Genomic DNA, 144,179 nt, shown 5'->3' with positions numbered 1-144,179 from the left:
AGGAAATATACTAACAATTAATATTGTACATTTCTTTGTTGGATTCTTGAGTTGATCGAAATCAAACTCCTGAGTCAAGGAAAACTAAAGGAAAAGTACTTCAGTATTCTACATTGCATTTTGGATACGTTAGCGAGACAATCCAAGCGAGTACATTTAGTATGCATGTATGTATATGTTACGGTAGTCATAGATGTATGATTGATTTATATATGTATGGTGGTTACATAATAATACTGAGTTTACAAAAAGTTAAGAAGTTCATAATTTGTTTATGAATTTCCGTATGGACACTTTGTGTGCAAAAAGTTAAGAAATTCATAATTTGTTTATGAATTTCAGTATGGGCACTTCGGGTGTAAGAAGTTAAGGAATTCATAATTTGTTTATGAATTTCCGTATAAGAACTTTATGTGCAAAAACTAAGAAATATATGTATTACTTTATTGGTATTGTGGGTGTAACCCACGTAAGTTATAGGAATATTGTGGAATTATTGCATTGGAACTATAGAGATAACCATAGAGTGTATAATGGTTTGAAAGAGTTAATTGATATTATGAATAATTATTATAGTAGAAACTATTCTAAGATAAAAGATTCATGGCCTAGTTGTGTATTTGACAGAAATGTGTCAATTATGTCAGTTAGATGAAAGGTTAAGTGCCTTTGAGGCCTAGCTGTGCATTTGACAGAAAGGTGCCAATTATGCCAGTTCGATCAAAGGCTAAGTGCCTTTGAGGACTAGCTGTGCATTTGACAGAAAGGTTTCAATTATAGCAGTTAGATGAATGGTAAAATGCCTTTGAGTAAAAGACAGGATGTATAACAATACATAACATTGTATAAAAGGCATGAAAGAATTTCATAAATGAAATGTATAATAGTGTATAAAAAGGCATGAAAGGATGTCATAAATAATGTATAATAGTGTATAAAAGGAATGAAAGAATGCCATAAATGAAATGTATAATAGTGTATAAAAGGCATGGAAGGATGCCATAAATAAAATGCATATGGGTGCATTATCGGCATGAAAGGATGCCAGAAATGAAATCCATATGGGTACATTATCGGCATCAAAAGATGCCATAATTGAAATGCCTATGGGTGCATTATCGGTATAAAAGGATACCATAATTGAAATGCACATGGGTGCATTATCGGCATGAAAAGATGTCATAATATAAATGTATATGGGTGCATTATTGGCATGAAAAGATGCCATAATTGAAATGCATATGGGTGCATTATTGGCACGAAATAATGTTATAAATGAAAATGCATAATGGTGCATTATAAGTATGAAGGGATGCTCTCAATGAAAATAAAGAAGAATGACTAAAGAGATAAATAAAAGAAAAGAAAAATATAAAGAATGATAGATATGATAGGCAAACTAAAAATAATTAAGATAATGGTGAATGAAATTCGGTCTAACTGAGGAGGATTATAGGATCCTTAAAGAATATACGATTTAGTACAAACTAAATAAATATGACATACTTATGTATACATAAGTATTTCTTTACAATTTTATATCTCACTAAGTAAATACTAAACGTGTGTTGCTTCCATGTGTAGGTAAAAGAAGAGACAAATCAAATAAGAAGTACAACAGTAGCAACAGATATCATCCATTAAGGTTGACTCATCGGTAACTATAGGACAATCTGGTTTGTTTTGGGGAAAAAATTTAGTTGGCATGTAATTAAAGTATGAAAATGCTCTGAATTGTAATTAAGTAGAACCTCTTATAATATTTCAATTAACGTTTTGTTTTATATTAAAAATGTTATGTTTTAAGAAAATCTAGAAATAAAATATTTTACGGGTTTTTAAACGAGGACAAAAATTTTAAAAGTGATGTGACATCTGTATTTCTTGTACGAAAAGAAATATGAGATATGGGTGTTATATTTATTGGTATCAGAGCTACAGGTTTAACCGATTATCGGCCTAAATCAAATGTATTTTAATGTAAAAAGGATTACATGCCATTAAGATTATCAAAGTTACTGATATGGTATCAATTAGAGGTTGATTGATGCACTCCTTATTAACTTGAGTGTTATTCTTATGTATGTCCTAATAGATGTCGGAAACCAAGGATAAAGGTAAGAAAGTAGATGATATTGGAAAGAAGGTCGAGATTAAAATCGACCCAACAAAATTTGACATGATTTTAGTATCCTGATGAAAAAGGGTAGAAGTTGTTTGGGATTTTCTTCCATTCTGTGGAAGGAATGCTCTAGTGTTTAATGATGATTATGCATTTGAGGAATCTATTAAAAAGTTTGAACGGTTTACAAGAGAACTTGAATTGGATGAGGATTCCGAGAAGATTTATGTATATAGTGATGATTCTGAGATTTCTTCTAGTGAACTTAATTAATGGAGAAATATTTAAGTGAAACATTAAATTGTTCAAAGTGTTATTAATTTGAGTAAGAGGAAAGGAGTAAGCAGTAAATACATCGACCGCTAAAAGCCTATAGAAAGATGAATTTTTAGTGGATCAGGTGATTATGAATTTGTTTAAGAGTAAATTTGGTTAGTAGTGTAATTCTTGCATTAACTGCTATGAGGTTATTGCTACAAAGTTATCAAGTCTTTTTATTTAATGAAGTGGATAATTAGACTTTCATAGTTGAGAAAGAAGATGTTTCCATTGCTCGAAGATAATCTAAATGGGTCTGGAAAGTTACATGGATTTTCTCATGAAGGAAATGAAAGATTTTAAAATAAAAGCATTCTATTTAACTTAATCTCGAGTGAGATGACAATAGTAAACCCTAATGGGTCATTATAGAGATGAGTTGAACAGGTAGTAAACAATTAATAAAGATTCCAGGGGCTATGTTCCCGGTGAACCTGATGAAATTATAATTTGATGAGTTAAAATCATATTGAATATAAGTTGTTTGTCTTTAGAGATGATTATTTCAGAAAGATGCAGGCGTTCTGGAAATTATAGTTTATAGTGAGAAAGTAAAATCATCACTCAAGGTGATATCGATAATGATTGGAGGAATGATGTCAGAAAGGTATATATATATATATATATATAGATTTTATGGTTAATGTGATATATACTCGAATAATTAAAGTAGAATTGTTGGATAATTTCATAAAAATTTGGGAATTTATAGTTGTCTTCTCAGGTAAATTTATTGAATTACCTCTATATCGAAAGGTGGAGTTCAAGGTTAATAGTTATTAAGGTATTGAACAAGTTTCTATGATTTAGTATTAAATGACTTAAGTGAGTCAATAGAATTAGAGACTAAATTATAAGAGTTGATTGATCAAAGTTTTATCAACTCGAGTATTTCATCTTGGGAAGTATGTGTGCTATTAGCGAAAAGAAAGATAAATCTATATGGTTATACATAGATTTTGATAGTTAAATAAGACTCTTTGAGAGAAGAATTGGTTTGCCAAACTATTCAAAGGTGAAACTTTGGTTAGCAGAGATGGTTTTCTTTGACCATGTTGTTTCGACATAAGGTATAAGAGTAGATCTTAAGAAAAACTCGTGTCGTAGTAAATTGGGAACTCCCAAAGAATAATCCTAAAGTTTGGATTTCTTTGGGGCTTGTTGTTTACTATAGAAGGTTAGTGAAAACTTTTCAACGTTAGCTTTACTACTAACCAAGTTTTACGGAAAGATATGTCTTTTTGTATAATGAAAAAGGGTCAAGAGAGTTTTGAAATACTAAAGAGGATTGTAACAGAGATACCAACGTTTATACAACTTAAGTTGGATAAAGATTATGTGGTTTTTGCTAATGCATCTAACAACGATTTAAGAAGTGTGCTTATGCACAAAGGAAAGGTTGTGGTACATGCCTCAATAAAGTTAAAGAATCACAATAACAATTAGCTATGCATGATTTAGAGTCGGTCGTAGTCGAGGACCTTAAAATATTTAATGTTATTAATTTTATAGTGAGCGATACGATAGTTGTGCTAATTACAAAAGTCTTATGATGATCTAAAGAGAAAAGTAGTTGATAGTTTCTTCTTCCATTTTTGGTTGGTTTTTGAAGCATTGACAATTATAGAGGCTTAAGGAAGGATTAAATAGGAGTAAACCTAAAAGATGGATGAAATATGGGAGATTTTAAAAAATGGGTTTTGCAATGATATGTTATGATATGAGTGTTTATTGATGTTTACTAGTAGATTTGACTTGTCAATGAAGTAAATAAGAGATTGGAAGCATTGGATGAGTATAATAAAAAGTTAGAAAATATGGTGTTCTTCTTAGATTGAAGTGAGCTTAAGGGATTTTATATGTTTTAAGAAGCTAAATAAAGGAAAGTTAATAGGGATAAGTAGAAAAAAGTATAATATTTTGTTAAGGGTAAACATAAGGAAATTTGACAAATTTTTGGTAAGTTTTAGGCTGAAAAATGTAAAATCTAGGTCATGGTATCGGTACTAATAGAACAGTACTGATACTATAGGCTTAAAATTAGCAGATTTCACTAAGTAGAATCGATACCAATTCAAGTGGAATCGATACCAAGAGGGGGGTATCGATACTATGAATATGGTATCGATACCATTGCTAAAAGAATGCAGAAATGGTATCGGTACCATAATAGGGTATCGGTACATAGTATAGTAGTATCGATACCATGGTAGGGGTATCGATACTATTGTTCCATAAATGTGAAGATAAGCTAATATTGTTATAGAAAATATAATAATATGTACTCTTGAGAAATGTTTAAGTATAGTTGTTAGGAAATATACTAACAATTAATATTGTACTTGTCTTTGTTGGTGCTTGTATAGATCGAAATCAAACTCCCGAGTCAAGCAAAACTAAAGTCAAAGTACTTAAGTAATCAACGTTGCGTTTTGGATACGTTAGTGAGACAATCCAGGTGAGTACATTTAGTATGTATGTATATTTTACGGTAATGGTGATGTATGATTGATTGATATATGTATGTTGATTACATAATGGTACTAAGTGTACAAAAAGTTAAAAAATTCATAATTTGTTTATGAATTTTTGTATGGCCACTTTGTGTGAAAAAAGTTAAGAAATTCATAATTTGTTTATGAATTTCCGTATGGCCACTTTGTGTACAAAAAGTTAAGAAATTCATAATTTGTTTACGAATTTTCATATGGGCACTTTGGGTGCAAAAAGCTAAGGAATTCATAATTTGTTTATGAATTTTTGTATAAGAACTTTATTTGCAAAAACTAAGAAATTATATGATTTACTTTATTGGTATTGTGGGTGCAACCCACGTAAATTATAGGCACTATAATTGGCACTATAGAGATAAACCACAAAGTGTATAATGGTTTGAAAGAGTTAATTGATATTATGAATAATTACTATAGTATAAACTGTTCTAAAATAAAAGATTGATGGCCTAGCTGTGCATTTGACTGAAAGGTGTCAATTATGACAGTTAGATGAAAGGCTAAGTTCCTTTAAGGCCCAGTTATGCATTTGAAAGAAATGTGCTAATTATGCCAGTTAGATGAAAGTCTAAGTGCCTTTGAGGCCTAGCTGTGCATTTAACAGAAAGGTATCAATTATTCAAGTTAGATGAAAGGATAAATTCCTTTGAGTAAAAGCCTATATGTATAGCAATGCATAACATTGTATAAAAGGCATGAAATTATGCCAGAAAAGAAATCCATATAGGTGGATTATCATCATGAAAGGATGCGATAAATGAAATGCATAAGGGTGCATTATCGTCATGAAAGGATGCCATGATTGAAATGCATATGGGTGCATTATCGGCATGAAATGATACCATAATTGAAATGCATATGGGTGCATTATCGGCATGAAAGCATGCCATTATTGAAATGCATATAGGCTCATTATTGGCATTAAATAATGCCATAAATGAAAATACATAATGGTGCATTATAAGTATGAAGGGATGCTCTCAATGAAAATAAAGAAGAATGACTAAAGAGATAAATAAAATAAAACAAAAATATAAAGAAAGATAGATAAGTTAGAAATACTAAAAATAATTAAGATAATGGTGAACTGAGGAGGATTATAGGATCCTTAAAGAATATACGATTTAGTATGAACTAAATAAATATGACATACTTTTGTATACATAAGGATTTCTTTACAATATTATTTCTCACTAAGTAAATACTTAATGTGTGTTGCTTCCACGTGTAGGTAAAAGAATAGACAAATCAAATAAGCAATGTAATAGTAGCAACAGATATCATCCATTACGGTTGACTCGTCAGTAACTATAGGACAATATGGTTGGTTTTGGGGAAAATTTAGTTGGCATGTAATTAAAGTGTGAAAAATACTCTGAATTGTAATTAAGTAGAACCTATTATTATATTTCAATTAATGTTTGTTTTATATTAAAAATGTTATGTTTTAAGAAAATCTGGAAAAAAAATTACGGGTTTTCAAAAGAGGACAAAAAATTTAAAAATGATGTGACATCTATATTTTGTGTACAGAAAGGTATTCGGGATATGAATATTACATTTATTGGTATCAGAGCTACAGGTTTAGCTGATTTTCGACCTAAATCGAATGTTTTTTATGTAAAAAAGATTACATATCATTAAGATTGACAATGTTACGGATATGGTGTCAATTAGAGGGTGATTGATGTCACTCCTTATTAACTTGAGTGTTATTCGGATATATGTCCTAATAGATGTCGGAAACCAATGATAAAGGTAAGAAAGTAGATGATATTGTAAAGAAGGTCGAGATCAAAGTTGACCCAAGAGAATTTGACATGATTTTAGTATCATGCCGAAAAAGGGTAGAAGTTGTTAGGAAATTCCCCTCATTCTATGGAAGGAATGCCACAGTGTTTAATGATGATTCTGCATTTGAGGAATCTGTTAAAAAGTTTGAATGGTTTACAAGAGAAGTTGAATTGGATGAGGATTCAGAGAAGATTTATGTATATAGAGATGATTCCGAGATTTCTTCTCGTAAGCTTAATTAATGGAGAAGTATTTAAGTGAAACATTAAATTGTTCAAAGTGTTGTTAATTTGAGTGAGAGGAAAGGAGTAAGTGGTAAATACATCGACCGCTAAAAGCCTATAGAAAGATGAATTATTAGTTGATCAAGTGATTATGAATTTGTTTAAGAGTAAATTTGGTTACTAGTGTAATTTTTACACTAACTACTATGAGGTTATTGCTACAAAGTTGTCAAGTCTTTTTTATTTAATGATGTGCATAATTAAACTTTCATAGTTAAGAGAGAAGATGTTTATATTGCTCGAAGATATTTTAAATGGGTCTGGAAAGTTACACGAATTTTCTCAAGAAGGAAATAAAAGATTTTAAAATAAAAGTATTTTATTTAACTTAATCTCGAGTGAGATGATAGCAGTAAACCCTAATAGGTCATGATATAGAGATGAGTTGAACAGGTAGAAAACAATTAATAAAGATTCCAGGGGCTATGTTTCTAGTGAACCTGATGAAATTATCATTTGATGAGATAAAATCATATTGAATATAAGTTGTTTGTATTTAGAGACGATTATTTCAGAAAGATACAGAGGTTCTGGAAATTATAGTTTATAATGAGAAAGTAAAATCATCGCTCAAGGTAATATTGATAATGATTGTGAGGAATGATGTCAGAAAGGTATATATATATATATATAGCTTTTATGGTTAATGTGACATATACTCGAATAATTAAAGTAGAATTGTTGGATAATTTCACAAAAATTTGGGAATTTATAGTTGTCTTCTCAGGTAAATTTATTGAATTACCTCCATATCGAAAGGTGGAGTTCAAGGTTAATAGTTATTAAGGTATTGAACATGTTTCCATGATTTAGTATTAAATGACTTAAGTGAGTCAATAGAATTAGAGACTAAATTATAATAGATGATTGATCAAAGTTTTATCAACTCGAGTATTTCATTTTGGGAAATATGTGTGTTATTAGCGAAAAGAAAGATAAATCTATGTGGTTATACATAGATTTTGATAGTTAAGTAAGACTCTTCGAGAGAAGAACTGGTTTGCCAAACTATTCAAAGGTGAAACTTGGGTTAGTAGAGATGGTTTTCTTTGACCTTGTTGTTTCAGCATAAGGTATAAGAGTGGATCTTAAGAAAAACTCATGTTGTAGTAAATTGGGAACTCCCAAAGAATAATCCTGAAGTTTGGATTTCTTTGGGGCTTGTGTTTACTATAGAAGGTTAGTGAAAAACTTTTCAACGTTAGCTTTGCTACTAACCAAGTTTTAAGGAAAGGTATTCCTTTTTGTGTAATGAAAAAGGGTCAAGAGTGTTTTGGAATACTAAAGAGGATTGTAACAGAGATACCAACGTTTATACAACTTAAGTTGGATAAATATTATGTGGTTTTTACTAATGCATCTATCAACGGTTTAAGAAGTGTGCTCATGCACAAAGGTAAGGTTGTGGCATATGCCTCAATAAAGTCAAAGAATCACAATAAGAATTATCTATGCATGATTTAGAGTCGGCCGTAGTCGAGTACCTTAAAAGATTTAATGTCATTAATTTTATAGTGAGCGATGCGATAGTTGTGCTAATTACAAAAGTCTTATGCTGATCTAAAGAGAAAAGTAGTTGAGTAGCAAGAAAGTGATAAAGTTTTCTGAAAGTTTGTGTTGGAAGGAAATATTGTAGTTTGGACTAAGTTCGAGAATTATTGAACCTTGATAGATTTTATCAGTTAGCTTTTGTCTCCCGGAATGGACAAGACCTATAATGTTTTCATGTGTCACTGCTTATTTATGATCAATCAAATCCACTGCATGTTCTTACTTTGGGAAATGGATATTCGATTAAAATTGAATTATGAAAAAAAAAACAATACAGATTTAGACTAGAGAAATCCAGAAAATGCGTAACAAAATAATTTCTCTAGTTAAAGTATTGTGGTAAAAACATAAAGTCTTTAAATTCGAGGATGAATTTTACTTAAGGGGATAATTGTAATACCCTAATTATTAGGTCAGGGACAGTATTGAACAGATTTGAAATTTAATTGAATAAATGGTAAAAGATGAGGAAATGATTTGGAATAGTGTTATACTAAATTATATCAATAGTGTAATAAAGAGTACATTTTGGTCCTTTAAAGGAAAATAAATTTTTAATTCATTTTCTTTAATAGGGTATTAAAGTAAAGGAAAGGGGAAATAAATATAGCCAAAAAGCTATTTTTCTTTTCTTCTTCTTCCCGTGGAACAAGCTCTTCCCCATAGCAAAGATGAGGTTTTATTTGGATAGTTTATTCTTCCATTTTTGGTTGGTTTTTGAAGCATTGACTATTATGGAGGCTTAAGGAAGGATTAAATAGGAGTAAACCTAAAATATGGATGAAATATGGGAGATTTAAAGAAATGGGTTTTGTAATGATATGTTGTGATGTGAGTGTTTATCGATGTTTACTAGTAGATTTGACTTGTCAATGAAGTAAATAAGAGATTAGAAGCATTGGATTAGTTTAAAAACAAGTTAGAAAATATGGTGTGATTCTTAGATTGAAGTTAGCTTGAGGTATTTTAGATGTTTTAAGAAGCTAAATGAAGGAAAGTTATTAGGGATAAGTCGAGAAGAGTTTAATAGTTTGTTGGGGGTAATCATAAGAAAATTTGACCAATTTTTGGTTAGTTTCAGTCTGAAAAATTTAAAATATGGGTAATGGTATCGGTACTGATAGAACAGTACCGATCTATAGGCTTAAAATTGGTTGAATTCATTAAGTAGTATCGATGCCGATTCAAGTGGAATCGATACCAATAGGGGAGTATCGATACTATGAAGATGATATCGATACCATTGTTAACAGAATGTATAAATGGTATCGGTACCATAATAGGGTATCGGTACCATAGTATAGTAGTATCGATACCATGGTATGGGTATCCATACTATTGAGCCAGAAATGTGAAGATAAGCTAATATTGTTATAGAAAATATAAAAATATAATAATATGTACTCTAGAGAAATGTTTAAGTATAGTTGTTAGGAAATATACTAACAATTAATATTGTACATTTCATTGTTGGATGCTTGAGTAGATCAAAATCAAACTCCCGAGTCAAGTAAAACTAAAGTCAAAGTACTTGAGTAATCAACATTGCGCTTTGGATACATTAGCGAGACAATCCAAGTGTGTACATTTAGTGTGTACGTATATGTTACGGTAATCATAGATGTATGATTGATTGATATATATATATGGTGATTAAATAATGGTACTAAGTGTAGAAAAAGTTAAGAAATTCATAATTTGTTTATGAATTTTTGTATGGGCACTTTGTGTGCAAAAAAGTTAAGAAATTCATATTTTTTATGAATTTACGTGTGGACACTTTGTGTGCAAAAAGTTAAGAAATTCATAATTTGTTTATGAATTTCCATATGGACACTTCAGGTGCAATAAGTAAAGGAATTCATAATTTGTTTATGAATTTGCGTATAAGAACTTTATGTGCAAAAGATAAGAAATTATATGAATTACTTTATTGGTATTGTGGGTGCAACCCACGTGAATTATAGGAATATTGTCGAATTATTGCATTGGCACAATAGAGATAAACCATATAGTGTATAATGGTTTGAAATAGTTAATTGATATTATGAATAATTAATAAAGTATAGAATGTTCTAAAATAAAAGATTGATGGCCTAGCTGTGCATTTGACAGAAAGGTGTCAATTATGCCAGTTAGATGAAAGACTAAGTGCTTTGAGGCCTAGTTGCGCATTTGAAAGAAAGGTGTCAATTATGCCAGTTGATGAAAGCCTAAGTGCCTTTAAGGCCTAGCTGTGCATTTGACAGAAAGGTGTTTATTATGTCAATTTGATGAAAGGTTAAATGCCTTTGAGTAAAAGACTAAATGTATAACAATGCATAACATTGTATAAAAGGCATGAAAGGATGCCATAAATGAAATGTATAATAGTGTATAAAAAAGGCATGAAATGATGCCATAAATAAAATGTATAATTATGTATAAAAATGTATGAAAGAATGACATACATGAAATGTATAATTGTGTATAAAAGGCATGAAAGGCTACGATAAATGAAATGTATATGGGTGCATTATCGGCATGAAAAGATGCCAGAAATAAAATCCATATGGGTGCATTATCGACACGAAATGATGCCATAATTGAAATACATATGGGTGCATTATAGGAATGAAAGGATGCCATAATTGAAATGCATATGGGTGCATTATTGGCATGAAAAATGCCATAAATGAAAAGGCACAATGGTGCATTATAAGTATGGAGGGATGCTGTTAATGAAAATAAAGAATAATGACTAAAGAGACAAATAAAATAAAATAAAAATATAGTGAAAGATAGATATGTTAGTAATACTAAAAATAATTAAGATAATGGTGAATGAAATACGGTGTAACTTAGGAGGATTATAGGATCCTTAAAGAAAATAGACGATTTAGTACGAACTAAATAAATATGGCATACTTATGTATATGTAAGGATTTCTTTACAATATTATGTCTCACTAAGTAAATATTTAACATGTGTTGCTTCCACGTGTTGGTTAAAGAAGAGACAAATCAAATAAGCAGTGCAACAGTAGCAATGGATATCATCCATTAAGGTTAACTCGACCGTAGCTATAGGACAATCTGGTTTGTTTTGGAAAAAAAATTAATTGATATGTAATTAAAAATGAAAAATGCTCTCAATTGTAATTAAGTAGAACCTCTTATCATATTTCAATTAATGGTTTATTTTATATTAAAAATGCTATGTTTTAAGAAAATCTAGAAACAAAATTTTATGGGTTTTTAAAAAAGGACAAAAAATTTAAAACTGATGTGACATCTGTATTTCGTGTATGAAAAAGTATATGGGATATGGGCGTTACACCTTTGGTCGTCAACTCCTACAGATGGGGCCTTTTCTTTTCCCATGGTAAAATTTTTCTTGTCTTTATTGGCTGCACTCTTCGAATCCTCACCCTTGTTTTCTAACGAATGTGAATCTTCTTGCACCTTCGGATCTTCGTGCACAATCTCGAGATCGATCTCTCAGAGTGTCTTCTCCCCAAACTTAGCATCTTTATAGATTTTGGTGTCACTCTTTAAGGTGAATGTACCACAACGCTCCCTGTCTTGAGCCTTAGTGATTTTAGTATCACTAGGTAGATTGTCATGTGGGAAAAAATGTAATGTCATGGCAATTTGGCCAACCTGACCCTCCAAGACCCTCGAAGATGAGATATGTCTTTGAAGGAAAGCTTATTGGCTTTTTATACAAGTCTCATGGTCATGCAGTATGGTATTCGTTGTTGCAATAAAATCTTGCATCGTGGCCTCCAAATAGCATGTGTTAGATAAAGATGGTACTCCCTCATTAGAATTATGCCATGGCATTTTCGTTTGAAAACCCTGGAGTCACTGAAGTTCTGTTGCCTAGTGGGCTGACTAGTATTGGTGGTTCATTGATTTCCCCAAGAGAAGTTTGGATGCTGACACCATCCAAAATTGTAAGACTTAGAGTAGGGGATGTTGTTGCCTCGATTGTAGTTTTTTACATAGTTGATGGACTCCTGATTGGTTGGACAATCGCTCTCTTGGTGATTGCCATGGCATAATAGACATGCCGAGGTAGTTGTCTTTACTTTTTCACCTCACTTGATTATTGCAAATTTTTCAACATATTTGTGATGGTTTATATTATCTCGAATAGATTGGGACCACTTACGAATAGTACTGGGACATTTGAGTTTGATACTATGGATTCCATAATAGATTGCAACAATATAAACCATAATAGATTCCATAGTACTGGGACCGATAATATAATCATGGCATAATAGATTCGATATAAAAACTGATAATCATTCTAAGCCTTGAAGAGTCTATGTATGAGTACTGGGACCACTTGATTGTTTATATTATCTCGAATAGTACGAGGCCTAGCAACAATCCTAGCATTAGAAATTACCTATGTATTTTGATCTTCCTCTTAACCAATTCCTTGATTTATGATCTGATACATGTTTTCTTGAGCACGTTGAGTACGTAAAATAAAAACCTGAAAAAGGCAAGGAAAATAACAAGTAAAACTTTAGAAAAAATGAACAACTAAATAAAAATTCTATGAAAAAAATAATTAACTTCCAGTTGCCAATCCCCGGCAACGGTGCCAAAAACTTGTCCGCGAATTGTGACTACTAAATATGGTCGTGAAATATGTGCAATTATACAAAATCGAACAAGTAATATAGTGATGTGTGAGTATCGTATCCATAATGATTGGAGGAAATTTATAATTTCAGTCAAAGCAATTTACTGTTTCACCTAAGTATAATTAGTAATAGTATGTACAAATGAGAATGTTATGACAAAATGAAATGGATGTTGGTGGGAATGGAATGATAGTGTGATGTGGAAGCAAATGGATACGTCGTGGAAAAATGGATGGAAATGTCGTGACAAATTAAATTGTGTTTATTGCAATCAAATGAAAAATGTAAATGCAAAACAAAATGTAAATACTGGACTTGAATAAAATGACTTGACAATCCTCACACAACAAGCTACTATGGGAATGAATGATAGGAGTCATTTAGGAAACTTACGTCAACTTCTCATGATGGTCTTACTTCTATGCCTTTTTTGCCCGACAGAGTTTAATAATGGTGCCCTATACTATCTCTAGTCTAGGGACTCGACAGGTTCAGGATGCCATGGCAAAACCTATTGGCTTTAGCAAGTGCAGGGATCCTATTGGTTCACATAACAGAATATGTCACGACAATACCACTTAATGGTAGCACTAGCATCTAACCTCTAAAACGAGCACTACTCCTTTTAGTAGAATGAAATCCTAGCCTTATGTCTAAGGCTGGATTAGGTCCAGTTACTATCTAGAATCCCTTGCTTATGTGGATCCTCCCTAGTTTGTCTCGAACACTAATGATATGCTACTTAGTGAACACTAAGCAATCTCCTAAGGAATGACTACTCTCGTAGCTCTGACTACTCTCGTAGCTCCTACAACCTTAAGGCATTAAACATCATAAGCAAAACAAATATCAACATAAAAAAACAACCATCCATTAAAATAAAACTTAAATATTCATAAAGAACTCCCATCAAATAAGACTAGTTCATGGTGGGGTTTGAATATTCCAAGCAACAAGGCATGAAATTAATATGTTCCATACAACCCAAATGAGATAAATGAAAGCAAACAGTAAAGTTATGAAGGAAAAGCCTTTGACGCGTGCTGTCGGAGCTCCCCTCAGCCACCACGAATTACCCTAGCACGCTAGCTCCTCTCGAAAGCCTAGCTCGCCACGCCCTCTAGCTTGCTAATGGAGGAATACCACGGCAAAAGTGATTGACAGAAAAAGGAGGAACATTTTTCTTTCAGTCGCCTCTTCACTCGTTTCTAAAAAACCAAGTCTCTTAATTCGGTGGCTTCATTTCCTATTTATAGTGGGAAGTAAACCTAAAGGCTTGCATCAAAATTCATAAGATACCCTAGGTTGGTTCCCTTCACATGAAGGGTGATACAGAAGTGGCAGTGGTCCCCCTGGGCAGCTTGTAGTGGTCCATCCATGGAGGCTGGCAGCTGGACATATATGCAGATAGGATCAGCCGACCAAGGTGGCAGATGTTCCCTCCTAGGTGTCTGGAAACTAAAGGCACGTGAAGATAAGGACAGATGGATCGTAAAAATATTATCTTTCATCTTTTCCGCTTCCAAAATGTTGTCTGATTTGGCATTTGCATTATGCTCAGTAGTCTCATCATGGCACGATAATTCCTTTTTGCTTATCCTTGCTCTCGAATCCTACACATCATCAAACAAAGCACCTTCCCCATAACGCAATATCGATTTCAAAATTAAATGCCACGATAAAATATATTTCCACCACATTCAACTATATGCTTCTAAATGCATCTAGATGATCCTATATGGGCTTTTAGACAGTCAATAACATAAGTGAAAAAGACCCTAAATATAACATTTTTACAGAGTTATCACACTCCCAAACTTAAGCTATTGCTTTTCCTCAAGAAATGGATAGTATTAAGTAAAATAAAAAAATACCATGGCAAGTTCAGGTTCAAGCTAGTCGTATGAGATGAAATTTCAGCCCTCAGCACAATTAGCTTCAACACGCTATACTAGTTTGAGAAATCAAGTACAGTCCCCTAGGGCAAGATCCTTTGTGTGAGTGTGCGTGTGTTTGTATCAAGTCTACACTTAACAAAACTATAAAATTTCTAAGGAAGCTCTCTTGTTTTGCCACGAAATTTACAAGTTTACTCCCACATTGTTTTCTTTTTTTAACTTCTACGAGGGGAGTCAACCCATCACACATACCATCCCACACTCTATGTGAAAGGGAACATACCTTCCACCCCGAGCTAGTCAGGTAGAGTCATCTCGTGACTACTTTCATTCACTCATATGTCGTGGCTACCATTTATTTAGATGTAGTTTCTAGGCAATGTCGTTGCATAGCGGAGTGTCCCTCTACAGATATACCAAAGCATTTATTCATAATTTTTTATCATTTTCATTTGTTTCAATTCATTTTTTAACATGCGGGGCTTTCATCATTCAAGGAAAATATCAAAGTTTTATTCCAAGACATACAAGAGTTCTCTTATAAAAAATTTCTAAGTTCCTTAAGCATGGAAAACATACAATCATGTATCCAAAGGTTTCAAAGAAGCAAGTCCTAAAATAGGTTCTATCAACCTAAACACTCATGCACATTCAATTCAAGCCATAAAGAGTTCATCATCATTGGGCATCATTAATTTTTTCCAGGAAAACAAACTCGAACACTTAATAATATCATGGCATATTCATTCTACTAATACTATCATGCAATGACTTAGGAACCCTACCTTCCCCAAACTTGAGAGAAGCATTGTCCTCAATACTAAATAAAAACTAAGGTAAAACTAGACTACATGTTATGTAATGCAATACAATGCAAGGTACCTTGACTATTTATGGTGGTGGTGTTATGACTACCGTGCGACTGTACGACGCGGGTACTTGCGTAATGGTGTGGTGCTAGAGTGTTCAGAATCTGATGTTGATGCAGCAGGGGGTCTTAAGGTCTTTCGAGATTGAGGTGAATTGAGGTTCCTCATGTTTAAACACCTTCTTCAAATGGTGTCGACTCATGTAAAAAGGGATTTTTTACATTATTTCTGATTGTCTAGCTTCGTGAGCTGCGATAGTGTTATCAGAGCTGGTAGTTAGGGCTCAGTCTCTTGTCACTCGATTGCAGGCACGATATGGATTTAGTTAACATCTTCTGGCTCATCCTCATTACCTGGCTGTTGAGCATCTTTTGATGTCATGGCATTCGCAGATGTTCATAAAAGTGTATCAGTGAAGACTGAAAGATCAAGATCTACATTTGAAAGAAGCTCCATGAAGGTTGTTGCCACACCCTCATCCCGTTATTTGATATAGGCAAAGAAGGTAGTCAGGTTGCTGGTCAGATTTGCCACTTGGTCCTGGTCTTCTTGGCCAGAAGTGTTGCAATTTACTGTGGCATTTGTGCAAATGTGTGGACTTCATCAGCAATGTCAACATTTGTGCCAACACCAATTGAATCTTCTTTCTAAGAGGGTGTAGCTACTATAGGGGCTTTACCATTGTCCACATGTTTGGGAGTCTATTATTTTTGAAATATCTTAAATTGTTATGGGATTTTTTCGCGTTTGATCGGAGCACCAATATAGACCAAAATGCCCCATACATATAATAGTTCCACCTTTAAAATATTTTACCTTGGCAATTCGTGTCTTTCATATCTGAATTGTAGGACCTTTGCAGTTGTCCTCTTTTCTTCAAAGTGATTTATGTATAAAGATGAATGGTAGTGGAATGAGATCTCTTTTTTCTCATTTTTGCTGTGGCAACTTGTAATCATTTAGGAAGCAAATTCTTTGAAGAGGTAGGGGCCATCCCTTTAATAGTAGCCACCATCGTGTATAACCTTGTTTTTTCATAAGTTATTCAAGTAAGAAAGCAAAACAACACTAACGAGAAAATTGACAATGTTAGCATACCATAAAATTGTTGCGGCAATTAATAATTTCTCATTAGGGAATTTTTCCATAATCTCCATTTCATTACTTAATTCTTTTATAATTTTAAGCCTAGATGGATGAGCAGTTACTTGGGGTTTAGGATGAGTAAATTTAATAGAATCCAAATGTTCAAATTTCATATCTAGTTCAGCCTTGGGTAAACTAGACTGACTCATCTTCTTTGGAATATCCTCGAGCTGCTCTTTGTCTTATTCATCAAGCTTCAAGTGATTATCAGTGCATAAAAATTTGATGTGGAAAAATTCTGTAGCTTTCCTTTTGTCATCAACTCCTACTGATATGGGCTTTTATTTTGCCATGGAAATTTTTTTTCTTATCTTCAATGGCTGCACTCTTCGAACCCTCACCCTTTTTTTCCAGCGAATGTGAATCTTCTTGTACCTTAGATCTTCGTGAACAATCCGATGATCGGGCTCTCCGAGTGTTATCCCCCCCAAACTTAGCATCTTTATAGATTTTGGAGCCACTCCTTAAGGTGAATGTACCACAATGCTCCCTGTCTTGAGCCTTAGTGACTTCTGTATCACTAAGTAGATTGCCATTTGGGAAAAAATGTAATGTCATGGCAATTTGGCCAACCTGACCCTGCAAGGCCCTCAAAGATGAGTTGTAGCTTTGAAGCCAAGCTTCTTGGCTTTTTATACAGGTCGCATGGTCATGTAGCATGGTCTTCGTTGTTGCGATAAAATCTTGCATCTTGGCCTCCAAAGAGCATATGTTAGATGAAGATGGTACTCCATCATTAGAATTATGCCATGGCATATTCATTTGAAAACCTTGGGAGTCACTGAAGTTCTACTGCCTAGCGGGATGACTATCATTGTTGGTTACTTAGTTTCCCCAAGAGAAGTTTGGACGCTGACACCATCCAAGATTGTAAGAGTTATAATAGGGGTTGTTGTTGCCTCGATTGTAGTTCTCTACATAGTTGATGGACTCCTTATTGGTCAGACACTCACTCTAATGGTTATTGCGATGGCAATAGACATGCTAAGTTGGTTTCCTTTACTTCTTTCTCCTCACTTGATTGTTGCAAATTCTTCAACATATTGGTGATGGCAGAAAGTTGGGCAGACATGGAATCCGTAGTATCCAACTCAAATGTTCGAGGTGTTTTTCGCCCGGCTCTAAGCCTTAAAGATGAAAACTGATAATCATTGTTGGCAATCTTATCCAGAATGTCGAAAACCATTGAAGGTAATTTATTGAGCAAAGTCCCTTTTGTCAAGGCATCTAGCATCATCCTTGTGGGTGCATTGACTCCATTGTAGAACATCACAACTTGAGTCCAGTCATGGAATCCATGATTGGGGCACTTACGAAGAAAACATTTATATCGGTACTAGCACTCATACATAGACTCTTCATCACTTTGGTGAAAACATGCTATGATATTCCTAAGATGGTTAGTCGTATTCAGTGGATTATGCCATAGCAAAAAAAATTCACAAGTCTACCCAGGACCTTATCGAGCCAGAAGATACTCCATCAAGCCATGCTCTAGCATGATCTTTCAAAGAATATGGAAATAACTTTAATTTCAACATATCTTCATGCACACCTTGTTGTCGAAAGGAGTCACAAACCTCAAAAAATACTTGAACATGTTGTCTTGCAACCTCATGAAGAGCACCACCAAACTATCCAATCAAGTCCAACATGTCGAACATTATCAGTTTTAGCTCAAAGTGGGTTGCCTAAATCTTTGGTGCCACAATTCAACGATTTAGGTCATCCAGGATAGAGTTTAAATGATCTCAAATAGTACGAGACCTAGCTACATTACCAACATTCAAAATTGTCTCGGCATTCTGATCTTCCTCTTGACCAATTCCTTGGTTTCTGATCTGATACATGTTTTTTTAAGCACATTGAGTACGTAAAGTAAGAACCTGAAAGAGACAAGGAAATTAACAAGTAAAAATATATAAAAATTAACAAGTAAAACAAAAATGCTATGACAAAACTAATTAACTTCTGATAGTGTGATGTGGAAGCAAATAGAGATGTCATGGAAAAATGGATGGAAATGTCGTGACAAATTAAATTATGTTTAGTGCAATCAAATGAAAATGTAAAGGCAAAGTAAAATGTAAATACTGGACTTAAATAAAAAGACTTAACAATCCTCGAACAACATGATACTCTGGGAATAAATTATAGGAGTCACTTAGGAAACTTAATTCTACTTCTTAGGATGGTCTTACTTCTATGACTTATTTTCTCGATAGAGTTTACTAATGATTCCCTATATTATCTCTAGTCAAGGGACTTAACAGATTTATGATACCATGGTAAAACCTATTGGTGTTAGCAAGTGCAGGGATACTATTGGTTTAGATAACATAATATGTCACGACAATACCACTTAGCGGCAGCACTAGCATCTAACCTCTCAAATGAGCACTACTCCTTTTAGTCGATTGACATCCTAGCCTTATGTTTAAGGTTGGATTAGGCCTAGTTACTATCTAGAACCCCTTGCTTATGTGGATCCTCCATAGTTTCTCTCGAACACTAAGGATATGTTACTTATTCATTCTCTCGAACATTAAGCAATCTCCTAGGGAATGGCTACTCTCATAGCTCCTACAACCTTAAGGCATTAAACATCATAAGCAAAACAAATATCAGCATACAAAAACAACCATCCATTAAAATAAAACTTAAATATTCATAAGGAACTCCAATCAAATAAGACTAGTTCATGGTGGGGTTCGATTATTCCAAGCAACAAGGCATGAAATTAATTCGTTCTATACAACCTAAATGAGATAAATAAAAGAAAACAGTAAAGGGATGGAGGAAAAGCATTTGACGCATGCTGTTGGAGCTCCCCTCGGCCACCACGAACTGCCCTAGCTCGCTCACTCCTCTCAGAAGCCTAGCTCGCCACTCCTTCTAGTTTGCTAATGGAGGAATGCCACGACAAAAGCGATTGACGAAAAAAGGGGGAACCTTTTTCTTTCAACCTCCTCTTCACTCATATCTCAAAAATCCAAGTCTCTTAATCATGTGGCTTCATCTCTATTTATAGTGGCGAATAAACCTAAAGGTTTGTTTCAAAATTCCTAAGATACCCTAGGTCGGTTCCCTTTACATAAAGGGTGATATAGATGTGGCAGTGGTCCCCCTAGGCAGCTAGCAGTGGTTCATCTTGGGAGGATGGTAGTTGGGTATATGTGTAGATAGGATCAACCAACCAAGGTGGAAGATGTTCTCTAATAGGTGTCTAGCAGCTGAAGGCACATGAAGACAAGGACAGCTAGCTCTTAAAAATATCATCTTTCATCTTTTCCGCTTCCAAAATGTCATCTGACTTGGCATTTTTATTCTGCTCAGCAGTCTCATCATGTCACAGTAATTCCTTTTTACTTATCCTTGCTCCTAAATCATGCACATCATAAAACAAAACACCTTCCCCATAATGCAACACGGATTCCAAAATAAAATGCCACGACAAAATATATTTCCACCACATGTAACTATATACTCCTAAATTCATCTAGATGATCCTATATGGGCTTTTAGACAGTCAATAACTTAAGTGAAAAGGCCCTAAATATAGCCTTTTTATGGAGTTATCAGGAAGCTGAGTCCGTGATTCATTAGACCTTATGAGATCTTGAAAAGGGTCGAACCCGAAGCTTATCAATTAGCGTAGCCTCCGAAAATGGACAAGATCCACAATGTTTTCCACGTATCGATGCTTAGAAGGTATATATCAGATCCATCCCATATCATCAAGCCTGAAAAGATAGAAATCCGATCAATTTAACTTATAAGGAAGAACCAGTACATATCTTGGCTAAGGAAAACAAAGAATTGTGTAACAAAAGAATTCCGTTAGTTAAAGTGTTTTAGCATAATCATAAGGTAGAAGAAGATACATGGGAAAGAGAGAAGAACATAAAGAACCAGTTTCCACACCTTTTTGTTCCAGGTACTTCATTAAATTCGAGGATGAATTCTCTTAAGGGAAGAATTATAATACCCCAAATATTAGGCCAGTGACTTTATTGAAAAGATTTAAATTTTGAGGATTTAATTAATAAATGATAAAGTATAAGAAAATAAATTAGAAATTATTTGGTTAAGACTAAATTCTAAGCATGAAAGAATTAAAGGGGTATTTTGGTCCTTTAAGGGGGAATGAAATATGGTATTAAAGTAAAGTAAAAGGGAAAATAGGAGAGTGTTAATACCTTGGTTATTTTTCTTCTTCTTTCCCTTTTCTCACGTGGCCTTCTCAATAGATAAGGTAAGCTTCATCAAACTAGTTTCCCTTTAGATTATGGTTTGTTTTTTGCAACCTTAAGTGATATGTAAGCTTAAGGAATAGTTAAATAAGATTAAAACTAGGAGATGGAGGAAATATTTTAGATTTAAGAAAATGGGTTTTTGAATGAGATGTTAGAATATGAGTTTTTATTGATGTCTATGAGTATAGTTGACTTGTCAAATAAGTAAATAAGAGATTAGAAACATTGGATGGGTTTAAAAAGATGTTAGGAAAAGTGGTATGATTCTTAGATGAAAATGTTCTTGGAAGATTTTAGATGTGTTAAGAAGTTAAATGAAGGAAATTTAGTATGGATAAGTAAAGAAGAGTTTAGTATTATGGTTGAGGGTAAACATAAGGAAATTTGACCAAATTTGGGTAAAAATTGGGATGAAAAATGGAAAATATAGATAAGGGTATCGGTACCAATAGAACAATACCGATAATATAGGTTTAAATGGGTAGAAATATGATGAACAGTACTAGTACTAATATAATTAGTATCGATACTGATAGGGTATCAAAACCAAAAAGGAAAGTATCGATACCATGGATTATAGAATGCCAAAATGGTATCGATACTGAAAGGGAGTATCGGTACCACAATATAGAAGTATCAATACCAGGGTAGGGGTACCGATACTATTGAGCCAGAAATTTTAAGATGGGTTGAAATTGTTATAGAAAATTTAATAATAGTACTTTTTAGTATTGTTAATGTATAAATGTTAGAGAATATACTAAAAATTGGTATGGTATGTGTCTTTAATGGATGTTTGAGTATAATGAAATCAAGCACCCAAGTCAAGTAAGAAAAAGGATAAAGACAAAGTTGACGAGTAGATGGATATCACTACAACATATCATATGAGTGTATATAATACAATTACATGAGTTGAGGGAGACTCACAATAAGTCCACCTCAAATGTTTAAATTAATATATGTTTTACTTTATATTATATATGTTCGTAATGTGTATGGAAATGATATTATGAATGATTTTTAGAGTAAGAACTATTTTAAATAAAAGATTAATTGCATACATGTGCATTTGATAGAAAAGTGTCAATTATGCCAATTAGATGAAAAGTTAAATGCCTTTGAGTAAAAGATTAATTGCCTAGTTGTGCATTTGATAGAAATGTATCAATTATCCTAGTTAAATGAAAGGTTAAATGCCTTTGAGTAAAAGATTAATTGCCTAGTTGTGCATTTGACAGAAAGGTGTTGATTATGCCAGTTAGATGAAAGGTTAAATGCCTTTGAGTAAAATATTAATTGCCTAGATGTGCATTTGACAGAAAGGTGTTAATTATGTCAGTTACATGAAAGGCTAAATGCCTTTGAGTTAAAAATTAAATGCCTAGGTGTGCATTTTGACAGAAAGGTGTCAATTATGTCAGTTAGATGAAAGGTTAAATGCCTTTGAGTAAAAGATTAATTGCCTAGTTGTGCATTTGAAAGAAAGGTGTCAATTATGCCAGTTAGATAAAAGTTAAAATGCCTTTGAGTAAAAGATTAATTGCTTAGCTGTGCATTTGAAAAAAATGATGTCAATTATGCCAGTTAGATGAAAGGCTAAATGCCTTTGAGTTAAAGATTAAATGCCCAGCTGTGCATTTTGGTAGAAAGGTGTCAATGATGCAAGTTAGATGAAAGGCTAAATGCCTTTGTGTTAAAGACTAAATGCTTAACAGTGCATTTTGACATAAACGATATCATTTATTGATTTGACTAAAAGGATTGTAAAGGAGTCCCATAAAGTAGACAATTTATCATGGTTTTGATAGTCAGGACATACTTATGAATAAATTGTAATTATTTTACAAGGTTATGCATCACTAAGTAAATACTTAATGTGTGTTGATTTCACGCGTATGTAACAATCAAAGATTTGCTGAGTAATGAGTGCCACCACAACAACTTTAATCCATTAAAGGTTGACTCGTCAGTAAGATTGGGACAATCTTATTCATTTTGAAAACTTAGTTGGCATGTAATTAAACTTAAGAAAAATATTTTGTAATGTATTTTAAGTGATAGTTTTAGTAATATGCTTCTATGAATGTTATACTATTGTGTTGTTTTAAATTTTGAAACAAAATTTTATGGATTTTTAAATGACAAAGGTTTTAAAAAGTGATGTGACGTCTATATCTCGTGTACCGAAAGGTATATGGGAGGTGGGTGTTACAATAGGTCTACCATTGAGGCAGAATAGCAGAGCTTAGCAAACATAGCATCTAATGTAGCAGGTTCTTGATGCCTTTTTAGGGGACACGAGGTAATCGTTCAAGTTATATCTGTTATATAGAGTGATAATACCAGTGCAATAGCCATGAGTACTAACCCGATTTATCATTCCAAAACTAAGCATGTGGAGCTCGATGTCTATTTTTATCAAGAGAAGGTGGCAGCAGACATGCTTAAAGTGAATTACGTCCCCTCTGAGCACCAGGTTGAAGAAGTCTTGACCAAGGCATTAACAAATGATTACTTTGCTCGTTTCAGACAAAAGTTAGGGTGTTGTCATTTAAGGAATTTGAAGAATGAAAGACTAAGTAGAATATTTAAGTATTCTAGAAGATATATGAGTTTTTATATGCAATTAGAAAGTTATGCTAGCTCACCCTAGTCTAGAAGAAAGGTTATGAGTTGGTTATTACTTCTATTTGTGTATAAATATGTACCAGTAGGTTAAGTGATTATTAATTGAATAAAGTATTCTAGTTGTGTTTAAAACATATATATTGTCAATTATTAATTATAAACTATCTTCTAATCACTCGTACTATTAAAACCTCGAACATTATTAATGTCAGATAAAATTATGTTTATCAAAATATTTATTTACTTTAATTGTAAATTCATAAATTACAATATATATTTTTAAATTATAGATTTTATTTTAAATTGATTATGAAATTTATAATCTAGAAGATAATTGTTTGAAATATGTAATTTTTTTATTAATTTGGGTTAATAAAAAGGTAGTGTTTAATATTTTTGTACCTATTTAACCATTAATGTTCAAACATCTTTGCTAGTGTCAGGCTCAAACTTAAAACCTCTAGGAATAACAATCTTCCATCTAACCACTTAGGTAACTTGATTCAAGTGTAATATATAATTTTCTATAGAAACGAAGAAAAGCTTTAAGCATTCATGGAAGCATTTACATCTTCACAACAGATGTCCCAGACATCATCTGGTGGCTCCCATAAAAAGTGAATACCCTTAGACAAGTTCCGGAATAATTAAGCTAAATCGTCAGCAACCAAATCGCTTTCTCGTGGCACATAACAAAATTGCAAGCATCAATCTCTTTGAATCAGATTCTGGTTATGCCATGTCATAGCGGACCTTCCCTCCATTCTAGGCTCCCTTCGAATAACTTAAATGACTTTCTTACTATCTGCCTCCACTATAACCATACACAAGTTCCTTTCCATGTGAGTACATTTAGTATGTACGTATATGTTATGGTAGTCAAAGATGAATGATTGATTGATATATATGTGGTGATTACATAATGGTACTAAGTGTAAAAAAAGTTAAGAAATTCATAATTTGTTTATGAATTTCCATTTGGGCACTTTGTGTGCAAAAAGTTAAGAAATTCATAATTTGTTTATGAATTTCTGTATGGGTACTTTGTGTGCAAAAAGTTAAGAAATTCATAATTTATTTATGAATTTTCGTATGGGCACTTCGGGTGCAAAAAGTAAAGGAATTCATATTTGTTTATGAATTTACGTATAAGAACTTTATATGCAAAATCTAAGGAAATATATGAATTATTTTATTGGTATTATGGGTGCAACCCACGTAAATTATAGGAATATTATGGAATTATTGCATTGGCACTACAGAGATAAACCATAGAGTGTATAATGGTTTGAAAGAGGTAATTGATATTATGAATAATTATTATAGTATAAACTGTTTTAAAATAAAAGATTGGTGGCCTATCTGTGCATTTGACAAAAAGGTATTAATTATGACAGTTAGATGAAAGGCTAAGTCCCTTTGAGGCCTAGTTGTGCGTTTGAAAGAAAGGTGTTAATTATGCCGATTAGATAAAAGGCTAAGTGCCTCTGAGGCCTAGCTGTGCATTTGACAAAAAGGTGTTTATTATGTCAGTTAGATGAAAGGTTAAATGTCTTTGAGTAAAAGACTAAATGTATAACAATGCATAACATTGTATAAAAGGCATGAAAGTATGCCATAAATGAAATGTATAATAGTGTATAAAAAAGGCATGAAAGGATACCATAAATGAAATGTATAATAGTGTATAAAAGGCATGAAAGAATGCCATACATGAAATGTATAATAGTGTATAAAAGGCATGAAAGGATGCCATAAATGAAATTCATATGGGCGTATTATCGGCATGAAAGGATGCTAGAAATGAAATCCATATGGGTGCATTATCGGCATGAAAAGATGCTATAATTGAAATGCATATGGGTGCATTATCGGCATGAAAGGATGCCATAATTGAAATGCATATGGGTGCATTATCGGCATGAAAGGATGCCATAATTGAAATACATATGGGTGCATTATCGTCATGAAAGGATGCCATAATAGAAATGCATATAGGTGCATTATTGGCATTAAAAATGCCATAAATGAAAATGCATAATGGTGCATTATAAGTATTAAGGGATGCTCTCAATGAAAATAAAGAAGAATGACTAAAGAGATAAATAACGAAAGAAAAAATATAAAGAAAGATAAATATGTTAGGAATACTAAAAATAATTAAGATAATGATGAATGAAATACGGTTTAAATGAGGAGGATTATAGGATCCTTAAAGAATATACGATTTAGTACGAACTAAATAAATATGACATATTTATGTATACATAAGGATTTCTTTACAATATTATGTCTCACTAAGTAAATAATTAACGTGTGTTTCTTTCACGTGTAGTTAAAAAAAGAGACAAATCAAATAAGGAGTGCAACAGTAGCAACGGATATCATCCATTAAAGTTAATTTGAGAGTAACTATAGGATAATCTGGTTTGTTTTGGGAAAAAATTAATTAGCATGTAATTAAAGAATGAAAAATGCTCTCAATTGTAATTAAGTAGAACCTCTTATCATATTTCAATTAATGGTTTGTTTTATATTAAAAATGTTATATTTTAAGAAAATCTGGAAACAAAATTTTACGGGTTTTTAAAAAAGGACAAAAATTTTAAAAGTGATGTGATATATGTATTTCGTGCAGGAAAGGTATATGAGATATGGGTGTTACACCTTTGGTCATCAACTCCTACTGATAGGGTCTTTTCTTTTCCTGTGGAAAATTTTTTCTTGTCTTCATTGGCTGCACTCTTCGAACCCTCACCCTTGTTTTTTAGCGAATGTGAATCTTCTTGCACATTCGGATCTTTGTGCACAATCTCGTGATTGGGCTCTCCGAGTGTCTTCCCTCCAAACTTAACATCTTTTTAGATTTTGGTGCCACTCTTTAAGGTGAATGTACTACAATGCTCCCTGTCTTGACCTTAGTGATTTCAGTATCACTAGGTAGATTGTCATGTGGGGAAAAATGAAATGTCATGGCAATTTGGCTAAACTAACCCTTCAATGCCCTCAAAGATGAGTTGTGGCTTTGAAACAAAGCTTATTGTCTTTTTATACATGTTACACGGTCACGCAGCATGGTCTTCGTTGTTACGATAAAATCTTTCATCGTGTCCTCCAAAGAGCTTGTGTTAGAGAAGATGGTACTCCCTCGTTAGAATTATGCCAAGGCATATTCGTTTGAAAACCCTGGGAGTCACTGAAGTTTTACTGCCTAGCAGGCTGAATAGCATTGTTGGTTCCTTGATTTCCCCAAAAGAAGTTTGGACGCTGACACCATCCAAAATTATAAGAGTTAGAGTAGGGGATGTTGTTGCCTCGATTGTAGTTCTCTACATAGTTGATGGACTCTTGACTGGTCGGACACTTGCTCTCATGGTGATTGCCATGTCATAATAGATATAATGAGGTGGTTGCCTTTACTTCTTTCACCTCACTTGATTGTTGAAAATTCTTCAACATAATGGTGATGGTAGAAAGTTGGGCGGACATTGAATCCATAGTATCCAACTCAAATGTCTCAAGTGCTTTTCGCCTGGCTCTAAGCCTTGAAGATGAAAACTGATAATCATTGTTGGCAATCTTATCCAGAATGTCGAATGCCTCTGAAGGTGATTTATCAACCAATGTCTCATTTGTCAAGGCATCTAGCATCATCCTCATGGGTGCATTGACTCCATTATAGAACATCACAACTTGAGTTCGGTCGTGGAATCCATTATTAGGGCATTTGCGAAGCAAACTTTTGTATCAGTCCCAGCACTCATACGTAGACTCTTCATCGCCTTGGTAAAAATATGATATGGCATTCCTAAGATGGTTGTTAATATTCGGTGGATTATGCCATAGCAAAAATTTTGCACAAGTCTACCCAGGACCTTATCAAGCTAGAAGGTACTCCATTAAGCCATGCCCTGGCATGATCTTTCATAGAATATGGAAATAACTTTAATTTCAACACATCTTCATGCATACCCTGTTGTCAAAGGAGTCAGAGACCTCAAAAAATGCTCGAACATGTTGCCTTGCATCCTCATGAGGAGCACCACCAAACTATCAAATAAAGTCCAACATGTCGAACATAATTAGTTTAAGCTCAAAGTGGGTTTCCTGAATCTTTGGTGTCACAATTCAATGATTTAGGTCTTCCAAGATATGGTTTAAATTATCTCGAATAGTACGAGGCCTAGCTACATTCCCATCATTATAAATTACCTCAGAATTCTGATCTTCATCTTAACCAATTCATTAATTTATGATCTGATACATGTTTGGTTGAGCACGTTGAGTACGTAAAACAAAAACCTGAAAAAGACAAGGAAAATAACAAGTAAAACTTTACAAAAAATGAACAACTAAATAAAAATGATATGACAAAACTAATTAACTTCCAGTTGCCAATCCCTGGCAACGGTGCCAAAAACTTATCCGCGAATTGTGACTACTAAATATGGTCGTGAAATATGTGCAAGTATACAAAATCAAACAAGTAATACAATGATGAGTGAGTATCGTATCCACAAGGATTGGAGGAAATTTATAAGTTCAGTCAAAGCAATTTAATATTTCACCTAAGTATAATTAGTAATGGTATGTACAAAAGAGAATATTGTGGTAAAATGAAATGGATGTTGGTGGGAATTGAATGATAGTGTGATGTTGAAGCAAATGGAGATGTCGTGGCAAAACGGATGGAAATATCGTGACAAATTAAATTATGTTTAGTGTAATCAAATGAAAAATGTAAAGGCAAAACAAAATGTAAATACTGGACTTGAATAAAATGACTTGACAATCCTCACACAACAAGCTACTATGGGAATGAATGATATGAGTCACTTAGAAAACTTAAGTCTACTTCTCAGAAAGGTCTTACTTATGTGCCTTATTTCCCCGACAGAGTTTACTAATGGTGCCCTATGCTATCTCTAGTCTAGGGACTCGACAGGTTCAGGATAACATGGCAAAACCTATTAGCATTAGCAGGTGCAGGGATCCTATTGGTTTAGATAACATAATATGTCATGACAATACCACTTAGCGACAGCACTAGAATCTAACCTTTCAAACGAGCACTACTCCTTTTACTCGATTAAAATCCTAGCCTTATGTCTAAGGTTGGATTAGGCCAAGTTATTATCTAGAACCCCTTGCTTATGGGGATCCTTCCTAGTTTCTCTCAAACACTAAGGATATGCTACTTAGTCATTCTCTCAAACACTAAGCAATCTCCTAAGGAACTACTACTCTCATAGCTCATACAACCTTAAGACATTAAACATCATAAGAAAAACAAATATTAGCATACAAAAACAACCATCCATTAAAATAAAACTTAAAAAATCATAAGGAACTCCCACCAAATAAGACTAGTTCATGGTGGGGTTCGAATATTCCAAGCAACAAGGTATGAAATTAATACATTCCATATAACCCAAATGAGATAAATGAAAGCAAACAGCAATGGGATGGTGGAAACGCCTTCGACGCAAGCTGTCGGAGCTCTCCTTGGCCACCACAAACTGCCTTAGCTCGCTAGCTCCTCTAGGAAGCCTAGCACGCCACGCCCTCTAGCCTACTAATGGAGGAATGCTACGGCAAAAGCGATTGACAGAAAAAAGAGGAACATTTTTCTTTCAGCCGCCTCTTCACTATTTTTTAAAAAATCCAAGTCTCTTAATCTGTGGGCTACATTGCCAATTTATACTGGGGAGTAAACCTAAAGGTTTGTGTCAAAATTCCTTAGATACCCTAGGTTGGTTCCCTTCACATGAAGGGTAATGCAGAAGTGGCAAAGGTTCCCCTAGGCAACTTGCAGTGGTCCATCCTGGGAGGCTGGCAGCTGGGCGTATGTGCAGATAGGATCAGCCGACCAAGTTAGCAGATGTTCCCTCCTAGGTTTTTGGTAACTGAAGGCATGTGAATACAAGGACATCTTTCTCTTAAAAATATCATCTTTCATTTTTTCCGCTTCCAAAATGTCGTCTGATTTGGCATTTGCATTCTGCCCAGTAGGCTTATCATGACACAGTAATTTATTTTTGCTTATCCTCTCTCCCAATTCCTTCATATCATCAAACAAAACACCTTCCCCATAATGCAACACTGATTTCAAAATTAAATATCACGGTAAAATATATTTCCACCACATGTAGCTATATGCCCCTAAATGCATCTTGATCAACATATATGAGCTTTTAGACTGTCAATAACTTAAGTGAAAAGGCCATAAATATAGCCTTTTACGGAGTTATTATACCCCCAAACTTATTCTACTATTTATCCTCAAGCAATTGATAGTATTAAGTAAATTAAAAAATACCATGGCAAGTTCAGGTTCAAGCTAGTCGTATAGGACAAAATTTCAGCCCTCAAGCTAGTATGTGAGTGTTTGTATAAAGTGCATGCTTAACAAACCTAGAAAATTTCTAAGCAAGCTCTCTTGTTTTGCCACGAGTTTACTCCCACATTGTTTTTTTTAACTTCTACGAGGGGAGTCAGCTCATCACACCTACCATCCCACACTCTAGGTGAAAGGGAGCATACATTCCACCCCTGACCTAGTTAGGTAGAGTCATCCAGTGACTACATTCATTCACTCATATGTCGTGGTTACCATTATTTAAATGTAGTTTCCATGCAATGTTGTGGAGCGGAGTGTCCCTCTACAGATATGCTGAAACATTTATTCATAATTTTTTATCATTTTCATTTTTTTCAATTCATTTTTTAACATGTGGGGTTTTCATCATTCAAAAACATTGTCAAAGTTTTATGCCAAGACATAGAAGAGTTCTCTTATAAAAAATTTCTAAGTTCCTTGAGCATCGAAAACATACAATTGTGCATCCAAAGGTTTTAAAAAAGAAAGTCCTAAAGTTAGTTCTATCAACCTCAACAGTCATATACATTTAATTCAAGCCATAAAGAGTTCATCATCATTGGGCATCATTATTCTTTCCAGGAAAACTAACTCGAACTCTTACAAATGTCATGGCATATTTATTCTACTAATACTATCATGCAATGACTTGGGAGCCCTACCTCCCCAAACTTGAGAGAAGAATTGTTCTCAATGCTAAATAAAAACTAAGGTAAAACTAGACTACATGCTATACAATGCATTGCAATGCAAGGTACCTTGACTATTTATGGTGGTGGTGTTATGGCTACCGTGCGGCTGTGCGATGCGGGCACTTGGTCCTGGTCTGCTTGGCCAGACGTGTTGTAATTTACCGTGGCATTTGTGCAAATGGGTGGACATCATCAACAATGTCAACGTTTGTGCCAACACCAATTGAGTCTTCTTTCTAAGCGGGTACAGCTACTATAGGGGCTTTACCCTTGTCCACATGTTTGGGAGTTTGTTCTTTCTGAATCATCTTAAATTGTTATGGTAGTTCCAGCTTCACAATATTTTACCCAAGCATTTCGTGTCTTTCACATCTAAATTGTAGAACCTTTGCAGTTGTCCTCTCTCCTTCAAAGTGTTCTCTGTATGAAGTTGAATAGTAATTGAATGAGATCTCTTTTGGCTCATTTTCATTGTGGCAACTTGTAATCATTTGGGCAACAAATTCTTTGAAGAGGTCGGGGTCATCCCTATGACAGTAGCCACCATCTTCTATAACCTTGTTCTTTCATAGGCTATTCGAGTAAGAAAGCAAAAAAACACTAACGATAAAATTGACAATGTTAGCATACCACAAAATTATTACGACAATTAATAATTTCTCATTAGGGAGTTTTTCCTTAATCTCCATTTTATTCCTTAATTCTTTTATAATTTCTAGCCTAGACAGATGGACAATTACTTGGAGTTTAGGATAAGTAAATTTAATTGAATCCAAAGGTTCAAATTTCATACCTGGTCCAGCTTTGGGTAAACTAGATTGACTCATCTTCTTTGAAATATCCTCAAGCTCCTCTTTGTCTTCTTCAGCAAGCTTCAAGTGATTATCAATGCATAAAAATTTGCTGTGGCAAAATTCTGTAGCTTTCCTTTGGTCATCAACTCCTACTGATGGGGACTTTTCTTTTACTGTACAAAAATTTTTCTTCTCTTCAATGGATGCACTCTTCGAACCCTCACCCTTTTTTCCAGAGAATGTGAATCTTCTTGCACCTTCGGATCTTCGTGCACAATCTCATGATTGGGCTCTCCGAGTGTCTTCCCCCAAACATAGCATCTTTTTATATTTTGGTGACATTCCTTAAGGAAAATATACCACAATGCTCCCTGTCATGAGCCTTAGTGACTTCAGTTTCACTTGGTAGATTTCCTTGTGGGCAAAAATGTAATCTCGTGGCAATTTGGCCAACCTGACCCTCCAAGGCCCTCAAAGATCAGTTGTGGCTTTGAAGCAAAGCTTCTTGGCTCTTTATACAGGTCGCATGGTCATACAGCATGGTCTTCGTTATTGTGATAAAATCTTGCATCGTGGCCTCCAAATAGCTTGTGTTAGATGAATATGGTACTCCCTCGTTAGAATTATGCCATGGCATATTCAATTGAGAACCAGGGAGTTACTGAAGTTCTGCTGCCTAGCGGGCTAACTAGCATTGTTGGTTCCTTAATTTCCCCAAGAGAAGTTTGGATGCTGACACCATCCAAGATTGTAAGAGTTAGAATAGGGGTTGTTGTTACCTCGATTACAGTTATCTACATAGTTGATGGACTCCTTATTGGTTGGACACTCGCTCTCATGGTGATTACCATGGCATAATAGACATGCTGAGTTGGTTTCCTTTACTTCTTTCACCTCACTTGATTGTTGTAAATTCTTCAACATATTGGCGATGGAAGAAAGTTGGATGGACATGGAATCCGTAGTATCCAACTCAAATGTCCCAAGTGCTTTTCGCCTGGCTCTAAGCCTTGAAGATGAAAACTGATAATCATTGTTGGCAATCTTATCCAGAATGTCGAATGCCTCCAAAGGTGATTTATCGAGAAATGTCCCTTTTGTCAAGGCATCTAGCATCATCCTTGTGGGTGCATTGACTCCATTGTAGAACATCACAACTTGTGTCCAATCGTGGAATCCATGATTGGGGCATTTATGAAGAAAACATTTGTATAGATCCCAACACTCATACATAGACTCTTCATCTCCTTGGTGAAAATATGCTATGACATTCCTAAGATGGTTATTCATATTCGATGGATTATGCCATAGCAAAAATAATTTGCACAAGTCTACCCAGGACCTTATCGAGCCAGAAGGTACTCCATTAAGCCATGCTATGGCGTGAACTTTCAAAGAATATGAAAATAACTTTAATTTCAACACATCTTCATGCACACCTTGTTGTCGAAAGGAGTCACGGACCTCTAAAAATGCTTGAACATGTTGCCTTGCAACTCATGAGGAGCACCACCAAACTGTCCAATCAAGTCCAACATGTCGAACATAATTGGTTTGAGCTCGAAGTGGGTTTCCTTAATCTTGGGTGCCACAATTCTAGGACTTAGGTCAACGAGGATAGTGTTTAAATGATCTCGAATAGTATAGGTCCTAGCTACATTACCAATATTCAAAATTTTCTCGGTATTTTGATCTTCCTCTTGACCAATTCCTTGGTTTCTGATTTGATACATGTTTGTTTAAGCATGTTGAGTACGTAAAGTAAAAACCTGAAAAAGAAAAGGAAATTAACAAGTAAAACTATACAAAAATGAACAAGTAAAATAAAAATGCTATGAAAAACTAATTAACTTCCAGTTGCCAATCCCTGACAACATCGCCAATAGGTTTTCAGCGAATTGTGACTACTAAATATGGTCACGAAATATGTGAAAGTATACACAATCGAACAAGTAATACAGTGATGTGTAAGTATCATATCCACGTAGATTGGAGGAAATTTATAAGTTCAGTCAAAGCAATTTACTATTTCACCTAAGTATAGTTAGTAACGGTATGTACAAATGAGAATGATGTGGCAAAATGAAATGGATATTGGTGGGATTGGAATGATAATGTGATACAAATTAAATTATGTTGTAAGTATCATATCCACGATTGGAGGATTTATAGTTCAGTCAAAGCAATTTACTATTTCACCTAAGTATAGTTAGTAACGTATGTACAAATGAGATGATGTGGCAAAATGAAATGGATATGGTGGTGGGATTATAATGTGATGGAAGCAAATGGAGATGTCATGGAAAATGGATGGAAATGTCGTGACAAAATTAATTTTTGTACAATCAATGAAATGTAAAGGAAAAACAAAATGTAAATACTGGACTTAAATAAAATGACTTGACAATCCTCACACAACAAGCTACTCTGGGAATGAATTATAGGAGTCACTTAGGAAACTTAATTCTACCTCTCAGGATGGTCTTACTTCTATGCCTTATTTTCTCGACAGAGTTTACTAATGGTGCCCTATGGTATCTCTAGTCAAGGGACTCGACAGGTTTAGGATGCCATGGTAAAACCTATTGGCGTTATCAAGTGTAGTGATCCTATTGGTTTAGATAACAGAATATGTCATGACAATACCACTTAGCGATAGCACTAGCATCTAACCTCTCGAACGAGCACTACTCATTTTAGTCGATTGACATCCTAGCCTTATGTTTAAGGTTAGATTAGGCCTAGTTACTATCTAGAACCCCTTGCTTATGTGGATCCTCTATAGTTTCTCTCAAACACTAAGGATATGCTACTTATTCATTATCTCAAACACTACCACAACCTTATGGCATTAAACATCATAAGCAAAACAAATATCAGCATACAAAACAACCATCCATCAAAATAAAACTTAAATATTCATAAGAAAATCCCACCAAATAAGACTAGTTCATGCAACAAGGCATGAAATTAATCTTTTCCATACAACCCAAATGAGATAAATGAAAGAAAACAACAAAGGGATGAAGGAAAAGCCTTCGACGCGTGCTGTTAGAGCTCCCATCGGCCACCACGAACTGCTGGCTCTGAAAAATATCATCTTTCATCTTTTCCGCTTCCAAAATGCCGTATGATTTGGAATTCGCATTCTACTCAGCAGTATCATCATGCCACGGTAATTCCTTTTTGTTTATCCTTGCTCCCAAATCCTTCACATCATAAAACAAAACACCTTCCCCATAACGCAACACCGATTTCAAAATAAAATGCCACGACAAAATATATTTCCACCACATGCAACTATATGCTGCTAAATGCATTTAGATTATCCTATATGGGCTTTTAGACAGTTAATAACTAAAGTGAAAGGGACCTAAATATAGCCTTTTTACAAAGTTATCAGGAAGCTGAGTCCGAGATTCATTGGACCTTATGAGATATTTAAAAGGGTCGAACCCGTAGCTTATCAATTAGCGTTGCCTCCGGATATGGACAAGATCCACAATGTTTTCAATGTATCGATGCATAGAAGGTATAGATCAGATCCATCCCATATCATCGAGCCTGAAGAGATAGAGATCCAATCAGATTTAACTTATGAAGAAAAACCAGTACGGATCTTGGCTAAGGAAAACAAGGAATTTCATAACAAAAGAATTTCGTTAGTTAAAGTGTTTTGGAAAAATCATAAGGTAGAAGAAGATACATGGGAAAGAGAAGAAAACATGAGAAAGCAGTTTCCATACTTTTTTGTTCCAGGTACTTCATTAAATTCAAGAAAGAATTCTCTTAATGGGAGAATTATAATACCCCAAATGTCAGGCCAATGACTTTATTGAAAAGATTTAAATTTTGAGGATTTAATTAATAAATGGTAAAGTATAAGAAACTAAATTATAAATTATTTGGTTAAGACTAAATTCTAAGCATGAAAAAATGAAAGGGGTATTTTGGTCCTTTAAGGGGGAATGAAATATGGTATTAAAGTAAAGTAAAAGGGGAAAAGGGAGAGTGTTAACACATTGGTTATTTTTCTACTTCTTTCTCGTTTCTCACGTAGCATTCTCCATAGATAAGGTAAGTTTCATCAAACTAGTTTTCCTTTATATTATGGTTTGTTTTTGCAACCTTAAGTGATATGTAAGCTTAAGGAATTGTTAAATAAGATTAAAACTAGGAGATGAAGGAAATATTTTAGATTTAAGAAAATGGATTTTTGAATGAGTTGTTAGAATATGAGTTTTTATTGATGTTTATGAGTATATTTGACTTGTCAAATAAGTAAATAAGAGATTAGAAGCATTGGATGGGTTTAAAAACATGTTAGGAAAATTGGTATGATTCTTAGATGGAAATGTTCTTGGAAGATTTTAAATGTGTTAATAAGTTAAATGAAGGAAATTTAGTAGGGATAAGAAAAGAAGAGTTTAGTAGTATGGTTGAGGGTAAGCATAAGGAAATTTGACCAAATTTGGGTAAGAATTAGGATGAAAAATGGAAAATCTGGATAAGGGTATCGGTTTCGATAGAACAGTACTGATACTATAGGTTTAAATGGGTAGAAATATGATGAACAGTACCGGTACTAATGTAATTAGTATCGATACTGATAGGGTATCGATACCAAAAAAGTAAAGTATCGATACCATGGATTACAGAATGCTAAAATGGTATCGATACAGAAAAGGAGTATCGGTACCACAATATAGAAGTATCGATACCATGGTAGGGGTACCGATACTATTAAACCAGGAATTTTAAGATGGGTTGAAAGTGTTATAGAAAATTTAATAATAGTACTTTTGAGTATTGTTAAAGTATAAATGTTAGAGAATATACTAACAATTGGTATGGTATGTGTCTTTAATGGATGCTTGAGTAGATCGAAATCAAGCACCCAAGTCAAGTAAGAAAAAGGGCAGAGACAAAGATGACGAGTAGTTGGATACCACTACAGCATATCAGGTGAGTGTATACAATATAATTACATGAGTTAAGGGAGACTCGCAATAAGTCCACCTCAAATGTTTAAATTAATGTATGTTTTACTTTATAATATATATGTTCATAATGTGTATGGAAATGATATTATGAATGATTTTTAGAGTAAGAATTGTTTTAAATAAAATATTAATGCCTAGGTGTGCATTTGATAGAAAGGTGTCAATTATGCCAATTAGATGAAAGGTTAAATGCCTTTGAGTAAAAAATTAATTGCCTAGTTGTTCATTTCATAGAAAGGTGTCAATTATGCCAGTAAGATGAAAGGTTAAATGCCTTTGAGTAAAAGATTAATTGCCTAGATGTGCATTTGAGAGAAAGGTGTCGATTATGCCAGTTAGATGAAAGGTTAAATGCCTTTGAATAAAATATTAATTGCCTAGGTGTGCATTTGACAGAAAGGTGTCAATTATGCCAGTTAGATGAAAGGCTAAATGCCTTCGAGTTAAAGATTAAATGCCTAGCTATGCATTTTGACAGAAAGGTCTCAATTATGTCAGTTAGATGAAAGGTTAAATGCCTTTGAGTAAAAGATTAATTATCTAGTTGTGCATTTGACAGAAAGGTATCAATTATGCTAGTTAGATGAAAGGTTAAATGCCTTTGAGTAAAAGATTAATTGCCTAGTTGTGCATTTGACAGAAAGGTGTCAATTATGCCAATTAGATGAAAGGCTAAATGCCTTTGAGTTAAAGATTAAATGCTTAGCTGTGCATTTTGGAAAAAAGGTGTTAATGATGCAAGTTAGATGAAAGGCTAAATGCCTTTGGGTTAAAGACTCCATGCTTAACAGTGCATTTTGACATAAACGATATCATTTATTTATTTAACTAAAAGTATATTAAAGGAATCCCATAAAGTAGACAATTTATCATAGTTTTGATAGTTAGGACATACTTAAATTGTAATTATTTTACAAGGTTATGCATCACTAAGTAAATACTTAACGTGTGTTGATTTCACAGATAGGTAACAATCAAAGATTTACCAAGTAAGGAGTGCAGCCACAACAACTTTCATCAATTAAAGGTTGACTCGTCAATAACATTGGGACAATCTTATTCATTTTGAAATCTTAGTTGGCATGTAATTAAACTTAAGAAAAATATTTTTTAATGTATTTTAAGTGATAGTTTTATTAATATGCTTCTATAAATGTTATACTATTGTGTGGTTACAAAATTTTACGGATTTTTAAATGACAAAAGGTTTTAAAAAGTGATGTGACATCTATATCCCGTGTACGTAAAGGTATACGGTAGGTGGGTGTTACAATAGGTCTACTATTGAGGCAGAATAGCAGAGCTTAGCAAACATAGCGTATAATGTAGCAGGTGCTTGATGCCTTTTTAGGGGACATGAAGGTAATCATTCAAGCTATATATATTATATAGAGAGATAATACCAGTGTAATAGCCATGAGTGCTAACCCAATTTATCATTCCAAAACTAAGCATGTGGAGCTCGATGTCTATTTTTATCAAGAGAAGGTGGCAGCAAACATGCTTAAAGTGAATTACGTGCCCTCTAAGCATCAGGTTGAAGAAGTCTTGACCAAGGCATTAACAAAGGATTACTTTGCTCGTTTCAGACAAAAGTTAGGGTGTTGTCATTTAAGGAATTTGAAGAAGGAAATAGTAAGTAGAATTTTGAAGTATTCTAGAAGATATATGAGTTTTTATATGCAGTTAGCAAGTTATGGCAGCTCACCCTAGTCTAGAAGAAAGGTTATGAGTTGGTTACTACTTCTATTTGTGTATAAATATGTACCAGTAGGTTAAGTGATTATTAATTGAATAAAGTATTCTAGTTGTGTTTGCAACATATGTATTGTCAATTATTAACATATATTATAATCTATCTTCTAATCACTCGTACTATTAAAACCTCAAACATTCTTAATATCAGATAAAATTATGTTTATAAAAATATTTATTTACTTTAATTGTAAATTCATAAATTATAATATATATTTTTAAATTATAGTTTTTATTTTAAATTGATTCTGAAATTTATAATTTAGAAGATAATTGTTTGAAATATGTAAATTTTTTTATTAATTTGGGTTAATCAAAAGGTAGTGTTTAAAATTTTTGTACCTATTTAACCATTAACGTTCAAGCATCTTTGCTAGTGTCATGCTCAAACTTAAAACCTCTAGGAATAACAATCTTCCATCTATCCACTTAGGTAACTTTATTCATGTGTAATATATAATTTTTTATAGAAACGAAGAAAAGCTTTAAGCATTCATGGCAGCATTTACATCTCACAACAGATGAATACCGTCAGGCAAGTTCCGGGATAATTAAGCTAAATCGTCAACAACCAAATTGCTTTCTCGTGGCACATAACGAAATTGCAAGCATCAATCTCTTTGAATCAGATTCTGGATATGCCATGTCATTGCGGACCTTCCCTCCATTCTAGGCTCCCTTCGAATAACATAAATCACTTTCTTACTATCTTTCTCTACTATAACCATACGCAAGTTCCTTTCCCAAGCCAAGCAAAGACCAGTGTATACGCTTCATAATTCAGCGTTGAGTATCCAATAACATCCAATTTTATTCAAGAAGCCCAAAGTTCATTCACCACAGAGATCCTGGATATTGCCCCTATAGGTCGCCAAGCAATTCATTCTCTGTCTAGCACAATCAGTATTTAGCTTAACCCAACCCTCTAGTGGAAGCATCCAACACATATCCCTGTTAACTTCAATTTGTCGACAAGCCCTCTAGTTTATCATCCTGGCCAAAGTAGTCGTGGTCTGTTGTGTGAGACGAGAGCTTTGCTATAGAATACTTTCGTTTGCTACTAAATTCTGGCAAAAATTAACTTATTACGTCGAGCCCATAAACCCCAGATCTTCGAACCAAAAAAGATGTCCTTGAGATGGCAATAGGTCGAGTTTGGGTCAGGTTTTTAGTCAACCCGGCCCGACTCAAAAATCTACATCCTCCACCCGAACCCGACTTGACCCAAGAAATTTATATCCTTTACCCAACCCAACCCAACACGACCCAATAAAATATACTCTCCACCCAGCTCTGACCCGACCCAAATTTTTAGAGTATAAATATGACTCAAACCAACCTGACTTGAAATAAAATAAGGACTTAATTAAAATAAAAAAAATTAAGGAAATTACATTATTTTTCTTGAGTCGGGTTGGGTCGAAGTTTTTTACCCTCTACCCAACCTGACATGAACCTGATTTTTTTTTATAAAAATCTAACTCTATCGAGTCAAGTTAGGTCAGGTCAGAACCCATGGGATTCGAGTTAAATTTCCATCTTTATGATGTGCCAATCCTCCACCACAATAGGAAAATGAGTAGGTAATCAAATATTTAGTTCTATCCAGTGCGCTAGGTCCATCATCAAAAACTCGATCAATTTATCAGGCTTAATTAAGCTCGTCCATGCTGACAAGTCTACTGGGTATTCATGCAATATGTGTAAGCTACTTTCAACCAAATCACCATAAATTGAGTAGCCTGAATCCATAGTCAAATGGCACCTTGTTTGTTCCTCATTAGATAAAAATAGACATTTGCAAATAGTACACAACAACATTTTAACCCTTGTTAATCCATGATACTTTTTTAGGCTAGTCCACGGTGTTGCATCAACTCCCATGTCCAACTCCATCATATTCAAATAAGCACTTGAGATTGCAAATGCCTATTTTTTTATCATTTTTCCAACCCACAACATCATCACCTCTACTTACTAATGGTGGTCGGATAATAGCAATTGTTAACTAAGCCACTATGAGACATTCTCAAATATGTTTCCAATCTCAATCTTTGCTGGAATTAGCCATGGAACAGGCTAGTTCACCCTTTAAAGGCATATATTTGTTAGATGTATAGTAGTCAATAAGTGGACCTAACTCTCCTGCCTATGCTTTATACCAAAAGTCGATAGTAGTACCATTCCCTAGCATCCATACAAGATTATTTTGAACATTATTTCAAACCATACTTATATCGCTCCATGGTGATGAAATATTGCTTTGAAGTTGAAGTAGAGATGCTTGTTTTCCCGATCGAATTAAGGAGACCCGAGTAAATGAGACTTGAATTGGAATTTCAATTGTAATTATGCGAAAGTGGTGGTTTAAGGGATAAGTGTTTGATGGTGGATTGAATTTGAAATGTATGAATTCTTAGGGATGGATTGAGACCCACTAACTATAAAGGTTAGGAACCTTCGATATTATAAGATGGATAGAATATAGAACTTGACCCATTATCTATCAAAGAGATATGAGAAAAAGTTATAAAAATATGGATAAATGCCACACTCAGGAGAGTAATAAGTTCGATAGAAGTAGACGCCACAAGGGAATAACTTGATAAGTCTTGGATAAAATAACTGAGAGACAATCAAATGTATGTTTTGTATTAATCAAAGGATTGAATCAAAGTTGTTTTACAAATAAAATGGAATGACAAATTTATAGGTGAATAACAAGGTAGCTAAATGGACTAAATGGGTAATTAAATGGACAAATCCGACCATTCAATGGTTGGTATATGTTTTGATCAAATTCCATGTATAGGATTATGAAAGATACATGTATTCAATGTTTGGTTCATTTTTAGAAGCTTTCTAAGTCTCCTTGTATGCCATCTATTAAGTTGCTTCATGAATCCCCTCTAATTGCTCCATTAAATATACTTGAGATGTAATACCCCAAATTTTGGTTAGTGACCAAAATATAAGTTTTAAAAGTTTAGTGACCAAAGTATAAAATTGGGAAAAGTATAGGGACCTAAGTGGTAATTTTCCCCCAAAAAAATTTATTCCATAAATAGATATTTTACTTTTGAGAGTAGGGTTTTATTGAAATTGGATTCTTGATCCAGAATTTACGTTGAAAACTAGAAATGGTTAAAGTGCAGTAAGAAATCGATAAATCGGATCGAATAGAAATTTCAAGAAAAATTGAAGGATGATAAATTAGGCTTAAAAATATTATTTCCACATGTTAAAATGATGTAAAATAATATGGATAATTGGATTTGAAGATTTATTTCCATGTTTAATTTGGACCATTGGATCAAAGTGGTAAGATTGTAATTTTTGGAAAGTTCTTGGTAAAATTGGAAAAGGGTAAAATATTTTGTTCATCTTTGACTTTGGAAAGATAATAAGGTTTGTGTGGCTTGGTATTATTGTAAATATCAAGTTTCATTAATGAGAAAATGAATATTTTATTCATTTAAGTTTAAATAATGGTTAAATTAACAAGAAAATTTCATGAAACTTAGGCCATTTTTTAACCCCTTGGTCGTGTACCCCTAGCAAGGTAATAAAAAATTTCTTTCACATTTTTGAGTAATTTCTTTGGATTTTAGATCATGTCGTGAAATAGAAAATTGTTATATTCAAAAAACGCTATCATGTGGTACCTTTATTGCTTGCTAATTTGGTTTATGTTAAAAGATCCCAAATTATAGGGTTAATGTTCACATTAGGGTTTATGGAATTGATGAAGGATTTTCATGTTTTCGAGGTTGTGGAATCAATTCCAATCATGATTTATGATTAAAATCGACTATACATTCCTATATAAGTTATGGGTAATTTCGGCCTAACCTTAATCTTGGAGGAAGTTTATGTTATGATGAAATTTGATTAGGGCTTTGATTGTAGAGATTATATATAAGGTTGAATTGAGGTTTATTTCATGCTTGAATCGAATCAAAATAGAGTAAAATCATGAAAACCTTAGTCTTGGGTACATAAACCATTCAGCCTTGATGGGGGAAATTTTGAAAAATTTTGAAAAATCATGAAAAAAATTTGGGCTAATCTATAATTTTTTGAAAGTTAGGGGACCAAATTAATAATTATGAAAAAGTTTTGGGTTATTATATAACATTGAGAAAGTTGGTGGATTAAATGGTAAATATGACATTGTTGAGGTATTTGGTCTGAAAGTTTAATGCTGGAAATTATTGGTCTTATTTGGGCCTTGAATTGAAGAATTAATGACAAGAACCCAATATGAATAGAAAGGAAAAGTTAAGATGAATTTTAGAAGAATTTGAAAATGATAGTACTTTTGAAGTATTATTATTAAGTATGAAATATTAGTAAGAATACTAATATGTATTTATATTAGTATATGGTTTGTATGGATGCTAGTGTAGATCGTGATCGAACTCGTGATATGAGCAAAGCAAAAGGCAAGGAAAAAGTTAAAAAATAATCAGATTTCGATAGTAAGGCATAATAGTGAGGCAAAGTATGTGAGTGCATCTATTATGCACTTATATGATATGAGGACGACTTGGGATTAGTCGACCTCGAATGTTTTTATAAAACCATGTTTTATCGTATTTTAAAATATTTTCATAAGGTTTATGAAAAAAATTAATGGTGATTTTAGGGTATGAACTTCCCTAAAATAGATGGATGAACTTTTATATTATTGTAATAGTTATCAATATTTCATAATAAATGTTTAATCTGCGAATTTGATTTAAATGCCTATTATATGTGCATTGAGAGTCATAGGTGCATTTTGACATACTTGGAGTATGATGGTTATCGATTGATTTTGTTTAATACATATGTTGCAATTTCGTCTCAGTACCTTTGTGTACTTTCGGCACTATGTGTGCATGCATGGTATTCATAATGAGTTTTTGAATTACCATTTCGAATATATAAGTATAGTGTCGATGTTACTACAGTACATGTACTTTCGTTTAGCACTTATGTGCAACTCATGTACCTTGCATTCTCATTTGACATACATTGGACTATGAAGGAATAATTTTGAATATATTGATTGATAGGTATGTTGGGCATACTAAATATTGTTTCGCATGTTATTTGATGGAAACATAGCTTATCAAGTTAGTTTTTATGCGTTTATGTATATTATAAAATAAATTGTATTTTGATCTTATAATGGTTTACTCATGTTTTTAAAATGTCTTATTTGCTTTATTATGTCTCACTAAGTGAATACTCAGCGAGTGATGATTTTCACATATAGGTTTAATATAGAATCAGAGTGAGGAGTGCAACTGATGTCATATGTCAAGAGTTGCCTCATCAGTAATAGTATGTCATCTCTAGATGTTTATTTTGATATTACTTGTTTCAATGTAGTTACAGATGTTGTGATTCTCTGATAAGATACTTGGTATTTGGTTGTAGTATTATATAACGTTTGAACTTATACTAATGTTTAATGATTTTTAAATGTTACTTTATATATTAGTAGTTGAAGAATGTTTTATAAACTATATTATTAAACCATTTATTTAAAGAACCAATATTTTTATTGGTTTTCAAGGACGAAAATATTTTAAAAGTCATGTGATACCTGTGACTCGTGTACGGGAACGTATGCAGAAAATGGGTGTTACATTTAGTGGTATTAAAGCTACATGTTTAGTCGATTCTCGATTGAAAATGAGTTTATTTTATGTAAAAAGTATGCACATGCCACTAGGATTTCAAAGTTACTGATATGGTGTCAATATTATTTGATTAATGTCACTCCTCACTAACTTAAGTTGTTATTATGTGTGTTGTGTTAGATGTCGGGACCTAAGGATAAAGGTAAGAAGGTTGATAATGTTGAAAAGAAGGTCGAGATTGAAATCTACCCAAAAAGATCCGACATGAATTTAGTATCATGCCTTAAAAGAGTTGGAGCTGTAAGGGATTTTCCTCCATTTTATGGAAGAAATGCCCCAACATTTAATGAATTTACTACATTAGAGGAATCCATTCAAAAGTTTAAATGGATTACAAGAGAAGTTGAATCGAAAGAGGATTCATAGGAGATTATTCAATCTATTAATGACTCTGAGGTTTCTATAGGTAGGCTCAAATTTTTTAGGAATATTTAAGTTAAGCATTAAGTTGCTTAAAGAAATGTTGATTTGAGTTAGAGGAAATAAATAAGCGGTAAGTAAGTTGTCCGTTAAAAATTTAAAGAAAGTTGAGTTATTAATGAATCAGATGATAATTATGTTATCATTATAAAGGTTTCAAAATGAGTTTTAATGATAGTGGATGTTAAGTTTTATGGACTTGATAGAGTTACCTTATGAAGGTAAATGTGTGGAATGGATTGTCTACTCCTTCCATGCTATAAGAAATTATCGCTTAGATTGCGGTTGATTTTCAAGAACTTGAAAAGTATCTAGTTTGTAAAGGTGGGAAAATAGTAAATTTGTTTACTAGTGTGATTTCCGCTTTAACTGCTATGAAATCATTTCTACAAAGTTGTCAAGTCTTCTTATTAAATGATGTGGACATTTAGACTTTCATAGTTTAGATGGAAAATGTTTCAACTGTTCGAGGATATTTTCAATGGATCAGTAAAAGTTATATGGATTACATCAAGAATAAAATTAAGGAATTTTAAAATAGAGGTATTCTATTCGACTTGATCTCAAGTGATACGATAGTGGTAAACCCTATGGGTCATGGTGCAAGTGTGAGTAGGACATGTAGTAAATGTCCGATAAAGATTCAAGCGGCTATGTTCCCGGTGAATCTAATAGAATTCTCATTTAATGAGTTTAAGATCATACTGGGCATGGGTTGGTTGTCTCCATGTTCCCGGTGAATCTAATAGAATTCTCATTTAATGAGTTTAAGATCATACTGGGCATGGGTTGGTTGTCTCCGCACTATAGTTAGGATGATTGTCGCAAGAAGCGATTATTTCAGAAAGATACGGAGGATTTGGAAATTATAATGATTGGTGAAAAAGTAAAATCACCCCCAATGTGATATCGGTAATGATTGTGAAAAAAATGATGTCAGGAGGATGTATATTTTTTCTAACTAATGTGATAGATTCTCAAGTGTCTGAAGTAAGATTGCATGATATTCCTACATTTTGATAATTTCCATATGTCTTTTCAGATGAATTACCTGGGTTACCTCCAGATCGAGAGGTGGAATTCAAGAATGATGGTTATCAAGGTATTGAGCCTATTTCTATGGTTATGTATCGAATGGCTCTGACTGAGTTAAGAGAACTAAAGGCTCAGTTACAAGAGTTGCTTGATCAAGGTTTCATCAGACTGAGTGTTTAACCTTGGGGAGTACTTGTGTTGTTGGCGAGAAGAAAGATGAATCTATGTGATTATTAATAGATTATCGATAGTTAAATAAAGTGAAAATAAGAATAAGTATCCTCTCTAAGGATTAATGATATGTACAGTCAATTAAATGGTGCAGCAGTGTTCTCTAAGATTGATCATAGGTCTGGATACCATTAATTGAAGATTAAAGAGGAGAATGTTCATAAGACAGCTTTTCGGATGCGATATGAACACTACAAGTTGTGGTGATGCCATTCGGTTTGACTAATGTTCTTACATCATATATGGATTTGATTAATCGAGTGTTCTAGCTTTATTTGAATAAAATTTATTGACTCTTTCAGAGAAAAAGTTGTATGCCAAGCTGTCAAAATGTGAATTATGGTTGACATGAGTTGTTTTTCTTGGCCATGTTGTTTCGGTAGATGGCATAAGGGTAGACCCCAAGAAAAGTCATGTTATAGTGGATTGGAAACCCCTAAAGAACATCTTAGAATTTTAAAGTTTCTTGGGACTAGTTAATTACTATCGAAGGTTCGTGAAGAAATTTTCGATGACAGTGTCACCACTAACCAAGTTTCTATGGAAATATGTGCCTTTTTAAAAAAAATGAAGTGCCAAGAGAGTTTTGAAATTCCAAAGAAGATTTTAACAGAGGCACCAGTGCTTGTATAACCTAAGTTGAATAAAGATTTTATGGTTTTTAGTGATGCGTCTCATAATAGCTTGAGATGTGTGCTTATGTAAGAATATAAAGCCGTGGCCTATGACTCGAGGCAGTTAAAGACTCACGAGAGGAATTACTCAATGCATGATTTAGAGTTGGCAGCAGTCGTGTTTTCTTTAAAGATTTGGTGTCATTATCTATATAGTGAGTGGTCCTATATTTATACCGATCACAAAAGCCTAAAGTACTTGTTGACTCAAACAGAGTTAAACCGGAGACAGAGAAAATGGATAGAGCTTTTAAAGGATTATGATGAGATCATTGACTATCATTAAGGAAAGGCTAATGTAATGCCTGATGCACTTAGTCGAAAAACTTGTACAACTCTACGAGCTTTGGATGCACGTTTATCTTTAAAGGAAAACGGTGTCTTGATTGCTACGTTAAATTTAAAGTTGGTGTTTTTGGGTCAAATAAAAGAGATGCAAGGAAAGTGTTTGGAAAAAATTGCACAAGTAGGAAAAAAACGAGACTAAAGACTTTGAAGTCAGGACTGATGGATGTTTATATTATCATGGAAGACTTTGTATTCTAGTTAATGAAAAACTAAAGAAAGATATTCTCTTCTAGGAACATTATAGTCCATTGACTATGCATCTAGGCGGAAATAAGATGTATCAGGACATAAAGAGTTAATATAGGTAGCCTGGTATGAAAAGAGCTATCACGGAAATTGTAACATAGTGCTTGATATGCCAATAGGTGAAAACTGAATATCAAGTGCCTTCCAAATTGCTACAACAGATATCCATTCCTGAATGGAAGTGGTAATGAGTCACTATGGATTACATTTCAAGGTTATCGTTGATATCCAACAAGAAAGACTATACTTGGGTGATTGTTGATAGATTAACCAAGATAGATCACTTCATTCCAGTACAGATAGATTATTCAAGGGATAAATGTGATGAGTTATACATAAAAGAGATAGTTCGGCTATATGGAGTACATGTATCAATAGTATCTGACAATGATCCATGGTTTACATCAAGATTTTGGAATTCCTTGTACGAGGCCTTAGGTACTCAATTGAATTTTAGTATGTCTTATCACTCGCAGACGGATAGTCAGTCAACGTGGACCATTCAGACATTGGAAGATATGCTAAGGGAGCGTGTGATCAAAATTAAGAGATTATTAGAAAATTATTGGCATTTAGAAGAATTTTCTAATAACATCATCTATTATTCGAGCATCAAGATGGCTCCGTATAAAGCCCTTTATGGGAGAAAGTGTCAAACATTATTAAATTGGTTCGAGCTCAAGGATTGAGATCTAGTTGGCCCTAATTTGATAAAAAAATGAAAGATAAAGTGGGGATCATTCAAGATAATCTCAAGATAGATTTCAAACAACAAAAGTTTTATGCAAACCTAAAGAGGAAATATATTGAATATCAAGTGGGTGATAAAGTATTTCTCAAGGTATCACCTCGGAATAAAGTATTATGGTTTGGATGCAAAGGAAAGCTGAGTTTGAGATTTATTGGAACTTGTCAGATTTTGAAAAGAGTCGGACCAGTGGCTTATCAGTTAGCATTGCATCCCAAAATGGATAAGATCTATAATGTTGGTTATGTGTCAATGATCAGGGAAGTATCGATTAGATCAATTGCATATTATCACCCCAGAGGAAATAGAGATTCGATCATATTTGACCTTTGAAGATGAATCGATTGATATTTTTCTTGAGAAATCAAAGAACTACATAACAAGACTATTCTTTTGGTCAAAGTTCTTTGGTTGAATAATAAAGTCGAGTAAGTGACTGGGGAAAGAGAATAGGACATGAAAAAATAGTATTCGTACCTCTTCACATTATGTTATCGAGATGTTTCTCTGCCCGAGGACAAAGAGTGCAAATAGTACACCCAAGGGTGTAACTAGTTTCGAAAAAAGTGAGTGTTTATCTTCTTTCATGACCCTAACTTCTTTCATTAGTTGTTTCAACTATTTGTTTGATTCTTTCTTTTCTTCTTGATCGAAATCTGGAACATTTTCAACTTGTTGTTGGTTTTTAGAAGCACTACGTAAGTTTATGTTTACTCTTCCTGATTGAGTAATTTCTCCTGACTAGGCTTTAACATGAGGTGTTTCAAGATCTGGGGGATACAAAGGTTCCTCAGCTACTTTAGCTTTTTGACTATCTGCTCTTGGTGTAAAGCCTAGAGGATATAAAGGTTCTTCAGTGAAAGTACCAATAGTTAGGGTATTTATTTGATCACACTTCTCCTTTGTAACATACATGCAAATCTTTCCATCATATCATTCGGGATTTTATCAATTGTTCATGCATTTCTTCCTGAGCTTTCTTAAAATTCTCTTGCATCTCAACCTGATTCTTTCCAATTTGAGCGATCTTATCATTCATTACCCTTTTTCTAGTATTGTATGGATGCTTAGAGGTGTCCAGTATTCTTCGGAAAAAGAAAAAATCTTTTTAATGATTATGGATGCTTATTAACAAGTATGAAAAATATAATGTCAAATGTTAAAATGTTTATGCACAATATGTAAAATGCAAGGTGTTGATATTGAAATGATTTATTCATAACAACTTTTATATTAAAACAAAGTTTTATTACAAAGCTTTAAAACATAATACAACATCACAGATACATCTGAGCAACTTCCCCTAATTGTTGTATGTTTGCAAGTAACTCAAAGACCTTATGAGATTTTTTGGTTTCTGGCTCTAATTCTTCACTCAAAATGGTAGCCTCATATGCCAAATCCACCAGATATTGTGCCACTCCCTGAGCTTGCTCCAAATACTTTGCAATAAGATCGTCTCTTTGTTTGACCTTCCATTAGGCCCGTTCCCAACGATAGCACCATTGTAAAATTCCTTTATAAGGGACAATAGGGAGTTGATTCGCCTTTCTCTGAAAATCTTGAACCTTAGCCTCCAGTTCATTTACTTGCTTTTTCAGGCTTCTAACTTCCGAATTATTTTTGCAATACAATCTCCAACTTTACGATCTTGCCTTTTAGTTTTTCTGGTTTTGGGCTTGATTTTCCAGCAACCTTTGCTCTAATGCCTCCTTTTCTTTGGAGAGTATCTTGGCATGGTGTTTTCTTTGTTTGAGCTCCCTTTCAGCTTTTCTTTTCAAGCCCGTTGGTACTTGTTTTCTTGATCCTTCTGCAATTTGTGTCTTTACCATTTGCTGATAGGATGAATAAACATCGTCAAAGTCTATCATGAGCTATTTTTCTACCTTGATAACTTGATTTGCACGTCCTTTATGGATGTCTATTTTGATTTCTTTATGATATGCTTCCTCTTCTAGCTTTTGCAGAGTTCTTTTCCATTGCTTTCTTTCAATCTCAAAGTCTTGCTTCGCCAGCTCTAACAGAGATGGTAATTCTTAAATGTTCTTTGATAGTTGAACATTCTTGAAATTAACCGTTGGAATGTTGTCACTGACTCGGCTAACTCTCCATTGCCCATATTCTTGTGAAAGTTTTTGACTGAAAGTGAATAAATTTACTCGATGAATCCATTTCCAAGCATCAGCAACCTTTCTGATCTTATCCTTGTACTGATCACTTCTAAATGCAAATTCTGATTCGAATAAACCTGATATCGCAGGAATAAACTGTCTTGATCCATATTGTCTAGAAACCATCAAAGGTGTATATCTTACAGAACCCCAAATACCAGACAAAAGAACCCAATCATGCTCTCCACACTTATACAGTATATTTGAAGAAGTGTTCCATGAGGCTCACCATAACACGCCATTATCTTCAATATTTCGAAAGATGCTCATCCATTTTTCTTCATCGTACCCTCCGGGTCATTTCCGAGAAAGGAAATCTTGTAGAGGTAAAAAATCTTCCAGAAATACTCGGCCAAGTGCTCTTTCCTCGTGCTTAAAATGATTCATAATCCATACCAACAACAGAGGTGCACGTCCCTCTCCTTCCTTTCTGCAAGAATTCAAGGAACGAAATGTTTCGGCTAATATAGCAAGAATTGGATCTGCATTCTTGTTCAATTTTTCAAACAGGTCTACAGTCGATATATTCACATGCCCCATAATTTTTGGAAAAATGACTAATCCATAAATACCTAAAGCCAACATATCAATCTTCTTTCTCTTATCTGGATGGTGGTAGATCACTTCTCTCAGGGTTGTCCAAGTGATACATTCACTATCGCCCTTCTTTTTGATATTTCTTGTGGCCCACTCTTCACTCATCCCGGTCAATAAGAGCACATTCTTCTTAAAAGGAGAAGTATTAGGTTGCTTGATATATACCTTGTCTTCATAGGAACTCGGACAGTGAATAGGAGCTCGATATTCCTCCACAGTAGGTGTCAAGTCTACTTTGCTAAAGGTAAAGAAACTGTAGGCAGGGTTCCAAAATTATGATAAATCTCTGAACAAGTGTCGGTCAATAGGGATGTCCAAAAGATAAACAATGTCTCCATATAGTTGGTAGAATAGTTGTTTGTCAGTTGTTTCCCATTTTCCCTAGATTTCCTTCAACTCACTCAGATTCTTTTGGCATACATTGATATGTGTATATCTGATCAAGTCTGACACGTACCCTGGTAATAAGCTATTTGCTTTGATAAGTTGAGACTGCTCAGACCATCTTAAAACAACTGCGATGTCTTCTACTTCATGTTGGACTCTTTGTTCCACATTTCTAGCTTTCTATATGAAATCAATCATGAATCATCACTGCGATAAGAAAAATGCAATATGCAGAATGAAAATGAGGCATATAATTAATCAAGAATAATTATTCAAGAAATCCTAATTTCATGCCCTCTAGTCTCATGCTTTATTCATAACAACAATCCTAACCGCATGATTTCTAGTTCGTATGTTTTTACTAAAAAAAAGTAACAGTTAAAAGAACCAACAAGCTTTCCTTGTGTGCTAATCTTAAAATACTTAATCGGGTTAGGTTCTGCGTAAATTTAAGTTCTAAGTTTTAATACATGCTAGGTTTTGGCTCTAAGGTAAAAAGGGTCAACGAATTGTCCTTTGTTGGTGTCCCCTTGGACTGCCAAGCCCTCAATCCTTATCTATTACAGACTTTCGGATTAAGTTCAATTAGAAGGAACACACTTCCTTATGTCCATACGGAGGTGAAAACCACACAAGGAACATAAGGTGTGAGCTCAAAGAATTGTCCCCTATCCCATATGGAGGTCAAAACCACACGAGGGAGTAGTTTCTCATTCGAACTAAATAAGATAAGAGCGGGGTTTTAGCTCGTGTCATGAATGCAGTGCACAGTGAGTGAGGAAAAGCATAAAAAATAAGATAATGTACAGCCTATTATTCTATTCTAAAGACTTTAATTAAATATGTACACATAAAAAAATAAGTTTGTATAATTAATAAAAGTATTAAAAAACTAAATTTAAAAAAAAATTATAATTTTATTGCAAAGACAAATAATTAATAAAATGGTGGCTTGACTCTCATTTTTTTTAAAAAAACTTCCCCAGCAGAGTCGCCAAGCTGTCGAGACGTTTCTCTGCCCAGCGACGGAGAGTGCAAATAGTACACCCAAGGGTGTAACTAGTCTCGAAAAAGTGAGTGTTTATCTTCCTTGAATCAGATGAAACACTATGTTGTAGAGTCACCACCAATCTTTTAATGTGGTGAGATTGGTCACCAAAATGTTATATTATTCTAATAAAATTCCTAAGAATAATATTAAAATAATACAACAAAGGGTCTTCGGTGTTTCATCTTCTCTAGTGGCGCGTGGAGGCACGTAGATGCTCTGACGATGGTAAAGCTTTCTTCGCTCTCTTCTCATTATTTTTCTGGTCTGTTTGCTGTGTATTGGGTGCTTTTTTTCTCTCTTTTCTCGTTGTCTTCTTCTCTTGTAGGTTTACCCTATTTATAGGGATTTTCGATGCTCTCTTTGGACCGGTTTAAAGGTTGAACCCCGGTGAGTCACCGGAGCTATAGTGGTGATTGACCCTAGGGGGCTATGAGCTTGCGGTGGAGGGATTGGGTGCATTAAATGCACCCAGATCTGGTGAAGATGTGGCAACGTCGTGGCATCTACTGGTTGGAGTGTTCGGCGGCGGACGCATCATAACACTATGGCGGCGGCCGGAATAGCCCTAGGATTACAATGAGTACCCTAGGGTTTCTGCTGGTTATACTTGGGACTGTTGGATCTCTCCAGATTCAATAACTAGAATTTGTGCAGCGCTGGTACCTGTGTGAAATCCCTAGCAGCATTTGGGTTTGCTTCTAGGCCTGTTGGGCTGTTCGGGGTAAGTCTAGGCCTGAATCGGGTCCTAGTCTATCGAGATTTGCTTACAACATGGTTGTTTGGGTTGTAACCGGCCTTGGGTTAAATCCATTTTTCATTTGGGCCTGTAAAATTATAATAATTAATTGTAATATAATAATAATATATATAATAATATTATTATAATATTCATATTAAATCGAGATTAGGATGAAAAGGACTGTCGACACATGTACTTACTAAAATTCAAGGATAATTTTTTAAAGGGGAAAGTTGTAATACCCTAAATTTTGGTTAGTGACCAATATATAAGTTTTGAAAGTTTAATGCCTAAAGTATGAAATTGGGAAAAAATTTAGGGATCTAAGTGGTAATTTTCCCAAAAATAATTTTTATTCCATAAATAGATAGTTTACTTTTGAGAGTGGGGTTTCATTGAAATCATATTATTGATCCAGAATATACGTTGAAAACTAGAAAGGGTTAAAGTCCCATAAGAAATCGGTAAATCAGATCGAATAGAATTTGGGAAAAATTGTGTGATGATAAATTAGGCATAAAAATTTATTTCCACATGTTAAAATGATGGAGAATAATATGGATCATTGGATTTGAATATTTATTTCCATTTTTAATTTGGATCGTTGGATCAAAGTGACAAGATTGTAATTTTTGGAAAGTTGCTTGGTAAAATTGGAAAAGGGTAATATATTTTGTTCATATATGACTTTGGAAATATGATAAGGTTATGTGGTTTTGTATTAATGTAAATATCAAGTTTCATTAATGGAAAAAATGGACATTTCTCATTAAACGTATATTTTATTCATTCAAGCCTAAATAAAGGTTAAATCAACATGAAATTACATGAAAATTTCATGAAACTTTGGCCATTTTTCAACCCCTTGTCTATGCACCCCCAGGAAGATAAGAGAAAATTTATTTCTCGTTTTTTGAGTAATTTTCTTTGGATTTTGGATCATTTAGTGAAATAGAAAATTATTATATTCGAAAAACGCTATCATTTGGTACCTTTATTGCTTGCAAATTTAGATTGTGTTCAAAGATCCCAAAGTCTAGGGTTTATGTTCACATTATGGTTTATGGAATTGATAAAGGATTTTGATGCTTTCGAGGTTGTAGAATCAATTCCAAGCATGATTTATGATTAAAACCGACTATACATGCCTATATAAGTTATGGGTACTTTTGGCCTAACCCTAATCTTAGAGGAAGTTTATGTTATGATGAAATTTAATTAGGGATTTGATTGTAGAGATAGTATAAGGTTGAATCGAGATTGACTTCATGCTTGAATCAAATCAAAATCAAGTAAAATCATGAAGACCCTAGTCTTGGGTACATAAACCATTCGGCCTTGAGGAAGATGATAAGGAAAAATTTTGGAAATTTTCATATGGATTAGAAATGATATTAGAAATGTTCTACAAGTCTTAGAAAAAAATTTGGGCCAATCTGTAATTTTGTGAAAGTTGGGGACTAAAAAGTTATGGGTTGTTGTGTAGTTGTTCAATAATTGTTGTGTTATGCTTGAAATTTCTATTTGGGGTCTAAAATTGAAGTTAGAATGTGAAATTTAGTCATTTTATAAAGTTGAGAAAGTTTGAGTGCTAAATGGTAAACATTGAGAAATTTTATAGATTAAATGGTAAATATGGCATTGTTAAGGTATTTGGGATGAAAGTTTAATGCTATAAATTATTGGACTTATTTGGGCCTTGAATTGAAGAATTAATTATAAGACCCCAATATGAATAAAAAGGAAAAGTTAAGATGAATTTTAGTAGAATTTGAAAATGATGGTACTTTTGGAGTATTATTATTAAGTAGGAAATGTTAGTAAAAATACTACCATGTATTTAATATTAGTAGCTGCCTTGTATAGATGCTCGTGTAGATCATCATTGAACTCGTGATACAATCAAAGAGAAAGAGAAGAAAAAAGTTCAAGAATAATTGGATTTCGATAGTAAGACATAAAGTGAGCCATACCATGTGATTGGTGGTATTTGTTGTTTCAACTATTTACTCTTTAGTCCTCCATATATATAACCCCTAAAACCAAAAAAATCCTCACATTTACTCTGCCCAGCAGAACCGAGACTAAACGCTTGATTTTTTTTGTGTTTTTTCGGTAGTATGCCGAACAATTTTGGACTTTTTAATGCTTTGCTTTCTTTGGTTATTTTGGTGCTTGGTTTCTTCGGTGCTACTGCTTTATTTTTCTTTGTTGTGGTTACTATTTTTCTATGGTTTATTGGCTTGCTCTGTCTTGTGGTTGTTGTTGTGTCCGATGTGGTACATATATAGCCCCCTGATGGGGATGTTTCCGACTTTGGCGGGGGTTATTCCCCTCGTCCCCGATTTGCTCAAATTTATTATTGTTTACCGGCTAAATGGGATGGTGCAATCTCGATTTAGCCGGGGCTCCTTTGCATGGCCGATTTTCAGCGTTTTTCTCAGCTTCGGACATTTCGTTAGTGCGTGGCTGTTGTTCGGCCGATGGGTTTCTCTCGGGTTCCTGGCTTAGACCTCCAGGTTTGCTTGCTGGGTCAGGCTGGTATTACCTGGTTGGGCCTCATTTTGGATGGAAATGAACTCTTTGTTGGACTTGGACCTAAACCAAAATAAAAATAAAATAAGTATACTATATATATATATATATATATATATATATATATATATATATATATACTTCGAAAACCGTTTTCAAAAAATATATATTATATATATTTTCAAACATTTTTTCTAAACTATATATTATATGTATTTTTCAAAAACGTTTTAAAACTATATATTATATATTTTCGAAAAATATTTTCAAAACTATATATTATACATATTTTTTAAAAATGTATTCAAAATTACATATTATATATATTTTAAAAAATGTTTTCCAAACTATATATTATATATGTTTTCAAAAATGTTTTTAAAACTATACATCTAGTCCAAAATATAGCAAATGATTGTTGTGGCCTAGGTGTTTGTCTCCTACATTTGCAGCACGGGTTTGTATGCTTTATTCCTCTTACCCACATTTTTGTTGCATTCATTTAAGATGGTGTTATTATCGGAGAAAAATAAAATAAATTTATTAAATTAAAAATAAATTAAAATAAATGTAATCTTCTAATCGAAAGATGACATGTGTCATTATTGTAATTTATTGATTTAGTTTCTTTTAAGAGGGTGACATTTGTCACCCTTTTATTGGAGAAAAATAAATCTATTAAATTAAAATAAATTAAAATAAATTTAGTCCTCCAATCGAAAGATGACACATGTCATTATTGTAATTTATTAAAATGAGGACCAAATTGAAAGAATATATAAGTAACATGGACCAACTGTGTAACTATACCCAACATATTTTTAACTGTCACGCCACCTGTTCCATTAACTGTTAACGACATGGGACAGAAGTCTAACGCTTACTTCAACATTATCGTCGAAAAATCAGTTGCAGCTCCCTCCAGGTTTGTTTGAAGCTATCCTATTTCTTCACTGAGCTATTTATTAGTTTTGCACTCTTTTAATTGGATAACCTGAGCGTCTTTTTCTGACTAATATTTTAGTCCTTCCTTGTTTCATAGGCTTGCGCATTCATGTCCATATGGAGTTGTTTGTCTCTTTTTCCTTTCCCATGCTATGTTTATATTCTGCATTTTGTTTATGTTCCTGGTTAATGACACATATGTACATTTCTAACAATACAAAAGTCTTTTTTATGTTATAAAAAGTGCTTTGTGAAGTCTAGTAGCTTTCTGCATAGTTTGGCCTACTGCTCTGTAAGACTACTTTTAACGGCATACCGCATACATTAATGCTAAATTGTCAAGTTGTTTCTATTTGCTAGTACTCTAGTTCTGCTACTTACACGTTCACAATAGCTTCCCTTACTCTCATAATCTCTGGTGCAGATATTAAAACAGTACCAGTCAGTTCCTCCAAAGGACATGTGAAAGAAGATATTTCTACATTGACATGGATTGAAGCCTTAAATAGAAAAGGGGAGCATCATGTAGATAGGACACATTTTACCGATACTGCCAAAAATTCTTCAGACTTTGGAACATTTTCTATACAGAAGAAAGGTGATCTGCTTCTCCATCTGTCCCAAAAATGAAGATCAAAATTTTGAATGTCTTTGTGGCTAATCTTGTAGAATAAGTTGTTATGCTAAGTCTTGAATTTGGTTGGTATTTAATAGTTTCACCGACATGATTATAAGCTTTTGCCCGCAAGATGATGTTTGGGGCCTGTCGTAACTGGTTTTCGCCCAGGCATGAAATTTCCTTGGCGGAAAAGTAATGTGAATATATAAATGGTTTTTAATGAAATGTTTTGGAGTCACTATCGACCTTTTGGGCTAGGTATGTCGAATACCTAAAAATCATCTTTTAAAAGAGTTTTTAATAAAACATCATTCAAAAGATAAACCGGCCTGTGTTTAACCAAAAATTCGTTCTTTTTAATAATAAAAAGGGATTCGTGGTCGGTTACGTTTGGGGAAGGATTAACACCCCCATCAACGCCCAAAACTAGTACCCGTCGATTATAAATTGTCTATAGTAGTAGAAGTTTAAGAATTCGAATATCAATTTAATTTATGATCCTGTTATTTCAGATTCCGTTAAATAATTTTTAAAGAAAGATATATTAAAATGATTTTTATAAAAACTACTGTATATATATATAGGGTTTTTTAAATAGGGTATTTATTTATTTAAAAATATCAAAAAATGACATCTAGTTACTTTAAGACATATCCTTTCTTCAATATTAAAAAATGAATAAATATTAATAAAAAATAATTTGAATAAAACTAAAATAACTATATATATATATATATTTGTTTTTATAAGTAAGATATTTATTTATTTAAAAATATCGGAATATGACCTCTAGTTAATTTAAGACAACCCTTTCTTAATATTTTAAAATAAATAAATATTATTTAATCAAATATATATATTTATATGACTAAAATGAAAATAATAATAAAATAATTAAATTAATAATTTAAACATATTGAAATTAAAAGGGTAATAATAAAAATTAAATTAAATTGCAATTAAATAATGATTGAAACAAATAAAATTAAAATAATAAGATTAAAATGTAAAATATATAAATTAAAGTCCTTAATTCAAATCATCATGTAATATAGACATTAGGATTGTAATTTAACCATAATTAATATTCGGGAGCAAAATATAAAATATTAAAATAATAAGGACTAAATATATTATTTACCCTAATTATATATGACTATACATGTAAGGATTAAAATAAAATAAATCAAAATGTAAAAAACTAATTGAAATGCTTAATAACTTGATTTTAGTGACCAAAATGGTAAGTTTACAAAATCAGAGAAATGCAGAAAGGGTTTTCCTATGTGGGAAATTACACAAGCACCATTCATCAAAACGACGTTGTTTTACCCTTTAAATTGGCCCCCTTGGGCCATTTCTTCTAATTTTCTTTATTCTCTCTCTTTCTAAGGAGAGAAAAACCTCTCCCTTTTCTCTAGACTCTCTCATCGGAGAGAGAGCCGACCATTCGTCGGTCGCCGTTTTTCTAAACCCAAATCTAAGGTTGTTTTAGCATAAAACCTCACCAATCGTCGTAGATCTAGGATTTTTACCTTTGACTTTTCGGTTCTCCGGTGACTCGTGGAGACTCCTCAGTGGTAAGTTTCTTCCCCTTTTCTTGCTCTCTTTCCTTTCTGTTTGCTATCGATGGTTGCTCTTGTTGGTTGTTGTTCTTGCTCTGTTAGTGTTCGTATCTTCTTCCTCTCCTTTCTTTTTTGCGGGTTTTCCTTTCTGTTTGCTATCGATGGTGCTCTTGTTGGTTGTTGTTCTTGCTCTGTTAGTGTTCGTATCTTCTTCCTCTCCTTTCTTTTTTTGCGGGTTCGGTGGTGGCTTTATAGGCCACCACGACACTCACTTTGGACCGGTCACAGAGGGGGTTTTCGGTGAGTCAGCAAACTATAGTGGTGACTCACCCTAGAGTATTGACGTGTGGAGGGGCAGCTGGCTTCTAGAGCCTTCGGCGAGGGTGGCGTCATGGCAGCGGGCATCGACGAGGCGGCTGGAAGCTTCATCCTCGATCTAAGGCGACGACGGTGCTGGGAGCTTGATGATGAAACCCTAATTAGGTTTAGGGTTAGTCTTTAGCCGATTCTGGTCAGGCCTGGATTGGGTCTGGGCATGTAAACGGGCCTCTGGGCTTGTAATAATTAATAATAATAATAATAATAATATAATAAAAATAAATAATAATAATGTAATAAAAATAATAATGTAATAAAAAAAATAATAAAATAATAATTAAAAACTGTGACAAAAACTTAGTGTCTACAGCTGCCCCTCTTTGCTCACTCTTGTGTTAACAAGAATAGGGCAAAGACGAAAAGACAATAAGTTTTTGTCCAGTTGACTTCTTTTGATTAAGAAGGAGTTGTTAAACCCTTAAATGATGGATTCAAATCTTTACTAAAATCTATATTTTCAAAGCTTTGAAAAGTATGGTAATTCTTTGCTGAAATCTTTGCTAATCTCTAGAATTCACATCAAGGAACCCTGAAGGCTTAGTTTCTTAGTTGTCAAGGAACCCCTTTGTTAGGCATAGGTTCCTTTAATAGCTCTTTTGAGAAAATTAGTAAACCGCCGAAGGCTTGGTTTCTAAAATTCATTTGAAAACATCCTGCACTGAAGGTCTTATGGATGACCCGAAGGCTTTAACATCTTGCACTGAAGGTCTTACAGATGACCCGAAGGATTTAAATTAAGAAACTCCCGAAGGTTTAGTTTCTAAATCTCATTTGGAAACATCATGCACTGAAGGTCTTATGGATGACCCAAAGACTTTAACATCTTGCACTGAATGTCTTACAGATGACACGAAGGATTTAAATTAAGAAACGCTTGAAGGCTTAGTTTCTAAATCTCATTTGAAAACATCCTGCACTGAAGGTCTTATGGATGACCCAAAGACTTTAACATCTTGCACTGAAGGTCTTATAGATGACCCAAAGGATTTAAATTAAGAAACTCTCGAAGGCTTAGTTTCTTAGTTGTCAAGGAACCCCTTTGTTAGGCTTATCTTTCTTTAACAACTCTTTTGAGATAATTAGTAAACCCTCGAAGGCTTGGTTTCTAAAATCTCATTTGAAAATATCATGCACTGAAGGTCTTATAGATGGCCCAAAGGCTTTAACATCTTGCATTGAAGGTCTTACAGATGACCTGAAGGATTTAAGCAGCATGTTCTAAAGACTTACAGATGGCCTGAAGAACTTACAAATTCGGGAAATAGTTTACTAAGTAAGAAACTTTGGAAATTGTTTTCTTACTATTCAATAATTTCATTTTCATAAAAGATTAAATGAGAAACTTTGGAAATCATTTTCTCATTGAAATAAGTTGTTGATTGGGTAACATGACCCTAACTTCAAAATAATGCTCATTCTTATGAATTGTGTCCATCTATTCTTCAGATGTTTGCGTGATTCCTGCATTTGGGATTTGAATTCTACCTTCCACTTGTAAGGTATTTTCCATCATGAATCTTCTCTTTTCTTATGAAAGCATGTAAAACATCATGTTTGAATACAATCGAATGTATCAATGTAATGCATTTTCTATTATGCAAATGATGTTATAATGAATGCATGAATGTTGAATCCATCTTCATTTGATGTTTTTCATATATAAGTGTAGCAACTTATGCTATCAAGATTTCATTTCTGAAGAACCATCTGATCAACTTGCCTCTTTGTGTCTTCTTTTCTTCATTTGCATTAAAGTTTTAGAAAAAGAGAATCTATTCATCTTTGAAAAGAAAATCTATCATCTTTGAAGAATTTAGATGTAGATATGCTAAACTCAGCAGGGATAAATTAGGAGAGTAGTGTATGTTCTAATTTGACTCTTGAAATACATCATAAGGAGGATTTATCCTAATTCCTTTCATGTCTCCATATCTAATTGGATCTCGAACAAAGCCATTTAGACCATATCATGCTGAGATGTTTAACAACATCCTATTATTCAATTTTAGTTGGTTCCACTATTTTCTTGTTGTTAAAATTTCAGCTTCCCTTCTGTGGAAAGAATCTTCATCATATCAAACTTCTAACCTTAAGAAGTCAAACTTCATCTTGGGTCCATAAATGGAAATACCATATGATTGCAACATTGGTTCAACACCATAATCACTTGTTCATAAAACATTTAACAACACATTCATCATTTCCTGTGGCTTATGTACAGATGTTCGTAAAATATTTGACAACACATTCATCCTTTCCTGTGGCTTCTGCCCAGATGTTCAATCAGTGAACTCCTTGTATAGTGTTTGGAGTTTTTGTATGTCGTTACAAGGACACTAGATAACAAAGCTCAGTGGGAATACAAGTGGGACGCTTTGGCTTGCCAGAATCAAATCACCCAAAACAATGCAACTGTATAATGAACAAAGTAATTATGTATAGTCAGCTCGACTGTTAGTGCTTCACCATCTTCATTCTTCATACCTTTCTGTCTCATTAGAAATATTTACTCAAATCAATGATCTTTCCATAAGATGATACGGGCCTTCAGTATGTCCTAATATTTGTTGATATGAATATTCAAAATGCATTCAAAATTGTTTCTTGTTGATGTGAGCCTTCAAAATGCTTCAACATTTACTTCTTGCTAATATGAGCTTTCAACAATACCCAAATATTCATATTGACGTGACCTTCAAAATGCCCCACATGGATCATTTATATTTGAAATAGGCCTTCAACATGCCCCTTTAAAACAAGGTAATCTTTCTTGATGAATCGCTCATAATGTCACAAGAGATCGTTACAAGTTCAATTCTCCAGACTTTCTAGCTTCTTGGACCATTTGCTTTCAAGAATATGAAATGCTTCATCATTCTGGCATCGTTTATTCTTTTTCTTCAATAGAGGTAGAATAGGCATCAACTTGCTTCAAGAACCTTCTTTATTTGAGACTATCCTGTTTGAAAATATTTTTCCTCCTTTCTTTATCAAAGAATGAAAGAATTTTGTAAAATATTACCCCTTAATTTAGGCTCACAATGGAATCAAATCATAAAACATGAGTTTAATGAATATCAAATAAATCAACTGCACTTTTAAATTAAAAATTCATAGTCCTACGGCAAGTGTCAAAATTATTGACTAATTTAAGGTGTAGGTTGATTTTGGTAAGGTAAGGTCTCTTAGGTTGGTCCAGTATATATGTCCCTTTGAGCTTTCTCTAACTTGAAGAAATGATTATTGTATTCATCTTATAGAGATACTTCTTGACTCCAGAATCTCAGGAACGTCTTTGGGATGTTTGGTGCTTCATCAAGAGCTTAAGATAGTCTCTTATGTTGTTGTTGCACCATTCAATGTTCGAGCTGTCTTTTCAGGTTTTCAACTCGAATCCTCCTTTGGTTTCAAGATGTTATTTAGAAATTTTATGTCTTGAACCCCCTTTTTATCATTTTTCATATCATGCATTAAAGATTTTAAAAACAATTATTTGCAAATAAAAATCAATCCTGAGAAGTGGAATGAAATCTGAGGATAGTCTCTTTCACATAGAAATCCATGTATGATTAGAATGGACTTTTTAGGTACGTAACGTAGACCAGGACTCATGGTTATGAAAGAAAGGGATAAAAAGGCCCAAACAAGTGTTTAAGGGTAATTGAACCAAGGATCAATTCATTCTGATGCCTTCAATCTTGCCTTGCTAGACTTGGATCTGCTTTGCTACTTGTCTTTCATCATTTCTTTTTTTTAATCCCTCTAAACTGCCAATTTTTGGATTCATTTCCATTTTTTATATCTCCACTATTTATTGCGCTTCTTGTTGAATATGAATCTTTGAACTGATTGCACTTGATCAACCTTGTAGCTTGAGGCTCAATTAGTCACCCATCTTGATTCATTTTTTTCTCTTTTTTCTCTTTTTTCTCTTTTTCTCTTTCTCTTTTTCTTTTTTCCTTTCTTTTCTTTTTTCGTTTCTCTTTTTTCTCTTTTTCTTCTCTGATGGATGAGTATAAAACTTCAATTGATTTGAGTACTTCATTTCCCTCTTGTCTTTTTTATTCTTGATTGGATTTGATCTTCAAGCACCTCATATTTGACCTATATTGTGGTTTAAAACTCTCTTTATTTCAAGGAGATTTATCTTCATAATAAAATTGGATTGACAATCTTTATTCCTGTGAACAGATAACCTTCACTTTGCCCCCAGTGTAGAGGGTGATCCTTGGTTAGGGTTGAATCAGAAGAAAAAATCATTTCATACACAGAAGTCTTTCTAAAAAAGAGGTATCCCCAGGGGGATGAATATTCAGGATTAACTTTATTTACATGAAAACAATGTAATTAATGCATGATATAATTATTTAAATCAGTCCCCTCATTATTTTTTCTTCTTCTTGCTTTGAGTATGCCCTAATAACTCAAAATTATCTTCGATAAGTTGGTCCATGATGCTTCATCTCGTCTCTTCTTACAAGAAGATTCATGGATAATTGAAAGTTTGGTTCTTTTGAGGTCTTTTAGTTTTACCAGTATGATGGTTTTGTATCTGGAAGGACAAATGTGTGACTTTTGAAGTTGTGTATATGGTGGAATGTTATAAACTAATCAACTCTACCCAAGAAGGTAAACATCTGGATTTGGTGTCTCAAAAACAAGTAGAGACATTACTTCAGAGTCTCAGATAATTGTAGTGTCAAGATTTGGTTTTTGTAAGGACAAAAATAGGCCATTTATGTATTTCTAGCATTGGACGGGATATGAAAGGTCTAATTTTATCACTTGCCAAAGATATATAATTATTGAAAAAGAATATTTAATCTAATTGATACTAAAAAATTTCAAGATTAAAATTTAATTCCTTGCTAATAACCATAAAAGAAACAAAAATTTATTTATCACAACAAGGCAGAGAAAGGAACAAAAAACAAGTTCAGACAAGATGCTGAAAATAGATAGGTACTATAGTGGTAAATAACAACTTCCATTTGTTTATTTATCTTGCTTTATCATTCCTCGAATATTGGGTGTGTACTTGGCCCAGGATTTTTATCCTTATTTGCCCCCCATTTCTTGATCATTTCTTTTGTCAAGACTCCCTTGTCAACTAGCGTCTCTATTTCTTTTAACAGTGGCCAACAACTCCATGTTGAATACCCCTTTACCCCCAATTGAAAATTACAGAAGCTATTTTGATTATAGCAATGGGCATAAGGTTTTGGTGACTTTTTTAGTTTCCTTCGCTGATTAAATTTTCAATTAATTCTCCATTTGTCATAAGATTCTCGAATTCCTTCGTCCGATTTGCCAACATTAACTCAAAGAAAGGAGTGGGAAGGGAATCACGAAACATATGTGATATCTCTTCTTCTAACATGGGAGGTTGAACTTGTGCTGCTACTCCTCTCCATCTTAAGACATACTTCTGAAACCCTTCATTGGATTTCATCTTTACTCCTTGAAGATCCTTACGCTTGGGAGCTAAACCTTTAACATACCGATATTGTCCCAAAAATGCATCAGCTAGATCAACCCATCTCTTAATCTGTTCTTAATTCAAATGATTGTACCATACTACTACTGGGCCAATGAGGCTATCATGGGAAGAGTGAATTAACAAATCATCAAAATTTAAATATCCTTCCATTTTTCTATAAAACATTCTCAGATAGATTAGGGGACAACTGGTGCCATCATATTTCTCAAAATCATGCATTTTGAATTCATAGGGAATAACTAAGTCTATAACCAAGCTGAGCTCTCTTGCTTCTAATTCTTTGTGGGAGGCATTAACACTTTTCATATTTCTGATTATTTCATCCACCCTCTTGAATCTCTCTTTATATTGTGAATAATTAATGAGGTTATTCTTTGGGTTCGATTGGGATGCCCCAGGGTTTGTTATCATTCTCGACTCATTAATTTGATAGCGCTGTTGCTCTTTAGTAGTTATATCTTCTATATCAAATGCCATCCCCTGAATAATTTGATTCAATCTATCTTGTAGAGAATTTGATGCTTCTTTCCTTGTATCTTGATGTAACTCTGTCAATTATTATGGCCACTGATCTTGTAGTCCTTCACAAGATTGCTCTATTGCTTTCATGATGATGGTATAGTAATATGAATGAATGATCTCGATTTTATTGTTACAAAACCTTTCATGAATTATTTACATGTTTTTATAACCAATGCATATAACAATACTTAAATAAAACTGTAATGTAAATGCAAATATATAAAAATGGGAATGTAAACTGTGTAATACGACAACAAACATAAAAGTACGAATGCAAAAATGCAAAATGCAAATGCATGTATGAAAAAGGTGTTACTCAAGAGTGATCATCTTAAAACAGATTTCATTGAACACAAAAGTTTCGACATCAAACAAAACTTTTATATGTAGGGAATAGCTTTCTCTCCTAACTTCTCTATTTCCCTTAAAAGCCAAATTAACTTCCACTCATGCGCAGGTGTGGAGTTATCAATTGCCTTTATTCTCTCATGAAGCCAGCTAAGTCTACTAGCTTATGAGCCACATTGTTTGCTTGGGCAATAATTTCCTTCATGATATTGTCTTTTTCCTTCATCTTCTGTGTCAATTCTCGGAGTTGTAAACAATGTTGTTTATTTTTTTCTTATGAGAGAATCTTTGCGTTCAAGAAGTTCTTGTATAAGATCTCTATAATCATCTAAACATTTCATCAATGTCTTGTTTTTGGTCTTAGTGACTTTTAATTCAGCATTAATCTCACATCGATGAATCTAATATGAATCTTACATGTTGATTATAGCACTATTCAACCTTTGATTTTTGACTTGACATTTTTCAAATTGAAGACAGTTGTATTGCGTCTTTCTTATACAACTCATAAATCACGAGAAAACTTCTTGGCTCGTCCTTCATGTATCTTGCAGTTCTTTTTCAGTTTAATGACCCCTGTTATCCACTTTTCTAGGGTATTTCCTATATCAATATTTTTAAAAGCTTGAATGACCTTCTGTAAATCTTCATGCATGGTTTCCATATTGGTGCTCAATTTATCATTTTTAATTTTTAAATGACGTATTTGAACCTCGGACCTCAGCAAATCTTCTTTCTTCTAGACGCCCCTACTGATACTCTTACCTTTGAACACTTTTGGTATTAATCTAGCAGGACCTTCAGTTGCCAAACTAGGTCAATCATTTATCATAAACTCTAAGATTCCATGATCCAAAAGACTTTGGACTCGATGTTTGAAGGAAAGGCAATTCTCAATGGTATGTCCTTGAGCTCCGACATGATATTCACAATAAACGTTGATGTAATACCAATTCAGATACAAAGGTTGCAACGGTTTCACATAATGAGGAGACGCTTCTCGTGCTTCAAGTAGCTTCTCGTACAACTTCTTATATGATATAGGGATATCATCAAAATGAGAACCACATTTTGTCTTGAATTAAATCAGAGTTTCCGACATAGGGAGCAAATTAAACTTCGATGATTTCAGATTGCATGATTTCTTCTCATCTCTAGGAGTTTTTATAGTTGTCACCATTTCCTTGGTATCTCCAGATAACTTGTGAATACGAATGATGATTGTCTGTAATTTCTCAAATTGGTTAAGATCTGAAGTCCGTTGTATATCTAAGATTGCAGGGTTATGTTCATTTAGCTCTCTCTCTTTTTATGCAGGAATTTCTTTTCCTTTTGCCAAAACAGATATTTTACCCATCATCTTGGACATTTTCTCTCTTATTTCTCGTATCTCCTTTTGCTCTTCAACGTATATACGATCTTTGGGTGCATAGCTCTCCTCTATCTTCGGAGTTCCCTCAGGATGCCATTCCTTGGTTACGTCATAGTTTGCTTGATCATAAAGCTTTTTGTCAATTTATGAAAACTTTTCAATTTGATGAACACTCTCTCGAATCAACACCTTCTGGTTATGCCATGATAATGTAATGCAAACAAAATAAATCAATATAAACAAATTAGAGAAAAATAAAATGTATATAAAAAATAGATAAAAATAAAAGAAAAAAATTAAAATAGTTAGTACCAATTAATGGAAAGAAAAGATTCTACCTATCATGGTATAAATCCTAACCTCATGTTTTATAGTTCCATACTTTGTTTGGAAAAATTAACCTAACCGCATGATTTCCTGTTCGCATTCATTTATTAAGAAAAAATAAAATCAAATAAATTAAAAGCTAGAGCTTATTTCTCCTTTGTGTACACCTATGGACAAAGTTTCAGTATTGCCTTAGATCAGGTGAATTTCTAGGGTTTATTATATATAGGGTTTCAGTTCTAAGAGTAAAGGTAATCGAATTGTCCTTGTTGGTACCCCCTTGGGCTGTCAAATTCTCAATCCTAGTCCATTACAGACTTAAGCAGATCGAGTTCAATTTGAGGGGATACATTTCCCTATGCCTGATACGGAGAATAAATCCTCACAAAGATATAGGATATATGAACCCCGAAAGTTACTTGCAAAATCTAACATGGAGAATAAATTCTCACGAAGATGTAACTTTCACTCTCACTTAAAAGGGAAAAGAGCTCGGGTATAGAGCTTATGTTTATGCAATGCAAATGTTGTGTGTGAGGAGAAATTTTCACAAAAATTAATATCTAAAAAGCAATTAAATACAAACATAAATATATAAGGGTACAAAATAAATTGAAAGAAATGAAAAGAATCATAAATTAAATAAAATTGAATTCTTGATTTCTAACATTTGAGACAATAAATAATCGACTTAGGTTGACCAGAATCCCCAGCAGAGTCGCCAAGCTGTCGTAACCGATTTTCGCCCGGGCACAAAGTTTCTTTGGCGGAAAAGTAATGTGAATAAATAAACGGTTTTAATGAAATGTTTTGGAGTCGCCTTCGGCCTTTTGGGTTAGGTAGGTCGAACACCTAAAAATCATCTTTTAAAAGAGTTTTTAATAAAACATCAGTCAAAAGATAATCCGGTCTGTGTTTAACCAAAAATTTGTTCTTTTTAATAATAAAAAGGGATTTGTTGTCGGTTACATTTGGGGAAGGATTAGCACTTCCACAACGCCCAAAATTGGTACCCGTCAATTATAAATTGTCTCTAGTAGTAGAAGTTTAAGAATTTGAATATCAATTTAATTTATGATCCTGTTATTTCATATTCAGTTAAATAATTCTTAAAGAAAGATATATTAAAATAATTTTATAAAAACTACTATATATATATTTAGGGTTTTTTAAATAGGGTATTTATTTATTTAAAAATATCAGAAACAAACATCTAGTTACTTTAAGACATCCCCTTTCTTAAATATTAAAAAATAAATAAATATTAATAAAAAATAATTTGAATAAAACTAAAAAAACTATATATATATTTTTGTTTTTATAAGTAAGGTATTTATTTATTTAAAAATATCGGAATATGACCTCTAGTTAATTTAAGACAACCCTTTCTTAATATTTAAAAATAAATAAATATTATTTAATCAAATATATATATATTTATATGACTAAAATGAAAATAATAATAAAATAATTAAATTAATAATTTAAACATATTGAAATTAAAAGGGTAATAATAAAAATTAAATTAAATTGCAATTAAATAATGACTGAAACAAATAAAATTAAAATAATAAGATTAAAATGTAAAATATATAAATTAAAGGCCTTAAATCAAATCATCATGCAATATAGACATTAGGATTGTAATTTAACCATAATTAATATTCGGGAGCAAAATATAAAATATTAAACAATAAGGACTAAATATATTATATACTCTAATTATATATGAATATACAGGTAAGGATTAAAATAAAATAAATCAAAATTTAAAACCTAATTGAAATGCGTAATAACTTGATTTTAGTGACCAAAATGGTAAGTTTACAAAATCAGAGGACTACGAAAAGGGTTTTCCTATGCGAGAAATTACACAAGCATCCCTCATTGAAATGGCGTCGTTTCGATGAGGGTATTAATACCCTTTAAATCGGCCCCCTTGGGCCATTTCTTCTCATTTTCTTTCTTCTCTCTCTCCAAGGAGAGAAAAATCTCTCCCTTTTCTCTAGACTCTCTCATAGAGAGCCGACCATTCGCCAGCCGTCGTTTCCGACGCCGATCACCATTGTCGGCCACTGTACACGGTGGTCGGATTTTACATAAATACTCCAAAATGAAGCCCTTGTGTTTGTAAACCCAAATCTAAGGTTGTTTTAATCTAAAACCTCACCAATCGTCGTAGATCTAGGATTATTACCTTCGACTTTTCGGTTCTCCGGTGGCTTATGGAGACTCCTCGGTGGTAAGTTTCTTCCCCTTTTCTTGCTCTTTTTCTTTTCTGTTTGCTATCGATGGTTTCTCTTGTTGGTTGTTGTTCTTGCTCTGTCAGTGTTTGTATCTTCTTCCTCTCCTTTTTTTTTTGCAGGTTCGGTGGTGGCTTTATAGGCCACCGCGACACTCAATTTGGACCGGTCACAGAGGGGGTTTTTGGCGAGTCACCAAACTATAGTGGTGACTCACCCTAGAGAATTGACGTGTGGAGGGGCAGCTGGCTTCTGGAGCCTTCGGCGAGGGTGGCGTCGTGGCAGCGGGCGTCTGCGAGGCGGCTGGAAGCTTCATCCTCGATCTAAGGCGGCGGTGGCGTTGGGAGCTTGATGATGAAACCCTAGTTGGGTTTAAGGTTAGTCTTGGGTCGGTTCTAGTCAGGCCTGGATTGGCTCTGGACATGTAAACGAGCCTCCGGGCTTGTAATAATTAATAATAATAATAATAATATAATAAAAATAAATAATAATAATGTAATAAAAATAAAAATAATAAAATAATAATTAAAAACTGTGGCAAAAACTTAGTGTCTACAGGGCCTCTAATTGTTGATGTCAATGACATACAGTTTCTATATCTCTTATTTTGATGTGCATTTGCATGATTAGATTAAACATTTTCATTGCTCTAGAGGATATGTTGATTTCTGCTTCATATCTGTCTGGTTGTAAAATCATCAATGATTAGAGGTAGATTTTCTATTCTATTTTCTTGAGCTCTAATGTTTGCACTATACCGACTGGTTTACTATGAATATTAGTACAATTTTTCTGCAGCCATTTTCTTCAGCTTGCACTTGTAAGTCGGTGTACTTTTGGGGGTTCCCATTTTAGTTTGTTATGATGGTGCAGAAGAAGCAATAAAACACAAACACAGTCCCAAAAGAGAGAAAACTGGTGTTATTGGAAGTGGATCAATCTCACGCAGATAGAGGAAACAAATAATGTAATTTTAGGAGGAAAATTTTCAGAACAAGAAGAAAAAAGGTTGGAGCGTCAAGGTAGAATATTCCCTATGCGTGATATGAATTATTATTGTTTTGCACTTATGAACATGATTAATAAGAATATGTCCAACCAATCTTTGTTGATCGAGGTCTTTTAAGCTAATGATGGATATCTCAGGAAAGAGTTACACTGTTTTAGCGTACATGAATGCAATATCAACCATTTGTCACAACTCAACAATTTGTAATGCACGCTTCATCATTTAGTCATTTTCCTAGTGGGTAGTTAGTAACGTGCAGCTGCCTCTGGTTACGATGTCGTTGCTTGTATTTGAATGCGTAGGTTTTGAATCTTTTAGTTCAATGTTGTGTTAATGTAACTGATTAGTAAGTGATTACTACATAATTACTGCCTCTCATTATCGCTTTTATCTTTTTTCCAGCCTGTGACTACACAAAAGGGAAATGAGTTATAGATGATAGGCGGCCGTTGTATTCCGGGCTCGGTTGTAAATAGTGGCTTGCACCAATGTGGGCTTGTCGTATCATGCAGCGGCAAGATTTTTCCATCGAGAATCTAAGATGGCAACCAAAAGATTGTGAATTGTAAGAATTTGAAGGGTCAAAGTTCTTAAAAAGGTAACAATATCCTTTTCCTCGAATCTTTTCATTCGTTTTGTTTGAATAATGGTTATTTCGGTTCGTCCTTCTAGATCGATTATATTCAATTTGTTTTATAGATGCACACTCTTCCTTTTCCCCGAAGTGGATGGTGGACTCTATTAAGAGTTTAAATTTATTCGATATCTTGGATGTTTACATATGCTTATGATGCATTACAAGATGCAAAACAAAACTGTAATACCCTAAATATCGGGTTGGTGACCATAATAAAAGGATTTAAAAATTTGGAGGATTATATTGAATAATTGGTAAAGTATAAAAAATGATTTAATTAAGACCAATTAGTAAGAATGGATGAATGAAAGGGGCATTTTGGTCCTTTAGAGTGAAATGAATTCAAAATTCATTTTATTAGGGATTTAAGAGAGAAAAGGGGAAAGTAAAACAATCTAGCTATCTTTCTTTTCTTCTCCTTCTTCCTCGCGACCGCGCTTTCCCCATAACCAAAGGTAAGACTTCATCTAACTATTTTTTCCTTTTGATTTTGGTTTGGTATTGAAACCTTGAGTATTATAGAGGCTTAAGGAAGGATTACAGAGGATTAAAACCAAGAGATGAATGATTTATGCGAGATTGAAAAAAATGATTTTTTGAATATTATGTTGAAATATGAGTTTTTATTGAGGTTTGCTAGTATATTTGACTTGTCAAATAAGTAAATAAGAGATTAGAAGCATTGGATGTGATTAAAAACATGTATGAAAAAGTAGTATGATTCTTGGTTTGATATGTTCTTTGATTCTTGGTTTGAGATATTCTTTGTAGATTTTAGATGTTATAAGAAGCTAAATGAATGAAAGTTAGTTGGGATAAGTAAAGAAGAGTTTAATAGTATTGTTGGAGGTAAAAGTAAGGTAATTTGGGTAAAAATTGAGCTGAAAAATGGAAAATCTGGGTAAGAGTATCGGTACTAGAATAACAGTACCGATATAGGCTTAAATTTGAAGAATTACGATGAACAATATTGATACTGATGTAATTAGTATCGATACTGTTGTAGGTATCGATACCATGGATTCCATAATGCAAAAATGGTATCGATACTGAAGGGAGTATTAGTACCATAGTATAGAAGTATCGATCCCATGGTAGGGGTACCTATACTATTGAGTCTGGAAAATTAAGATAGGAAGAATTTTGATAGAAATTGAATATAATAGTACTTTTAAGTATTATTAAAAGTATAAATTTTATAAAGTATAATAACATTGGTATCGTATGTGTACTTATTGGATGCTTGTGTAGATCGTAACCAAGCTCTCGAGTCAAGTAAGAAAAAGGGCAAAGATAAGGTTGTCGAGTAGTTGGACATCCTTAAAGCATATTAACGAGGCTTACCAGGTGAGTGCATTTATTATGTACATTACGAGTTATAGTTGCATTTGATTAAATGCATATGTTGCATTGTTATATTAGTACTATGTGTACTATCGGCACGAAATTCATAATATGTTTATGAACTACCGTATCGATACTAAGTGTGTAAAACCACGGAATTCATAATATGTTTATGAACGACCGTATCGGCACTAAGTGTGCAAAACCACAGAATTCATAATATGCTTATGAACAACCGTATCGGCACTAAGTTTGCAAAACCACAGAATTCATAATATGTTTATGAACGACTGTATCGGCACTAAGTGTGCAAACCCACGGAATTCATAATATGTTTATGAACGATCGTATCGGCACTAAGTGTGAAAAACCACGGAATTCATAATATGTTTACGAATGACTGTATCGGCACTGTGTGTGCACCTCAAAGAAATTATAATGATTTGAAAACATTAAATTCGCATTTGATAGATATGATATAATGGTGTATTAATTTTTACCTGTTTAGTGTTATTGTCTCACTAAGTAAATACTTAACGTGTGTTTATTTCACGAGTATGTGGTAGCAAGCAGAGTAAGGATTGCATCTGACATCACAAATCAAGAGTTGCCTCATCAGTAACTGTACGACAGTTGTGTCTATTTTTGATATTATTAGTTTACATGTAATAGAATTATGATAACGCTCTAAAAAGTATTTAACTTATACTAATGTTTAATCAACGTATTATTATTATTATTAAACTAAAATGTTTTATACATAGAAACAAAAATTTTACTGGTTTTGATAAAGTGGAAATGTTTTAAAAGTTATGTGACATCTGTGTCTCGTGTACAGAAACGAATACAGGAAATTGGTGTTACAAGAACTCTAGATTTTGTTGGAGATTCCTTGGGTAGGCAGCAGTTCTAGTCCCTCATGTGATGATCACGACTGGTAAGGAAAGCCCAGCTGTTCTCGATGTTGGCCCATATTTTAGACTTGTCATACACCCAGTTGTAAACGTCCTAATGGTTGGGCTTATCGATTTCCCACCACCAATACTATTGTCCTTTATTATTGGTCTTCAACTCAATTTGGAGCTTTTTAACCCTAACAAACCACAAACTGAATATACAATGCATCTTGATCGACCTCCAGCTTTTTTGCATGATTTTCTCCATAGAATCGATGTCTTGGTTCTAAACTCGGGGTACCATTTGAATCGAGGGAAACTTAGGGCTAACAAGTGGATCATGTATGATGCAAGCACGTTTTCATCTACACAGGGGAGTACTCCTGAACATCTTTATATTTAATTTACTTTATACTACTTTATAATATATGTTATTATAATACATTTCATGATAAGAATACTAGTTATGTAATTAATAAATAACTTAGTATGAACACATCATGCACATTGTTATTTTAACATGTTAAGCATGTTAGAATAGTCTTATAATCATATTAAGTATGATTATCACATATACATCAAGGCATAATACTTATCATTCATATGCATTCATATTAGCTCTTAGGCTTTATGCATTAGCTCACACATATTATGAGATGATATAATTAGCTCATAACCTTCAATCATAGCTCACATTACCATAATCATGCATGGCAACAAGGTATTTAGCTCCTACCAGCTCAATGCCATGGACTTACCTTGTTTCCTTGCACATGTAGGTACATTGGAGTATGAAACACGTTGGGGTAGCTTGGTGGATTATTTGGACATCATATGCAGCTCACAAACAGCTCACAAAGTACATGGTAGCTCATGGAACACTAAGGAAAGCTCAATTTAGCTGAAGGAGCTCAAGGCTAGATAAACACAGCTAGTTGGACTATTTGGAGCTGAGTTGCCAAAAGTGATTTCAATGGTAGCTGAACGTAGCTGAACATGTTGTTATGGAGCTTACAAGGACTCAGCTAGAAAGCTTATTCACAAACCTCCTCCTCCCCCATGCTTTCTAGCTAGCTCCACACTTAAGCTAGCTTGGAGGAGACACATGCACGCCCAAGATAGAGTACATGACCAGTCTTCATCCCATGCACAAGGCTGCACAACAAGGTTCCCTAGAACACCCATGAGTGTGCCATATGACCAGCCCCCATATGCCTTGCATGTGGTATCATTTATGCACCAAGATGAAGAACCCTCTCCCTATTCGACCAAGCATCATTTCCTATCCTTTTTGGTGCTAACTTGAAAGGACACAAGAGCTATTCGGCCAAGGGTTATTACCCTCCATTTAAACTGAACCATCATCTCTATTTGTAATTAAATTATGACTTTATAGGAAGACACAAGGGCTAGCCGAACCACCATGTATCTATTCAGCCATGCCCCTCCATTTCCTATAAATAGGCCATTATATTTCATTTGTAATCAGACCTTTTTGATTAAATTAAATGAGATTATTCTCTTTCTTAAGTCCTGGTGACTTTTATCGACTTATCAAGTATTTTACACTTGTGGCATCAACCCCTTTCCCCTTGATACTTCTGGTTCCTAGTTCTTATAACTAGTGGGTCAAAGTCCTTTATACCACCCCTTAAAGAAACAATATAAAGTATGGGTCTTTGTTCTTTATAGCATTGGTTCTTCTTTGAGTCTTCTTTATGATATTATCCTCACAACTATCCCATTGTTTCATTAACCAAACCCATAGCCATATCAATCATTTTTCGCTTCCATCTCTCATTTATTAAACAACCTACCTATTCACCTATACGTTTACCACCCTTAACCATCTCTTTTGAGCCATTCACTTATGCAGGTTGTTTTGCTTCCTTCTTAAACAAAAATCATCAAGGAAATTGAAGCACTCCAAAAGAAGAAAATTTCCAGCACTCAAAAAAGAAGAAAAGAAAAGAAAGATAGAAAAGTTGAATGCACATGACAATAATTCTCATCACCAAGCCATTCAAGTAAGCCTTTAAATTGATTGTGGTAATAGAAGGTTGTAAAGTGACTTTGTGTAGGTAACCCCTTTTGTTCTCTTTTCTCTATTTCTAAGCCACCCTTTCATTATATTTTGTTTTTTCATTCCTACTAACCTTTTTGTAGCCGACACCCAACAAGTAAAAATTTACTTGATGCGGTTTTGAGTAAAGTCCTCTAGAACTTGGGATAAGAGAATCGAGAGGAAAAAGGCTTGAGCGTGTGTAAGATCAGAAGAGGACAAGTAAAAGCCATTAAAGTCCTAGAGTGCAAACACAAGCGGATTGAGTGACATTCAAGTTTCCTTGGAGTGACTCATGAGGATTTGTGAGAGTAATTTCTGGTAAGGTCTTTTACATATCTTATTCTTTTCTTATTTCACTAACCATGTCTCGAAGTCCAGGACGAACCCCTGAAAGAGAAGCCCCTAATTTGCAAACTCAAGCAATTATGCATGAAATGACAAGATTGTTGAAATTATAGTTGGAACCTTTGCATGATCGTATGGATCAATTTGAAGCATCCTTAGGCAATCAGAGAGTAAAACGCCCTAGAATGGAAGAAGAATTCGAGGAGGAGGAGGCTGAAGTAACATCAGTACCAAGAAGAGATGTTCATCGAAATCAAAATGACAACTTCAGCAACGTTAAGGTGACCATTCCTCCATTTTAAGGACAAACTGATCCTGAAGCCTATCTTGACTGGGTAATCAAGATCGAACACATTTTTGAATGTTAAAATTATACGAAGAAAAATAAGGTCAGGCTTTCTGCTATGGAATTCGTGGACTATGCCTTAGTTTGGTGGGATCAATTGGTGAGTTCAAGAAGACGAAATGGTGAATGCCCCATCACTATGTGGGAAGAAATGAAGGCCATTATGAGGAAAAGGTTCAAGCGTACTCATTATCACCGAGACCTTTATCATAAGTTACAAAATCTTAAATAAGGAAGCAAGAGCGTTGAAGATTATTTCAAGGAAATGGAGATAGCCATGATTCGAGCCAATGTTGATGAAGACAAAGAAACAACCATGGCAAGGTTTTTATCTGGCCTAAATTCTGATATTGCTAACCTTGTTAAACTTCAGCATTATGTAGAGATTGAAGAGATGGTACATGTGGCCATGAAGATTGAACGACAACTTAAAAGAAAAACCTACAATCGGAGCAGTCCAAATTCGGCCACCAAATGGAAGCAATAGCCTATTACCTTCTGGAAGCCAATTTCAACCCAAGTAAAGGATCCTATAGAAGTTACCAAGACTAAACAAGTGGGTGAATCTAGCAAGGGTAAAGAGAAGCAAACCAGTACTTTCGAGAGGTCCAGAGATATCAAATGTTTCAAGTGTTTTGGGAAAGAACATGTTGCTAGTCAATGTCCCAACCGAAATGCCATGATAGTACTTGACAATGGAGATATTGTCTCAGATTCTGACAAGCCTATTTATGACGACGAACCTAAAACAATACAAGAAGAATCTGAAGAGAATACTGACTATGGAGAGATGCTTGTTTTGAAAAGGTGCCTACAAATGACAAACATCTCAAGAGGATCTTCAAAGAAACAATATTTTCCATACAAGGTGCCATGTCAAGGAAAAGGTTTGCATAATGATTATCGATGAAGGGAGTTGCACAAACCTAGCCAGCACTCTTATGGTTGAAAAACTTAGTTTGGCAACATCAAAGTATCCCACTCCATATAAACTCAAATGGCTCAATAAAGGAGGTGAGTTAAACGTTACCAAATAGGTTCTAATTCATTTTTCAGTTGGTAGGTACAAGGACAAGGTGCTTTGTGACATTGTCCCTATGCATGCTAGCCACATATTACTTGGAAGACCATGGCAGTATGAAAAAAGGGCCATTCATGATTGTTATCACAATAAATACACTTTTAATGGACGCAAGGTAACCTTGGTGCCTTTGACGCCTAAAGAAGTACAACAAGAGAGTGTACAAGCATGGCGCAAGGATAAACCCCCAATAAAGAATGAAGAGGAACGAAACATGAAACCAAACTTCTTCATGAAGAAACATGATGGTTCAAAGCTGGAAAATAAAGGGTCTCCTACGAAAGTTGGTGATGGTTGGAATTTAAAGACACAACTCTTCACCAAGGGTTTTAATCATCAAAAGGTAAGTAACCCTTTATTTGAAACCTATTCTCTCCTCACTTTTTAGGACCAACCACGTGAAAGGTCACTTCCAAAAGGAATATCCTTAAAAGAAGATCACTCCCAAAAGGTACTTGTTGGTAAATCATATTCCAAAGAAAGGCCTAAAGGGAAATCTTACAAAAAGGTACCTAATGGAAGAACACAAACTTTCAAAGAATGCTTTCTTTTAGCAAAGAGACGTGAAGCAATGCAAAGACAGAATAAACTCGATTTGAAGACAAATCGCCCTAAAGAAGGGGGAATGATGCAAACACGTTTTCATCTACAAAGAGAGTACTCTTGAACATCTTTATATTGAATTTACTTTATACTAGCTTTATATTATATGCTATTATAATACATTTCATGATAAGAATACTAGTTATGTAATTAATAAATAACTTAGTATGAACACATCATGCACATTGTTATTTTAAGATGTTATTAGAATAGTCTTATAATCATATTAAGTATGATTATCACATATACATCAAGGCAACATACTTATCATTCATATGCATTCATATTAGCTCTTAGGTTTTATGCATTAGCTCACACATATTATGAGATGATATAATTATCTCATTACTTTCAATCATAGCTCACATTACCATAATCATGCATGGTAGCAAGGTATTTAGCTCATATCAGCTCAATGTCATGGACTTACCTTGTTTCATTGCACATGTAGGTACATTGGAGTATGACACATGTTGGGGTAGCTTGGTCGATTATTTGGACATCATATGAAGCTCACAAATAGCTCACAAAGTACATGGCAGCTCATGGAACACTAAGGAAAGCTCAATTCAGCTGGAGGAGCTCAAGGCTAGATAAACTCAGCTAGTTGGACTATTTGGAGCTGAGTTGCCAAAAGTGATTTCAATGGTAACTGAATGTAGCTGAACATGCTGTTATGGAGCTTACAAGGACTCAGATAGGAAGCTTATTCACAAACTGCCCCCATGCTTGCTAGCTAGCTCCACACTTAAGCTAGCTTGGAGGAGACACATGCACGCCCAAGATAGAGCACATGACCAACCATCATCCCATGCACAAGGCTGCACAACAAGGCTCCCTATAACACCCATATGTGTGCCATATGACCAGCCCCTATGTGCCTTGCATGTGGTATCATTTAGGCACCAAGATGAAGAGCCCTCTCCCTATTCGACCAAGCATCATTTCCTATCCTTTTTGGCGCTAACTTGAAAGGACACAAGAGCTATTCGGACAAGGGTTATTACCCTCCATTTAAACTTAACCATCATCTCTATTTGTAATTAAATTATGACTTTATTGGAAGACACAAGGGCCAGCCAAACTACCATGTATCTATTCAGCCATGCCCCTCCATTTCCTATAAATAGGCCATTATATTTCATTTATAATCAGACCTTTTTGATTAAATTAAGTGAGATTATTCTTTTTCTGAAGTCCTGGTGACTTTTATTGACTTATCAAGTATTTTACACTTGTGGCATGAAGACAGAGCTGCGATGGCGGTGCCGAAGCCACCGTCGCCGCCCATGCAGGCGTTATTCGATTGGTACTTGCCCTCCGCTCCGATGGTGTACGCAGTCATATCTGACCCGAGGATTGTTGACAACCTGGATATGCCGAGTTACCAGCCTCACGTGTACGGTAGGTGTGATCCGCCTGCTTTTATTCCTTTTCAGATGAACGGAGTCGATCGCGACGTTGATTGCTATGGGGATATTGCTTTTGTTCAAGTTTTAGGTCGATGGAGGGTCCATAGCGTTATGGGTGGCCGTTCTTGTGATTGCCGGATTGCTTTCCCCATTGGAAACCAGGTTTGTTCCATGACATTTTCTCACAAATGGAAATTGGTTTGACTTTAAGTTCCAATCCATTAACAAACTAATTCATATTGCATATATGATTCGAACCCTGTCACCTAGTGTATTATTTCCCTTGTAGATCAAATGATAGTTGGTTTAAAAGATAGTGTTTTGATTTCCTTTTTATTCATCTCAAGTGTTGATGGCATTAGAGATGAAATTGGTTTAACTTGATTTTGTGTTTGAATAACTTGAATTGTGTTCATCAATGGTTTCAAGGCAATAATATTTCATTTGGCTAACAGGGTTCAATTCTAGGTGTGGAGGTTGATCTTCCCGGTATATCGTATTCTACCGAGCTGATCAGAGTAGAAGAAAGCAAGGTTATTCAAAAGCTAGCAAGACCACAAAATGAAGGCTTTTTGCAGCCACACATATTTACTTTAACAATACCACAGGTGCGATGATATCTCGAAGTTATGATGCTTTAAATCTGTGTAGTTTAAGTCCATTGTTGCCAATGAATGCTTTAAACCGATGTAGTTTAAGTCCATTGCTGCCAATGAATGCTTTAAATCGAAGTAGTTTAAGTCCAATGTTGTGAATGAATGCTTTAAATTGATGTTGTTGAAGTCCATTGTTGCCAATGAATGCTTTTAATTGATGTAATTTAAGTCCATTGTTGCCAATGAATGGTTTTGTTTTGTATTTCCAGGTTGGAGGTACTAATATTGGAATTAAGCTTCGTTGGTCTCAGAATTTGTCATTCAACGAGGGGGAATTTTCTTTAACCGTGCCCTTTAGTTTTCCCGAATACGTTGCGCCAGTCGTGAAGAAGTTTTCAAAAAAAAATTATGTTGTTGAAGTCCATTGTTGCCAATGAATGCTTTTAATTGATGTAATTTAAGTCCATTGTTGCCAATGAATGGTTTTGTTTTGTATTTCCAGGTTGGAGGTACTAATATTGGAATTAAGCTTCGTTGGTCTCAGAATTTGTCATTCAACGAGGGGGAATTTTCTTTAACCGTGCCCTTTAGTTTTCCCGAATACGTTGCGCCAGTCGTGAAGAAGTTTTCAAAAAAAAATTATATACAGTTGAATGTTAACTCTGGTATTGCAGCTGGAATCTTGTGCAGGGTGACCAGTCATCCATTGAAGGTGCTTATTTTTTTTTTACTAAGAATCATTGTTCTTGTGTTTCAGTCTTGGTTACTTTCAGTGAATGGTGGTGTTGTCCTTGCTGAATCCCCGAATTTCGCAGGAACGAAACGTCAGGCCGAAAAGTTTTCCTTCTTGTATGAAGTAGAAGTTCTCACTTGGTCAAATACCGACTTCAGTTTCTCTTACAGTGTAAGCATGACCATGTCATAACCTTGTTTAAGTTTTAATCAAACTATAGCTTCATTGGTCTTTTGTGAGAAATACCTCGATTCTCCATGACTGGGATACTTATATTCGCACGTTGTCTTCATGTGTTTATAGGTCTCTTCCAGTAACATATTCGGATCTGTCTTTTTGCAATCTCCTCCTTTAAATGATCGAGACCAAAGGGATACGTTTTGTATTTATCTATTACCCAGAAGTCAGAAGAGTAGGAAGGTTGGTCTAGCATTTGTTTATCCTGTTATGTTATTTTGATTTGGTTATCCGTTTCGTACCGACCCTCGTTTCATCGAATTCAATAGGTGTTAAAAAATGCAGTCGTGTTTGTTGTTGATATAAGCGACAGCATGCAAGAGAAGGCACTCGAGGTTACCAAGACTGCAATATCTTCTACCGTCTAAACTCGGTCCCGAAGATTCATTTAACATTATAGCTTTCAGTGGTGAAACTTCTCTATTTTCAACAGCCATGGAGTTGGCTTCCATGGAAGCGATTGAAAGGGCCACTGCTTGGATGAACATGAAATCTACTATGGGTGGCTGTACAAACATGTCACTTCCACTGGAAAAGGTGTGTGCTCATTTCTTCGTTTTTGGTTAAACGTCCTATCTGAAATTTCTCGTGTTTCGATTATCTGCCACGCATACGAGTTGCTATCAAACACTGTCGGTTCGGTTCCTATGATTTTTCTCATCACTGATGGGGCTGTCGAAGATGAGAGAAACATTTGTGACCAGATGAAAAAGCGTTCGACAAACAAAGGATCCTTGTCGCCACGCATACATACTTTCGGCATAGGTAAAGTTTTCATTGTTTGATTCTCCTACATTAATTGATTGCTTTAAATCCGTGTCTGGTAATATAAGCTATGCTTGCAGGTTCATTCTGTAATCATTATTTCCTGCGCATGCTTGCCACAATTTGCCCGGAAGATTTTGTGTAATACCCAAAATTTGACCAGTGACTAAAATGTAAGTTTTGAAAGTTTAGTAGTTAAAGTATAAACTTTGAAAAGTGTAGGACTGAAATTTGTAATTTTTTAGAAGTTATATATATTTTAGCCTATAAATTAACAATTTGGATTAAAATAGAGATTTTAGTGGGAATCAGATTTTTTGGTATGAGATTTGTGTTAAAGGCTATAAAGTAGTAAAGTTCGGTATTGAAATAGAATATTCGGATCAAATCGGAATTTTACGAAAATTTTAAGGATGTTAGGAAATGGTTGGAAGTATTATTTTCATATTTTAGATCAGAGAGATTTTACAGTGCAATTTTTTTGATTTTTCCAAAATAGTGAAATTTTAGTGACTAAAATGTAATTTTTTTAAATTGCCTGGCCAATTTCGAAAGTCAAAGTCAAGTTGATTCATCTTTGACCAATGAATATTTTAATGGAAAAGATAACAATGACAATTGGTAATTTTTAAGTTTCATTAATGGCAAAAATGAAATTTCATATCAAATTGAATAAAAAATTCATTTTATTATATTTATGTAATGTGTTAAGATAATTATAATTAGAACACTCAAGAAAGCTGAACATTTTATCTCAACAGCAAGCTCTCCACTGAAACTTAGATTCTTCAAGAGAAATTTTATTTTCATTTTTTGAAGTTGTTTTTTTGAGAATTAGACTTCGGTGTAGTTAAGAAAAATGTTATACGTTCAATTCGCTACGTTTTGACATGAATATCACTAGGGTTTATGTTCAAGTTCATATTGAGTTGATGAAGGAGATGTTTATTTTTTGTGTTTTAGGGGTTATGAAGAGTTAAGTGATTTTAAAAAATTGGTTGTAAGAATTGATGAAGAACCTAAGGATGAAGTTAATGAAAATAGTTTAGATTTTCAATATGGCAGTGAGTTTGAAAATTCACCAGAAATTCTAAACGGAGATCAATTTCAAGGTGTCTAAAAAAATATATGAATTTTTAACCGATGAAAGGTTAAAAAAATGGGCAGTATATTCTGCACAAAATAGATTTTGTCGGTCAACTTTTAAAATTCACCATAAATTGTACATAATGAATTAGAAAGAGTTCTTTATATGGATAGATTCGTATTCTAGTCTAGTTTTCAACGGAATAAATGGAATTAAATTCAAGTGTATATATCAATACAGAATACCGATTCTTTAAAGGTAGTGCAACTTGAAGATTGATTTCACCAGTTGCAACCTGCCTGCATAACTCAACCATCTGTTAAACCAAAGTCCTAGTTTTGCTTTAATTTTCTCCACTAGACTGGCACAATCTTTCTTTGTTAATTTCCTAGGAACAAGAGGCACCCCTAGGTATCTCACAGGTAGACAGCCTAGTTTGAAACCAGTAAACTCATGGACCAAGGTCCTTAAATTATCATTCACACATGCAGTGAAGATTTCAGTCTTAGCATCATTAAGCCTCAGCCCTGACATCTCATAGAATCTATCCAAAACACAATTCACCCAAAAAATTGAATCTAAACTACCTTTGCAAAATATGAGTAAATCATCTGTAATGCATAAGTGTGTTAGGCTTAGTCTTTTGCACTTAGGGTGAAATTGGAAAATATTTCCAGAAGCAACAACATCTAGAATTTTGGATAGGACAATCATAGCAACCACAAAAAGGTAAGGGGATAAGGGGTCACCTGCCTGACTCTTCTTCTCCCTATAAAAAATCCCACTAGACTTCCATTTAATACAATGGAGAATCTAGAGTCCATAACACAAGCTTCAATCCATTTCCTAAACAGTCCAGGCAGCCCTAATCCTTTCAAAACAACAAGTAGAAACTTCCAATTTAGAGAGTCAAAAGCTTTATGCAGATCAGCTTTTACGGCACACCTAGGGGAAATAGAACCCCTACCATACTCTCTAACAAGCTCTTAAGCCAAGAGAGTGTTACCTTAAATTTTTCTCCCCCTCACAAAAGCTGATTGGTTAGGGGCTATCATCTTAGGGAGATACTTAACCAACCTACTCACTAAAATCTTGGTTACAGTCTTGTAAAACACTGAGAAACAAGATATGGGTCTGAAATCCATGGCTTTACAAGAGTTGGGTTGGTTAGGGACTAAGTAATAGCAGTGGAGTTAAAAGCAGGCAACATTTTAGAGGTTTCAAAAAAATACCTCACAGCAGCTGTGAAGTCTGCTGCAACAATGTCCAGCCAGAATGAAAAAATCTAGCTGTGTATTCATCAGGGCCAGGGGCCTTATCCTTGCCTTGACTCCAAATGGCCACTTTAATTTCATCATTTGTTACAGCTTTAATCAAGTCAGCATTGGCACCTACAGGCAGGGTGTATCCCAGCAAGTCTCTCAGTAAAATGTCAGAACACCCTTGCACATTTCCATCAATAGTTCCAATCTACCTAGTGAAATATTCCACCAATTCTTCAGTCGTTGAATCAAATGTATCCAGTTTATTGCCTCTCTAATCCATCAACACTCTTGTTGTATTCCTCTTCCTTTTAACAACAACTTGGGAATGGAAGAATTTAGTACACTGATCACCATCAAGCAGCCAATCCACTTTAGCTTTCTGCTGGTAAAACAACCTTTCAGCCTTTTCTAATTCAGTGAGCTCAAGATATAGTTTTGTCTCATCTGCCACAACATCCAAATTCCCTACAGTTAAGGTAACAACATGTCGTTTCTCTAACTGTTCCCTCTTTTCAGCAACCTTTCTAGAGATATTAGAGAAGAACCTTTTATTAAAAGCTTTCAATTCTGGTTTCAACCTGTTTATTTTGCAAAACAAAGCTTGCATGGGGTCCCCTTGCACAAACTCTACCCAAGACTTCCCAATAACCTCCTTGAAGTCAGGGTGCAAAGCCCAAAAATTGAAGTATTTAAAAGGCTTAGGCCTTGAAGCATGGTTCTTATTGGAGTAACAAGCTACTGCCAGACTATGGTCAGATACTCCAGGGGCTTGAAATTTCTCATGGAGTTAGGAAACCCCTCACACCAATGATCATTCACTAAAATTCTATCCAACTTCCTAGCTAAGAACCCCACTTCATGCTTATTTAACCAAATGAAAATAGGTCCAAAGAATGGGTAGTCCACCAACCCCAGATTTGTCATACAAGTCTGCAAATCCTCCATTTATGAGGATAGGTGTCCATCCTCAAAGCAAGAACTTTCCAAAGCAGCAACAGTTACATTGAAATCTCCCCCAACTATCCAATCATTGTTGCCACCCAAAGTGCTTACATCAGAAAGTTGATTCCATAGCTCTCACCTTGCAGCCCTTCCATACATAGCAGAAACATAAACATTTCTACCCCCAAATTGCCTTGAATGGTAATAGACTGGTCAGCCACTTTCAAAATAGAAAATTGCAAGCTCTTCTTCCATAGAATCCATATTATGCCATTTTCCAAACAGCTATAGTTCCAACAATAATTCCAGTCTTATACAAATTGAGCAATAATGGCCTGAGCCCTATTCTATCTGATTCTAGTTTCAAGCAGATAGAGAACCTCAACTTGCAACTTCTCTACACGAATCATAACATTTCTCTGCTTGTTGAGATGGTTAAATCCCTAACATTCCATAAAATCACAGTCATGAGGTAGGAATAGAATTTATACCTCCCATTTGCTCACCAGTCCTCTTAGTTTTATCCAGCAAAATCCTTCTTCTTAGTCTTCATTTTATGCAGTGTGTTAGCTACACCTTGAGAAGCAAGCATAGGCTTTATTCCCCCTCCCTTGGCCTCTTCCAACAAAGATCCCATCACCTCAAACTTGTTGGAGGAACCGAAAACAGATGAAACCTTCCCTTTATCCCTTTTTTCCCTAACCTTTTCGATGTGAAGCAGGGTCAAGAGGCAATGGAACATCAACCTTGGAAACCACACTACCATTGGCCTTGTCCTCTACAAAACTCATCTTCAACTTTTGTCTAGTTGCTGATTGCTCACTAACCTCCACAACATCCATAACATTACCAGCATTTCGGTTTGAAGCATGGTCAAAAGGCAAAGAATCAACCTTAGAAGTCCCACTGCCATTGACATTATCCTCACCAACACTCAACTTCAAATTCTGCCCAATTGTTAACTTCTCCTTAATAGTCAACTCACTAACCTCCACAGTATTCACAACATTATCAATATTCTCAAACACAGAGCTTTGCTCAACATTTACCTTTTCCTTGAGGTTAGCTCTTCAATTCCAGCCACAGGCAATCCTACCTCAGTGTTCTTCTCAAATGTTGCATGGGCCTTTTCCTTAACTCTCCACTTCCTCTGTCCTTCATCCCATCAATGTTACAAATATTATCTGAGTGGTCAAAAATCCTACACTTGGAACAACATGAGGGAAACTAGGGAATTACTACCTTCACAGTGCATACAGATCCATCTTGCAGCTTAATTCCAATCAAGTGAGGCAACTGAGCACCAGCCTCTACTTCGATACAAACCTTGGAAAATTCCAGCCTCTCCTTAGAAGCCGTGACTGAGTCCATGTACAAAGGAACTCCAAGGGCACTTGCAATGTAGCTAAGCCATTTTCTGGAAAACAGCTCTATTGGTACATTGAACAACTGAACCCACACAGGCATTCTCTCCATATTAAAGTCATGGCACTGTAGATTAGGTTCCCATTTCCTCAGCACCAATGGTTTGTGCTGGAAATGCCAGGGGCCATTCTCAAGGACCCATTCCCAGCTAGCACCATTAGAAAAGGAGAAAACATAAAGATTAGAACCAGCGAGACTAACCTTGGCCGCCGATTTTCCCCCACACAATGCCTACCAGCTTCTGTAGAGAACCAAAATTGGGCGCTGACCCAATGAATTGCCCCACAAGTGAGAACTTCCACTCCGAAATCCCTTCCTTAAAAATAGTATTCGGAGGAACCACCGTCGTGGAACCCTCACAACACTCCGGATGGAAGAATTCCAATGAGTGCTCCTCGACACCAGAGAACAGACTCCTCCAATCCATAGCCCAGAATAATCACCTGTAATCCATCGCGAGCAAAACACACAGACCAAATCGACATGAACCAGAGGAAAAACCCTAAAACCCAAGAACAATAAACCTACTATCGTGAGAGAAAAAACGTAAAATATACCTTAAAATGCTCTATGTGTTGCTTTTTTTCCTTTAGAATGTGGAAGGTTAAATTTCCTTTTTTTTAATCGGGAAGAGAGCCTGTTTTTTCTCTAATCGGGGAAGGTTGTTTTACAAATGCTTTCCTTTTTTTTTTTTGGATGGGGGAACTAGAGACTACAAAGTTAAAAAATTTTTTAGGTCTTTAAAGTCAAAATTTAGAATTTGGACAAACGAAAAGTCTGTAAAAATATCCATTGGAGAAATTCAATTCAATTTTAGTGAATTTATTCTTATGTATTATCTACACTGACCTTATATACTTCACTGCAAAAATCCAATCAAGATTGAAACCAATGGCTCAATGTTTGGTGTTTGGTTTGGGTAAAGGCGAACGACGTCGAGATTGGTGAGAAGACGAATAGTGTTGGGGTTGGCAAGAAGACAAACGGTGTCGGAGTTAGCGACGAACGACATCGATCAACTTGGAGGCAAAATCAATTGAAAAACAAAATGGAATGCGTAAATATGAAAACCCTCCAACCACTATTAATTTATAGAATTATTGTTAAATTAAATTAATAATTAAAATATTATCTAAACACCACTTTTTAATTTAAATAATATTGAAAATTCAAAATTAATTGAAAAAACGGAACGGTAATTAAATTCCCATCGTTATTGAAATTCTATCTTAAAAAGAATTAATTGCGACTTAAATATCTCAAAATTTTAAAATATATAAAAAAAAATATTAGTGTATAGTGGTATTTAGCGTTAGTGATATACATCAGTAAATGACATTTACCGTATACTCGTCCGTATAGTTACAAATAAAAGTTGTTCTTTCGTGTCAGCAACGGCTTCTCATTGTGTTCAGTTTTGTTTTTTTAACTCAAATAGATTTCTTTTAGAAAATATCATACAATTAATTTAAAAAATATGATACAACTAATTTAAATATATATATTTATGGTATTTGACAATTTCCTCATCTTCAACATGCATGGTTAATTCACCCCTTGAATTTTATTAATAACATCATTCAAGTTTAATAGTTGATCAGGGTTATTCTTAGTGCAAGCAACTCCAATTTTGATGATTTTGATCATCTGATCGATTGAAGCCGGACCGCTCGTGGTTCTCTGATATCGATGATTGTGCCCATTGCACGACGTTGATCCCACCGTCGCCTTCGTTAAATATTGCGAAGGATATTTTCCGGTCATAGTCTCGATGATGATGATGCCGAGACAATAAATATCGGATTTGGGAGAGACATGTTGTTGGTTTTGGAGACATTCTGGGGATCGGTAAGCGAACAATCCTCGACCAACATTGTCGGAGTTCACGAATAGGTGGAAGCCGTAATCGCTTAGTAGAGGATCTTATGTTTCAGTCAGAAGAACATTACTGGATTTGAGATTTCCATGAGGAACAGCATAGGTTGCTATCTGTGTGTGGATGTATCCAAATCCATCGGCGATTCCTTTGATGATCTTCAAACGGTTTTGCCAATTTAATCTTCCATGGAACAATCCTCAGTCACCTACATGGAAAAAGGGTTAATTGCATTTGATGTCCTTAAACCATTTGCACAAATTTTAAATTAGTTTCCAAATTTCATTTTTTTGTCCTACTATACTCAAATTTAATATGTAATGTCTATGTTTCAATCGACATAATTTGATCATCCACTTTTATAATATCATTAGTAGGGATGAGCATTTGATTCGATCTAGATATGTTTATCACGTTAGCTTTATTTTATTCTTGTTGAAAATCCGAGTTTGGGTTCAATTATTTTAAGATAAGACCAATCAAGTTTAATTTTAGAGTGAAAAATACTCTGACATGAGAATAATAGTGTAATGGATCTTTATATATTTAATGATAATTACTATAATACCCTTCTGTTTATATTTCTTCAACAAATCCCTAGTTTAACTAATAAAAAAATTATATATATTTATGTCGGATCGAATCAATTATAAATTTTACTCTTAAAAATTAGGTCGAATAAAACTTCTCTAAATCTGAGTTAAATCTGGTCAGATCAAGTAATCTTCACCAACTATATTGTATTAATCAAGTCCTTTTATTAGGAAGGTCTTCAACTTAGGCATTAAGCGTATTTAAGACACGTGATCAAATTTTAAATATGTATATATCTATTGTATTAAGAGCTTTGAATCTAGCATGTACATACATTTTAAAAATTTAATATACCAATTTTAACATACTATATATTAAATTCAAAACATAATTTTAAAACGTTAAATGTAATTAACTAAAAAAAAAGTTGAAATTAAGCAAAGATGAAGATGAACGTGCCGTGCAAGGCGTATGACAAGCTACCGCAAGGCATATGTCGAGAAATAATAAGCTTCTCCTCTTTTTTAAAATGGAATGCTAAAGGCGTCAAAACGTTTGGGTATTTGAATTCTTTGAATCGTTTTATTTCAACTTGGAATTGATCTTTTCCAAACTTATTCATCTCCTTCATCCTTTTCACCACCACGGCCAATCCGTTGTCAAGCACAGCCTTACATGCCAAGCCCAACCGGCCGTTTCCGAGCACTTCCGCATCTGCCTTCATCAAATCTTCTAGCCCAAAAGCGCCCATTTCTTCGTTGACCATTATCAAATCATCCATTTTATTCTTGTTCCTTTCTGGGACGACCCTCGTTTGATCTTTAATATCAAACTACTCTTCCGACTGGACTCTATTGACGCCTGTGGAATCAAGCTGGACACGACGTCAACGTGGACATTCCTTAAGGTTTCCCTAGAATTACTTCGGTTCTTCAAATCACCGTCTCTTTCTTTCGTGGTCGAAGCAATACTGACGATCACAAAAAAAAAAAAAAGACGACAACAAGAGTTACGGAGATGACGATTATGGTGGGGGTGGAAGGCGAAGTTGATTTATCTGAAAGTGGATGGTGATCACAGCGTTTCTTAACTTATTCCCCGCAAAGCCTAACGTTCCCTTCGAATGTCGATGCGTTGGACATACTTTCCGGAATGTTCTCTTCCAGTTGATTGCCCTTTAAGTCAAGTGATTTAAGCACATCCGGGTATTTCAACTCCGGGATTTTCCCAAAAAACTTATTCCCTTCTAAATGCAATTCCACGAGGTGGGATACTTGCATCAATGAGTTTGGGATATTTCCGCTCAACTTGTTTTCATTCAGCCACATGTCGACACCGTTTTTCGTCCGGGTGGAGGAAAACTCGTACCAACTTGGGGTTTTCTTTAAAAATGTTTTGAAATGTGAAAAGTCGCCACCACTCATTTAAGGTGCATTTGGGACACCATAAAAACCGGGCGATTTTAATAAAACATTTTATTTTAATTAAAATACCAAGTTTTAGGGTCTGTGAAAATCCAAAAATCAGGTTCGAGAGTCGGTTATGTGTAGGGAAGGATTAGCACCCCCCAAGAGCCCAAAATTGATACCTAGTTGATTACCCTATATTTAGAATCGAAAATTTGGAGTTTGAACTTTATCTAATTTAAAAATCATTATGGATGCAAATTTAAAAATGGTATTCGTTTATTAATGCCAATAGCATTCGCCCCCTAGCATAAATGCGGGAGATCAGCTATTGTGCCTAATAATTGGACATTGCCTTAATTTTAGAAATCATGATGTAGTCTTAAAATGGATGTCGACAAATTTCGGGAATCACCAGTAGTCACCCCCTGAGCATACTTGCGGGAGACATACTATTGACTCGCTAATAAGCGAACATTGCCTTAGGTTTTAAAATAATATGCAATCAAACAATTTATTATCACTCCTAATTAACTAAGCGTACATTAAGGCTTTCTCTAGCTTAATGTGTCAAATTATGAATATTAAAGAACCTAGAGGCATAATCTAAAAATGTAGGCTCTAATATTATTCCTATTTGATTTTAATCAATTATCGAAACGAATAATTGAGATGGTCCTTTGAGCATTTAGGCGAGAGACAACTCGAATTATTACCTAAATTAAAAGAAATAGATTGAAATTTAACTAAAGTAGAGGTTTTAATATTAACTTAAATTAATTTTAATCAATATTGCAATTCAAATAATTAAATTGGAAAGTAAAATATAGTAAATTAAAATAGTGAAATTAAAGGACTGAAATTAAATAAATAAAAACTAAAGGGCATAAATTTAAACATGCATAAAATTAAATAACAAAAATAAAAGAGCAATAAAAATAAAATGTTAGCATTAATTTTTAATATTTAACCCGGACCGTAAATAATGCGAATCATACCCCGGGGCAGGTCGACGCAAGGTAGTACAATATTTCGAACATAAAATAAATAAATAAATAAATAAATAAATAAAAATTAGCGGTTAGTGGTTAGCAATTAGAAGTTAGAAAAGTTAGTTGTTAATAGAGTATGGACCGTAATAATGTGGGTAGTACCCTGGATAGGGTCATCGCAAGGTTGTATAATAATTCAAACAAATTAATAAAAAAAGTTAGGAGTTAATAGAGTCCAGACCATAATAGTACGGATCATACCCCAGATCGGGTCACCACAAAGTTGTATAAATATTTAATATTTTAATATAAACAATAAAGGACCAAAATGCCATAAATAAAATGACATCAACAAAAATATAAATAGACAGTGACTAAAATGCATAAATTGAAACAATAGTATTAGATTCATAAATAAACAAAGGAACATAATCAGTCAGTGGCTAGAATGAAACAAAAATAAAAATCAGTGACCAATTTCAAAATAAACAGAATCCAAAATGATAACCAAATTGAAATAAAATGCAATAGGATGCCAAAATCAAAATATATAAACCAAACAGGCACTTAATGACTAAAATATAAAAATATATAAATATAATAAGGACCTATGGGTGATTAACCCACGATATAGTACCTAAATACACAACACACCGAACGAGAAGGACCTGCGCGTTATTTACCCCTAAGCATGTGACAAGAATGCAAAAACACAGGTAAAGTCTGGGACATTAAAGAAAATAAACCAACAAGTTAATACACATAAATAAAAATGGAAAATAGCAAGATAATGACATGAAATTTGAAAAGATCGCATGACAGTGACCAAAATGCAAGAAAAAGGAACTTCAGAGGATTACGAAAGGGATTAGACCTTCGGGCCAAAAAACGCGCACCTGGATGCCCTAAAATGACGTCGTCCTATCTGGGCTATATATACCCCTTTCCTTCCTTTTTTTCCTAATTTTTCTCTTCACTCTCTCTCTCATCACTTAAACTCTCTCCTCTCTCTCTAAAACTCCCCCATAAATTGGTTGGAGTCCAGTCGCCGTCTGTCATGTCAGTAATCGCCAACCACCGTGCTGTCATCGTCGTTTTCATCATTGTCACGAATATGTGCTCTGTTTTGCACGAAACAACCTCCAACACCATGAAACTAGGCCGCCTTTAGTTTTTTTAAGGCTTCAACTGTCGCCGTCCACCGTCTGATCGAGCCAAGTCTGAAGTATGTTGTTCATCGGCTTCCTTTCTCTCTTCTGACCTTTCATATCTGTGAACAGAGGTCCCGGTCGTCGGCGAAGGCTCTGGCCGAAAGTAATCTCTTTATTCTCTTCCGGATCTTTATTTTTTTCCTGGTTTGTTTTTCTTGATTTTCGGATGAAAATTTAAATGAGAAAAAACAATGATATCTAGTTTTAGGTTAGTTTAAAAAAATCCCCAAAAAAATGGTTGCTGTAAACTTTTTTTCTTTTATTGTTTTTCGAATTTCCGGAGAGAGCCCCTTTTACATTATATTTTTTGGGGTTTTTATAACCATTACATCTGTCAAATAAAAAATTTTCTTGCTGATTTGGTGTTAGCATGATGTTGTGGTTTTGCTAGTTGAATTGAGCTGCTTGGAGTGTTGAAGATGGCTTGGTGGTGGCATGCGTGGAGCATCAACCTTTTTGCATTTGGGCAGAGCACGATAGCAACTGAGGCAAAAATGGGGTAGCTACACTAGGGCTAGGTTTAGGTTTAGTTTAAGTTTTAACTTGGGCATGGGTTTGGGTTTGGTTTGGTCCTAGTTCGAGTTTGGTTTGGGCCTAGTTTGTAAATGGTTTTTGTAATATATTAATAATAAAAATATAAGAATAATATATATATATAACAAAAAAATGGTGATTACAGATGCCTCTCTTTGCTTATTATTATGGAACGGGAATAAAATAAAGATATAAAGCGCCATTTTTTGGGGCTCAATCTCTGTTCATCGAGTTACGAGTTCTTCTCATTATGAACCCCTCCAAGTTGATCCACTTCTTTCTGCGATGGATTCAAATAAAGTGATGAGGTTGATCTAACTCCGTATGCAATGGATGAACAAAGGTCAGTGTTGTTCCAATTCCTTATATGATGGAAACGAGCTAAGGTTGAATAAGTTCTTCTCATTATGAACTTCTTCTCCCTCATCGGATGAGTTCTTCTCAGTATGAACTCTCCACTGGAAATGTTGATCCCTCGATTGAAGTGTTGTTGATTCAACTCCATATGTGATGAATCAATCTAAGGTTGAACAAGTTCTTCTCATTATGAACTTCTTCTCTCTCATCGAATGAGTTCTTATCATTATGAACTCTCCACTGGAAATGTTGATCCCTCGAGTGAAGTGTTACTGATTCAACTCCATATATGATGAATCGAGCTAAGGTTGAACAAGTTCTTCCATTATGAACTTCTTCTCCCTCATCGGATGAGTTATTCTCAGTATGAACTCTCCACTGGAAATGTTGATCCCTCGATTGAAGTGTTGTTGATTCAACTGCATATGTGATGAATCAATCTAAGGTTGAACAAGTTCTTCTCATTATGAACTTCTTCTCTCTCATCGAATGAGTTCTTATCATTATGAACTCTCCACTGGAAATGTTGATCCCTCGAGTGAAGTGTTACAGATTCAACTCCATATATGATGAATCGAGCTAAAGTTGAACAAGTTCTTCCATTATGAACTTCTTCTCCCTCATCGGATGAATTCTTCTCAGTATGAACTCTCCACTGGAAATGTTGATTCCTCGAGTGAAGTGTTGCTGATTCAACTCCATATGTGATGAATCAATCTAAGGTTGAAAAAGTTCTTCTCATTATGAACTTCTTCTCTCTCATCGAATGAATTCTTCTCAGTATGAACTCTCCACTGGAAATGTTGATTCCTCGAGTGAAGTGTTGCTGATTCAACTCCATATGTGATGAATCAATCTAAGGTTGAAAAAGTTCTTCTCATTATGAACTTCTTCTCTCTCATCGAATGAGTTCTTCTCATTATGAACTCTCCACTGGAAATGTTGATCCCTCGAGTGAAGTGTTGCTGATTCAACTCCATATGTGATGAATCGAGCTAAGGTTGAACAAGTTATTCTCATTATAAACTTCTTCTCCCTCATCAGATGGGTTATTCTCATTATGAACTCTCTACTGGAAATATTGATCCCTAGAGTGAGGTGTTGCTGATTTAACTCCATATGTGATGAATCGAACTAATGTTGAACAAGTTCTCCTCATTATGAATTTCTTCTCCCTCATAGGATGAGTTCTTCTCATTATGAACTATCCACTGGAAATGTTGATTGGTTTATCCTCTCTTTGAAAAGTTTTAAAATTGCAAAAGATTATCATATGTCAGTAATAATTATTTTTGAAGTACCCAAAGGTATTGACCCAAAGGTCCTCGAATCTTTGTTGAGATATACATTTTCAAAGATTGAAAAGTGGACTAATTCTTTCCTAAAATATTTTTCAACAGGGAAATGTAAAATCTTTGTCAACTTTGGAATTCCTGTCAAATCTTTGAAATCTGGATGAAAATGAATAAGAAATTTGTTTCAAGAGAATTTATCCGAGAAGAGATAAATTGTGTCTTCAAGTAAAACAATTCCAAAATCTGTGTTCAAAGGGGAACTATCTCAAGCAAAAGTGATTTTAAGAAAAAGTCAACTCAAGTGATAAATTTTTGTTTCGAGTGAAGAAATTTCAAAATCTGTGTTCCAAGGGGAACTATTTCAAAAAGATGAAATTGATTTTAAGAAAAACCATTTCAAGTGATAAATTTTTTCTTCGAGGAAACAATTTCAAAATTTGTGTTTCAAGGGAAATTGTTTTAAGAAAGACAGTTGATTTTCAGAAAAACCATCCTAAGTGAGATAAATTTTGTTTCGAGTAAAACAATTTCAAAATTTGCATTTCGAGGGAAACTGTCTCAAGTGAGATGAAATAGATTTTAAGAAAAATCATCTTAAGTGAGAAATTTTTTTATCTTTGCTTGAAAATTTTGAATCTGAAGAATGTGTATCTGAATGTAACTACTAAATATTTCTGTGAAATATAAATAAATTTTGAATTTGTCCTCATAAGAGGGAAAATGTACTTAAGAAGCACAACATTTCAAGAGAAATTTTAATGCATCCTCATAAGAAGGGAAAATCAAAGTTTTTATTTCATAAGATGGTGGACATTAGATGCAATGATGCCAAAATCATGTATGTGTAAGCCAACATAAGTTTTCTTGATTAATGGCAGTGAAGAGGTTCTCAAGCAATCTTGATTATCTTCTTGATCTATTCGTTTTCATTATTTTTCCACACCAGAGTGTACCGTTATATTTCTTTGTAAAAATCTATTTTTCTTGTATTCAAATCAATTGCGCCAATTTCTGATTCAGAGCTTCTAGGTCTGAGATACTTTTGTCAATTTCCAAGCTACACTCTCCAGAGAGATTGTCCTGTTTGAAAATATTTTTTTCTTTTAAAAAAAAATGTGAAAAGTTTGTTGAAGAGACAAAAAACCGCGCCCTTCTTTTAGGCTCACAATCGAAGCAAATCACATAACATGAGTTCACTAAATATCAAAAGAATCAACAACTCTTTTAATATTTTCAAAGTTATAGATCTTTGATAAGCGTCAAAATTGATGAGTTGGTTTCAGGTTAACTCCTTTAAAAATTCTTTTGAAAACATCAAGAAACCCTAAAAAATCAGGTTTAACTCTTTTGAAAACTTATTTCAAAATCATCAAGAAATTTTGAAAAACGAACTTAGTTTCTTTAAAAAATTCATTGGAACAACTTGTCAAGAAACCTCTGAAATCAGACTTAGTTTCTTTCGAAAATTATTTTGAAACACAATGTTAATCACCAAGAAACATCTGAAAATCCTACTTAGTTTCTTTTTTTTTTTACAAAAAATCACGTTAGTTGGGTAACACGCCCCACTTCAAGAATAATGATTGTTCTAGGTATTTAGTTCCTCAATTCTTGAGGTTTTGCCACTCTTAATGTAATTCCCTACATTTTAGGCTTGAATTTTGATTTTTCTTTTCTTTCTCTTATTTTCTTGGAAAATCTGTAAGAATTAAGTATACATGTATGACAATATGAATGCATTTAAATGTAACAAAATGTAATGCATGAATTTATTATATGCATAAATGTTGATCATCAATTCTTCTTCTGGTTTCAAAGTGGAGACCTTAATCTTCATTCACTTGATCATCTTTAAATGGATCTTGTAGTAACTTGCCAAATCAGGTTTGCAATCTTTTGGGGATCATCCTGATCATCTTGTGGACTTTTTTTCTATATTTACTTCAGAGGAAATACTTTTTCTCTCAAATTCTTGTTATGACCATGTATATGGCCTTGATGCCATTTCTGTCCCTGACTCGATCGCTCAATCAAACTTGTTTCTCAAGAAAGGTCTTTTAGCTGAAGCATGAATGGTTTGTTTCTCAAGGTAAGATCTTTTTTTTTCATTTTATGTCCTGGGCACTCTAGATGGTGAGGCTCATTCTCCACATCTGCTTTATTTAAATCTTGTGATCTCAACGACATCTAGTTTTGGTAATGCCCCAATGTGGGTACTCATGGCTCTCTTCATTCCAAAATCTTAATCTTGAATGGTTTCACTCTTGTGTCACTGATCAGCAATTATATGCCATCAACATAAATGTTATCGGATAGTTCAAGGGCTTCTTTTCATGATGTCGTAATCAAATGGACACTTAAAGTGACAAATTCTTTTAACAAAAATTTATTTAATCGTTTCTATGAGTTGAGATGTGTGCCCCTTTCAACTAAGACAATCATCTACATCTTGATAGATTACTGACAACATAACAAAGAAGTATTAGAAGTTATATCCTCTAGTCCTTCTGATCTCTCGGACTATTTGCTTTCAAGATTGTGAAATGCTTCATTATTTTGGCATCATTTTTTCTTTTTCTTTTATTGAGGCAGAATGAGCCTCACCAGCTTCAATGACCTTTTTCACTTAAGATTGTCCTGTTTGAAAATATTTTTCTTCCTCTTTCAATTTTAGAAATATGAAAAAATTTGACGAATAAATTTCAAAAATGCTGCCATTTTCTTTCGGCTCACAATCAAAACAAATTGTAACATAAGAGTTAATTGAATATCAAATCAGTCAACTTCTCTTTTAATCCTTCAAAAAGTTATATACATTTGACATGTGTAAAGATTAATGCTGATATAAGGCTTAGGCTGACTTGGGAAGGTAATGTGTTTCAGGTTGGCTTCTTTGGTTAAGGTCTTGTATCCTTCATTTTGGTGTTTATTGTTCCGATGAAGTAGCTGTTATGCTTCTCTTCTAAAAATGTTCACTGGTTCCCAGCCCTCGTGAGCTCCTTTGGGTTGTGCAGTGCTTTATCAAGAGATGTATAAAATCATCTTCTGTGTAGTAGTTGACAATCTTCATATTCAAGCCATCTTTTCAAGTTTTAAACTTGAATTCTCCTTTGGTTTCAAGACATCATCTAAAATTTTACATCTTGAACCTTTTTTTTATTTTTCTTATCATGCATTAAAGATTTGAAAAAACTATTTTTTTGAAAATAAAATTAACCCTGAGGGGAGGAATGAAATTTGAAGATAGTTTCTCCACTTAGAAATCCATGTATGATTAGAAGGGACTTTTTAGGCACATAACGTAGGCTAGGGCTCAACGTTGTGAAGAAAGGGATAAATAGGCCCAAACAAGTGTTTAAGGGGGATTGAACCAAGGATCAACTCGTTCTGTTGTCTTCATTCTTGTCTTGCTCGATTTGAATATGCACATGTGTCTTTTATTTTCTTTTATTTTATTTTGGTGTTCAATGATCTTATAGTGAAATGATTTTGGATTTTTGAACCAGTTGTACTTGAAGTATTTAATCTGTTTTCTTTTTTGCTTTCTTTTCTCTCTCTTTTACTTTCTTTTCTCTCTCTTCTTTATTTTTTCTCTCTCTCTTTTTTCTTTTTTTGTTTCTTTTTTTGCTATATCTTTTTTTTTGTTGTCAACTTGATTTGACCTTCGAGCACTTTTTATTTGGTCCACCTTATGATGTATTGTTATTTCTTACTTTTTTTCACCATGACTTGCCTCTGTAAGCAGATTTCCTTCACTTTTCCCTCGGTGTAGAGGGTGATCCTTGGTTAGGGATGAATCAGAAGAAAATAATTCAAACTCAAATAAGTACGACAAGGGATATATATTTTTTCTTTTTTAAAGATAATTGAAACAAATACGTTCATCATCTCATACACGGAAGTCCATGTAAAAGAAGTATCCCGGGGGGCATAATAGAATTATTTCTATTATTTCTTTTATTTGTACTACTCCTTGCTCCTAGTATGATTTAATTATTCAAATTCTCTCGCAAGAACTTGATATGTAACACTCCATCTTGTCTTTCTTGCAAGAATGGTTCTCGTACGTGCGACCATCTTGTACTTTAAGCCTCCCGATTTTATCGAGGTTGGGAAATGAATACTAGTTCTATGTCTATGAAGGGAAATATATGACTTTAAAGTCATAATTATGAAAAGGTAATATTATGGAAAGGTTATTTCTATATGGGAAGGTAAAAGTACGAATTTTGGTACCTCGAGGAGGATAAGGGCATGACTTTATGGTTTCACAGGGAAGTGATGTCATGGTTTGGTCTTTTGGTAGTAAACATATGTTATTTTGGGTAAAGAACCAAGCAATGGTTCTTTCGGCTTTGGATGGGGTATGGAAGGTCTAATATTGTCATTTGTAAAAGATATATAATTATTGAAATTGTAAAAGAACCTTTAATTCATTCGATATTCAAAGAATTGCAAGATTAATACTTGATTTATTGCTCCTAACCTTGGAAAACGACATAAGTTCAAGCAACAAAACATTTATTGAGTATACAAAGAAAAAACAAAAACACACTCAAACAGGACAAAGCCAATGCAATAAGGCTTCACTGTGGATGTAATAACTTTTTCCTGTTTGGCACCAAAATGTCTCATTACTCATTAAAGGTCAATGTCCCTAGGTCAAACAAATTTTGGACCTTACTCTTCGGTACCCCATAATGATGTGCCTAGAACTTCAGAAAGTGCTAACATGATGTCCATAGCTCTCAATTCTTTTCTAGGTACGAATGGGGTGACCTCAATTTATCTCAAAAACTTCTATTACAAGATTCTCCAAGAGTTACTCCAAGGATCTGTGATTAATGCACATTGAGATGTAATGAATATCATGCAATGTACAATGTATATATGCTAATGTAAATATGCACATGCAGATACAAAAAAAAAAAAAGTGGGAATAAAAAATGCAAAATGTAAATGCAACAAAGGAATTGATCCCAAAAATAATTATTCCTTGAACAATTCTTGAAAATATAACAATGTCTCAGTACACTGGGGAACTGAAAATCTGGTCCATCTGTAAGTTGTCCAACTCCTACGAACGTTTGGGTATTGCATCGTCTTTTATAAGATTTAGGCATATTGAAAATCTTCAGAGCTTATAGTGCGTCTCCTACTTTCAGAATTTTTTCGATATGGTTTGTGACCTTCAATTGCTGGCTTCAGCTTTGAATCTTCTTGAGTCCAACTTGTTACCTCAACAGGAAAATGTTCGACTTGTTTCCTTAGTAGTAGACTATCTCTTGACGCTACTCAATCTATGTAGAGTTTCTTTGAAATTCTATCTAACCCAATTAAAGGCATTACTATGGGCGTTGTTTTTCAAGAACCTTCTAAAGATCAGTTATTCCAGGGATCAGTTATTCCAGGGATTAATACCTTTTAAGGATATGTCATGTTCATGCAAAAATACAACAAAGCACAAGACAAGACAAAAGGAAAACAAGTTAGTAGAAAATATACCAAAAAGAATCAAGTAAGTTAAAATGATTATTCAAAAAAATGTAAACTTATGAAAAATAATTAAATACGACTCAAACTTGAGATTGAAAATAAAGAATTCAAAGGAAATTAAGAGTCATAACTGCATGCATTCTAGTTCTCCTATGTTATCCACATGGCTCTAGCGGGGTAGGTATAGTAAATTCTCTACATGAGGTTGGGTTCTAGAAAAGGTTCCCAAGCCATCTCTACAACCTCCTAGGGTTGACTCTAATTCTGGACCATTACAGACTTGCGAATCAGACAGCCCAGGGGATCACACCACAAAAGCGTGCCTCGGAATTGATATCCAGACAGACAACTTAGGATGCTTTTCAGGGTTAATTTGTCAAACCCACACGAGGAAGCCCAATGCTCCCCATGAGATGTGACGTTTTCCCTACCTAAGTAAACTGGGATTCAGCTCAGGTTTAGACCTATGATATGCAACAGTCCTAAATATTCACATAAGTGTAAGCCTTAACTAGAGAGAAAATCTTGTTTTCTTTTTCTCCCTACCTAAGTAAACTGGGATTCAGCTCAGGTTTAGACCTATGATATGCAACAGTCCTAAATATTCACATAAGTGTAAGCCTTAACTAGAGAGAAAATCTTGTTTTCTTTTTCTTTGGAATAACATAATGAACAGTAAATTAAATAAGATCGAACCCATAATTTCCAAAATCCTAAATATAGGGTAACCAACTCGTGGCTCGAGTCTCAAGTTGTTTTGAAAAATAAAATTTCCCTAGTGAAGTCACCAAGCTGTCTACACCATTTTCACCCAGGCAGGGAAAAATCGTACCGACTTGGAGGTTTTCTTTGAAAAAGTTTTGAAATGTGTAAAGTCACCACCATTCATTTATAGTGTGATTAGGACACTATAAACATCGGGTGATTTTAATAAAACATTTTAGTTTTATCAAAATACAAAGTTTTAGGGTCTACGAAAATACAAAATTACGTTCGAGAGTCGGTTACGCGTGGGGAAGGATTAGCAAGCACCCCTACAAGCGCCACAAATTGGTACATAGTTGATTACGCTATATTTAGAATAAAAATTTTTGAGTTTGAACTTTATCTAATTTAAAAATCATTACGGATGCAAAGTTGAAAATGATATTCATTTATTAATGCCAATATCATTCGCCCCTTAGCATAAATGCGGGAGATTAGCTATTGTGCCTAATAACTAGACATTGCATTAATTTTAGAAATCATGATGCAGTCTTAAAAAGGATGTTGACCTATTTCGGGAATCACCAGTAGTCACCCCCTGAGCATACTTGCGGGAGATATACTATTGACTCGCTAATAAGCGAACATTGCCTTAGGTTTTAAAATAATATGCAATCAAACAATTTATTATTAATCCTAATTAACTAAGGGTAGATTAAGGCTTTCTGTAGCTTAAAGTGTCAAATTATAAAAATTAAAGAACCTAGAGGCATAAACCTAAAAATGTAGGCTCTAATATTATTCCTATTTGATTTTAATCAATTATCAAATAGAATAATTGAGATGGTCCCTTGAGCATTTAGGATAGGGTTAACTCGAATTATTCCCTGTATGAAAAGAATTAGATTGAAATTTAACTAAAGTTGAGGTTCTAATATTAACTTAAATTAATTTTAATCAATATTGCAATTCGAATAATTAAATTGGAACCTCGAGAAAAAACGATGACCAAATTAAGAATTCTCTTAATTTAATGACTAAATATGAATCGAATAATTAAAAGATTATGTACAAAATCTAAAAAAAGTGATATGTCAAGGACTAAATTAAAAGGATACAAATATTAAAGGCAATTAAAATATATAAAAGGACTAAAATTAAAGTATAAAAAACGAAGGGTAAAAATAAAATAAAATAAAAAATAGTAAATTAAAATAATAAAATTAAAGGACTTCAATTAAATAAATAAAAAGTAAATGGAAAAAATTTAAATGTGCATAAAAGTAAATAACAAAAATAAAAAGGCAATAAAAATAAAATGTTAGCATTAATTGTTAATATTTAACCTGGACCATAAATAATGTGAGTTGTATCCCGGGGCAGGACGTTGCAGGGTCGTACGATATTTCGAACATAAAATAATAAATAAATAAATAAAAATTAACAGTTAGTGGTTAGCGGTTAGAAGTTAGAAAAGTTCGTTGTTAATAGAGTCCAGACCATAATAATGTGGGTCGTACTCTAGATCAGGTCACCGCAAGGTCGTATAATAATTCAAACAAATTAAAAAGAGGTTAGGAGTTAATAGAGTCCAGACCATAATAATGCGGATCATACCCCTAATCGGGTCACCAAAAGGTCGTATAAAGATTTAATATTCAAATATAGACAATAAGGGACCAAAATGTCATAAATAAAATGACAACTAAATTATAAATAGACAGTGACTAAAATACATAAATTAAAACTTCAGTATCAGATTTATAAATAAAAAGGAAGATAATCAATTAGTGGCTATAATGAAATAGAAATAAAAGTCAGTAACCAATTTCAAATTAAACAGAATCCAAAATGATAACCAAATTGAAATAAAATGCAATAGGACGCCAAAATCAAAATATATAAACCAAATAAGCACTTAATGACTAAAATATAAAAATAAGGCAAAGTTATGAGGACCTATGGGTGATTAACCCACGACATAGTAACCTAAATACACATCACACCAAACGAGAAGGACCTGCCCATGATTTACCCCTAAGCATGGTGACAATATGCAAAAACATGGATAAAGTCTAGGGACCTAAAAGCAAATAAACCAACAAGTTAGTACTCAGAAATAAAAATGGAAAATATCAATATAAGGACATAAAATTTGAAAAGATCGCATAACAGTGACCAAAATGCAAGATAGAGGAACTTGGGAGGACTACGGAAGGGATTAGACCCTTCAAGCCTAAAAACATGCGCCCGGAGGCCTTAAAACGACGTCATCCTATCTGTGCTATATATATAGGGATGGCAAACGGGCGGGTCGGGTGCGGATACCCCTTCCCCCATCCCCATACCCACCTAATATTTTTCAATCCACCACCCGCCCACCACCCATGATGGGTACAAATTTTCAAATCCACACCCGCCTACGCGGGTACATTTTCAAATCCATCCCCACACCCACTACCCACTAGCGACATACCCATCTAGACCCGCCTGACAGCAAACTAATGGGATGTTGGAGTTGGTTCCCAGACAGTTCGTGATGCGGTAGCAGCGCATGCTTCAATTTGTCAGAGGAGTAGCTCTACGAATATTATGGAGACATATTGTAGGGAGCATGTAGTCGCAGAGCTGGATTGTTGTGTTGCTTTCAATGTTAATGCTCATAGTGCGCCTAATATGGGTTTTGAAGGGCTAAAGAACATGAAAACTGCTACTTTTGATGTTAATGCTTATAGTACGGCTAATTTGTGTTTGGATGGGCAGTATGGGCAGCATGGGCTAAAGAACATGGAAAATGACGTGGTTAGTGGGATTATGGGTTTAATCAAAGAGCTGAATATTTCCCTAATTAAAGACCAGATTAAAGACTAAATATCCTTAATATTTGGATAAATTATATCTTTTATATTATACAATATTAAAATTTATAAATTAGTCTCTAAAATTACACCTAAATTCATAATGGTCCAAAATTTAATAGATATTTAGCTGGGTGGGCGGATGTGGGGCGGGTAATGTCTCAAACCCATTACCCGCCTACCACCCACGACGGGTACCACTTTATAAATCCACACCCGCCCACTACCCGCTAAAATTATACCCATCCCCGCTCCAATTGGAGCGGATGCGGTGCGGAATCCACGAAACTGTACCCGTTTGCCATCCCTATATATATACCCCTTTCCTTCATTTTTCCTCATTTTTCTCTTCACTCTCTCTCTCTTATCACTTAAACTCACTCTCCTCTCTCTAAAACTCCCCCAGAAACCAGCCTGAGTCTAGCCGACATCCCTGTGTCTACTGCCGTTATCGATGGTTGTTCAGGCCCAAGCTTTCAAGGTTCATTCATCTCATCACGGTGCTCATAGATCTAGGCTTCTTTTTTCACAAAACAGCCTCCAACGCCTAGGTTGAGACCTTTCGGTTCTCCAAGGTTTCAATAGCCGTCGTCCACCGTTCGATCGAGCCAAGTCCAAAGTATGTTGTTCATCAGCTTCCTTTATCTCTTCTGACCGTTTAGATCTGCGAGCAGAGGTCTCTGTTGCCATCGAAGGCTCCGGTCGAAAGTAATCTCTTTATTTTCTTCTCGATCTTTTTTTCCTTCTTTGTTTTACTTGATTTTCAGATGAAAATCAAAATGAAAAAAAACAATTATATTTGGTTTTAGTTTAGTTTCAGAAAATCCCAAAAAAATTGTTGCTGGAATTTTTTTTTTCTTTTATTGCTTTTCCAATTTCTGGAGAGAGCCCCTTTTACATTATTTTTTGGGGTTTTTATACTCATTCCATCTGTCAAATAAAAAATTTGCTTGTTGATTTAGTGGTAGCGTGCTATTGTTGTTTTGTTAGCTGAGTTGAGTTGCGTGGAGTGTTGGAGATGGCTTGGTGGTGGCGTGCGTGGAGCAACAACCTTTTTGTATTGGGGAAGAGCATGGCAGCAGCTGAGGCAGGAACTAGGGCGTCTACACTAGGGCTAGGATTAGGTTAAGTTTTAACTTGAGCCCGAGTTTGGGTTTGGTTTGGGCCCAGTTTGTAAATAGTCTTTGTAATATATTAATAATAAAAATATAAGAATAATATATATATATATGTGTGTGTGTGTGTGGTGATAACGTTTCGCTTTCTTTAATTTTTCCATCGATCCAAAATATGTATCTGGTATCTCACCGGAAAAATGATTGTTTGATAAATAAATAGCCTTCAAATCCCCGAGATTATTAAACTCTGGAATTGATCCGGTGAAGGCATTCTTCACTAGACTAATGGTTCTCAAGCTAGGAGGCTGAGCCAAAGCTTTGACATTGATCGAACCCGAGAGAACGAGATTTGTCAAATGGAGACCGATGATGGTTTCACCTTCGTACATGACGCCAACCCACTTTCTCCGACAAGGTGACGAATTTGGGATCCATTTCTTTAACTTAGAATCGCCGTTGTTCAACGATTTCTTGAACTTGAGGAGGAGGGGAACGACATCAGGTTGAGAGTAACAAAGGGTGGAAAGAAGAGCAAGAGTGAGAAGAAGCAAGACAAGGGAGCTAACAGCAGATAACGTTGGTGGAACCGGAGGGAGAAACGACGGAAGGAAGCTCCAATTCCAAATGATTATTGATACTGCTGCACCTGGCACTGGCGATGGATCGTGGGGTTTTGTGATGAGGGTTTGTTTCGTTTGGTTGGTTGTTCCGGTGGCTTTGAGTTGCGTTGGATACTAAAGATGGAGATTGTGGTGGTGGTTACAACGGCGATGCCTGGTTTTTAGCTATTTAGGGCGGTGTCGGCTTTAAGTGTATAGCGGAACATCACTTAATTATATTTCGGACAAGGTTATTACAAGCGGTTACGTATCTAATAAAGGTTAATTACATCCGATGTCTTTAATTTTTGAATTTGGATCATTAAAATAAGGAAAACTTTTATAGGGCAAAATTTACAAATAGTCATTAAACTGTCAAAATTATCTTTTTGAACATTTAACTTTTAAAAGTTTCATAATTAATATTAAATTTAATTTGTTACAAAATGGGCAAAAACCATTAATAAATATCTCATTTGACCCTTCAATTATAACTAAAATTTAATTTTACTCTAAATTTTAATTGAAATAATTCTTATTATGTTCCTTGAATTGAAATTAAAATAGATATGATAAAATAAATGTCACATTTTAATTTTTATTATAAATATTAAATTTGTACCATAAAAATTAAAAATTATTTGATATGATATTAAAAATTTATGGATGTATATTTTTAAATTACATTTAAATTTATTAAATAAAATTTAAATGCTTAAATCACATCAATAATAAAAAATAATTTTATTATTTGATAATATAAAACTTGAACGTTGAAAATGATTAAATTTTTATTTTAAAAATACAACAACAATAAAAAAAATAATTAGTTAAAATAAATTTTGCTTAATAAAAAATTAATTTCATTGTTTGATAACTGAATTTTTTTAAAATAGTTTTTTAATTTTTAAAATAATTTATTTCCATATATTTTTAAAAATAAAAAAATTGTAATTTTTTAGAATTACAATTAAAAATGTTGAAAAATATTATTGTAACAACCATAACCCGTATATACGAATAAATACAAGTTACAGATGTGACATCAGAATTCAAACATGTCTTTGATTGAACTGAGTAAAATTTTTATTTCATTCAAACATCATCAGTTTCATATCTTGAACAATTATTATAAAATAATTATTCAGAGAAAAATCGTAATATAATATTTTTTGTTACCAATTCAAAACCAGTTTCAAGCAGTGATAGATAGTTATGTTCAGTTCGATAAAATAAATAAGATTGTCTAACACGTTTGATTTAAATCCCAAATTAATTTTAAGCATAGTTTAATATCATAATATTAATTATAATTAATACTAACTATATTAAGAAATTGCAGACATTTCATTCTCGTATACACGTCAGCTAGAACTTTTAGAACACAGTAGAACGTTATCATTGTTACCTATAAATATTTCTTTGGTGATTAATGCCAAGCTCAGCTCCTTACTCTTTTTCGTCCTTTTTCCTACGTGTGAAAATCATCACACGCTAAGTATATACACTTAGTGATAAAATCAAATGAATATTTAAAGCAATGCAACAGATAAATTGAAATGACTAACCATATTCAATGAAATATGATCACTTACTTGTGTCCTCCACCGGCACTTAGTGTCCTTACACACTATTGCTAATATAAACTTAAAGTTGCTATACTATATGACATGCCAACTATACCCTATCCCTCAATGACGTACTTGGGCATATAGTCTATTTTTTTATTCCATCAATGGAAATGTATATTAATAAAATTTTAACATTGGGAAGTTCATACCCGAAGTAACATTCATAATAAATATTATATATATTTATGATAAAAATCATATATATAATAATAAATGATCAATGCATTTTATATTTAACCTTTGACATATTTAGAATATGTCAAATATGTGATATATGACATAAATATCATGTCAACATAAACCAGGTAGACTTATTGCAAGTCCTACCCAATGATGTTATCCGCGAATTGTGACTACTATATATGGTCGTGAAAATATGTGCAAGTATAGACAATCGAACAAGTAATACAGTGATGAGTGAGTATCGTATCTATAGGGATTGGAGGAAATTGATAAGTTTAACCAAAGTGTCACGGACCGCCAACCCAAGATCAAGCCCATTTCGTTCAAGGCTGCCAGAGACTATCTTTGCCACATTTTGGGCCTTCTAGAAGTCCCAGCAGAGCTGACCCATCCACCTTGGAGAGATAAAAGGCATGATAATTATTTAAAATTATCTTAGAGATAATTCCCACTAATTATCCATTAATTTAGAGTTGTAGATAGAGTAGGGCTCTCATCCTGACCATTGATGTAATTTAATCGTAACCGTTGATTATAGGTGGCTCCAACTATAAAAGGAGGCTCACCCCCACCTCATTTACTCACTTCATATTGAGGAATACAAGTTAGCATTCACTCTAAAATCTCTCTTTTCCATTTGTACACCCATCTCTTTGATTTCCCCCATTTCATTATTTTTACGACGTTATAAGCTTTCTTGCTTAGTGGAGGTCTGGGTTACTTAGCTGATGTATGACCTTGAAAACAATTAAGGCCGCACGAGCTTGCTAGTAGCAGTCTAAGCCCGTGAGAAATAGTATCAGAGCTTGTTTTTATTGATTTTCGTTGGTTCGAGATGACACCACAACATGGAAAAACAACCGGTTCCGATGGGAATGAAACTTGCAATATTGGAAAGAAGAGAGCACCATCGAAAGATGTTATCACGTCCATCCAGGAGAAGGTTACCAGGCTCGAGGATTCCATGACGGAAGCCAAGGGAGTGTTAGACATACTGGAGTCTGTAGACCTTGAAAGACTGGGATCGTTAGATCTCGAGAAGCTGGAGTCCTTGGAGAATATCAGGGAGGAGGTTTGAAATTCACTCAATGTGGTGGATGTGAAGGCAACTGATCGAGGTAATTCCTTAGAAGCCATGGTAGTGGCTCTAAGGAAGGAAGTCGAGGAACTTAAGAGCAAGGTTCCGATTCTGAGATGGCCAAGTTGAAGAGGGAAGTCATGTTACTCAAGACTGAGTTACTGGTGTGCAAAGCTGCGTTCGGGAATAGCGTAGCCACTGTTGCTCCCAAAGCCTTGGGTGAAATCCCTAAACCAGAGAAGTTCAAAGGGACAAGTTCCTCCTTGGATGTTAAGAATTTCCTTTGGGGGTTGAACCAGTACTTTATAGCCATGGGCATCACGGAGGATGCCAAGAAAGTAAGCATCGCTAGCATTTACTTATCGGAGGTTACCCTCATGTGGTGGCGACGTAGATGCAACGATGTGAAGCATGGGAACGCTGCCATTGAGACTTGGGCAGAGTTCCAAGTAGAGTTTAAGAAACAGTTCTACCCGGAGTATGCTGAAGAGGAGGCGCGGTCTAAGTTGAGGCGTCTCATGCAAAAAGGGTCATTGAGAGAGTATGTTTGAAAGTTTGTCAAACTAGTGCTCTAAGTCCCGAATTTGAGTGAAGAGGACGAGTTCTTCACCTTCATGGATGGGTTGAAACCATGGGTGAAGAACGACGTAAGGCGACAAGGAGTTAATGAGCTCTCGGTTGCCTTGATGATGGCCGAGTCAATCATTAAGCTTCAAGAAGATTGACTCCAAACCAAAGCCAAAGTCTGAGGCAGTAGTAGTGATCGGGAAAGGGCGTCCAAATCTGACAAAGATTCGAGTGGTACCAGCAAGCCATCGAATAGTAAGCACTTGGATAAGAAAGACAAGCAGATTATCCAGTGTTACAACTGCAAGGGCCTAGGACATTTGGCGAGGGACTCTCCGCAGAAGAACAAACTCTCGGCCATCAAGGAGAAAGATGGGGAGGAGAGTGAGACTCTTAAGCTTGGCTCCATCCTTAGCACCATGGAGGTTAAGAAGGGTCAGAAAAAGAAGTGGTTGATGTTTGTTGACATCACCGTTGCTGGCCAGAAATTAAGTGCACTAGTGGAAACCGGTGCCTCAGAGTTGTTCATGTCCGAACAAGTTGCTAAGAGATTTGGCCTTCACGTGGAGAAGACAAGTAGTTACATCAAAATCGTAAAAGCTGAAGAAGTTTCGATTGGGGGGATCGCAAAAGGGATCGAGTTAACCGTTGGAGGATAGTCCGGAAGGGAAGCCATCAAGTTGATTCTTCTTGATGACTTCGACTTTGTGCTTGGAATAAGTTTCTTTGACCGGATCAATGTCTTCCTAGTACCTTTTGTTGATTCCTTGTGCATCCTGGATCCAAAGCAACAGTGCATTGTTCCAATGAGCCGAGGGCCCAGAGTAGGGGCCAAAGTTTTGTCTATAATTCAATTCTCGAAGGTGGTGCTCAAGGAGGAACTGACCTTCTTAGCTATCTTGGTGTGTGATGATCCAACCACAACCAAGGAAGTTCCCGACGTGGTGAGTCACATTTTGGAAGAATTCAAAGATGTGATGCCTGCCGAGTTGCCTAAAAAGTTTCCTCCAAAGACAACCTGTATGATTAGGTACGGGTCGTATGAATACCTTGTGATGCCCTTCGGCCTCATGAATGCTCCAGCCACTTTCTGCACCCTGATGAACAAGGTGTTACAACCCTTTATGATCGATTTGTTATAGTCTACCTCGATGACATCATCATCTACAGTAAGACATTGGAGGAGTATGTTGAACACTTGAAGCAAGTGTTCTTGGTATTGTGAGAGAATGAGCTCTTTGTAAAAGAAAAGAAGTGCTCATTTGCCAAAATGGAGGTTCCTTTCCTTGGCCACATTGTTAGAGGTAGCAAGATCTGGATGGATAGGGACAAGATTCAAGCCATCGACGAATGGAAGGTGCCAACCAAGATGATGGAGTTGAGGTCATTTCTGGGTTTGGCCAACTATTACCAGAGGTTTGTCAAAGGTTAGTCAAAGATCATAGCCCCCTTGACCGAGTTATTGAAGAAAGATAAGGCGTGGGATTGGGGCCTGAAGTGTCAAAGATCTATTGTTGAAATCAAGCTTACTATGATAAACGAGCTAATTTTGGTGCTGCCAGATCATACGAGGCCATTTGAAGTATTCACCTATGCATCTGACAATGTCATTGGTGGGGTCCTGATGTAGGAGGGAGATCCAGTTTCTTACGAAAGTCGAAAGCTCAATGAGACCGAAATGATATACTCGGTCCATGAGATAGAGATGAATGCAATTGTGCACTGTTTGCGCACATGGAGACACTATTTTCTTGGGTTCAAGTTCATGGTGTTTACCGACAATGTTACCAACAGTTACTTCTTAACCCAGAAGAAGTTGTCACCGAAACAGGCTCGTTGGCAAAAGTTTCTTGCCGAGTTTGATTTATTCTTGGAGCATAAACCAGGTAAAGTGAATTTTGTGGCCGATGCCTTAAGTTGAAGGTATGACATGGAGTTTATGAGTTTGCCGACGGGACGGATGCAGGAGCGCATTAAGGAGGGGTTGTCACATGATCCGATGGACACTTTGTTGATTGAGCTTGCCAATGAGGGCAAGACTAGGAAGTTTTAACTCGATGTAGGCTTGTTGTATGCCTGAGAACACCACCTCTATATGCCACAATTTAAAGGATTGCGAAAGGAGCTCATGAAGGAATGCCTTGATTCTAAGTGGGCGGGACATCCAGGGATCCACCGGACTTTGGCCTTGATAGCGAAGCACTATTATTGCCCGCAAACGGGTAATGATATCGAGGCCTATGTGAAGACGTGTCTTGTGTGCCAGTAAGATAAGATAGAACAGAGGAGACCAGCTGGATTGTTACAGCCTCTGCCTATCCCAGAGAAACTAAGGACCTTTATCCCAACGTCCAAAGTATAGGACCTTTATCCCAGCGTCCAAAGTATGTCCAGCCAATGAGACCATTTGTCTTTTTCTCAAGTACGTAGTGAAGTACTGTGGTGTTCCAAAGATGATTATCAGTGATTGGGACACAAGGTTTACTGGGAGGTTCTGGAAGGATATGTTTAAGTTGATGGTATCAAGCTTGAACTTCTCAATGAGTGTTCATCCACAGACAGATGGGCAAATCGAGAGAGTGAATGCACTCGTAGAGACATACTTAAGGCACTATGTGAATGCCACCCAATGTGACTGGTCGAAATTATTGGACATATCTAGTTTTCCAACAATTTGTAGAGGAGTGAAGCAAAAAATCAGAGTGCATTTGAGATTGTTATCGGGCACCAGCCGCTCACACCAAATGTGGTTGTGATTGGGTACAAAGGTCTGAATCCAACAACATACCAATTTGCCAAGGAGTGGCAAGAACAACATGAACTAGCCCAAGCTTGTTTGCACAAGGTTGGGAAGCGAACCAAGAAGTGGGTGGATCAGAGGCATCGAGATGTAAATTTTGACGTTGGCGACCTAGTCATTGCCAAATTGAGTGGTATCTTTCGCAACCCATTTCATAAAGGGCTTGTGCGAAGATAAAATGGGTCGTTCAAAGTTTTAAAGCGAGTAGGCACCATGGACTACAGATTAGAGTTGCCTTCGACCATCTGATCTCATCTTGTGTTCTATGTGAGTTGGTTGAAGCCGTACCATCAGGATGAGGAGGATCCAGATCGAGGCAAGTCAAACCGAGTGACAGTCGGGGTAAATATCTCTTATGAGAGATAAGTAGAAGCTATCCACACAGAGAGAGCCATTCATGGAGTGAGAAAGTAACCAAGGAATGAATACCTTATTAAGTTGAATGGACTTCCAGAGAGTGATGGAAGTTGGGAACCTTCCGAAGCGTTGTGGCAATTCTGAGATAGGATAGACCAGTTTCACTCTAGCTGCGCAACGAGGACGTCACTAGAACTAGTGGGGGAGAATGTCACGGACCGCCAGCCCAAGACCGAGCCTAGTTCGTTCAAGGCTACTAGAGACTATCTTTGCCACGTTTTAGGCCTTCTAGAAGACCCAGCAGAGCTGGCACATCCACCTTGGAGAGAGAAAAGGCATGATAATTATTTAAAATTACCTTAGAGATAATTTAGAGTTGTAGATAGAGTAGGGCTCTCATCCTGACCATTGATGTAATTTAATCTTAATCGTTGACTGTAGGGGGCTCCAACTATAAAAGGAGGCTCTCCCCCACCTCATTTACTCACTTCATATTAAGGAATACAAGTTAGCATTCACTCTAAAATCTCTCTTTTCCATTTGTACACCCATCTCTTTGATTTCCCCCATTTCATTATTTTTACGACGTTCTAAGCTTTCTTACTTAGTGGAGGTCTGGGTTACTTAGCTGATGTATGACCTTGAAAATGACTAAGGCCGCACGAGCTTACTAGCAGTAGTCTAGGCTCGTGACAAAAGCAATTAATTACTTTACCTATGTATAGTTAGTGATGGTATGTACATATGAGAATGTTGTGGCAAGATGAAATTTATGTTGTGGAAATCGAATGATGGTAATATGGTAGCAAATGGATATGATGTGGCAAATTATATTATGTTCGGTGCACACAAATGAAAATGTAAATAGAAACTAAAATGTAAATGTTGAATTTAATTATCGTGACTTTAAACTCCTCACACGATAAGCTGCTATGTGAATGAATTATAGGAGTCACTTGAGAAATTTAAGTTTACTCCTCATATTGGTCTTATTCTATGCCTTATCTTCCTGACAGAGTTTACTAAAAGTGCCCTATGCTATCTCTAGTTAAGGGACTCGACAGATTGAAGATGCTATGGAAAATCTATTGGCATTAACTAATGCAGAGATCCTATTTGTCCAGATAACATGATATGTCATGACAATACCTTTTAGCAGTAGCACTAACATCTAACCTCTCGATCACGCACTACTCCTTTTAGTCGACTGAAATCCTAACCTTATCTTTAAGGTTGGATTAGGCCTAGTTACTATCTAGAACCCCTTGCATATATGGTTCCTCCCTATTTTCTCTCGAATACTAAGGATGTGCAACTTAGACATTCTCTCGAACACTAAGTAATCTCCTAAGGAATGGCTACTATCATAGATCCTACAACTTTAAGGCATTAAACATCATAAACAAAATAAATAAAAATATACAAGAAAAAACAATTCATTAAAGTAAAACTTAAATATCCAAAATGAACTCCCACCAAATAAGATTAGTTCATAGTAGGGCTCGAATGTTTCAAGAACAAAGCAATTACAGCCCAAGTGATAAAAATGAAAGTAAATAGCAAAGGGAAGGAGGAAAAGCCTTCGACGTACACTCCCGGAGCTTTCCTCGGTCACCACAGACTGCCTCAGCTCGGTAGCTCCTCTCGGACAGCTAGCTCTCTACTCCCTCTAGCTTGTCAATGGAGGAATGCCATGGCAAATAGGATAGGTGGAGAAAGGAGAAAACTTTTTCCTCCGAATTTTCTGGCTTGAGGCGGCGTATGTAAAGTCTCTTTTTTATGATGGTTTCATCTCTTATTTATAGGGGGAGAATAAACCTATGAATTTGTGTTAAAATTCATAGGATACCCCAAACATGCTTCATTCACGTGAGGAGGTGAGTAGAGGTGGCAGTGGTCCCCCCAGGAAGCTAGCTGAGTACCCGACAAGATCAGGCTGTAGTAAGTCGTGGTCTAGCAGAATTAGCTGTAGTAGGGCTTGGTCCCCTCCAGGCAGCTGGGAATCCCAAGTTGCAGATGATTCTTCCCAGGCGATTGGTGGTAGAGGACACGTGAAGATAGGGATAGCTGGCTCTGAAAAATATCTTCTATCACCGTGTTCGCTCTCGAAATGTCAACTAATTCGGCATTTGTATTCTACTCAGCACTGTCATCATGTCACAACACTTCCCTTTTTCTCTTATTTTCTCCCATTCCCTGCACATCACCAAACAAGAACCTTCCCCATAACGCAACACTGATTACAAAATAAAAACCCGCGACATAATATATTTCTACCACATGCAACTATATGCTCCTAAATGCATCTATATGATCCTACATGGGCTCTTAGATAATTAATTACATAAGTGAAAAGGCCATAAATATGGACTTTTTATAGAGTTATCACACCCCCAAACTTAAGCTATTTCTTGTCCTCAAGTAATGGATAGTATTAAGCAAAATAAAAATACCATGGCAAGTTCAGAAGCAGAATATTTATATGGAATAGAATTTCAGCCCTCATAACATTTGGGTTCAACATGATAGACTAGTTTGAGAAATCAAGTACTGTCTCCTAGGGCAAGATCCTTTGTGTGAGTGTGTGTGTGTGATTGTATCAACTCCATGCTTAACAAACCTAAAAGTTTTCTAAGCAAGCTCTCTTGTTTTGCCACGACATTTACAAGTTTTACTCCCACATTGTTTTCTTTTCTTTCATTAACACTGCTACGAGGGGAGTCATCCCATCACACTTACCACCCCACACTCTAGGTGAAACAGAGCATACCTTCCACCCCGAGCTAGTCTGGTAAAGTCATCCCGTGACTAATTTCATTCACTCATATGCCATACCTTCCATTTATTTATATGCAATTTCCAAGCAATGCCATGGTATAGCAAAGTGTCCCTCTACAGATATACCGAAGCATTTATTCTTAATTTCAATTTTTTTAGTGTGGGGTTTTCATCATTCATTAACAAAGTTTTATGTCTAGGCATGCAAGAATTTTCTTATAAAAAATTTCTAAGCACCTTAAGCATGGGAAACATACAATCGTGTATTCAAAGGTTTCAAAGAAGCAAGTCATATAGTTGGTTCTATCATCCTCAACAGTCATATACCTTCAATTCTAGCCATAAAGAGTTCATTATCATCGGGCATCCTTAATTTATTTAAGAAAACTAATTATAACACTTACTAATGTCATGGCATATTTAATTATACTAATACTATCATGCAATGACATGGGAACCCTACCTCCCCCAAACTTGAGAGAAGCATTGTCCTCAATGCTTACTAAAAACTAAGGTAAAACTAGACTACATGTTATGAAATGCAGTGCAATGCAAGGTACCTCAACTTTATGTTGCTGGTGGTGCGACGATCGTACGACGTGGGCGCTTGTGTAGTTGTGTGGGCCTGGAATGTTCAGAGTCTCATGCTAGTGCAGCAGGGAGAGTACTGGGTCCTTTTGGGACTGGGGATAGTTGAGGTTCCTCATGCCGAGATACCTTCTTCATTCGGCGTCTACTCCTTCGCAGAGAAATTTATTGTGTCATTTCAAATTGTTCATCCTCCAGTGGCTCTTCAGGCTGTGAGGGTTCTGGTACAGTTGAAAGATGGATCTTGTCTTCTCGATGTTCAGTTGGCGACACATAATGGAATTTATCAGGATCAGTTTGTTCCCCCTCATTGGCGAGCATATTCAGATGCCTCGATATTTGCAGATGGTTGCAAGAGCGTAGCAGGGAATACTAGGATATTAAAATTCATGTGCATGAGAATCTCCATGAAAGCATTTGCAATAAACTCATCTCTGTGCTATACATATGCAAAGAAGGTCATCATGTTGTTGGTCAGTTACTCGACATGCTCTTGAGTTTGCTTAGTGGCCTTCTCTAGGGCATCTAGTTTTGCCCTGGCATTTGGAGTTGCATCAGCATGAGAAGTGTTCTCCTCTTTCTCTTTTCCCTTAGTTTTCTTGAATCCAAGTAACATAGGAATCTTGGCCTTTGTAATACAAGTCAGCCCAAGCAATATCTCATCAAATTGTTCCTCGGGCACCTTCTTCTTACGGCAGAGAGCTGTAATGAGGTTTAGAAATACCAAAGCACTTGTAGGTCTCTTTAGATAGGTATGAACTTGTTCCACGATGATTTTTCTTATGTCAGTAGAATACCCTACTAAAATAGAGTGCAAAATAATCATCATCTGCAAAGAAACGGTGGTGTTGTGGGTAGTAGGGAGAATCTTATGCTTTATGAAGTGATTCCACAACTTGGCCCTCGATTGTAACCTCTCTCGGTCTACCGTTCTTTGGCTTACTTGCTGGCCATTCCACTGTGTATTTGAAAAACAAAGGTCTTCCAAAATACCATAATAAGTTTCATTGTCTGCCTCTTTTGTGAAAGTGGTGTGGTTATCTATAGCATCATGTAAATTAAAATAGCAATTAATAATTGAAGAAGTAAAGCTAATAGAAATACCACGAACCACCACGGTATGTTAATTAAGATCAGTGATATTGGCGTAGAACTCCTTCACCAGCGACGCGTTCACATTCTCTAGATGCTTGGCAAATTTTTACCACTTGTGCTAGTGTACGATGTCCATTACATCACTGCCAAGGTCGGTATTTTCCTCGTCGGAGAAAACAAAACCCAACTCAAAGAACACCCGACGATTTTTAAGGTTTTGAAATCTTTCTTGCGCTGCTTCATCCACGTAACAGGATGGAGATGCTGGAGCCATACTGGAAGGACGTGATCTTACCATGGTTAGTTGACAAGACAAAGAAAAAATGAAAAAACTTAAATCTTTTTTGCTATGCCTTTTTGGTAAAAAAGTAGGGGTTATTTAATGTGTGGATGGGGTGTTAGTGGGAAAAAGGACAAAAATAATTAAGTAACCTTAAAAAAAATCATAAAGGTGAAAAAGTTAAAAAGTTTCCCTCTTCTTTTTGTCTTGTTGCCGCCCATTCTCTTTTTCTTTAACTGTACGGTCATCACTTATCGACTGCATGGACCTAAATTTTGTAAAGAAAAATAAAATAATCATTTAAAAGAAAATTGAATAAAACATTAGCAGAATAAATTATTATTTATGCACAGAAGTAAATCTAAAATGTAACGGCATCTTAAAGATGCTTAGCAAGTTTCAACATCGTTCAAGAGGAGTGCATATTTGTCATGCATGGGCAGAACTCCTTGATAACCCTTCAGACGCTGGCCATTGACTTTGAAAATGGATCCATTATCCATATTCTTGATATCCACAGTGCCATGAGAGTAAGCACGGTGTACTTCAAATGGTCTTGACCAGCGTGACTTCAGTTTTCCAGGGAAGATCTTAAGCCTCGAGTTAAACAAGAGCACCTGCTGGCCACTATAAAAATTCCATGGCAAAAGAATTTGATCATGCCACTTCTTTATTTTTTCTTTGTAAATTTTGGCATTTTCATATGCATATGCTCGAAACTCTTCTATTTCATTCAGATCGAGTAACCGTTGCGCCCCAATTAATGGTGCATCAAAGTTCAACTTCTTGATCACCCAGTATGCCTTATGTTCTAATTCCACAGGTAGGTGACATGCTTTCCCATATACCATCTTGAAAGGTGACATTCCCAGAGGAGTTTTGAATGATGTCCGATAAGCCCAGAGTGCTTCGTCCAGCTTCGGGGACCAGTCTTTCCTTTTTGGGTTCCCCGACAATGGCGCCAAAAACTTGTCCATTGGTTTGTGGGTGATATGCCACGGTAATTTTATGTCATACTCCATATTTTTTAATACCTTGACAATTAGCTTGTTGTCAAAATGAGTTCCCTCGTCACTGATGATGGCTCTTGGTGCTCCAAATTGGGTAAATATGTTATTGTAAGGGAATTTGAGCATAGTTTTAGAGTCATTCCTCTGTGTGGCAATCACTTCAACCCACTTAGATACGTAGTCCACTGCAAGAAAAATATACAAATATCCAAAAGAAGATAGGATCTGTCCCATGAAATCAATGTCCCAAACGTCAAAGAGCTATATCTCCAGAATATTTTGCAATGGCATTTCATGTAGTTTGGAAATGTTCCAGTGTGTTGACATCTATCACATGCCTTGCAAAATTGTTCAGCATCCTTGATTAGTGACAACCAATAAAAGTCTGATTGGAGGACCTTAGCATCAGTCCTCGCTCCTCCAAAATGCCCTCCACAGGGAGTTGTGTGGCAATGGTATAGAATGTCTCTTTGCTCCTCTTCAGGGACACATCTTCGAATCATTTGATTAGCGCATTGTTTAAATAAATATGTCTCATCCCAAAATAGAACTTGGCATTATGTTGGAACTTCTTTTTACCCTGGCTGTTTAATTCATAAGGAAAATACCACTAACCAGAAAATTAACAATGTCAGCATACCACGAGATTATCGTGGCATATAAAATTTTCTCATCAGGGAATTCTTCTTGAATATCTAAAATGTCATGGCATTCTGAAATGTTCTGTAGCCTAGATAAATGATCAACAACCAGATTCTCAATACCTTTCCTATCTAATACTTCTAAGTTAAATTCCTGCAGTTGTAATATCCACCTAATGAGTAGGCTTCGCATCTTTCTTGATCACTAAGTATTTTATAGTTGAGTGATCAGTGTGAACAATGACTTTGGTGCCTATCAAGTATGACCTAAACTTGTCAAATGCAAATACCAGGGCAAGTAATTTTTTCTCAATGGTAGTATAGTTCAATTGTGCTTCATTCAAGGTACGACTAGCATAATATATAACATGGAAAATTTTACCTCTACGTTACCCAAACACAGCTCCCAGAGCAAAATTGCTTGCATCACACATTAACTCGAATGGTGACGTCCAATCTGGGGGAACCACGATAGGTGTAGAGATAAGTCTTTGTTTCAGCTTGGTGAATGCGACATGGCAATTTTTATCAAACACAAATGGCTGATTTTGTTGAAGCAGGGTACATACGGGCTTGGATATAGTGGAGAAGTCCTTGTTGAATCATCTATAAAACCCAACATGTCCAAGGAAACTCCTAATGCCCTTGAAAAAAGTTGGTGAGGGTAGCTTCTCGATTACCTGGATTTTGGCTTTGTCCACTTCAATGCCATTTTTAGAGATTTTATGGCCTTTAACAATGCCTTCAGTCACCATGAAGTGATACTTTTCCCAATTCAGTACGAGATCGGCCTCCTCACATCTCTTGAAAAGGTTTTCGGGGCATTATAGAGCCCAAACGGCATTCTTCGAAAAGCATAAGTGCCATAGGGACACGTGAACGTTGTCTTCTATTGGTCTTCTGGTGCGATGGCAATTTGATTATACCTCGAGTATCCTTCCAAGAAACAGTAATATATCTTACCTACTAGTCGATCCAACATTTGATCGATGGACGACAAAGGGAAGTGATCCTTTTTGGTGGCCTTGTTGAGTTTACAATAGTCCATGCATATTTGCTACCCGGTGACAGTGCGTATTGGTAACAACTCATTGTCTTCACTTGTCTCCACGGTTATGCCTCCCTTCTTTGGCACACATTGGACGGGACTCACCCAAAAACTATCAAAGATGGGGTAAATCACTCCAGCATCAAGCCACTTGAGAATTTCTTTCATCACAACTTGCTTCATGATTGGGTTTAATCTTCTTTGCGGTTCTATGGATTTGCCATGGCATTCTTTCAGCAGGATTTTGTGCATACAAATAGTTGGACTTATTCCCTCTAGATCTATCATCGTCCATCCTAAAGCTCTCTTGTGTTGTGATAAAACACTTAGCAGACTACATTCTTGGTTAGGAGTAAGGGCAGAGGAAATAATCACAGGTAAAGTTTCATTACAACCCAGATAAGCATATTTAAGATGTTGTGGCAAATTATTTAATTCTAGGGTAGGTGCATGTTGTAATGAGGGCTTAGGAGGAACAAACTCTTCGAAATTCAGAGGTTTAAAATGCATAACTGGGCTAGCTATGAGGAAGCTAGCCTGCTGCTCCTCAAAATAAAAGTCATTAGGCTCTTCGGCCTTTAAGTCTTCAAATACCCTTTCATCAGTTTCTAGCTGAATGAAATTGTCATGGTAAAATTGATATACTTCTCTTGCTATCAATGTATCCACTTCAAAAATGCTTTGGCATTCTTCAGACTCATCCATGTATTTGAGAGTACGAAAGACATTCACAGTGACACATTGGTCGGCCACCCTCATGGTCAGCTCACCCTTCTCGTAGTCGATAAGAATACGACCTGTAGCTAAGAAGGGTCTCCCCAAAATTATGGGTGTTGTGGCATCAACCTCATAGTCCATAATAAGAAAGTCTACTAGAAATACGAACTTGTCCACCCTTACAATGACATCCTCGATTCTCCCTTCAGAACGAACATATGAATGATCGGCTAATTGCAAGATAACAGAGGTGGGTCTCACATTTCCTATTCCAAGCTTCACGAAAATTAACTTAGGCATTAAGTTCACGCTTGAGACAAGGTCACATAGTGCCTTCCCCACATAATTTTTTCATATTGAACATGGAATGATAAAATTACATGGATCTTATCTTTTTGGTGGCAGATTGCTTAAGACAGAGCAATATTCTTTTGTCGTGGCAATTGTCTCGTACTTCTCAGCCTTTCTTTTCCTGGTAACAAACTCCTTGAGGAATTTAGCATATGTAGGAATTTGTTCCATAGCTTCCAGAAAATGAACATTAATGTGAAGTTGGCTTAGAATGTTAACAAACTTTTTAAATTGAATGTTATCGTTATGCTTCTTCAGTTTTTGCAGGAAATGAGGTGGGGGTCTGAATTCCTGTAATGACGGAGTGGGAACAGTGTTTGCCTTGGCATTTTTGTTTGCTCCATCACAATTTGCACAGTTACATGGGGTAAATCATTATGTGGTCTTCCCCTAAAATTATCTTGTACATTAATTTGAGTACCACTCTGTAGAGTTAGTACACTGCATTGTTCTTTGCCATGAGGTTTTGTGACTTCCGTGTCACTCGGCATATGACTTGGTCGTCGTTCTTGTAATGATGCAACAATTTGACCAACCTGACCCTCCAATGCCCTCAGAGATGAATTGTGGCTCTGAAGCAAGGATCCTTGGTTTTTTATGGAGGTCCCATGGTCTTGTAGTGTGGTCTTTATAGTTTCTATGAACTCTTGCATTGTGGCCTCCAAATAACTTGTGTTAAATGAAGATGACCCTCAATTGTGAGAATTATGACATGGCATATTCGTTTGAAAACCTTGGGAGTCATTCAAATTCTGCTACCGAACTGGTTGATTAGCATTGTTGGTTCCTTGATTTCCCCATAAAAAGTTTGGATGTTGAAACCATACATGATTATATGTGTTAGAATAGGGGTTGTTGTTGCCTCGATTATAGTTTTCCACATAATTGATGGATTCTTGATTGGTCGGGCACATACTCTCATGGTGATTGCCGTGGCATAATAAACATGTTGAATTGGTTACCTTTACTTCTTTCACATTTATTGGTCTTTGCAAATTCTTCAACATATTGGTGATAGCAGCAAGTTGGGCAAACACCGAATCCTTAGCGTCTAGCTCAAATGCTCCATGTGATTTTCGCCTAAGTCCAAGCCTTGTAGATGGAAATTGATAATCGTTGCTGTTAATCCTATCCATAATGTCAAATGCCTCTGCAAGTGATTTGTCAAGTAATGTCTCATTTATCGAGGCATCTAGCATCATCATCGTGGGTGCATCAACTCTGTTTTAAAACATCACCACTTGAGTCTAATCTTGAAAACCATGATTTGAACGTTTATAAAGCAATCCCTTATACCGATCCCAACATTCATACATTGATTTGTCATCAGCTTGATAAAAAAAGTGGTGTCGTTCCTCAATTGAGTGTTCATGTTCTAAGGATTATACCGTAGCAAAACTTTTTTGCACAAGTTAGTCCAGGACTCTATTGAACCTGCTGGAATGCCACTTAACCAAGCCCTTGGTCGGTCACGCAGAGGATATGGAAATAACTTTAACTTTAATACATCTTTGTGCACTCCTTGATGACGAAACGAATCACACACCTCCAAGAAGTTACGAATATGTTGTCTGGCATCTTCATTTGGCATGCCCCCAAATTTCCCTATGGAAATTAGCATATTGAACATGACATGTTTGAGCTCGAAATGGGTTGGGCTACCTTAATCTCTGGTGCACAATTCTAGGATTTAAGTCATCCAAGATAGGGTTTAATTGATCACGAATAGCACGAGGTTTGGATGCATTCCCATCATTTGGAATTTCCTTGGCATTCGGATCTTTCTCATGACCAATACCTTGATTTCCAATTTGATACATATTTGCATGTTGAACACGTCTTCTTTACCTAAGAAGCCTCTCGATCTCAGGTTCAACTAGTTCTAATAGCTCAGTCGAATGTCTACCGGTCATACACCGTGAAAAACATGAAAAAAGATAAGGAAAATAAAAAGTATAACTATATATAAAAAATTAACAAGTAAAATAAAAATGCTATGACAACACTAATTAACTTCCAGTTGCCAATCCCCGACAACGGTGCCAAAAACTTGTCTGAATTGTGACTACTATATATAGTCATGAAAATATGTGCAAGTATAAATAATTGAACAATTAATACAGTGATGAGTGAGTATCGTATCCACAGGGATTGGATGAAATTGATAAGTTCAACCAAATCAATTAATTACTTTACCTACGTATAGTTAGTGATGGTATGTACATATGAGAATGTTGTGGCAAGATGAAATGGATGTTGTGGAAATGTAATGATGGTAATATTGTAATAAATGGATATGTTGTGGAAAATTATATTTTGTTCGGTGCAAACAAATGAAAATGTAAAGGCAAACAAGCTACAATGGGAATGAATGATAGGAGTCACTTGAGAAATTTAAGTTTACTTCTCAGATTGGTCTTACTTCTATGCCTTATCTACCCGAAAGAGTTTACTAATAGTGCCCTATGTTATCTCTAGTTAAGGGACTCGACAGGTTGAAGATGCTATGGCAAACCTATTGGCATCAGCTAATGCAGGGATCCTATTTGTCCAGATAACAGGTTATGTCACGGTAATACCTTTTAGCGGCAGTACTAACATCTAACCTCTCGATCATACACTACACGTTTTAGTCTACTGAAATCCTAGCCTTATCTCTAAGGGTGGATTAGGCCTAGTTACTATCTAGAACCGATTGCTTATGTGGTTCCTCCTTGATTTCTCTCGAACACTAAGCAATCTCCTAAGGAATGGCTACTCTCACAGCTCCTACAACCTTAAGGCATTAAACATCATAAACAAAACAAATAACAACATACAAACATAGGCATTCATTAAAGTAAAACTTAAATATCCAAAATAAACTCCCACCAAATAAGATTAGTTCATGGTGTGGTCCGAATGTTTCAAGCATAAAGCAATTATAACCCAACTAATAAAAATAAAAGCAAAGAGCAAAGGGAAGAAGGAAAAGCCTTCGACGTGCACTGCTAGAGCTTCCCTCGACCACCACAGACTGCCATAGCTCGCTAGCTCCTCTCGGACGCCTAGCTCGCCACTCCCTCTAGCTTGTCAACGGAGGAATGCCACGATAAATAGGATTTGTGGAGAAAGGAGATACCTTTTTCCTTTGAATTTTCTAGCTTGAGGCGGCGTGTGTAAAGTCTCTTTTTCTTGGTGATTTCATCTCCTATTTATAGGGAGAGAATAAACCTAATAATTTGTGTTAAAATTCCTAGGATACCCCAAACATGCTTCATTCACGTGAAGGGGTGAGCAGAGGTGTCAGTGGTCCCCTCCAGGTAACTGGCTGAGTACCCGACAAGATCAGGATGTAGTAGGGCATGGTCCCCTCCAAGCAGCTGGGCGTCCCAAGTTATAAATGATTCCTCCCAAGGGACTAGTAGTAGAGGACACGTGAAGATAGGGACGGTTGACTCTTAAAAATATCTTTTATCATCGTGTTCGCTCTCAAATGCCAACTGATTCGACATTTTCATTCTGCTTAGCAGTCTCATCATGTCACGACACTTCCCTTTTTCTTTTCCTTGCTCCCAATTCATGCACATCTCCAAACAAACACCATCCCCATAGCGCAGCATCGATTACAAAATAAAATGCCGTGACAAAATTAATTTCCACCACATACAACTATATGCTCCTAAATGCATCTATATGATCCAATATGGGCAATTAGACAGTCAATAACTTAAGTGAAAAGGCCTTAAATATGGACTTTTTATGGAGTTATCAGATGTATAAAACATCCATGTATAATGTTATGCATGCATTGCACTCACTTTGAAATTATATACAAGTAAAAATATAAGCCTCACTAAGCTTTAACTTGATCATTCGCTTCTAATTTGGTTAAATCTCAAAATTTATCCTAATTTCATATTCTTGCAGTTTTTACTATCTTTAAATAAATATTATTCTATATTAATCTACACACTCAAAAATTATTCTATTTATACTAATGAAAACTATACTCAAATAATAATATATCCATATAAAGCACTTCTTCTAGTTCAATTTATACAATTTATGGTAAATTTTCAAAGTTGATCCACAGAATCTGTTTTGAGGAGAATCTGCTGCCTCGTTTTCTGACCTATCCTCGGTTAAAAATTCATATATTTTTTATACACCTCAGAATTAGTTTATGTTTGTTCTAAATAGAACTAGATTGGTATAATAATCCAACAGTATAAAAATCATATTCTAATCATTTTTTAGAATTTATAGTGATTTTCTAAAATTATTGTCCATAACATAAATTGTAAGCAAATTTAACTAATTTGCCTTTTCAACATGGTTCACTAATTCTATTAGCTCACCAAATGCACATATATGCATGCATCAAAAATCACATAACATTTTAGGAGTCACTCCTTACCATAGTGACTCCGTCACAGGGTCATTGTAAGCCAATGTTTATTTGATAACATAAGTACAAATTAAATGAACATTATTACCAAACATATACAAATTCAAACCAAATGTTAGAATCTTACTAACATGGCATACTCTGGAAAATAAATTTCTAACAAATTTCTCGATGCTTATTCAATAAAATTTCCATGTCATAACATAAATGTCAACTTTAATACTTCTAATTGAGCACTCAAGTTCCATTTTATCGCAACTTCACATAACATTTTCACTTAAACTCCCAACCTTTTTACAAGGTTTCCAAAATAATCCAATTTCACATCCTAACTTCAATTTCAATACCGAAGCATTAATTTCCATCATAGTACATAAAATATTAAACAATTACACAACAATCCACAACTTTTCCAAAATTATTGATTTGGTCCCCCTAACTTTTCAAAAATTACATAATGGTCCCCAAATTTTTCTAAGTCTTGTAGAATACTTCCTACATCATTTCCAGCCCCTACATAATTTTTCATAAAATTTCTCATCCTCTATAGTCAAGGTCGAATGCTTTGTATGTTCAAGATTATGATTTTCATGATTTTACTCGATTTTAATTCGATTCAAGCATGAAATCAAGTACGAGTCAACCTTATTAAATTTCTAAAATCAAAACCCTAACTTAATTTCATCAAAACAAATCTTTCTCCCTAGATTAGGGTTAGATTGAAACTTCACATGTTCATATGATCATGTACAAGTGATTTTAATCATCAATCATGCTTGGAAATGATTGTACAACCTCAATAACATCAAAATCTTTCATCAATTCCATAAACCCTAATATGAACATAAACCCTAGAATTTGGGATCTTTGAACACAAACCAAATTAGCAAACAATAATGATACCAAATGATAGCGTTTTTCGAATATAACAATTTTCTATTTCACGACAAGCTCTAAAATCCAAAGAAAATTGCTCAAATATTAAAAATAAAAATTCTCTTACCTTTTTCATTGGGAGAACGAAATGTTGGCTGAAAATGGCTAAGTTTTCATAAAATTTCTAATGAATTTCATGTTAATTTAACCTTTACTTAAGCTTAAATGAATAAAATATTCATTTAATAAGAAATGTTCATTTTTTTCATTAATGAAACTTGATATTTACAATAATACCAAGCCACATAAACTTTATCATCTTCCAAAGTCAAAGATGGACAAAATATTTTGCCCATGCCATTTTCCAAAAATTTCAATCTTACCATTTTTCATCCAACGGTCTAAATTGAACATGGAAATAAATTCTGAAATCCAATGCTCCATATTATTTTCCATCATTTTCAAATGTGGAAATAATATTTTTTAAGATTAATTTTTCATTCTTCAAATTTTCTAAAAATTTCTATTCGATCCGATTTATCAAATTTTTACCAGACTTTAACAATTTTTAGTTTTTAACACAATTTCCAGATCAAGAATTTGATTTCAATAAAACCCCACTTTCAAGAGTAAATTATCCATTTATGGAATAAAAATTATTTTTGAGAAAATTAATACTTTGGTACATAAATTTTTCCCAATTTTCTACTTTGGTAACCAAACTTTCAAAATTTACATTTTGCTCACTAACCAAAATTTTGATGTATTACAATTAAAGTGAAATTTTAGTTATAATTGAGGGACTAAATAAGATATTTTTTATTAATTTAGTATGTTACTCACCCCTTAATAACATTTTACGATTGTTATTTTTTTTAACAAAGCTCAAAGTTTAATATCAATTTTGTAACTTCTAAAAATTCAATGATAAATAAAATCAATTTAAAAAATTGTGACTATTTATGAATTTTACCCTATGTTATATTAGTGGTGCATTTAATACATGTCATTAGTGGTGTATTTCAATGAATGTCACTCATTGTAGACTCATCCTTAAAATAATTATTCATTTTAGGCCATTTGAAATAATTTTTTAGTTTTGATCCTACCAAAATTTTATAATTTTATCTTGGTCACCTGTGCTAAGTTCTGGGTGCATCCTTGGTTTCCAATTTAAATCGTGAAGTTTAGTTTAGTTTTGAGTTTGAGTCAATTCCAATTCAAGTAATTTTTATGGTCAAAAGTAATTAGGAAGATTAAATTAAGGCTTTATTTGTTTTATGAAAATTATTTGTCAAAAAATATTTTTATATTTTTCAATGTTTAATCATTTCTTCAATCAACATAATTCTCCTTACATTTATTGTAAGGTATTTTACGATTTATTATTCAATAAAAATTATTATTTTCATCTCAAAACATAAACATCCAAAATATTCCTATCGGCACGAGCGCATCTTTTTTTGCAACAACAATAATTTATGTAAATATGTATTTTTTGTTCGTCTTCTGTGTGTTTAATTGAGTTTCTTTTCTTTCTATTAGTCTTATTCTAATAACGTCTTCAAATTACTTCATGTTTTTTTCATTCATTCTTTATATTTTTTGTAACTATTTATTCGAACATAAACATAAAGAAGCTTTGATTGTTTTTTTTCTTCATAACTTTAAATTTGGATGAATGTAATTATGTAGCATATGTGTCCTTTTTATTTTGTGACTCATTAACTTACGCATGTATAAATAAACATTTTCTCTTAACTGAATATTTGAGATGACTTTCAACTATATGTAAATAAATATTTTTGTTTAAGAAGTTGAAAGAATTTATATGAGTGTAAATAAGTTAATTGTAATATTTTTATAATAAAGAATATTAACCAAATTATTGCAACATTTTAATAATAATAATAATAATAATAATAAATTTTTATAATAAATAATATTATTTATTGTATTTGATATTTATAATAATATTTTTTGAAAAATCATTAAATAGATGAAATTGATTTATATAAAGTATTTCAAACACCAACAAATTATTTTTAAATTTCTGTTTTCAAGAAAATATAATTTAATCTCCATAAATCATGTATCGAAAACTGTTTTGAATTAAATAAATAGACTCTAAATTCTCAAATTTTTTAATGTTCACAATCAACAACATGAGCTATCAAGTTCTGAATTGAGTCTTGAGCAACATAGTATCAGCTTGGAAGCAAAATCACAGCAGTGCTAGTGGGTCATTTTTAATCTCTTCAATCATCAACACAATCACTAGCTACGACAACCCCCTCCCCATATAAAAGGTTTGAATTATAATTCGTCAGGAGTCGTGTTCTACATATATATTGTATTTGACAACTTCAACTTAAACATGCATGGTTCATCAAAATTAATTAAAATATTACTAATAGCATAGTTCAAACTTAATCGTTGAGATATCATGGTTAATTTAGTGCAAATAATTCTGATTTGAATGGTTTTGATCATTTGATTGATCGTAGCTGAACCACTTGACAATATCTCAGGATCAATAAACTCTTCGCCATGGTTCTCTTATATCCATCATCATCAAATCATATCCATCTTATTCTTATTGCCTTTATGTGACGACCCTCGTTTAGTCTTTAAGCTCAAATTATTTGAACTACTCTTTCGAGTCGAGCCGGATACAATGTGTGCATTTCTGAAAGTTTCCCTAGAATTACTTACTTTCCTCAAATCATGGTCTTTCTCTTCGATCGTCGAAGCAATGTTGATGATCACGAAAAAGAAGACGACGAAAAAAGTTACGTAGGTTATGATTATGGTAGGGGTGGAAAGGGGAGTCTGTTTATCTGAAAGGGGAGGGTGAGCGCAGGGTTTCTTGAGTTGTTCCCCGCAAAGCCTATCGTTCCCTTCGAATGTGGAAACATTAAACTTGGACATACTTTCCGGGATGTTCCCTTCCAGTTGATTACCCTTTAAATCAAGTGATTTAAGCACATCCGGGTATTTCAGCTCCAGGATTTTTCCGGAAAATTGATTCCCTTCTAAATGCAATTCCACGAGGTGGGGTAGTTGCATCAACGAGCTTGGGATATTCCCGGTGAACTTGTTTTCATTCAGCCACACCTTCTTCAATTTTCCCATCGATCCGAAATACTTATCCGGTATCTCGCCGGTGAACTGATTGTTCGATAAGTAAATAGCCTTTAAACCCCTGAGTTTATTAAACTCGGGGATCGGTCCGGTGAAGGCGTTATTCACCAAACGGATGGTTCTTAACCTATGAAGCTGAGACAAAGCTTGGACATCGATCGAACCGGAGAGACCGAGATTCGTCAAATGGAGACCAATGATAGTTTCATCATCGCACATGACGCCGACCCATTTTCTCCGACAAGGTGACGAGTTTGGGATCCAATTCTTCAACTTCGAATCGCCGTTGTTCAACGATTTCTTCAACTTGAGGAGTGGGGGAATCGCGTCAGGTTGAGAGAAACAAAGGGCGGGGAGAAGAAAAAAAGATAGAAGAACCAAAACAAGGGAACTAACAGCAGCGGCCGTGGCGGACATTGGTGGAACCGTAGGGAGAAACGACGAAAGAAAGCTCCGACTCCGATTCGAAATTATTATTGCTGCTGCAGCTCCTGGCAATGGGTCGTGGGGTTTTTGTGATGAGGGTTTGTTTCGTTTGGTTGGCTAAGCCGGTGGCTTTGAGTTGCTTTTGATGCTAATAATGGAGATTCCGGTAGTGGTTATAACGGCGATGTCTGGTTTTAGCTATTAATGACGGAGTAGGCTATAAGTATATAACGGAACTTCACTTATATTTCGGACAAGGTTATTATAAGCCAAAGTATCGAAGACAGGGTTAGTTGCATCTTGGTTTTCAATTTAGTAATTAGTTCATTCGATCCTATTAAGATAATTTAGTTTATTTTAAATAATTTTTAGTTTTGATCCTTACAAAATTTTATAGTTTTATTCCGGTCCCTCCTTTGCAAAGTTCTCGACTTAATATTTGGGTTTCAATTTAAGCCGTGTTGAGTTTAAATTAATTTTAAGTTTAATTCAATTCTAATCGAAGAGGAAAAAATGAATAAATTTGTTTACAACTCCGAGAATTGACACATAAGATGGAGGAAAAAGTTGACGACATGAAAGAAGCTATGATCCAAGCAAGCAATATGGCTCACAAGTTGATTGATTTAGCTGGCTTTGCAAGAGAACTGAAACAGATTGACAACTCAACACTCGAACATGAGTGGAAGTTAACTTGGCTTTTGAAAGAGATAGAGAAGTTAGGAGTTAAAGCTATTCCTTATGTGTAAAGTTGTTTGATGTATCAAAACCTTTGTGTTCAATGAAGGTTGTTTTAAGATGGTTGCTCTGGAATAACACCTTTTTCATACCTGCATTAACAACACATTTGTTTATTTAGGCATTTTACATGCATTCGTTATGAAAACATGCAAATAATTTATGAAGGGTTATTTAACAATAATGTTAGTACCGTCGGCACACCCCACGATACAGTAGAAATAAAATACGACAGTCTTACCAATGATCCAAGTACGCAAAATCGAAATCGGGAGGAAAGGATGCGAATACTTACAATGGGTTCCTTGAAAAACAGCAAAGACAACAACGACTAGTGGTGATCATGAACGATTCAAATCGTAAGCCTCCACAAAAACACGTCTCGGCCTCTACTTAGTTCACCCGATTGAGACCAAAATTTTCTTTTTCCCAAAATTAGTTTTGAGAAAAACAGTTGAAGTAAAAACGGCTCCTAGACCTTACCTCACTTAAATATATCAGCTACCCTAACATCTTAGGGATTTTAATTTATTTCGCATTAATAAAAAAAGCTTATTTAATTAATTCAAATTAAATATACATTAAAAACTTATAATTTGAATTACAATCTTTAATGTTTATTTAAAATCGTATTTAATTTTTCCGAATTAAATATCAATTAAAAGAGTTGTAATCAAAATTACATTCTTTTAATGTTTACTTACTATATTCAGAATAATTAAAATCATATGTATATCAAATATACATATATTAACTCTAGATATATTTTAGTAACATACAACAAATTGTACATCTTTGCTCATTTCAATCCTAGGGTGTGACCTTGTAGGTTCTTGTAACGTTAGTAGTAATTATTCGAACAATTATATTATTACATACCAAGAGTGACATCTAGCAATATATCATTGTCACCTAAGATACAAGAAATTATGATTCGACATATCATCTTCGTGATTAACTCTTTTATGTATTGCATCTTTTTGTCCTTTATATCTAAAATAGACACAAGTATTGGAATAGTCACACTTGTATAGCCCATCTATTGTTTCATGATATCTAGAGTAGACTATAATTAACAAATAATTTGTCATATCTCATATCAACTTATTCGAGCATGGACATGCATTTCTAGTCTCACTCAATCAAGTGGGCTGTGATATGTTTCCTATTATGTAGGAAGGACAAATTCTATTTTAATCATACACACTCCACTACATATATCGAGATATATTCAATAACAATCTTTATAGTGCAACCAATTACGGAGCATGTTTAACTGTATCAAAACATACAACAATATATGTTGGGATGACATTGATCTCAAGTCAGAGGTTCATACATATAGTCATCACCATGAGCAATGTTATGACCGTTACGTAATAATCCAAGACATATGCTCATGATGGGTTAATCCAATACATTGTTCTCTAACAATATAATCATGTATCAATTCTGACATCTTTATGTCAATGACAACTCGTTGTCATCAATCAATAACATGATAGTCTTAATCGTATTATTATTGTCCATGACCATAATAATACTTGACTATGGTTCTTTTAATAATGTTATTATATGGACTTTATTATCTTTCAGTTTACGTTAAACACATACATATAACTGAAAATAATAGTGGTAATGCCTTTATTTAATAAAATCGATAAATAAATGTATTATTACAATCATCATATGATTGGTCTTTAGGCATACTCTAACAATCTCCCACTAGAACTAAGACTAATCACTCACATATATAATACCGAGTGACTCAGTCTGATGATCAGCCTCTGTTGTGTAAGAGGCTTCGCCAATGGATCAACAATAATGCCATCCGTGTGTACTTTGCATATTTCCACATCTCATCCATCTATAATCTCTCGAATGAGATGAAAGCGCCTAAGAATATGTTTGGATCGTTGATGAGATATGGGTTCCTTTGCTTGTGCAATGGCTCCATTATTGTCACAACGGAGTTCTACAGCATCTGATATGCTGGGAACAACCCTTAATTCCGATATGAACTTCTTAATCCAAACAACCTCTTTTGTTGTTTCACTAGCTGCAATGTATTCAGCCTCTATTGTAGAATTATCTACTGTGTCTTGCTTTGAACTTTTCCAGCTTACAATACCTCCATTAAGACAAAACACAAAACCCGATTGCAATCGTGAGTCATCATTGTCAGTTTGGAAGATGACATCAATATAACCTTTTACACTAAGCTCTTCCTCCCCTCCATAGACAAGAAATTTATCCTTAGTTCTTCTTAAGTACTTAAGAATGTTTTTAACCGCAACCCAGTGATTTTCACCAGGGTTTCCTTGATACCGACTCGTCATGCTTAAAGTATATGATACATCTGGTCGAGTACATATCATGACATACTTAATAGAACCAATAACCGAAGCATATGGAATCTTATTCATCCGTTCTCTTTTTAGTGGAGTTGAAGGACACATTTCCTTCGAAAGAGAAATGCAATGTCTCATAGGAAAAAATCCTTTCTTGGATTGTTCCATATTGAACCTTTTCAGCACTTTGTCTATATATGTATTTGACTCAGACCTAGAAGTCGTCTTGATCTATCTCTATAGATCTTAACTCCTAAGACATACACTGCCTCACCCAAATCTTTCATTGAAAAATAACTACCTAACCAGGTCTTAACAAACTGTAAAGTAGGTATATCATTTCCTATGATGAGTATGTCGTCTACATACAAGATTAAGAAAGAAACAATGCTCACACTAGCCTTCTTATAAACAAAAGACTCATATTCATTTCTAATAAAACTAAATTCTTTGATTACATCATTGAAATGAAGATTCTATCATTAAGAAGTTGTTTTAGTCCATAAATAGACCTCTGTAGCTTAGAAACCTTTCTAGCATTTCCTGGAGCGACAAAACCTTCTGGTTGTGTCATATACACATCCTCTTTAGTTATTTATGCATGTTTTGCATTTTGGTCATGTTTAGTGGCTATTTAAATGTTTTTAAATACTTAGGGACTGATTTAGTCATTTTCACTTTTTTATTTCGAATGTCTATTTTAGGCTAGAAAAATGGAATATTTAGGAAATAACCCTTGTAGTTTATGCATGTTTGTATTTCGAACCCGAATATATTTTTAATTTATTTTAATTTGTCCATGTAATTTTAGTTTTTTTAATTTAGTCCCTATGTTTTATTTTTTTTATTCTTTGTAATTTTAGCACTCAATATTAAGCATGCTCATTTTAGTGACTTTTATACTTTATTTTATTTTAATTTTCACATGTTGGTTGTATGTTTAAGTTTTAGTCCTATTTTTATTTTATTTTAATTTTTGCATGTTGTTTGCATGCTAGTTCATTTTAATCCTTAATTAATTTTTCATGTTACCCTCATAAGCATCACTTGAATCGAATCGAAATAAATTAACTAAGGGTAATATTCGTTCATTTTAATATTGTCGTAAAGTGATTGTCTTAACGTATAAGAAAGTTACTTTCAATAATTTTAAAACGAAAGTATATCCCATTTAGTGACACAAACTAAATCGAATTCATTTTAAAATTGAGTGATTAGGAAAAAGATCATGATCTTTTAATTAAATTCATCGAGAAAAGACTATTAGATCGAATCTAAGGTCTCATTTCGAGATATTTAAATAATTGAACATCCTTATTCTCATTAAATATTGGTAAAATAAATAATTAATTTTACTTGCTTGATATGCCTTTAATTTGCTTTATTTTAACATGTGTTTTTCCGTTGGGTTTTTCAAAATAATAAAACTCGAATCGATATTGAGAATAATAATATCTTTCTATTTCGGTTGGAGTAATGAATGATTGTTTTAAGGCATGAATGGTCCTTTATTCTCGACTGGAAATAATTTGATATTAACTATTTATCTCTTAAAAATTATTTTGTGTGTTGTTATTTTGAATTAATAATGAATTTTAGAATGAAATTTTAATATTTCTGTATTTCAATTGGAGTAAGAATCGATTGCTTTAAGGTATGAGAGATTGATTCTTCTCGATAAGAAATAATTAAATATTATCATGCCCGTCCAAAAATTCAAGGAATATTGTTTTTAGGGGATCTTAAATTAAATTAGACTCGAACTCGTAAATTTCATTGAAAAGACAATTAATTAATCGACTAGGTACCAATTTAGGGTGTTGTGGGGGTGCTAATCTTTCCACACACGTAACCGACTCCCGAACTTGAATTTGGGTAATACAGACCACAAGTTTGTTGTTTTAATTAAAATTAATATTTTATTAAAATGGAAAATACGTTTTGGGTGCCCAATCACACTCTAATCAAAGATTGGTGGTGACTCATCGAACCACATTTTATCATTAACCGATCATCAAAAAAAAATTTGAAATGAGAACCCTTTTTTTCCTCTTCAGAAAAAAACCGTTTCGACAAAACCAAATGACTAGTTTAGCACAATGAATTAGTATTTTTCATCTCCTAGGTTCAATCTCATGATTGGAGCAAAAATGAATTGCTTTGTTCATTTTTTCTCATAGGTGATGATGCGCATCACCAGCATAGCAAGACGGCAATTTTTAATATCTTCACTCCTCAATGCCATTACCAGCTATGATAACCCTGACCTTATATAAAAAGACTGAATCTTAATCCATAAGAGTACCCACGTCATGAGTTGAGTTCCACATATTGGTAAAGAGGATTGTAAAATCGAACTGTTAGCATTGGCTGAATAATAATAATATTAAAATAAAATAAGCATTATAGAATAAACCTTACTATAGTATAAACTACTACTTTAGAAATGATTTTGTCTCGATAAGTGTAATCGCTGCAGTAAACGTACATCCCCGAGGTTAACATGATAACTCTGAATAATCATACACTCGAATATCGGAGTAGACAAAGGTAGAATTACTCTTCTCATAAAAAAAAAGATAAAAAGTTTTGAGAGATTTGTAAAGAGAAGAAATGATGTTTTAGTTTTGGATGATGAAATGAGAGTAAAACCTCTCTATTTATAGGCTAATAAGAGGGGTAAAAACGTCAAAAATAAATCAACAATAAACATTAATTTTATTCTCGAAAACAATTGTCGAATAATTCATGTAATTTATCTGATGTAGCAGGCTGAACATGGTCCCAAAATCGTCCAGGTTCGTCCACAAAATAGTTGTTGAGACAACTTTTAAATCAACAAAACAAATTGCTGAAACTAAGTTCTGAAAATTAGGATGTTGTATGCTTTAATAAACTTTCGAACCTGGTGTCAAAATTGTCTAAGTTCAATCTCTGGAAAGTCAAATTCCAATATTAACAATTAGAACAGTTGTTAAAATACCAGCTAGCACAACTATTAAAACATATTAATTTTCTGATTGCCAACTTGCACAACAATTACAAAAATAATTCCAGCCATTAATCTCACCAAAAAAAATATAACGTGCACAACACGTATTACTACAACTATAACCACAAATTGAGCCAGACAACAACTGCATTGGCACGCGTGTGCAATAGAGTAATTTGTCTAGATTCAACAAAATAGGATAAGGAAGATTCTTTAAATATCCTTCCCAAGGGATTTAATCGTTATTGACCTTCAACATGCATTGTTGATCAGGGTTAATTAACATATTGAATATTACGAATAGCGTAGTTCAAGTTTAATCGTTGGTCAGGGATACTGTTAGTGCAAGCAACTCCAATTCACATGATTTTGACCATCTGATTGATTGAAGTCGGATCACTTGACAATATCTCAGGATCAATCAACACTTCGCCATGGTTCTCTGATATCGATGATTGTGCCCATTGAACGATGTCGATCCCACCGTCACCACCGTTCAAATATTGCGAAGGGTACTTATCAGTGTCTCGAGGATGACAATGCCAAGACAATAACATATCGAATTTCGCAGGGACATGTTATTGGTTTTGGAGACATTTTGGGGACCGACAAGCGAACAATATTCGGACGACATTGTCTGAGAACGAATGGGTGAAGCCGTAATCACTTAATAGCGGATCATAGGTTTTGGTGAGAAGAACATTACTGGATGTGGAACACCATATGTTTCTAACCGTGTATGGATGTAACCTAGTCCATTGGCAATATCTTTGATGATCTTAAGACGATTTTTTCAGTTTAATCTTCCATGAAATAGTCCACAATCCCCTACATAAAAAAGGGGTTAATTAACTTGATGTCCTTAAATCATTTGCCCGAAATTCAAAATTTTGATTAAATTATGATTTCGAACCTACCCAATTCAAATTTAACATTTAATTTTTATATTTTAATTCGAGAGAATTTGGTCTTTTGCTGTTATAATATGATTATTAGGGATAGACATTAGAGTCGAATTTGACGGATTCCAACCAAACCCGATAATATAATTTTTTTGTTGTTGTTGCAAATCTATGTTTGGGTCAGATTAGATTATATTTTTTTGGAGAATAATATTAGGTTGAGTTATGGTTTATGATGAAAAATACTTGACCGGACTCGACTAGGAATAATAATGTAATTTGCCTTTATATATTTAGAGTTCATTGCTATATATATATATTTCAATTAGGCTTCTATTTCACCTTACAAAAGCAAGAATTATATATCTCTTTGTGCGTGTCAAGTCGAGTATGAGTTTTTACCCTAAAAATAAAGTCAGCTAAAGATTCTAGGGAGATCGATCCAACTTAATTTAAAATGATTAGATTTTTGAAAAACAAATAAGTTAAAAGATAAAAATAGCGTACGTTTAACCAGAAACTCATTTTGAAAAGAGTTCGGGAGTCTATTACGCATGAGGAAGGATGAGCAACCCCACAACGCTTGAAATCAGTACCTATGCGATTATAAGTCGTCTAAATATTGAAACTTGCAAATTCAAATATATATTTAAATTATGATCATTTTAGAGAAAAGAAGGGTATCTTTTGTACGAATAATCCTTGAAAACACCTTCCTTGTCAGTTAAGGCACATTTTCATAGATTCCCCATAAAAAAGCATACTCTCTGATTTTTAGTAATGAAATACATATATTTAATACATTTGAAAACTTACTCGAATACCAAACGGGTACTATTTTGCTCGAGCGATCCTTGGAAACACAATACTTCTTTGTTAAGGTGTGTTTCCATATATTCTTCTCACAAAAAAATATTGTATTACTTTGAAATCGATGCATGCAATTAAACAATCAATTATTGAACCTAATTATACTAAATGGATCAATTAAGTCTTCCCAAAGTATCAAATTATGAAATTTAAAGGTCATAGGAGAATAAACGTAAAAATGTAGGCTCTAATATTAATATTAACTAATTGTGATAAATTATTGAATAAAATAATCGAAATGAACCTCGAGCATAAAAGTGAGGACCAAATCGAATATTCACCTAACTAAAAAATGTTTAGGGACTAAACATAAAGAAACCTAAATTTAAGGACTAAAACCTAAAATCAAGTGTTCTAACTAGGGACTGAATTGAAGACAGTAAATTGCAATCAAAATTAAAAGCAATTAAAAACGTAAGGGACTAAATTAAAATAATTCAAAATGTAAAGCTAAAATTAGAATTCATCAAATAAAGGACCAAAAAAAAAGAAAAAAAAAGTCAAGCTTAAATTAAGAAAATGCATAAAACAAAAAGACTAGAATTTAAGGGACTCAGATATAAATACTGGAAATTTATTGGTTCAAACTAAAAGTACATAAAATTAAAGGGACATAAACATAAATAACAAAAATTGATAATCGAATAAAATTAAGAGATAGCAGTTAATTTTTAATAATTTATTCAGACCATAATAATGCGGGTTATACCCCGGAATGGGTTATCACAAGGTCGTAAATTAATTCGAATATTTTTAAAAGTTAGAAATTAACAATTAGTAGGTTAGAGTTTTATTTAGACCATAATAACGCAGGTTGTATCTCAAAACGGGTCACCACAAGGTAGTATCGAATGTTTGTTGACAATGTTATTAATGGTATTATTATATTAAAAACCCCATTAGTGTTTTTGGAGAAATAACCCCAAACCAAATTTGTTAAAAAAATAACCCCAAACTGTCCACATAGGATACTTGACGTTCTGCAAAAACCAAAGTCAGACATTGCGTTTTACGAAAAGCGAGTTTCTTACATAAATTATTGCCTTTATCGAATATTAAATGACTTGATATGAACTTTCGCATTTTATAAGAAGCATGGTAGTCATATGTGGACAATTTAAAGTTAATTTTTTTTTATTGGTTTGGGGTTATTTCTCAAAAAAATAATTAATATAGTTTTTAATATAATAACACCATTATTAATGCTGGGAAATAAAATGAAATAAAATGCAGTGCAAAAATTAGAATGAAATAAAACAACAAAATAAGTGACCAATTCATAAATAAGTGAAAATAATTAATTAAATTCAAAGAATTAAAAGAAAATGACACCATAGGGACTAAAATGCAAAAACACGACTAATTATGGACCTAAACATAATTTATCCCAAGATTTTAGCTATAAAACCTTTTTTTTTCTCATTTCGAACCATAACACAAAAAAATATCTTACTCTCAACTCTCTCCGTGATCGCATCTTCCTAACGAAAAGAAAACGGCACCAGTCCACTACTTTCCGATGGCTTTACCTGTCCTTGCCCGTCGTCCTCTCATAGTAAGCAGACGTTGCCTTACATCATTGACCGTCCATCAAGGCCGAGGAAGACCTAGAACCAAACCCAAATCACCAAAAGCTCCTATTTTCGCAACCTCAACTCCCTAAAAAACCAAAGACACCGTTGATCGGCGTTTCCCTACCTCTCTACCAACACCAACGATGGTCTACGAAGCTAAACTTGGTCTAAAACCAACCTAGAACACTCAAATTCTAAATCCTAAACTCAAAATTGAAGCTAAACGACCAAACCGACCCCCTAAACTCTTCAAACCAAACTCACTACTCAACTCCCCACAACTCTAGTGACATTTCAAGACCCACTTTCTCATGGCAACGAGACTTCGATGACTCATTCCCTTGAGGTTTCGAACCATTGGGTAATGATATAACTTGTAATACCCCATAATTTAGGCAGTGACCAAAATAGAAATTTTGAAAGTTTGGTGACCAAAATTAAGCTTTGGAAACATTTAGTGACCAAAATGGTAATTTTAAAAAGTTTTATTTTGGCCTCGTAAATAAATAGTTTATTTAAAGAATAAAGTTTTGGTGGGAATCAAAATTTTAATTTGAGAATTGTAATATAAGTTATAGAGGAAGGAAGTTGAGGAAAAAATTCGGTAAATCAGATCGAATAGAAAATTCAGGAAAATCTGAAGGATGATACCTTAGACCAAAAATATTATTTTCACATTTGCAAATGTTGGAAAATAATATAAATATTTAGATTTAAGGGTTTGATTCCATGTTTATTTTGGACCGTTGGATTAAAGTGACAATATTGTGATTTTTGGAAAAAGGCAAGGGCAAATCGATAAAATAAGATATTATTTGTTCATCTTTGACTTATGGAAGATGATAAGGTTAGGTGTCTTGGTTTAATGGCGATTATGAAGTTTCATTAAGGGTGAATTGGTAATTTCCTAATTAAATGAATTTAATATTCTTTAAAGGTAAATTTAGAATGAAACTTTTCTAAATTTCATGCCAAAGTTTTTCATCATACTCTCCATTTCCGTGAGCTATACCAAGGTTAGGAAAAATATTTGTTTTTCATTTTTTAGCAATTTCATTAGGAATTCAAGTTATGCCGTGAAATAGAAAAGTGATCTAGTCGAGAAATGCCATCTTTTGGTACCAATTATGCTTACTCAACTTGCTAAATTTCAAAGATCCCAAATCTTAGGGTTTATGTTCATGTTAAGATTCATGAAATTGATGATGAATATGGATGTTTTTGAGGTTGTAGATTCATTTTCAAGCATAAACTATGATTAAAACATGTTCAAACTTCTTATAAATAATTTTATAAATTTCAGTCAAATGAAGAAATTAAAGAACTTGATGTTTTGAAGAGAGTTGATTAGGGCTTTGATTGTAAATATGTTGTATGGTTGATTGGAAGTTGATTACATGCTTGAATTGAATCAAAATTGAGCAAAAACACAAACTTAGTTTCTATGTTTAAAGCATTCGACCATAGGATGTTTGAGTGAGAAAAATTATGGAAAAATTATATAAGGGCTGGAAATGATGTAGGAAGTATTCTACAAGCCTTAAAAAATTGAAGACCATTATGTAATTTTTGAAAAGTTAGAGGACCAATTTGGTAATTTTGTAAAATTGGTGAATGGTTGTATAATTGTTTAATAGTTGATATATTATGCTAGCAATTACTATTTTGGAATTGAAATAAGTGTTTAGATGTGAAATATGACCATTTTGGAAGTTTGAAAAGATTGGTGATTTAAGTACATCATTTGCATAGTTTGGGTGCTTAAATGTAATTATCCCTTTGTAAAATCATTTGAATGGTAATAATTTCAATGCTGAAATTTTTTTGGTATTAAGAATCTAAGTGATAAAATGGTGAAGGACCATTTTGTGTAAATTGGAAAAGTTGGTGCCAATGTTAAAAGAAATTATTAAGTGTTAAGTATTTTGGTAGAAAATGAGTTTCAAGTATATTATGGATTTTATTTTGGGGATGTGTTTATGTTAGTACAATACTAACATATGTTTTTTTATGAATTTGTGATTTGTATAGATCGTGATTGATTTGTGATCGAAATAAGTCAAGTATAAAAGGGGTTTATTGTGGATCAAAGTGAGGCACATCTTTTGGATATATAAAGTGTCAAGGAGAGTGCAATACTTGCATGACATTGTACAGAGATGTTTTATACATCATCAGGAAGACTTGCGATAAGTCGACTTGTTTATATCAACATGATATTATGTCATTTTTTTATAACTTCGATATGACAATGATATGTCACATTGTGAATTATAATGCATTGATCATGGATAATGTGATATTTTACCATGAATGTTATTTTGAGTATGAACTACCCAATGTTAAATTACGATAATATAGTTTGCCATGGATGGATTGAATAAAATAGACAATATGCCCAAGTAAGTCATTGAGGGACAGGGTATAGTTGGAATATCATATAGTATAACAACTGTAGGTTTATAATAGCACTATAGTGTGTAAGGGCACTAAGTGCAAGAAGGTGGATACAACCTTATGTATCATGGATGGATTAGCACTAGAATGTAAACCTAGTGTAGGTGGTGGGCACGAACTTATGTGTCATATCCGGATTAGCACTATGGCGTAAGCTTAGTGCAGGTTTAACACTACGGTGCAAGTATTTTACTCGAATATCCAGGGTCCTCAAGGTTTAAGTTGGGCTATGGTTTATTGGTTAATGAATGATAATCATGCAAATAAGCTTACGAGCTTATGGGATAAATGGTAAGTATATTGGTAAGAAACTTTATATTCGGCTATATCATGTTGATTATGGTAAGTTATTGGACACCCAGGTGACAAGATCTTATGGCATTTTGATTTTGACATTAACTTTCATGCATGAGTAGTATATCACTATTTATTGTTTTAAATTGCCTCACTAAATATATACTTAGCGTGTGATGATTTTCACATGTTGGTAAAACGCCAGTAGTAGAGTAAAGAGTTCGGAGCAACATTAAACATCAAAGAGTATATTTTCATATCCGTAATACATCATATTATGTGATTTTGACTTAGTTAGTAGCATGTACATATCAATCTCCTAGTTGCTTTGTTGAAATATTTTGGAACTGGTTTGTAATGACTAAACTAACTTGTTTTACTCTATTTCAATATGGATAGCATAAATTCATATTAATATATGTTTTACATAGTATGAGATAGTTTAATATGATATGATATTTTTATATTATCAATTACCATTTTGAGAAAAAAAAATTAAATCAGTTTTGAATGGGAAAATATTTTAAAGAAATTCAGGTAACTTCTATAATCTGTATAGTTATAGTTATACGGGTTTTAGGTGTTACATTTATTGGTATCAGAGCTTTCAGTTTAGCCGTTTCTGGACATGAAATGAGTCAAAAATTTTGTAAAGAATGTATACATGCCATTAGGGTGTCAAAAGTTTACTGATGGTTATATATATACTTTGATGATGCTCATTAGTGAGAAAAGTTACTCATTACTAATGTAAGATTATTTTGACTGTGTTCAGATGTCAGATCATCAAGAATCGAGAGGGTAGGCGAGCATGTTACTCCTGTACAGAGTAGGAGTAATGAGGTGAACCAGAATCCACCTAATGCTTAGCCGAATGTAAAGCCATCTAATCGGAATCAACAAGATATGCCTGTTTAAGATCGGGGGGTTATTTTTACAAGCTTTGGACAATATTATTATTCGTCGAACCCTAGTGTCAATTCTGAAAGAACTGAGGAAGATGAGAACACCTGAATTTTGAGGTGATTCAGACGTTGATCCGATGACTGTTGACTTCTGGTTGAATGATATCAAGAATATGCTGAACAGGATTCCTTGTGATGATCAAGGAAAGTTGGAAGGGATTGTGTCTCTACTAATGGAGCAAGCCAGTATGTAGTGGAATACAGTCATCACACGAATTTCTACTGAGCATATCATATGGGAATTATTTTTTACGAGAATTCAAGGAAAAATATATCAGGGACATGTTTGTCAATGAGATGATGCAACAATTCCTGAACTTAAAGTAATCCGACAAAACAATTTACGAGTATGAATGTGAGTTTCACAAGCTGAGTTGATTTGTTCAGAGTTTCTTCTGACTAAGAAATCTAAAATTGATATATATGTTTCTGGATTGGATTCTCAGTATAAGAGAATTCTGGTTTCTCTTCATTTTACTGCTTTTCAAGAAGCGATAAACAATGTTAAAGCTATGGAAAAGTTGATCTTGAAGATATAGCGGCGAAGAAGGCTCAGACAAACAAAAGGTTTGGAAGCTCTTACTCTGAACCATTTTTCAAACGCAACAAGGGCCAGTAGCAGAAAAGTTATGCTTCCTCAGTATCCATAGGTAGAAAATGATTTACAGGAGGAAAGCCCAAGCATACACAGGAAGCTTCAGTGGGTACTCAAGGTTCGGGATTCCGTCCTAGTACAGAATGTAAGATTTATGTAAGGAAACATCCGGGACAATGTTGGTTTGATGATGGAAAATGTTTTCACTGTAGTAAAGCTGGGCATTTTAGAAGGAATTTTCCAGAACTTCATCCAGATCAGGCAGTATCAGGACTTTAGAGGGGAAGAGTGGCAAATGAGGTAAACCTGGTACATCTGAGGCTACATCTAATTGTGAAGGCAGAACTACTGCAAGAGTTTATCACATCAAGAAGAATGATGACAGAGATGTTCTTGAGATTATAGAAGGTACCTTTTATCACTTTGCTGAACCTATTTTTGTATTGATTAATCTCAGTTCTACTTATTATTATATTAGTGCAAAACTTGTTAGAGATAGGAGAATCTCTTTAAAACCTATTTCTAGTGATATTGTGGCAATCAATTCATTGGAGGCAGTATCAGGACTTTAGAGGGGAAGAGTGGCAAATGAGGTAAACCTGGTACATCTGAGGCTACATCTAATTGTGAAGGCAGAACTACTGCAAGAGTTTATCACATCAAGAAGAATGATGACATAGATGTTCTTGAGATTATAGAAGGTACCTTTTATCACTTTGCTGAACCTATTTTTGTATTGATTAATCTCGGTTCTACTTATTATTATATTAGTGCAAAACTTGTTAGAGATAGGAGAATCTCTTTAAAACCTATTTCTAGTGATATTGTGGCAATCAATTCATTGGCCATAGTGCAAAGATTAGTCAAATTTATATTGAATGTCTGATAAAGATACAGAGAGTAGAATTTCTTGCAAACATGTTAGAATTATCTTTTGAGGAATTCGAGATAATCTTAGGCTTAGATTGGCTATCTTTTAACTATTGTTGGGTAGATTGTCGTTTCAATAGATTGTTTTTAAAAGATGCAATGGGTTCAGAGATAATATTTGTTGGAGAAAGGGTAAATCCCTTATCCAATGTAATTTATGCTTTTAATGCTAAGAAATTATTGTTACAAGGGTGTCAAGCGATTTTAGCAAATATGGTGGATACAAAAGATATTGAAGTTAAGTTGGAAGGCATTCAAACTGTACGAGAGTATCCAGAGGTGTTTCCAGATGAGTTACTTGGATTACCTCCAGATAGAGATGCGGAGTTTGGGATTGATATATTTCCAGGTACAACGCCTATTTCGATGGCTCCTTATCGAATGACTCCGGCAGAGTTAAGGGAATTAAAGGCCCAATTGCAAGAGCTACTAGATCGAGGA

The 144,179-nt window shown here is 34.4% G+C and overlaps 3 pseudogenes; 2 read left to right on the top strand and 1 right to left on the bottom strand.

Moving 5' to 3' along the window:
• Positions 1–55,364: 55,364 nt before the first annotated feature.
• On the top strand, positions 55,365–73,630 carry LOC120197627 (annotated as a pseudogene).
• Positions 73,631–78,925: 5,295 nt separating this feature from the next.
• Positions 78,926–81,555, top strand: LOC120197626 (annotated as a pseudogene).
• Positions 81,556–87,674: 6,119 nt separating this feature from the next.
• LOC120197625 lies at positions 87,675–129,061 on the bottom strand (annotated as a pseudogene).
• Between the last annotated feature and the right edge of the window lie 15,118 nt (positions 129,062–144,179).

The sequence above is a fragment of the Hibiscus syriacus genome, unplaced genomic scaffold (assembly GCF_006381635.1).
Source record: "Hibiscus syriacus cultivar Baekdansim isolate YM2019G1 unplaced genomic scaffold, ASM638163v2 tig00117048_pilon, whole genome shotgun sequence".
Taxonomy (NCBI): Eukaryota; Viridiplantae; Streptophyta; class Magnoliopsida; order Malvales; family Malvaceae; genus Hibiscus; species Hibiscus syriacus.
This window is presented reverse-complemented; position numbering and strand designations above follow the sequence as displayed.